General features: G+C 37.5%; 3 pseudogenes; 1 reads left to right on the forward strand and 2 right to left on the reverse strand.

The window, feature by feature from the left end:
* The first annotated feature begins 30,067 nt into the window (after nt 1–30,067).
* Nucleotides 30,068–32,470, forward strand: LOC120414025 (phenylalanine--tRNA ligase beta subunit-like; annotated as a pseudogene).
* Nucleotides 32,471–33,514: 1,044 nt separating this feature from the next.
* On the reverse strand, nt 33,515–34,214 carry LOC128092304 (uncharacterized; annotated as a pseudogene).
* Nucleotides 34,200–81,870, reverse strand: LOC120414026 (uncharacterized; annotated as a pseudogene).
* Between the last annotated feature and the right edge of the window lie 62,309 nt (nt 81,871–144,179).

Here is a 144,179-nt window from a genome sequence, read left to right on the forward strand (position 1 = left end):
TGGTTCCTCGTTCGGTACATGTTGGTCTTTCTAAACTTTATTGGTTCATTAGTGTGTGCCGACCTCCCGTTTTGAATACGGTGGTTTTTCGTTGCCCATGTCTATGCAAAATAAGTCAGTCCGGGGATTTCCGGACTTTTTTTTTCCGACAGTAACATTCAAATATCGCTGGCACGCTGTAGATTCTTAAGTTGGTCGGTACTTGTGCTGGAGGAAGTTAAAGAGGAGTCAAGTGTCGTTTTTGTTGCACTACACTGCAAAGGATTTGAACTGTACTCAAGAAAAGGGAAAATGGAAAAAAGCAATTAACTGAAAATCTGGCAGTTTTGGCTTAAAGAGAGGCAAGGAAGCGATGTTGAGATTAAAGAAATCTTTTGACGTGAGCTGAAAGTTTTGGAATTAAGAAACTGAATGTTAAGTACGAACGATTTGTGTTTAAAAGAGCACATTAGCACTAAGCCATCTTATTGGTGTGAACCGAAAACGTTAAGGTATCACTCGGTGAGTACGAAGACGACTTTTTGAATTGGGTCGTTCCTCTTCAAATGACCACGCGTCCGAAATCAACCTTCACCAAATCTGCTCATATTTGGCATTAAGGTTGTTTTGCCCCCTATTTTTTCAGATTTTTTAAAAATCTCATTTTCCCAAGATAAAGCCTAAGAAAAGTCAACTTCTGGATAAGTAAGTTTGAAGAACTTTAGACGTAGAATCGAATGGCGTACTCAACATTTACATACATTGCTGCCAGGTATGAAAATGTTGCGGTTGAAGTTTTAAAATGTATTTTTTAACCCTTTGACCAGCACTTAAGCCTGGTCTACAATAGGAAACTCGCAGGATCGCAGATGCAACCGCATGTTTTGAACACATGCAAATCAATCTGATCTTCTACAATGACAATGCTGCGGTGCTGCGATTCTGTACTAAAATCGCAAACCGCAGGTCGCATGTTCTAAATTTTGAAATAAATGAAAATTTTCGCAGGATTTCTGCGATGACAGTTCCAAATGGGAAATCACAGCAACCAACGCAGCCCATTGTAGAAACTCGCAGGAAAGTCTGCGTATTTAGAACGATTTTTTTCACATCTGTCATCACGACGCAGCGTACGATCGCATTAGTTTCCCGATGTAGATCAGGCTTTACGCGAAACGGAATATTGCATTTAGAGCGTCCAATTTCTCGAGGTTACAAATGTTTCCGGGAATTCCCGGGAAATTTCGACTTTATCGAAAATAATTCTGATTCTGCTTCTGATTAATATTTTGCAACAAAATTGTATAGAACAGAAATTTTAGTGGTCAATATGTGTGAGAGGATCAGTTAATGGCTTGACTGCTTGTAAAAAATCATACAACTTTAAGAAAATATATAAATTTTCTAATTTAAAATGCTGCCTTTCAAATCGTACCGATTCAAAAAATGATTATTAGTATTTTTGCTTAGAAGTTTTTTTTACTCAAATTGTTTTGACCGTGGATAAAATCCATGCTCCACAACCAAAAAAATGCTTTTAATGTTTCTCAGTGACCAGTTCGAGAAAAATTGTTTCAAAATTGACAGATGAAGTTCAAATGAAAAAAAATAGCATGCAGAAATTATGTTTTTCATGGCAAATAACTTTTTCCAGTTATTTTTAATGATTTTTATGGTTTCATTTATGATATGGTTTTGGTACATGATATTTAGCCTAACAAATGACTTAGGTTTTATATTTTGAATATATTTTGTTGTCCAATGATGGGAAAAAGATTTGAGGACCATACAAAACATAAAGACTAGTTTTCAAAATTTTGATTTTTGTGTCATATATGACCGACCCATCAGGCCTGAAAGGGTTCAATTAAAATATACATGTTTTTCATATTTGACCCTCTTTAAACAAATTCTTCTTTCACAACCTTCTTTGAAAAATTTAATGATATCATTTCAATTTTCATCCAATTTGGTAACGGTAAACAAAACGTTTAATAAATTTGAATTTTGATCTTAGCCGCAAGGGGTTACAAATTTTCAAATATAACAACAATTTTTATTGAAAAAAGGGTAACCTATAATGAAATAGTTTATTTTCATTCAGTAATAGCTTATTTTTTGTTGCCCAACTAATAAGCCAGGTCTATTCCCAGTTGTGAATACTTCAAAAATAAATAATATCTGAAATAAACCTTGACATATTTTTTTCAGACAAGCTGATTAGTTTAATATGAACAGTAGATTGAAATGATTGAAATCTAACTAGTTTCTTACATTATTATTACTTTTTGTTTAATTTAAACTTTGCATTGGTTCCAAAAAGTTTTATATATTTCCGCTTCGATTTTGGAAATACTCTGGAAATTTACAAATTTCCCAGGAAACGAAAATATTTTTTTTTTTTTGAAAATCCACGGATTTCCCGGGAATATTTTTTTCAGGACGAGAAATTGGATGCTCTGGTTGCATTCGATTGCTGGGAGTTTTTTAACATGAAAATTATATAAAATATGAAGGTACATTGATTTTTTATACATCACGTTTTTAAGTTTGGTAGTCCTGTTTTTTTGGCAAATGGTTTACTAATCAATATATATTTTAACAATATATTGCGTATAATTTGACGAATTATATTTTTTCATAATTTCGTAGCAAAAATAAGGGAATTTCCCAAATTGAATTTATACTTCACAAGAGTTTTCTTTAGAGATTTTTTTTGTGATCTCAAAACTGTCATTTATTTTTGGAAGTTTTTTTGTGAATTGTTCTGAGAAGATACCCAGATTTGGTAAGCACGTAATTCCATCGGGCACCTCTCAGAAATTTAACGATCAATTTAGTTGCTAAAAAGTGTTTTCATCAGACATAAAGTGTTACATAGTCCTTAAGAATGTTCCTAAATCAGTTGTTTTAACACTTAAAATACAAACCGCGCGTAAAACTAGTAAAAATCTGCGAGTTGGATGGAAATAAGACGGAATCCTCAATGTGTGATTAAACAGTCCAATATCTCGATGCAAAGTAGAACATAACTATACATTTCCATCAAGAATTGAATGTTTATTCCATTAAAACATTTTCCTGGCATGGAATAAGTCATATCAATGTATACCTAGATCCTCAGAACTGATAATTGAAGCTATTGCATCCTTATATAACTATAGAACTTTGAAAAAAAAAATGTTTAAAAAGCTTAAAAAGTGAAAGAAGATTGTATTTTGATTTTTATGCTCCAATCTAAGTCAAATTGTAATTGTAATTGTAATTTTATTTGGCAACAATATCCTGTTAGTCAGACTTTTTATCAGGACAAGGAGGTGTATAATACGGAACCATAAAAATAAATAAATTTTCTATTTCTTCCAAAACTGTTCAGCCAAGAAAATATTGACATCTTTTTGTTCAATAGTTCTATTTTGACACCAGCGACCTTGTTTGGTTCAAACTCATATTTTCCAATATCACATCCAACGGAACGATGCCTCCACCGGGCTTTTGCGATTTCATTTCACCAAGTGGCATTTGACCCAGTAACCTTTCTCTCGCTCGCTCACTCCTTCTTTGCCCTCCCAGCTTTTGTTTACTCTGTTGCTTCCGAATCACGGACCAAACCCCCCCTCCACCGAATTACCCACCCACAACCCACTCTCGATCGGGCATTATTTTTCCTCATGCAAAAATGCTCAACGCGCCAAATGGCTCTGTTTACTTTTCCAGCAGTCATGCACTCTATCGCTCTCTCTCTCTCTCGAACCTCGACGTCGTATCGCGGGTGGAAAAGCCGCCGGGTAACGGGACGGGACAGGGCGGCTGTTTACGTTCTGATTTTTCGTTTGCTTTCCAACACGCCCCATCCGCGCTCACTCGGGACACTCGATGCCGGTGCTGTAATGCCGTGTCCTGCGATTGTGTGACCTCCCGCAGGGGAGGGGGGAAGCGAAAGGGTGGCGAACGAGTATGTGACAGCCGATTCGAGGGCTAAGGAACTGTGGGAAATGGTGGTGAAGATTTAACTTCAAAGAAAACAACAATGAACAAATGATTGAGTAAAAACTCTCCCTGTGAGCTTAACGTGACGACCAGATTTTTCGTCAGACGATTTAAAATTTCCTACAATTACAATATTTTTACAAAATACTTTCTACACATTGTTTAAAAAACGTTCCCTGTGCATGTTGACACTTTTTTGTAACGATTTTTTTCATCCTTTCAAAGGCATTTGACAGCATTTCAATTTGAAAGCGTGGGCTCGCGGATATGGAGCCTAGTATTTCATTAGGGCACATAACTTTTGTAAACAAGAGTGTATCCCTTTCACTTAAATGTTGTAGACGTTTTACCTTCGTCAAAAATGTAAGTGTCCACGAGGTTTATTGACAGGCCCTTCGTGGGCCCTTACTTTTTTCATGATAAAGTAAAAATGTTGCTTAAAAATTGAAGTTATGTATGAGACACTGTTCAAAACTAAGAACAACATACTTATTTTAAGGATGCTAACAGTACACCCACTGGAAAAATATATATCAAAATCTGCAACAGTGGATTTGCTGCAGAAAATGTTACATCTTATAACAGTTTTTGCAACAAGCCCATAGGAGGATGGCGTCGCTTTTATTAGACCACGTTTTCCACTTTTTCTCCATCGAAACCGACTACTTTATTGACTTCATTTTGCTGGGCTAGATAGGACACCGTCTATTTTTAGACGATGACTCAGCACTAGGCCGTCCCAAAAAAATGAAAAGTTGTCAAATCTTCGGTGCTCACCCCTAGAATGATTGATTAGGATGTCAGAAACAATGTTTTTATACAACAAAAAATTCCCAAAAATGGTTTACAACTCGCGCGCGGAGCTTGAATGAAAAAAGTGCATTTTTCGAGTATTTTTCAGAAATGCGAGTAGCAATCATACTAAAGTCATTAAAATTTGGTCGCCTTGGGCTTCAAGTTATAGCGTAATGTCCCCTGAACAAATTCCTGTACAGACATAGTTTATAAAAGCTTGTGTTTGGGCATGGCAGGGCGTTTTAGGGAGAAAAAATTGTATTTTTCAGCCAAAAAATTTCAAAAATCACTCCCCAAAACGAGCCAAAAAATGTTGCAGCCAAAACTAATGCATTCAGCTTATAGGAAATTTTACGGAGATCATTTTGCTTTTTTTAACATTTAATTTATGTCCACGCAAAGCCAAGATATTTGCATTTTAGTTAACAAAAAGTGACGAATTTTCAAAATTCTTGATATATAAGCGTTTTCAGCATACAACATAAGGCATATATTTTGAATATTTTTATTTTGCCCGCTCAAAAACGATATTTGTTAATAACATTTCATGAAAAAACATGAGATTTTCTCACAATGTGACGTAAACGACATATTTATAAGTACTGCTCTGTGCTCTTCTCGATATGAACAAATAAAGCTCTGATGGGTAACTTTTTTGAAAAAATAAGTTTTTTATAAATGAATTTGTTTCATTCGAATGTACATCCATGAAAAAAATCACGTTCACAACTTGGAGATATGAACTTTAATAAAATTAATTTCGATTTATGATTATTTGTCGTTTACGTCACATTGTTAGGAAATCTCATGTTTTTTCATTAAATGATATTAACAAATATCGTTTTTGAGCGAACAAAATGAAAACATTCAAAACATATGCCTTCCCGTTTGTAATCATAGTAGCCAATGTTTTATGCTAAAAACGCTTATATACCAAGAATTTTGAAAATTCGACACATTTTGTTCACTAAAATGCAAATATCTCGGCTTTGCGTGGACAAAAATTGAATGTTAAAAAAAGCAAAATGATTTCCGTAAAATTTCCTATAAGCTGAATGCATTAGTTTTGGCTCCAAAGTTTTTTTTTGGCTCGTTTTGGCGAGTGATTTTTGAAATTTTTTGGCTGAAAAATACAATTTTTTCTCCCTAAAACGCCCTGTCATGCCCAAACACAAGCTTTTATGGACTATGTCTGTACAAGAATTTGTTCAGGGGACATTAAACTATAACTTGAAGCCCAAGGCGACCAAATTTTAATGACTTTAGTATGATTGTTACTCGCATTTCTGAAAAATACTCAAAAAACGCACTTTTTTCATTCAAGCTCCGCGCGCGAGTTGTAAACCATTTTTGGGAATTTTTTGTTGTATGAAAACATTGTTTCTGACATCCTAATCTATCATTCTAGGGGTGAGCACCGAAAATTTGACAACTTTTCATTTTTTTGGGACGGCCTACTCAGCACATTTCCACTCTTGCACTTAAAAACGTTACTTAATCCACCCTTAGGTGGTTGGCGCCTTCCTCACATTTAAAGGGTGCTATCTAAAATGCAAAAAGTGCGTAAATAACATTAATTGCATATAACTTTTGATATGGTTGTCAGATCTTCAATGTTTTGGACGCGTTAGAAAAGTCTTTTCAATACCTATCCAACGATAGGTCGCATGAGAGATCCGGACAGCATTTTCATCAAAATATCTGAGATCCGGCCTAAAAAAAGTGCGTTGATAACACTTTAGTGCTTATAACTTTTGATAGGGTTGTCAGATCTTCAATGTTTTGGACGCGTTGGAAAAGGTCTCTTGAATACCTATCCAACGATAGGTCGCATGAGAGATCCGGACAACGTTTTCATCAACATATCTGAGATCCGGCCTCCAAAAAGCGTATAAATAACACTTAAGTGCTTATAACTTTTGATAGATTTGTCAGATCTTCAATGTCTTGGACGCGTTGGAAAGGTCTTTTAAATACCTTTCTGAAAATGTATAGCATGACGGGTTTTCTTACAAAAACCACCCTTTTTACAATCTTCCGGACATTTGCTAAAGTCGTTTTTTAAGCATAACTTTTGAAGTACTTAACTAAACTGCATAATTTTTAATAGCGACTTATGGGACCCCAAGACGGATCGAATGACGCCAAAACGGACAAAATCGGTTCAGCCAATGTCGAGATAATCGAGTGACAATTTTTTGATCAACATCCCACCACACACACAGACATTTGCTCAGAATTTGATTCTGAGTCGATAGGTATACATGAAGGTGGGTCTAGGAGGTCTAATTGAGAAGTTCATTTTTCGAGTGATTTTATAGCCTTTCCTCAGTAACGTGAGGAAGGCAAAACCAGATGGCAGCACGATGTAACGCCACGTCCCTATGTACTTTTGGAATCTACATTGACCCAGAAGGGTCGTTTTTTTATTTAGAACATAATATTTAATTTTAAAATTTCGTGTTTTTTTTCTAACTTTGCGGCGTTTTTTTTTAGAGTGTAACAATGTTCTACAAAGTTGTAGAGCAGACAATTACAAAATATATAAACAAAAAGGGTTTGCTTCCAACCATCACAAGTTATTGTGATTTTACGAAAAAAAGTTTTGAAACTTGAACTTTGGAGAACATTGTTACACATTGTTATTACCGTTTCAGGCTGCAAATTACTGAAAAACACCTCTTTTTCGCATGTTCATAATAAAAGGGGTCGTACCGCCCCTCCGTCACGAGATATAAAAAACGGAACTCGGATTCGTGATCAGAGATAAAAGTTACCCCTTAGGACAAATTTTCACGCAAATTGAAGAGAGGTCGGGGCAGCTGCTGTGTGAGTTGGCGGAGAACTACCCTATTGGAACTCAACATTAAAATCGAGTAGCTGCCAGAAGAACTAGCTCAGTGGCTTAATGGAAACTATCAAGCGTATTTTCTTCTGTGACTTCACATTTTTAATGAAATTTGGAGATCTTGCAAGATTGTTAAACCGTTGCAATCAGCTATAAGCTATTTACGGATTTGTACCAACTTTACAACCAATTTACAAATTTAAATATGCCGAATGGGACGTTTCGCCGAAAAGGAAAAAAATAAAAAATAAATTATAAAAAGGACAAAAAATTATTAAACTATTAAACTAACTCCAAAAAAATCAGGAAAACTCAGCGGAACAGTTGTCAATAAAGAAGACTACTTTGTTTATGCAAACTTTTGCGACAAAAATGAAAAATTATATAAAAATAAAAAGTATGAAAACAAATTTATCATGATCTAATTTGATTTGGCAAAAAAAACTTTTGATAGAATCATCAATAGTTTTGTTACATTCTTTAAAACATGAGCAGTTCTTATCATACTTCTTAATGCAAAATTGAATGACTTGAAAAAGTTTCTGAAAATTGTCTATTCTTTTAAAATCAATATTGTTTTTTTTTTGTGTTTTCACATACTTTTAAAAAAGAGCAGTTCTTTTGATGGTTTTAAGTGTAGTTGTCAGTCTAGATCAGAACATGTTCATCTTTATCTTTTTAAACATTTTTGTTTGTGTTTTTCCATTCTTTAAAACATGAGCAGTTCTTATCATAGTATTTACTTCGAAATTGTATGACTTCAATAAAAAAGTTTCTGGAAATTGTCTACTCTTTTAAAATTAGTAATGATGATTTGGCAAAAAAGAACTTTTCATAGAATCATCAATAATTTAGTTACATTTTTGTGTGTTTTTCCATTCTTTAAAACATGAGCAGTTCTTATCATAGTATTTAATTCGAAATTTTATGACTTCAATAAAAAAAGTTTCTGGAAATTGTCTACTCTTTTAAAATTAATAATGTTGTGCTTCCACATTCTTTAAAAAAAAAGAAGTTCTTTTGATGGTTTTTAAAGCGAAGTTAACTTTCTTGAACATGTTTTTGAATTTCTTTAAAACATGAGCAGTTTTTAAAAAAATCTGACGTACATGTCTGTGGAAATTATCCACTGTTTTAAATTTTTTTTTTGTTTCACTCTTTTTCAAACAAATAATTTTGAATATTGTCTGTGAATTTATGCAGCAGTTTTTTAAACAAAAAAAGGGTATAACAAAACTATTCTAAAAGTATTTGCCCCTACAGTAATCTTGTCTTTGTTAAACTTGTTGTAACTATCTTTCTTACTAAGCATTAAGCAGTAAAAAACAAAAACAAAAAACTAAAAAAGAGCATTTTTAAAATACATACATGAAATTAAAAACACTTTCTATTAAATAGCATAAGAGACCATCTCTCAACCATTTATACAATGTCGAAATTTTAACAAAAAAACAACCCCCACACAACCCCCTCAGCGTCTACGTGGTTTTTGGATGACCCCCAAACAGTACCTAAAAAAATCGGCGAAATGTCCATTCGGCGAAACGACTTTCGGCGAAACGTACCATTCGGCGAAACGACCTTCGGCGAAACGACATTCGGCGAAACGACATTCGGCGAAATGTACCAGATCCCCCACAATCAACTAAATGGAAAAGTGAAACAACAAAATCCCATCATCTATGATGTCAACAGCAAAAAGTTCCGAACCATGATTGACAAAAACTAAACCACACTGGCACCTAAAACCATCGTTCGAACCCGGTAACACCCCCACCAGGTTTCGATTTAATTTCGTTTGTTGTACTGCTCGCGAGCTGCCGCTGTCCTTCGTGACCTTCCCTTTCCATCAGCCACGATCGGGATTGATAAATGCATGCATGATTATTTTATAATAATGTCACATGGTGCTCGCTTTTGCGTCCTCCATCAGTGTCAAATCACACACAACAACACAATCCACCCCCCAGAACTCCCACCCATGCGGTACGTTGACAGCCACCACGCGAATGACGAGAAAACGACGCGCAATTCCTCCCACGTGTCGATGGCGCGAGTGTGTGTGTGCGATTGTTTGTTTGCATTGTCACTATTGCGTGCACACACACAAGTGCGGGACGTGGGCCCTGTAGCCGATTTTAGCGTAGATAAGGCAAATTTTTGCTACTGTTTTGCGCTCTAGTCACATAAGCAAGGTGGATTTTTTTTGTCAAAATCTCTTTCACAGTTGCACTCGAGAATGACATTCGAGAAGGGCGTAAGTTATTTACACTTCTTTGATTTTTTCTTCTTTGATTTTTTTAATGCAAAAAATTACAATACAACATTTTTTCGATGGATCAATTATGGTCCCCTTGTCGATCTGTCAAGAAGGGCCGCTTATTTCTTATGAATGAAGTGTTTGATCTGTTTCGAAATTGTTTATGTACGTCATCAAATCGTCACTTGTGTGCTATCATGTGACAGCAGACGTGTCACAAGATAGAACACCAGCGACAAAATCGTGTTTGTATGTTGTTCCGAGCCAGTGCCCAGTGGAAAAAAGGGCCCACAAAAAATCCGCATAATAGTTTTGCGAAAATCATCAATTTTTATAAATTAAAAGCTTCGTTTTTGCACCAGGAACAATAATCCGATGAACAAGCGCACTGCACGGACCGGTGGCCGGAGTACAGGCCACCGGACGAACCGGATGTTTTTTAATTTGTATCAGATTCATCCAATTGTAAACTGGTTCGCTTTCTTCTACCATGAATAGTCATGCAAGACAATCCCAGCATAATATTAAATACCATTGGGCCCATCGGAACCGGTTCCACTGATCTGTGGGGGCCACATCCGGAACAGCAATAGGAAACAGCGGTATTTTGGTATTACAGTATTTTATCAAATTCTTCTGAAACAATGGGAAAATTTTGACAAATTTTGATAAGGTAATTAATTTTGCACTAAAAAGATGTCTAAAAGCGAATGCTTTCATTGAAAACCGAAAATCTAACACTTGATTTAAAATGTTTTGATATACCCCCTAAAGAAATGACTTGAAATTGTGGAAAAATTTCTAAGTCACGTCAGTTTGCAATTTTAACAAATTCCTTTGCAACTTTGGAATAAACTTGGCTGATTTTGACAAGGTCTTAAATTATGCGCTAAAATGACTTGAGAACCAAAATTGGTAAAGTTGATTTTAATTTTTTTTTTAATATCAATGAAATTTTTTTTAGTCGGAATAACCAAATACTTTGATTAACGAGTCAATCGATAGTAATATTGAATTTTTGGTGACTGGAATCCAGTTTCATTTTAATAACATTTATTTTTCAATCTTGTTATTTTTCAGAAGCTTCAAGAACTTCGAGGATAAGCCGTTCATCAATGACAAATATTTTCGATGTGGCGAAGAATATCACTAGGAACAACATGGAATTATCAGGTGAGTAGATTTTGCTGTTGCATGTGGAGCATTGAGATATCATTTCCGTTTTTCCACTAACTGCAACTCGTCGCCGTCGTGCTATCTTATCGCACGTGCATTTTGGACCAAATTGAGTTAAGAACGCCATTTTGTGCAGCTCACAATGCCTCACCTTATGACATTCACAGATCCCCAAAATTTGATTTCAATCCTGAGATATTCAATAAAAACCAAAATAGCTCCGAAATTTTTTGTGCAACAATTGGACAAAGGGATTTCGGGTCAGAACGCGCTTGACGCACGTACAAGTTAGACTACCGTAAACATTTGTAATTATAACTCGGGACTCCAGCAACCAACTTCAACCAAACTTCGGGACAATGCACAGAATGGTCAGCCAAACAAAACGTGTTTGTTATTGTTATTATTGCGTGCTCTAGTTTTTGTTTATTCAAGGTCAAACATTAAAACGCGTTTTTCTCGGAACGTCAATCATGTATGTGGAACAGGAATACCAAAGTTTGATATTCCTGTGTTATTTACCCCTTCTCGGATGGAGCCAACATATTAAATGACTTTTCTTCTGACTGTTCTCTCTAGGTTACTCTGTGATGACTCTAGTGAATGATTTGTCGATGCGAACTTTCTGGAATCGCTTTGAAAAAAAAGGAATTGCAACTGGTGATAATTCCTTCAGCAATTTGTAATGATTCCTTTAAATATATATCAAACCAAATTTCCAGAACAGTTAAACAATAAAAAAAAATTGTTATTGTTTGCTCATCATGAATTTGCTTTTGATTTATATAATCCATGGTTTTACATTTTTGCAAGTAAACATGCAAATTAACACATATGCCAAGTCATCAAGATTGCAACCAATTTGGAGGATTTGAGGGCGCGAAAATCCTGGAGACTGAACCTGTGTGTCTATAGTGTATGGTGTTGGCGTTCTTCCCTGTTCCAGTCGATGTTTGGATACGTACGTTTTATGTTCGCTCAGCAACGGTAGATCCCGGCATAAATAAATCCAGATAAATGTGTATATATTTCATGTTTACGCAGTATTTGGGCCACCAGCAATCAACGTACATAAATCGGGAGTCGTCGTCGTCGGCACTCGGCGCGCTCTCATGCATATGATTTAATACACCATCAAGCTTCACTTCTTTTTCTTCTTGTTCTTCGAATTCTCTGTCTCAACGCGCTTCCTAGGTGCTCCCTTTGGCGGCGACTTTGTCGATGTCGTGTCGCACAATAAAAGCTGTCACAATCCCGCAGCACTGTTTCTGTTTCCACTACTTGACACCAGTACACAATAGAGGAGCAGCTGCTTCTGCTTTACCAAGTGAGAGAGAGAGCCAGCTTGGCAGAGCGCCAATACACATCCGTTTCGCTGCCGTCAATAGCGGCGATAATTTCCTTGCAGGTCGTCGACACGCGGTACATTTGTCCCCCCGGAACACAATTCTAGGACCCTCCCATCGCCAACGCCAGCAGCGTGCTTGCCTCAATAATTATCACATCATCACATCGACCGGCCATCACGACGACACTTCCGCTACGGTGTTCGTAATAGTTTTCCGCCGTCGTCGTCTTCTTCGCAAATTTCTTCGGACCTGCGATGTCCACCGCGGAGCCCCAAACTCTATTGTATAAACACAGTTTCCATGGGAGCCAGCCAGCCAACTTCCGACCGTTTCTCACGCACACCGCGCTTTTTCGCGCTCCGAGTTGTTCGTAGCTGCCCGCGGAAGCTCATCAACACACATCCACCGGAATCAAAGTCTCGCCGTAAACTAACATCCTTGTTGCGTCGAAAAACGGGCTTCCCGTACACACAGCCACACTTGGAGAAGCTTCGGCGGACCGGACTCCGAGAACCTGCGAACTTTGCCGAACTCTCTCCAGTGAGCTTCGACTCTCTCAGGCAAAACTTCCTCTCCCAGGAGCAAATTCTAAGCAATCCCGAACACCGGATGAGCTCCACCGTGCTGGTGGATACCAGCCTGCTTCACGATATTACTTGTGACAGAGTACCAATTCCGCTAGCTTATGTGGAGTGAATTATTAACGACTTCTACTCGTAGGTATGGCTCTCCCGCCAACCTCTGCTTGCTCAAGTTTTGATGTTTCACTTTGTGCAACACCAGACAGACGTCGGAAGTGGCGGGAGTGGTGACATCCGAGACTCTCCTCCTTCAGCAAAAGGACCCGGATTCAAAGGAGAGCGATGTTTGCCCGTCTGGATAGAGGCGGGGGACTACCCCACATGTAACGGGACACGAAATGATGATGATGGAATAGAGTTGGCGGCGACGACGACGACGGCTCAGGAAGTTGCGTCTAATAGGTCGGATTCAATTTGAAAATGAGATGTACCGACACAGACAGCCTTTCGTCTCAATCTCTGTTGACAGCCGAGTCTGGAAATGTGTCAATTAGTGGGGAGACGTGTTTAGGTTGGAAGCACGATGAGGATGCTCGTTACAAGTGGTCTCGGGGCAAAAAAGGATTCGTCGATTGTTGTTGATGAGGAGCTCTCCAGTGTAACACTTTAAACGTTGAAGAGGGATCACCGTGAGCGATGTTGAGGGACAAGGTGTATAGTAAAGTAAGTGAAGTAGCGTGGGAAGCTATGAGCAGTTAAACTTGGTGGATTGAGTGAGCAAAATATAATCCGCCAAAAATTTTAAAATGGTGACTAAATATTCTTACGAGTGAGAGTTTGGGTGCCTTGATGGTTCATCATATGCATCAAAATGAACATATAAATTGTAAACAGTAATGTAAGCAAGCTACAGGGCTGGAGCTAATGCGATGGAAACACTCAAAGTCGTTTGTGCCAGAACATTACAATAACTCCTCAAACGTTTTTTGCAAACACTAACACACACATGTTTGTTTATTTGTCATAGTCTAATATATCCTTAAGAGGCAGTTTTGGTAGATTTTGCTCGGTTTATTCAGGGTGTGGGACATTTCGCCGAAGGTCATTTCGCCGAATGTTGTTGCATGGGACGATTCACAATAAGAAAATCAAGGGGTTTTGCATAACGCTGCATTAAAAATACTTAGTGTATTTCTGGAAGCTTAGTCCTATTATGCGCATAATGAATTGTAGCCATAGATCTTTTGAATCGCTTCATTCACATATTACTTCTTTGAGGTATAAAAGTTTAATTGTTTTTATATGAACCGTGTACAGTAAAAAAATGTTTAAATTTGCAAGGTGTAATTTGGGAAGGTTGAATATTACCACTGTATGATGTAATTTTACCTCAATTAAGACTGAAAAAGTGACATTACACCAGAATAGTGGTAAAATTACACCTTTTCAGAGGTAAAATTACATATTTTTTTTACATAAAAGATGTACCTCTTCTCAGATGTAATTAGGGCGTCCAATTTTCCCGGGTTTTGAATTTCCCGGGAAACGGGAAACATATTTTTTGAATCCCGGGAATTCCCGGGATCCCGGGAAATTTTGGAAACAGTCCCAAAATCAAAGTTTTTGTTATTTTTATTTTATTTTTTATACTTAAAATCGAAGAATTAGCTCAATTCTTTTAATTGGTTATAGTCTAAACTTCTAGAGTTTTTTTTTTGAAAAGGTGCTATAAACTATTGTCTTTCATGTGTTTATAGGACCTATTAAGAAAAACTCTAGACTTCAATCTAAACAAGGCCAGCAGTTTTTATATAGCTTAAAACATGATTTTATGTTTGTTCTTTGCGTTGCTTTGGAAATTTATGTTTCATTAAAAATCCATTTAATAAATCAATGTGATTTAAATTAAATAAATCTCTTTAAAATATGTTTTTTTTTTTAATTTTTATTTGTTTGACATGACTAAAAAAGCTTTAAAAATTTCTTTGAAAAATTAAAAAAAAAACAGCATCGACGGCGGCGGTGTTTGATGAAAAATAGTTAAATATTATTTTTTTCAAATTTAGAATAACCCAGTCTTTTTAGAAAATATAAAATTAAACAGAACATATTCAAAGCGCTAAGCATTTTTCGGATTTCTAAACTAAAATTTTAACAATTTTCCGTGGCATGATAAATTAATGATGATGTATGCCGAATACAAATTTTGAATGCTTTATAATAATTATCGATTATTAAGTATTCAAATGTTCATCTATTTCTACATCCCAATCAGAATTTCCAGACCACAATTTGTTTTTTCTCAACCGACTCCGACTCCGACTCCAACTCCGGCCTACAAATTCTAGCTGACTCCGACTCCGACTCCGACTCCAGCTTTCAACAAATGGTTAGCTCCGACTTCGACTCCGACTCCACATATTTTTAAATGTTCCAAAAGTTAGTTAACCATTATTTTGGACACATTGATAAATAGGATTATTTAAATACTTTTTAAATGTTATGTTTTTCTCAAGGAAAATAAGTTCGAATCACAAAACTGAAAAAAGTTTACAAGTAACAAGTTTTAAACATTATCAATCAAAAAATATCTCCAGTTTTGAAGGCATTTTCAGAAGAACAATTCAGAAGTACAGACCGAAATTTTATCGACGATTTATGATTTATTTTTTAAATGGTGATTTTTGTAAACCAATTAAATCACGTACATAAAATTTTTGACCTCATTTTTATGTAAATTGAATGCAATCGAAAAGTACTTTACACCTTATTTTTATTAAGTGCACCGTTTTAAAAATATAGCCTTTCAAAGTTAAATTTTGTCTGAAAAAATCCGGTTTTTTTACGGGCTTCGATTTAAAAAATCCCAAAAATCAATTTTTCAACTAAATTTTTGATCTTTTAAAAGCATTGGAAAGAAGAACTCTTCAAAATTTTGAAAATTTATGGGTTGAAAGTTTTACTTTTATGTGACTTTGCCAATGTTTTTAAAAATGTCTTTTTTCAGAGGTCAACTGTGCTGCCCCTGATCGCATAAATGTCCCATATGCATTTTCATCGATTTCGAGTTATTGATGCAGTTTTGTTCTAAATCGTGTGCTCTTTCAAAAGAGCCTATAACATCCAGTACTTTGTTCTAGAAATCAGGAGAAAATCCAGTTTTTTCGCGAAAACTTAACACGTAGCCTTATGTATGGGACAAACTTCAAATGCGTTTTTCTCAGCTTGCTGTTTTTGCATATGGGACATTTATGCGAACATGGGCAGTGTGGCAGTGTTTTTTACTAACATTTTTTTATATTTTAAGTAAAAAGTAGTATGCAGTTATTTTGTTTGTGCCCCAGACTATGCCTCTTGCATTCATTTACAATTTAAATGATATTGGTGCTATTTTATAGCAAAAAATGTGAAAAACATGCAAAAAATTGAAAAAGTTACTGTAAAAACATGAAAAAATTAGATAGGCAAAATGTAATGATAGGAGGTGGTAAAGTTGGCCAAATACTACCAAAAACAATCATAAACTAAACAAGATAAATGCAAATTAAAATACTAAAAAAGAAACATCAAAAACATAAAACAAGAGAAGTTAAGTTTTTCGTAGAACAAAAGTTGCTCAAAAGGACCTCCTGAACAGGGGAAAATAAAAAAATTCGAAAAAAAAATTTGGGCAGTAGAGGGTTAATCAAAAAATGTGTAAAGTGCTTTTTGATTGCAAATTCGATTTTGCATTAAAAAATATGTCAGACATATTTTAAAATACCGATTTTGGGAAATTGATTTTTTGCAAACCTATTTCTCAACAATACCTACAACTTTGCCGAAGACACCAAATCAATCAAAAAATTCCTTGAAAAGTAACAGATTTTCGAATATTTACGTACCTTTTTTATATGAACACCTGCCAAAATTGTATGGAGATTAGTATTAGTGAATCAAGGGCACAAAATGGCTTCTTTGGCGATAGGGAATGTCCCCATAAAGTTTGAGCCAAATATAGTAAAAAAAAACAAAAAAAAAAGTTGAAATCTGCCGAATTTGTAGAGAATTGCTCATCTGATAAATCTATCTAAAAAAAAAGGGAAAGCAATGCATGCGACTTAAAAAAACAATGAAAAAATAAAAAGTTTTGTGAACAATAATAAATACATCTTTTTTGTTGAATTTTAAATAACTCCGACTCCGACTCCGGCTCCGGGTTATCTGAAATTTTCGGCTCCGACTCCGACTCCGACTCCAGCTCATAAAATGTAGCCGACTCCGACTCCGGCTCCGACTCCAGCTGTTCGAGTTTTCGACTCTGACTCCGACTCCGACTCCAGGTCCCCAAAAAGACCCGACTCCACCGACTCCGGCTCCGACTCCGACTCCGACTCCACAGCCCTGGTTTCAAAGCAGTCCATTTTATTTTTAGTATATAATTTGGATTAATATTGTGAGTTTTTGCGTTTTTATTTATTTTTAAGCATATTATTTGTATTAATTCTTTTAGTTTTTGCATGCATTCTTTCAAACATGAGCAGTACATTAAGTTTCAGCATATATTTTTTAATAATTTATGTGAGTTAATCATTCTTTAATTTCAAGCATCATATTTTAATTATTTTTGTGAGTTTTTGCACAAAAAACTATATATTTTTATAAAATTTGGTGAAATGTCAATTCAGCGAAATGTACCAGATCCGTTTGTCCTAGAGGTCCTAATTGGATGAAACTTTCAGTGAAAAATAGGTTGAGAGGGCCGAAAAAACCAGCTCAATATTCGAATATGTCCTATGAAAATTTGATTTGCTGATTTGAAAACCTCGGGACCACAGAGCATTAACAGGATTGTGAGGCATATTTTTTAAAAATCAATCTCAGTTTTTCTACGCGCCGTGCGCCGAAAAAAAAGAAAGCGAGTTGTGGTGCTATTATTACGGCAAATAGTGTCCAGGGCATTTGTGGAAATATAATGTCCCTTCCCAGAGGGTCCCGGAGCGTCAAAAAAACAGGAACGTGAGCGTGGGATCCCTACGTTTCTACATCCCCTGTAGATTCAGAACTGTAGTTCTGTTTGAGCATTCGTTTTCAAACTCAATCCAATTCAACGAATCATTAACTTTACGCAGTTGGCCTGGCCGCTTTAACGTTTGTGATGTTTCAAAACAATCTAATGCATTGGGGCACTGCAAATGTTAATAATGACTAGAGGATGCTAGGCGTTATTCAAACTTAGGCATTTTCCAGGATGACCTCGAAAGACTGGCAGCGATAGGGTTAGATTAGATTACACGGGGATGCTTCGGCTGTCATCTGCATACAATGTCACTGAAGCCTAAAAAGTACCAAAGTTTTGGTGTCTAGTGTCAAAATTATGGGGAGTAACATGACAAAAAGGGCGCAAAATCGAAAGGATGAAATTTTTTTTTTGTTTATTTTTGTTACGTTAGTTAAAATGAAATTAAATGTGTACCATTATCTGGGGCAAATCGAGACACATGGGGTGAATTGAGAAGCAATGTTTTTGCACAATATTTGAATAGCTTTTAATTTGTTTCAGTAGGAATAGACACAAAACAAAAAAATTAGTTTGTAAATTTGAACTTTTATGTTCTGGCTTTCTTGTCGAAAATTTACCAACACATTCAAACCACGGGGTACCATAGAAGTTGGTTTGTTTGACTCAAAAACATGCTTTTTTGTAAAGCCCCACAACGTGAGCCCCACAACGTTCCTAACATTGGGCTATGCCCTGTTCGTGGACTCGCTCTTAAGGTTTCCCAACAACATGGTTGAGCTCAACCGCCTCAAATTGTAGATTTAAATTAACATTATGATGATCTGTAAGTTCATTGGCCAAATAAGAATTTGCGGAAGGCATTTCAGAGGATTTGAAAAAGACACCTGCTGGGAAGCTTTGCCTGAGACCTGATGCTAAACATATATTGTTGTTGGCGGCATTTATGGTTTATTTTAATGAAAATAATCAATATGAGCAGCTACAGGATTATTTTCCAAAAATTTAAATAAGACTTATTATATTTTGATTTGTGACCCTCTGAAATGTTATTCCCGAAACAGCGCCACCAAACATTTGGTGGTGGCTTCAGCAAGCTACGTCAGTATCACGGGCCTGTTAGATTAGCGCCGTTCGCAGAAAAAGACGAACACGGATAGAAATCAACTTTTTTTTACAAAAACTGAGATAACTTTGAAATTTAAGCGATGACCAATACTTTTAAGCTACCAAAAAGTTGTGCAATTCAATTCCAAAGTTGAAGACTTCTGCTTGAAGATATTGGGATTTTAAAAATTGCCGCGCGGTGTGTACTTTCGAGAGAGACGGACGATCAAATATCAATGAAACTGACCCTCCCTACCAAATATTAATCCTAAGTACAAAGTTTCTTGAAAATCGTCTTCAGAAGTAAAGACTAACAATCTATTAACAATTACCGCAGAATCATCTGGTCAATGTAGCGGAAAATTGCCTCACCACAAACAGAGGTAGGGGGAGAGGGGGTAATATGCACCCCCGGGGCAAAATGCACCCCCTGCTTTTCTCGGTATTTGGAAGAATTTACGGGGAAAAAATCATAGAAATTGGAAGCTTAACGTTGCTAAAACATGCTGGAAAAATTTGAGCATCGTAGTACAAAAACATCTTAAGTTATTTGCAAAACTTTAAAATGTTGTGTTTTCATCTAATTTTCATTGAACCTTCATTATGATTTTTGGACAATATAAAAAGCATTTATTGTTATTGTAAGTGTTGAGGTGTATAGTTTTTGCCATAATCTTCACAATTCTGTAGATAGATGAGTCCAAAAACATCAAAAAATGCATTTTTTATTAAATTTTCTGCAAAAAACGTTTTCGGGGCAAAATGCACCGCTGTGAAGCTCCTTTGTAAAAACAGCGGTGTCATCTAGTGGTGACTAGTGAAAACTGCTTTTACCCGGTGCATTTTGCCCCATGTTGTGGTGCATTTTGCCCCGTTGTTTTAGTGCATTTTGCCCCAATGTTGCGGTGCATATTGCCCCGCATGGTTGTTTGAAATGAATCGAAAATGTTTTTAGAAATTTGATATTTTCGAACAATTTTGAGGTTTTTTAAGACTTTTTTCACATGGATGACGAAGAATAATAGTTGTTTTAGAACATCGAACAAAATTTTTCCACAGTAATGCTGTAATGGTTGAGAAATCACAGTTTTTCCTTAGGGGGTGCATATTACCCCCTCTCCCCCTACAGCTGAAAAATTCATTGCCTCTGTAGATCGAAGTTAAATAAAACACATCGGCGACACCAGGTGGGGGTTGTGTGTGCACTGAAAGAAACATCGCCCGTCATGGTCCACAATTAGTCCACCCACGTGGCCGCCTGAAAACCAACAGAATTGGAAGAAGTCAAAGAAAAGTTGGCTTTTTTTTCTTTCTTTCTTATCAGCTGCACTTTTTCCCGCAAGTCACAAATTAAGCATTAACTGAAAAGCGTCCCCCGCACCATCGGGAAAGCAGAATTCAAAGTTTTTTAATTGAAAATACTGTTCAATTATATTATGTCTCGAAGATTTATGTCACTCTGGCTATTGTGGGCTGTCAAAGGAGGGTGGAGGAGAGTGGTGGGTGGCGTTTGGTTTGTTTCCACCCCCAAGCGTACCAAGCGTGACTTGCAACTTCAAAAGTTGATTTCCGTTTCCTTCGTAATGGAAGTCGAATCGCTCCGAGGGGGGTGGGAGTGGGGGGCGGTGGCCAGTTCCACAATCCGCCGGACACGTCGTCTACGGAGGAACAACTGGACAAAATTTCGGAAGGCCATCACGGGACGAAGGAAAGCAAAATGTTGCCTCAGAGAACATCAGCAGCAGCACAAGTAGAACAAAAGAGGTTGCATCATTTATTCAATTGAAAAGTTGGCTTCCGTTTAGTTTTACTTCTCTTTTTGGATAATTTAGTGGTGGAAACTTTGCTTCAAAACTTCACTTCGGTCGCCGCAGCCACAGAGTTGAAATTGACTGTCAGCTGTGTTGGTGGGCAGTAATTTAAGAAACTTGAGCGGTTTCAATGAACAGGAAACTTTTCCCAGCAGAGCAGATTGTGGCGGTGTATGCCGTCGTTATGTATCGAAAATTAATCCAATGAAAAAGTTCGATCACAAAAAAAAAAGAAAAATCACTTTGACACCTCTTTTGAGCGAGTCAATGGACAGTATTTTTCATGTTGCCGAGAAGAGGCTCAAGTGTGCATGTCTGAAACAAAGTCTACATAATTAATCTCAAATATCTCATTTCAAATAGTTCGTACTAGTATCAAATGTCCATTTTGTGGAACTTGAACTTTTTTTTCCATCGCCAAAACGAGATAAAGTTCGGCTCATTTATTTTTGCTGGTTTCAGGAGACAATTCACTGGTCCAGTTGATATTTTCGCTGGACCAGCGTAACGTAAACAATAAAAATAATCAGTACGTAGCAGTAGACCAAAGCTGAAAACAACGATAAATATGACTAGATTTACTGCTGTCAGATATTTTCAATGGAGCACTTCCATTCGAGCAGTTTTTGCTTTTTTCTACAATGTATTTCTTATGGAGCGAACTGTCAAAAACTGCTCGACTGCGGGTGCTCCATTAGCGTAATTAGCGAAAACCAATCAGCAGAACTAAGTTGCTGGTTTTGATTTTGCTCAGCTGCTGACTTTAGCGGAAAATTCGCATCAAACCAAGAAAATCGCTCTGCAGATTTGTCGAGAGATCCCATAATTTCACTGCCTTCCAGCGAGTGATAGTAAGCAAACCTACACACAAACTTCACGCTCGATTAAACAACCAGAGGTTACTAGACATTTCGTCAGCTGTGTGCTATCTTGTGACAACGACCATTTATTACTATTCGAGAAAATCGATTTTAAAGTTTGATGATAAATATTTTCAAAACTATGAATGGTAGAGCCAAACTTTTTGAAGCAATCGGTTCGTATTCTATCGCTTAACAAACGCTCCAAGTTTCAACTAATTTGGTTACACCAGTTAAAAGATACAGTAAATTATGTAATCAAAAATCTGAAAAGCACGTGTCACAAGTGTGCTTCGAAAGTTAAATTGTACTACGTGGCACAAGTGTGCAAAGAATTCCTATACAATCTAAAAAAGGCTTAAATCAATAGTTTAACCGACTTAATCAGTATATTTTCAAAAACAAAAGATTGCATTGCCTTCAGAAAATGTGTATCAACATAAATTTGTGAAAAACAAGAAAAAAATTCCACATTTTCCAACAACATGTATGACGTGTCAAAAGTGTGCACGATCATTTTGATGATAAATTGGTTTTTGTCACAAAAGTTTATTGCGATATCCGGGAAACGGAAGCGAGTTTCCAAAATCGGTTTGTTGTTGTTGTGTTTGTTAAGTATAGCAAAACGTCATCATTAATTCATTTTCGATCAAAATGGTCTATGTCACAAGATAGCACACAGCTGACGATTTGTTGATGTCAGTTAATTCTTTAGTTTCGTCAAGGTATGATAGATTTGGGCTCCCTTGACACACTAAAATCGACAGAATTCAATTTTAGTGGATTCAAGGTGATGAAAAAAACGTAATTGCTATAGAATCATTTTAAGTAACCATGCGCAACCCTTTGTTTTTAGCTAAATAGACCTGGGTGCACTTGGTTGTTTAAAATATCATACCATAAAATTAAAGCGTTTACTTACATCAACTTCAAAAATGTCGAAATGTGTTATCAATGGTGTTTCAAATCAATTCTTCAATTGAATTCATGTTATTTACCGAAATAACAATTTTACAACTTGTGTGAATGGCTGGTTCATAGAGATTTGGTGTCCCTTGCAACTATTTCCTTTTCATTAATAGCTTGGTAACAGAAGGTTCTTCAAACGCAATTAAACAAAAACTAGGGAAAATTTGGCCAAAAAACCTAGTGAGATCGAAACTAAATCAATGATGTTATTTCGACTTATTTTGTTCATTTTTTTGTTTAAGATGCCTATGATACCTTACCCAAGCAACATTTTTAAACCAAATATCCGCCACCTAGTTTTATTGAGGTTTTATGGTAGCATCTTAATTGCTTTTAAGTTTTATGTTGGCATTCACAGCAACCAATAAGCATGGGCTGATTTAAAGGTTGCTTCGAACATAAAACCTGATACCAATAAAAGGGATCTGGTACATTTCGCCATAATTCGTTTCGCTGACGGTCATTTCGCCGAAAAAAATAAACTTGTTTGTATACTTTGTGCTATTTTTTCGCTGCAGTGCCATCTTGTAACTCATTCATGTAAACTTGTAGAAGGAATGGCAAGATAATAATATAATAATGTAAAAGTAAAAAACGGCTCATGTTTGAAAGAAAGCAAAAACTCACAGAATTAATACAAATAATTTGCTTAAAAAACGAAGAATGCACAAACTAAAGGAAATTTATCAAAACTATAAGCAGAAACTAAAAGAACTGCTTATGTTTGAAAGTATGCAAAAACTCACAGAAATAATCTGAAAACTCAAAAAAACAAAGAACGCAAAAACAAACAGCAATTTTTCAAAATGTTTTGCTGGGAATAAAAGGAACTGCTCATGTTTGAAAAAATGCAAAAACTCCCAAAAATTATACAAATAATATGCTTAAAAGTCGAAGAATGCAAAAAACAATCAGTAATAACCAAAATTATAAGCAGGCAGTAAAAAAATATGCAAAACTAACAGAAACATATCAATTAATATGCTTAAAACAAGAATGCAAAAAAACTGAAAGAAATTAATTCAAAATTGTATACTGAAAATAAAGAATGTTTGAAAGAATGCAAAAACCCACAGATCTTATTTTTACTCGATTATTTTCTAAACAATTATTTTTGCATGTAATAATGCATAAACTTATACAAAAAAACATACTGACAAACAAAAATTACATTTAAAGAATGCAAAAACTCCCTAAAAGATTTAAACATTATAATTTTTAACAAAATACTTTTAATGCAATTTGCGTCCTTTTTATATAGTTTTTTGACGATTTTTTTTTTTTGTCAATTCGGCGAAACATCCCATGCGGCGAAACGACATTCGGCGAAATGACCTTCGGTGAAACGACCATCGGCGAAACTACATTCGGCGAAATGTTCCGCACCCCAATCATTCCTTTTACAAGCATTTAAAAAAAAAATCAAAAATGCATTCTAATCAGTCGAGTGCATTGGGCAACGCCCATTTTTCTATTTTCAGCTTAGTTCTTTTTTTTTTTTTTTTCTCCCAGCGCTCTTTTGGGTCTGCTTAGTGCTGCCAAAATTGATTAAAATTTAAGCAAACACTCACGAAAAGTAGCATTTATAGCGAAAGTTTCCTGGCAGCACTTGCTCACTCCAACAGGCGCTGCACCAGCATGTTGGTGGTGTTGGTGGCCACGCTTTGTTCTTTATTTGCCTTCGCTCCTCGCTCGGTTTTCTTCAGCCTTCGATTGGAATCAAGGCTGTATATCATAGGTACTCGCGATCTTGCTTTGCATTAGTGTGAGTGCATAACTCCGTGCCACTAAAACCAAAACAATAACAAACGGACAATGGACCGTGTCAGGAAAACCAAAACATAAACAATGTCAGTGTCAGTGGAGTGAGAGAGTCAGAGATAACGATTTTGACAACCACACTACTACACACTCAATCGCGAGTACCTTAGGTAGAAAGCCATGAATTGGAATGGGTATTCAAAATTCAAACGTCAGAAGACTTAGCGCGTTCGTTTTTTTATAGTTCTTGCTAATTATTTATATTTTTCGGGATTATTTTTCAAGTGAGTGACTAACTAATGTGCAAAAGAACATGTTGCCGGTAGTTGGAAGCAATTTTATATCTTAAGCGCTTTGAAATCGTTAGGGCAAGTGAAAAGGTACTGATGGCGACTTTTGTTAAGCAGTTAACCTTTCATCTTGCGTGTGGATGTGTGTGCCACCAAAATGATGAGAAATGGTCTGTCAAAATAGAAATTATGATCAAAAGTGCATTAAATTTGATCTTTTTGGCCAGTAAATAGCATAAATTTGCGTGCTTACTCGAGGCGGCGCTCTTGCTGGTATGTTTATAGCCTAAATAGTATTTTTGGAGCTTTAATCGAGCATCAAACTCTCCATATGACGAAGATAGGTGTTTGATTAGAAAGGGTATATTTCCCCTACATCATGTTGAAAGACGAAGACTTATTTTTTGCCAGAATAAACCCTGTCTGTTATTAGTCGTTTGAAGACGTATGAAATGTCATTTTTCCATAACTCCTGACTGGGTTTTAACAATGGATTTATTAAGGCTTTGAAGGGGTTGTTAGGATTCAATTGTAAAGCCTTGAACTCTTATGTAGGTTTTATAAATAGGCCGAGCCAAACTTTTGCGGAGGTCCTTTTGGGTTTTAAGTCATTGTTGGAATTCGAGCGAGAAGAAGGAAAGCATTTCTCGTTCGCGAACGAGGGAGAGAACTTGTAGTACTTTTCTCTTCTCGCTCGCGCTCGCATTTTCGTTCGCGTTCTCGCTCTCGCCGCGAGCGCTCGCGAGCGCCTCGTGCTAGCCGTTCGTCCCAAGCTAGCAATTTGTTCATCAGGCTTATGAATACGAACCAGGCGATGGTATAGAGGTGTAACTTCAATCGCTGCGTTGTTTTTTGTTCGTTTTCAACACGTTCAACTTCTCGCGAACGGGCAATTCTGGCTCGCGAGAAAGCCCGTTCGCGAGCGGAGGAGAGCACGGGCAATCGGTGAGTTTCTCTCGGCAGCTCGAGACTCGCGGCGAGAACTCGAGAGAGAGAAAATTTTCTCGCGAGAGCGCGATAATACCAACACTGGTTTTAAGAGAGGTTTATCGGGGTTCTGGGGAGGCTGTTACGACTAAGTGGTTTTAATGTTGGTTTTGGCTTACAGGTTTTATAGTGGTTGTGACGGCTTTGATAAAGCCTAAAATGTAACTTGGGTAAGCAACAATAATCAGCTTATGGAGCGTGGTATTGATACTTTTTTTTATTTTGGACACCTTAGTTGTATACAATATTGGTGGATTTTCTGGAATCAATTTATCGCACAAATTTAATGGCACATGTCTGGCTGACATATGTTTAGCGAAAAAGTGTCAATCCTGCCAAACTTTTCACCGAAATTAAACAATATGGCTCCTGATAGGCAGCCAAAATTAAAAGTTTTCTTAAACCATATTGTTTTAATCATCATCATTTTAAGTGCCCCAAACTAAATTCAATTTGAAAGCATTCTTCAGCCGTAAACGTCCCGATTAAGCTCAACCCCGATATAACGCACTCCCGAGACAGAGCCAATAAATCTCCATCTTCGGTCCAGTTATCAAAGAACCGCCATTAAGTACAGCTTTCTATCACTCACTTGTTCGCAATGAACGCCTTTTGGCACAACAACCAGCCAGCATGCAGCATTCATTCGGCAAGCCATCACAGAATCGAGACACACACTCAAGGGTATACGGACAAAAAGATGAATGGCACACTGTTATCGGGAGGATGCTAAAATCACAAACCATCACATTCTATTAAGATTGATTGCACATTTTATCGAACCCGCACACACAATCCTTCGGCGTGGCATTTGAAGCATTTGCAGCATAACAGCAGCAGTACCAGGAATGATAGTCTAGGTTTCGCAGGATTTTGGATTGTTTTTTGTTTTGCCCTTCACACACAAAATGATGCTACCGTTAGCAGTGATGTTTGATTTGTTTAACCCTTTCAAGCCTGATGGGTCATATATAACCCAAAAATGAAAATTTTCAAAACAGGCCTATAATTTGCGTATGGTCTTAAGAGACATTTTCCCATCATTAGATTAAAAAATATTTTTTTGAAAATTCAGGCTCGAAAGGGTTAAGGAATTATTAAATAATACTAGAATTTCATCATTTTGAATTAACAAAAGATGCATTAAAATAATTCGCTTTTGTCTTGTTTGATCAAATTATAAAATTACTCATTTTTCGAACCTAATTTATTCCACGTTCTATTACACTCAGCTGTGCGGTTCATATTTTTATCCGTGTTCATCATTGGATGCCGAACAAACCACAAGTACCTGCGACGCATTATCCGCTCAAGTGGCTGACCGATTAGACCGGAACGACGCCGCAGGAGCAGCGGCAGTACCAACAATGTCCAACATTGGCAGCGACTACTACTTTTGTACACAAACTCGTCACAACATTCTCGAGTACACCAAAATGGCCCCCGCGGCACTGGAGGTAATTGTGGCCTAACAGTGGCACTATCTATGTCCCACTAATTTATTTATGGATTCAAAATGTTTCACGGTTTGTTGGTAACCTCATATGTGATAAATACCGGCTTCCGTTTCCGTTTACCTCCCCCCGACCTCCCAACCCAAAACTACCCTGATCGTCACAGCTTCGTAGAGCATAAAACACTCGACAGACTGTCTCTTTCTAACTTGCGCATATGTTCATATGCTTTCACCACCGACCACTCGAATCGTACATCACCGGTCTATTGTCCTTGGGCAGTTGGACGGGGTGTGGCCGGTGTGGCGGAAATCGATAAATCGTCGATTTAATTTGATTTTGCAAAGGAATATCAATTTCAAAAGTGGTCGAAAATAGTCATGTTCACTTTGATGAAGTATTATCGCATTGTTTATAAGTGTTAATAACTTGTTATGACGAATTTGAAATTTTTAAACATTAATTATTGAAAAGTAATCTTTTCATTAAAAACAGTTAATTAATCCACCTTAGGGTTGTTGATGCATTCCTCACAACAACGTAGTTTTGTTTTTGGTAAAAAATGTTCAGATTTTGAATCTTATAGTATCATTTAAAAGGCCTTTTCAATATCCAACAAATGATGGATTTCACGATCGATCCGGATATAGCTTTTATCGAAATTTCTGAGATCCGGCCTCCAAAAAGTGTATAAATAACACTTAAGTACTTTTGATAGGGTTATCAGATCTACGATGTTTTGGGCAAGTTGAAAAGGTATTTTAAATACTTTTCTAAAATGTATAACATAATGGTTTTTTCTTACAAAAACCACCCTTTTTACAATATTCCAGACTTTATTCATTTAGTATAATTAGTATAACTTTTTAAGTACTTTATTAAACTTCATAATTTTCAATAGGAACTTATGGGACCCCAAGACGGATCGAATGAGACCAAAACGGTCAAAACGGTCGGTCAGCCAGTGCTGAGATAATTGAGTGAGAATTTGTCTGTGCACGCATCCACATCCAAACACACACACAGACAGTTGTTGATTCTGAGTTGATATGTATACGTGAAGGTGGGTCTAGGGGCTCGTATTAAGAAGTTTATTTTTCGAGTGATTTTATAGCCATTCCTCAGTATGGTGAAAAAAACAGAAATGTTTTCTTTAAATCGAAAATAACTCGTCAGGGTTAACACGGATCGTTTTGCGGTCTTGGACAAAGTTGTTTTCATGCTCATCTCACTGCAACAGCGTGGTCGGCTCTTAATCGCCGTTTCGCGTTCTTTCATTGCAGTTTTTGGAGAGATTGAGAGACTCAGCGGTGAGAGCGTACGGTCGAAGAAAATGTGAGGAGTGAGAGAGAGAGAGAGAGAGAGAGAATGTCATCGCTGGAAATCACGACACACAAGAAGAGATCTCACAAGCTACAGTGACGGTCGCTATACTCTTTGATGTTTTGATGCAGAGATCACAAATGATAGCTTCTTCTATCTCTCATTTGCAACACTGTTCCCCATAAATTGATGTGAAATTACATAATTATTTTCAATCAAGCATAATTCAACTTTTGTTACCATATTATTTTCGTACATTATAAGTTTCGTTCTTCAATTCATGTCTTAATTTTGTTACAAAGGATGAAAAATGTATTCAATGATTTTTTAAAAAAATGGGTAATTTTTTGTTCAAAACCGTGAAACCCTATTCCCGCCCAGGACAGTTGTCCTTTGATAACAGAGGTTTTTAAACTATTTTTATGTTTTTTTTTTCAATGATAAATAAGTATGGAAAATCATGTCGGAAATTTTGAAAACGTCAACAAATAAATCAATTCCTGGCTACAAATAAATGAAAATCCGATTTAATCCATCTAGCGGTTGATAAATCCTTTTTTAGTTAATTAGGAAGAAAATCAGATAAATTAGGGCAATTTGTTTTTTGAAGCAAAATGTTGCTTGCAATGGTTAATTTCTTTTAGTTATTTTAAGAGATAAATCGTAGGTTCAAACCTAACTAAAACTATTCAATAAAAACAAGCCACCCTTGTGGTTGATGCCTTCCTCACTGTTTAACAAAAATGGATCACATTATTTACATAAATAAAGTTATTTGTTAATAAATCACCATTACTACAGTGTCCCAACCCCAAAAAGGCATCCATGGCTGATTAGAAAAATAACTTGGATTGAATATAAAGTTTACTGATTACTTAGTTTAAAAGTTTATGTAACACTGGAATCTTTACATAAAACATATGTGAACATAGTTTTGCTAACATTTAATTAAATAAATGTCAATATATTAGCAAAGAATATGTAAATAAACATTGTGGAGTGGATACAGCTAAACCTCGCATAGTGCGCAGGCGTTACGAACTTTTGGACCTGTTTAGAAAGTGTTTTGATTACCTATCCAACAATATGTCGGATGATGGATCCGGACATTGTTTACATACCGATAAGTGAGATCCTGCTTCAAAAAAGTAAATAAATATCACTTAAGGGGTCATAACTAGGACCAGGGAATTGGGAAAAAAATTAAATACCTTCAAAGTTATAAAGAATGTGGGCTGGATTCGTGGCACGGACGAACGGACAAGACACGGGGTTTCGAAAAGTGAAGCCGGTTTTCTTTTACTTTTTCTTGGCGCAAACCTGTGCAAGCGAAATCGCTTGTGTTAAAATCATCGCGCCACGTGGTTTCAAACGTAAACAAAGCCAGCTGATGCTGCAAATGGAACACCTGACGGGGTGTTTCACCAAACTGCCGCCAGGTTCGCATATGTTTTACGCCATATCCCTCTGATGGTACATTCGATGAACTAAATTTTAACCGATAGATTGCACCACTGTGACGTAAACAGTTGTCGTACGGAGTAGTATCATTGGTTTTAAATAAGTTTAATCAAATTCTTCATTTTTCAAAAAAAAATTAAGCTAAACTATGTAAAAGTTTGCAGAACTGACATAACTATAGTTCAATATTTTTTTCTTAATATATTATCGTGAAATTTCCCTTAAAACAGAAAAAATATTTTTTTATTTCAATACCGTATGGTGGTACTGTACGGTAGGATTTGTTTATGTTTACTGCTGTTGTTGGTGTTTTTTTTTTCCTCTTTTCAGAAGCTGTGTTTTGAGTTTGCTCTCGAGCTGGACGAGGTCACGACCGAGAAGCAGATGATCAGGACGGGTGGATGCGGCCAAGGATGCGTCGGAGAATGTGATTTACCGGATCAATATTCCGACCAGCCGGTACGATCTGCTGTGCCAGGAGGGACTGGTCCAAGGGCTGCAAGTGAAGGAGTTCCCAGAGTTTAAGAAGGTTGCATCGGCGAAGGGTCTCCCGCAGAAGCTGATCGTTACGGAGGCCACCAAGCAGATTCGGCCATTTGCGGTGACGGCCGATTGGGACGCACGACTTGGACACGCTGAAGGGACCATTTACGCACGATGCCAAAGCGCCGAAGGACATTAAGTTTGTTCTGTTGAACCAGGTTGATGGAGTTATCACTCGACACACGCCCAGCTGAAGGCTTATTTTCCGATCATCCGAGACTCGCCGGTTTATCCGGTAGTTTACGACGCGAACGGAGTTGTTCTCTCGTTGCCGCCGATCATCAACGGGGACCACTCGAAAATCAGCACCACCCTGGTTCAATACCCGGAACTAGCCTTCCGCAAGGAAACCATTTTGAGGGCAAAGGCCAACTTCTACATCGGCAACGACGAAAGTGCCGAAGCGCTGGCCAAAATGCTGAACCGCCTTTTTCCAACCACGCAAAACGCCTCCAACCAGCTGGAAGTGCTCAACCCGGCACGACATGCTGCACGTGTGTGACATCGAGGACGTTGGCGCGTACGGCTACAACCGCATCCCGAAGACTCTTCCGGCCACAATGCACATCGCCCGCCAATGCCCCCTGAACAAACTGACCAAGCAACTCCGTGAACAAATCTCCCAAGCCGGATTTACTGAAGGCCTGACCCTCACACTGTGCTCGCGGGACGACATCGCCGGCTAGCTGAACCGAGATATCGAGAAAATCCCGGCCGTTCACATCGCCCACCCGAAAACCCTCGAGTTTAAAGTCGTGCGAACCTCGCTCATCCCCGGACTGCTCAAAACCCTGGCCGCGAACCGCAAAATTCCCCTTCCCCTTAATCTGTTTGGAGTGTTCGACGTGGTCCTGGCGGATTCCAAGGCCGAAGTCGGGGCCAAGAACGAGCGTCGCGTTTGTGCCGTCAAGCTGCTGGATCGCGTCTTCTGTTACTGGGATGCCCTAGGACAAGCAGGATTACTCCCTGCTCGGCCGCGTGTTAAGGTGATCTCCGCCAGTGATTAATCAACCGGCCTCGCTAGTGCTTGCCGCGCAAGTGCACTCCTCGAACCCGCCTCCCGGTGCTCAACTGGTTTCAGATCTACCCGCCCAGTTAAATTGCCCCCAAAAGTACGCCATGCTGAAATCGTTCGATAGGTCGTCCTCCACGGAAAACGATCCCGAACGGTGATAAGATCACCCGGCCCGTGTGCTGTCGCTCGAAACCTCGCATCCGCAGTGTCCCCTATCACAGAGAGTTTGTACCGTTGCCACCGCAGTACTTCCTGCGCATCGTTTCCGACCGGTGGATTGTCGCTGAGACGCAACTTACGATTTCGTTTCGCCACCTGATTCTACCTGAGAAAACCCTTCCACCGATGAAGCTTCTGCCGATAAGTGCCCTGCGCGAGCCACGCTTCGAAGAGCTACCCGGACCGGTTCCCGTCGGCAAGACGACGATTGCGGAATTTGCAGTTTTGCGCATGTTACAGCAGAATCCGGGTTGTTCATTTGGTCTCGAGGAACGCGCTGGCCGAGCAGATCTTCATGGATTGGCACCAGAAGTTTGGCCAGAACTCGGGATGCAAGGTGGTCAAATTAACGGAGGAAACCGGAACGAATATTAAGCTGATTGCCTAGGGACAAATTATCACATTTTAAAACTAAAAAAAAACTAACTTAATCCACCTATGTGGTTAAAGCCTTCCTCACAACAATGGCTGTACACAAATTTCATCTATTTTTTAGATCCGGCTTCAGAAAAGTACATAAATGTCACTTAAGTGACCATATCTCGAGACAGGGTTGCCAGATCTTCAACGTTTTGGACTCGTTGGAAAGGTTTTTTGATAACCTAACTAACGATGGGTCGGATGATGGATCCGGACAAAGTTTACATACATTTAAGTGAGATCCGGCTTCAGAAAAGTACATCAATATTACTTAAGTAGACATATCTCGAGACAGGGTTGCCAGGTCGTCAATGTTTTGGACTCGTTGGAAAGGTCTTTTGATAACCTAACCAACGCTGGGTCGGATAGTGGATCCGGACATAGTTTACATACATTTAAGTGAGATCCGGCTTTAGAAAAGTACATGAATGGCACTAAAGTGACCATATCTCGAGACAGGGTTGCCAGATCGTCAATGTTTTGGACTCGTTGGAAAGGTTTTTTGATACCCTAACTAACGATGGGTCGGATGATGGATCCAGACAAAGTTTACATACATTTAAGTGAGATCCGGCTTCAGAAAAGTACATAAATGTCACTTAAGTGACCATATCTCGAGACAGGGTTTTTAGATCTTCAACGTTTTGGACTCGTTGGAAAGGTCTTTTGATAACCTAACCAACGATGGGTCGGATGCTGGATCTGGACATAGTTTACATACAGTTAAGTGAGATCCAAATATTTGTGAAAACACATTTTTATACATAACTTTTGAACTACTTATCGAAACTTCAATCTGTATAAAACTCGATCTATAGGACCCTAAACCAAGTCGAATGCAACAGGTTCGGTTCAAATCGGTTCAGCCAGTTCCGAGAAACATGAGCTAGTTTGTTGGTCACATACATACATACACACACACATACACACAGACATTTGTTCAGTTTTCGATCCTGAATCGATATGTATACATGAAGGTGAGTCTACGACGTTTTTGTACGAAGTTCTTTTTTAGAGCAGGATTATAGCCTTACCTCAGTGAGGAAGGCAATATGAAATTTAAATTTTTTTAACCATTTTTAAGATAGATTTTCTGTAATTTCAAAATTTAAAAAGTTTCAATAGTTTCATTTTTTTAAATTTTAAGAAATTAAAGGATTCATAAATTTTAAAAATAAAAAAAAAATAATTTCAAAAATTCATAAATTTAAAAAAATTAAAAATTCTGAAAAACTTAAAAAACAAAATATAGAAATTCAGAAATTAAAAAAAAAATCAAGCCGTTCCTGGATCGCATGGAGGATAAAACGCTGAAGGAGCTGCTGGGTCTTGTGGTGAAATACCTGGAGAGTCGTACATTAGCATGGGTTCGCCAACGTCCGACAAAGATTCGGACCATCCGCTGGTGGATCTGCATCACGAGGATCCGGAATGGGTTCCGACACCAAAGGCGGCCGCAGCTCGAACTCCGCTGGACTGGAGTTCAGCGACGCAGCGTGAACCAGCGTTGTTGAGGCTCTCTACCCGCCGGGATGTGACAAAGGCCCGGAAGGTTCACATTTTGTTCATTAATAAAACAATTCTGGAAGAAGAAGACAACATTGAGACCCCTACCCCCTCCTTCCCCGCCCATATTATTTTATTATTTTATATGAATCAAATCGACACATCAAGAACAAGTAAGCGCACATGTAGATTACGAAGATGCCCAGGTGATCACGCAGCTTGATCTAGGCTCGAAGGAAGGTCGATGAATGCCTCGAGGAGTTCCTGGCGGCCTTCCAGATGAACAGCCTGATATTATGACGACGGCGCGATTTGCGACAAAAACGGCTCCGACTTGTCTTCTTCTTCATCGTCCTTAGCGGAATCGGTGCTAGGTGACATTCGAGCGAGTCCTGGCGATCGTGACGATTATCAGGTTCATATCCATCACCATACGCACCTTGTCGAAGGCAATCTCCCGCAGGGTTGACTCCTCGCAGAATCTTCTGCAATCAAAATGAATAAATAAATATATCCGTCCGTCCGTCAGGGTGGTGCCGAAGTCGACGTTCACCTGAAGATTGAACAGTCGACAGGATCAGATCTCAAAACTCCTGACCCGGCGCAGCAGGAACAAATTTGTCCGCGTTCAGTGGGTTCCCCGGGGCCTCGTTGGGAGTCATTTCGAGCAGGACGAGCACGTCATTGCCGTGTTTCGGCCACTGGCCTGTTGCTCGTCAAACTGGTAGATAAAGCGAAGTTCGTTCAGCTCGATGCGATGGCCGAGCACGGTGAAGAAGACCAGCTGGAGCTGTTCGGCGATTTGGGGGTCCGTGAGTACTTTTACCGCATGAATGACCTGCTTGTACTTTTGCTTGTCCGAGCTGAGTATGATATCGCGCACGTTGAGGATAAAGTTCACGAGGGATTTGATGTCGTCCAGATATTCCTTGCTCTAGTTGATGACGATGACCTCGGGTACTTGATGGGGACGGTTCTACGATCGCGCATAACACAGCTCAACTCGACGACGGCCTGCATCCGAGAAACGGCACGCTCAATCGGCAGGTTGATGTACTTCATATTTGAAGTAACGCTTTCATCTCCTTGGACACAAACTCCAGCAGCGACTCCTTGAACGACGTAATCCACACGTCCATCACGTTCGTCGAGCGCTTGCTTGCGTGACGACCCGCGTCATATCGATAAACAATCTTGTTGAACCACAGCAGGAACACATCCTTGATATCGTCTTCCTTGAAGCTGAAAGATGCATCATTATTAGCAACGACTTCTAGAGAAACGCTCAAGATATCCAAACTCACCGCAAATTCTCCGCGCGCACAACCGGCGAATTGATGAGGTACTTCCGCAGCGTGTCCGCCTCGTACTTATGCACCAGCTCCATCGGGTCCGGGTAGTTCATCTTCTGCCCGTCGGCGGCCAGCACCAGCCCGATGCAGTTCGGCCCGGGTAAATCTCAGTATTGCATTAAGTTTGGCTGGTGCGCCATCGTCACCTTCAGCTTCTATCCCTCCACTAGGCTACCGTTCATCTGGGCCATGGCCTTGGCGGCATCGTCCGCCTCCACGTACTGGACGTAACCGTAACCCTTGGAGCGACCCGTTTCCTTGTCCATCACCAGCCGTAACGGTTCCGAACATAGCGAATTATGCCGCCAGCTGCTGGATGTTGATGGTCCGCTTCAGATATCCCACAAACAGAACCTTTCCCTTGGTGGATTCCTTCGGGGTCTTGGCCTTTGCAGCAGCGGGACTGGCAATCGGAGCAGGAGCCTCTCGACCTCGAGACGGGGCGCCTCGACGGATTCCGGCGGTTAGAGCGGTCATGCGCACGAGATCATCATCCGTAAAGGTGGCCAAAATCAATCCGGCTGGACGTGCCATCCTACCGAGCCTGAATTGACCTAAATTTGTTAAATTTCTCAAGCATTTAATTTTTTCACAAACTTACGTAGAACTACAGCAAGAACTCGTCCCGCAGCCGCGTCCGCCCCGTATTTGTGCACCACCTTCACCGGGTCCGGGTAGTTCTTCTTAAGCTTGCTCATCTTCTGCCCGTCGGCGGCCAGCACCAGTCCGGTGCAGTTCAGGTTCTTGAACAGGGCCGTCGAGATGACGAACAGCGTGTAGGATCGCGCGTCTGATCGATTCCCTCGGGAAGTTGTTGGTCAGGTAGTCGGCGGCGTTCTCGAACGGGCCATCAAACACCTCAAAAATGTGCCGATGTGACTTTTTGACGGACACATTCAAAACAAAAAAAAAGTTTGACAGATCTAGCTGTCAAGACCGGGGAGAGAAAGAGAAAACATGATGATGGCGGCTGCTGTCACGCTGGTAGTAAACGATTTAAAAAATGTATGGGGGAAATCGATTTAAATTCAATATCTCCCAAATTAAAGATCGGTTAGGGATAAAATTTGACCTGGTAAAAGCTAATTTTTTTGTGAATCAGCAGGTCAAATTTTGATGCCCTGCGATTTGTAGTTGCTGAAATATTCATCAAAAAGTAAATTTCTCAGAACAAATTTGAATTTCTTACCACCAAATGAACAGCGCCATCTATGAGAAATTTTGGCCCGTCGGGTAATCCATTCATGGGCACTTTTTGAAATGGTCGTATGAATTTATAATAAAAATACAATTTCTATCAATTTTTCGGCAATTTTAGTATAAAAGATGAATTGCCTAAAATCATAAAGACAAACTTAATGCCAAAAAACTGTTTCTAGTGCTATACAAATGCTGAATATTTTAACTAATTATTTCATAAGACATTTGGAGAAATCATGCTGAATCGCTCGATGATACTTCGACAACTTGAATGTAGATGGTGCTAGTGATAGTTTGCTTCAGAAATTTGAAGAAAATTTGTTCCTGGTGTCATGTCCGTTCGTCCGTGTTCGTGGTCAGTAGGTTGCCCAGAAAAATGACCCTCTGCTCCACAAGTGGAAAACGGTTTATAAGGTTATTTTAAGCATCTTTGCAAATTTTGAGCGAAATTGGTTAGGTTAAATTGATACTCTCTTTTTTTTAACTTTTCAGGATCAAGTTTTACAGCTAAAAAGTTGTAGAGCATTAAATTTTCAATGAGAATCTCACTTTTGAGAATATTTCGATGAAAGTAGCGCATCGTGCAGACCAAACCGTAAGTAATTTGAGTTTACATACATTTTTATCGATTTTCTCCATACATACTTCACCTTCGAGTATCAATGGGTAAATGTTGACCGATTTTGCTCATATTTGGCCCAGAGTCCGAAAATAGCTCAAAGAACAATGCTTGTGAAGCGAGGTTTTGAGAAAAAGTCCCATATTCTGGGCACCCTAGTGGTCAGGTTTCAACATTAATTTCAAATTGCTCTAAAAATTTCCTCTAGTTTTCCAATGACTTTGAAAATTTGTGACTTGCATAATGAAAAGTGAATTTTTCCTTTGACGACAGAGAGCCCAATTCATTTCAAAAGCTTTGCACCGTTTAAAACACCTAACACGTAATTTTCTCATTTTTGTCACTCTTTTGCGTGCGGAAACTCCTCTGTGTTCCGGGGAAGAGGGGTCACCCATGTTCACAAATTCCTGCCCCAGTTCCACCCTCCCCACAACGCACGATATGCCTTTCCCCTCTCCGCCGCAGAGGGTATTTATGGTTTTTAGATTTCACCGAACCGAAAATGATGGCGTGCCATTAAATCAATGATTTGAGAATTTATTTAGCTGGTGGCCAGCACCGGGTATAAATAGCCACTGCCGCCGCCGGTCACTGCAAGAGCCCAAAACGGTTCCACGTTACGGATGATTTATCACGCGAAACCACTCCAAATGCAATGTCGGGTGGGGCCTGGCCGAGGCGTATTGGGGCGATTCCTCCTGTGTGGTGCCCGCCCGCCCGCGGTGGGGAGCTTTTTGTAATGGAGCGAGCCGTACGTGAAATTGAGCATCGAAACGCATGTATGATTGCTTTTATTTGATCAGTGCAGTGTGGTTGGCCATGTGCGGTGTTGGATCTTTGTCCTGCGGAAATGGATGATGTAATTAATTGTTTACATGTGATCGACTTCCATCGAAATGGATGCGATCTTTTATAATTGATTTTTCAATGCTTCAATGCTTGATGTAGATTTTGAATAATACCGAATGCAAGCATTGTATTTCAGTGAGTAATTACCATCAGGATACTTCTATTTTTCTGTCATTTTTAATCATTACGCGTTTCAACCAGAGTTCGTTTTGTTATCTTTGTCATTTTTACAGTCAAACTTCAAAGCTATTTCAAAGGTTGGGTCAGTCAAAGCAACAATATTGGAACAGAAAAAACAGTTAATTAGTACACTTTATTTATTAAATTTTAACAAAATGGTAAGTTTAACAGTGCAACTCTGATAACCTCATCAATAGTTATGAGTTTGTGAAGTAACATTTTGTGCAGCTCACAATGCCTCACCTTTTGACCTTCACAGATCCCCAAAATTCGATTTCAATCTTGAGATATTCAGTTAAAACCGAAAAAACTCCGTGCATTTTTGTCACTTTTCCTATGAAAGAAGTTGCAATCTTATCGTGCTATCTTGAATTGATGTAAGTGGGACAATTGGTCAAAGGGATTTCAGGTCAGAATGCGTTTTACACAGCAACGAGCTCAACTACCGTAAACATTTTTAATTAAAACTCGGGACTCGAGCAACCAAATTCAACCAAACTTCAGGAAAATTCACAGGAAGGTCAACCAAACAAAACGCGTTTGTTATTGTTTTTGTATATTCAAGGTCAAACATAAAACGCGTTTTTCTCGGAACGTCCAAAAGCAACATGATAGCACGACAGCGTCGACATGACAATACATCTAGATCACATTGATATGCAACAAAATGCAAAAAGATGATTTTTTCTGCGTGTCCAGCTAATTTAAATGTTTTAAATATCACTAGATACAATAAAAAATTGTCACATTCCAAGTGAAAATACCAAGAAGAAGTTTAGGAATTTTTAATACATTTTTTTCCCTTTTTTTGTCGGATTATAAGGTTCATCTCATAATCCGGAAATGTCCCCAAGGGGCCACCGGTAACCGGTTCCAAAATGGCCAGAATGGGTCAGCGAACAACGGCATAACCGTAGATTGACATATCTTTCAATTTCATGAAGTTTGATGTGTCGGATGATAGGGTTTATCTTATATTCCGGAAGTGTCCCCAAGGGGCCACCGGTAACCGGTTCCAGATTGGCCAAGATTCAATTCAATTCAATTCATGTTTATTTCTTGTACTAAGCATAATACATTTTGTTTTAACTTATAAACTAGTGTAGAGTTATGGAGATCCTTGCAGCTACAGCATTATCAGTAATCATTGGATTAAATTAATTTGTTATACTTGGTGAGATTTTACGAAAGCAGAAAAATTCAATTACAAAAAAAACTGCTAAATTGGCCAAGATGGTTCTGCGAACAATGGCATTCCCAAAAAATTATATATCTTTCATTTTCATGAAGCTTGATTTACAACAAGATGGGGTTTCTCCAAAAAAAAGTCAAGTTGGCCGTTCATCGGGTCCCGGGAACTGGTTCCAGGTTACCCGGAAAAGGCCAGTAACACTCCAGAGTGGTTTTGGCAATCGTATTTTATGATTTTAGTTAGTTTAATGGATCAATTTCAATTATCATGAGTGTATTGGTATCGCATATACGTGAAAAATAGTAAAACATGAACTTTTCAGATGTTCTGGATTTCCGGCCCTGACCTGTCGAATGCAACCCGGATCATCTTGATTGGTTGAAATTTGCCGGAGATACAGGTCATCAAAGTTGAGGTCTCAAAAAAGTAATGTTTTCGGTTGTAACCGATTCCCGGTGGCCACAGTGACCAAATCCGGTTTTCCAGATCGGTTTCGGAAAGGGGACATCCTAAGCTTTCATTTGTGACCAAAGAAACCGGAATCGGTCAAAAACTGGACTTTTGATGATTTTTTAAAGTTTGGAGTCGAAAAGGAACTCAATACCTTTGAAGTAACTTTTTTTATGGACGCTTCCCTAGGGGCCGTCCAAGGTTTATTTGTATTGTGAAATATGTATTTATACTATAAATTTAATGTCAGCATGTAGCATGTATAAAGCAAAAGTAATGGAAAATTTAATTTTCAAAAATGCCGAAAAGGACCCCAATACCGTAGAAAGGTTAATAAAATATTTTGTTTCTATTTTTTGATGAGAGATAAGAACAGATTATGGAAAATTTGTGAGGATAATTACTTATAACAATTCAACCTAGAATTTAGAGCAAGTTTATAAAAATGTTTATTTGGCAATTTTTATTTTTAGCAAACGGTTTTGCAGAAAACACTTTTGCCACAACATTTTTCCCTTCTCTCGATTTTGTTTTCCCTCCCGCTGGCTTGTTTTGTTCTCACCTTCAACCACGGTTTCGAATACACAGAGTGAAAAACGACCCCCGAGGAAGGCAAAAAAGGCGACTCTTCATTGACCGTGGTGTGTTAATGGGTTAGACCTTTTTGTGTTATTCCTGTCCTAATCCCTGACTCTTGCTGGGTTTTTCCAGATAACAAATTTTCCCCGCTGGCGGCAGATAATCAAGGCGTAGCAGTAGGGTTGTTCATTTCTATTTTTTTAATGATTTATTGATTGTCATTTGAAACGTTGAATGAATGATCGCTGAATTATTGTTTTATTGTTTAAACTTTAACAGCACATGTTCCACTAATTAAGCTGCACATTTATAAAAAATTTAACAGTTTTTCTAATTTATAAGTTTCAATAAATTTGTTATCGGAAAATATCCAAAGACTAAATACGATTGACAACGATCGTCACACTAACCATCACAAATTCCATCATCAGGAACGTGTTCAGGATTAACACCAGCGCTAGATGGGTTAAGGTAAGTGCGGAGTAAAAACCGTGGGAAAACAAAGAAAAAATAAATTGGCTTGCCGACGAGGGTCACAACAGGGGTGACGAGGACGACGACGACGACGCGATTAATGTGGATTGAAAGGTGAAACCCGCGTGACAGCGCATCGATCGTTAATCATTAATTTTCACTGTTGCTACCGCTGCGGTAAAACAGCGGTGTGCTGGTAAGTGATGTTTTCAATCTTCGTCCTGCTGGTTGAAATTTATTTGAAAAAGGTGGTGAGAGAATTTTAAATAAAACACTTTATTTTCAAAACAGTGCTTTCACATTTTTTTTTCCCATTAACGGTATACATCAACTAGAGCTTTTTGCACCAAGCTTTTTGTTACACACATTTTAGTATCTTCAAAACTACGGGAGCTACGGATATAATGTTGGATTCATTCTCTAAAGTACTGCCTACAAAATCATGTTCAACAAAGTTATACTATTTTACATCCGATTCTTGCAGGATTAGTACAATTTTGGAATAAGAAAACAACAACTTCCTTGGCTTCTGTACACCCTCAAAGCGAATAACCATTAGAAGTTCCTTGAAACAATGAGAGCAATTCTCTACAAAACCGGAAATGGATTTTATTTGTATTTTTTGATTTGGGTCAAACTTTGTGGGGGCCTTCTCTATGACCAAAGAAGCCATTTTGCATCATTAGTTTGTCCATATAAATTTCCATACAAATTTGGCAGCTGTTCATACAAAAATGGTACGTAAATATTCAAAAATCTGTAACTTTTGAAGGAATTTTTTGATCAATTTGGTGTCTTCGGCAAAGTTGTAGGTATTGTTAAGGACCATTTAGAAAAAAATAGGTACACGGAAAAAAAAAATCCCGATTTTTTTATTAACTTTTTTTTCACAAAAACTCAAATTCCCAAAATACGTATTTTTTGATTTTCGAGATTTTTTGATATGTTTTAGGGGACAAAAATCCGCAACTTTTGAGCTATAGAGAAACATGGTCAAAAAATCTGCCGCCAAGTTATGATTTTTTGAAAAACTGGTGATTTTTGGAAAAAATAGAAATTTCATACATAAAATTTTTTTGACCTCATTTTTTTATGCAAAATTGAATTTGCAATCGAAAATTACTTTACAGATTTTTTGATAAAGGGCCCCGTTTTCAAGATATAGCCACCGAAAGTTTGATTTCAGCGAAATATTTGCAGTTTTTCGATTTTTAAAAATAGTGACCATGAGTGACCATTTCTAAAAATATTTTTTTTGAAAAGTTCAGAAAATTTGCTATAAAATTGTCTAAGAGACATTGAAGATTGGACCTCTGGTTGTTGAGATACAGCGGCTTAAAGAAAAAGAAACACGAAAATTGAAGTTTTCTAAGTCTCACCCAAACAGCCCACGATTTTCTAATGACGATATCTCAGCAATTAATGTTTCAATTTTCAATGTTAATACATGAAACATTCGTGAAATTTTCCGATCCTTTCAAAAAAAAAATTTGAAAAAAATTAAATCAAGACTAACATTTTAAAAGGGCCAAACATTGAATATTATGCCCATTTAAAATGCTAGTATTGATTTTTTCGAAAAGATCGGAAAATTTCACGAATGTTTCATGTACTAACATTGAAAATCGGAATATTTACGTACCATTTTTGTATGAACAGCTGCCAAATTTGTATGGAAATTTATATGGACAAACTAATGATGCAAAATGGCTTCTTTGGTCATAGGGAAGGCCCTCACAAAGTTTGAGCCAAATAAAAAAATACAAAAAATAAAAATGGTCGAAATCGGCCGGTTTTGTAGAGAATTGCTCAATGAGAACATTAAAAACTGGTTCCACATCTATTTGAAGTTTTCCTTGCCTCCATGCTAATAAATTGATTTTTTTTTCGCATCTTATATTCAAGCAAAACAATTCACTTGGGCGCACCCTTTGAAGCTGTTGCTGCGCCCCGTCGTTAATTTTCCAGCCAGTAGTTTTTATTAAAATCACTCTTTCATCTTGGTTCCGCGTCCAACAAAAGTAAGCAGCTTATGCCGGCAACTCTCCGGTTCCGAGTAATAATGCGTACCACTCGCAACTCGTTAGAAGTTTCATTTGGTAAACCTGTTAACAGACGCAGAGAGCTTTTTACTCGTTATTAATTATGGACGCTCCCCTTGAAGTTTGTTGAAGTCACATTCGTTGCGTAGTTTTCAATGTCAACCCTTTCTCTCTCCTCTACAACAGCAAAAATAACGACCACCATTAAAAGTGGGAAAGTCAAATTAATCACCGTTTGCAGTACAAAAAAAAGGGCGGATTACGCACTATTATTACGTGAAACATTAAATTCAATCAACGGCACTGGCAAGGCTGACATTGGGGATGAATCGTAGACAGGTGAATCGGTGGTGTTGGTAAATATGTCAAAATGTACTTTAACCCTGTAGACGGCAGAAATTAGCAGCAACAGTTCAGTAACAACATTTCAAAAGGGCGAAACCTACGATTTGCCGTTTCGGGAAAACCAACATTCAAAATTTTGCAATTTCGATCAATTCCTATTTCCACAAAAAAGCATGAAAACCATCAATTTTGTCAAAACGTAATAGAAAATAGCAATAATTTCATCATAGAGAGCAATTTGAAGTTAAGGTTAATTAAGGTGTTTTTGCTATTAAAAATTGAGAAAAAGAAATTACGCCTTTTTGAAGAGCGTGCCTAGATTTTCGCCCCACCATATTCGCCACCCACTCAACCAAAACAACGGATTAGCCCGTCAGGTTACGCCACAAAGCAGAAGTAAACAACAGATTCGCCCTTTTGTTTTTTGTTCATTTATCGGGTTTTTAAAGAAAAAAGTGGTGAAACAACTATTTTATCATTGTGAAACATTAAAGTCAGTGATAATACAGTGATATTTGTAACCTCAGTGATAAAAAAATTGGTCTAGAAAGCCTTCATAAGGAGTCCGACTCAGGCCAAGACTCGTTGAGCCAGGATACACCGTAAGTAGCTTGTTGGTTTGACGATGTGGTCTATATTGAAGTGACGTTCCTTGGGGTGTCCCCGCCGGAAGTGGGAGACATGGCACATGACGACTAGGCCAATGGTTACGGAGGCGATGATTTTGTACGGCATTCCTCCTAAACTAACTTTTTGTCCTGCAACTGCTCGACCCAGAATCCCCGGATGTTCCAAGAACCGGTAAATTATGGACCTTCATATCTAGATTGTGAAACCAGACCAGATCCGATACTACAATAATTGATTAATAAGTTATGTATTTAGGATCATACAAATCTGTGTTTGTTGTGGAATTGTGTTCAGAGACATCAGAAACATACATTTTGATCCATTTTGAGGATTGTCAGGTCAAAATTCACTAAATTATAATGAAAATTTAGTGTTTCTAAATATACGTCGGAACTTGCAGCAAACACTACATTCGCCCCTCGTGATTGGGTGAAAACACAAGGGCAAAAACTCAATTTGGTTTGTTTTGTTTGATGTCGTTGATTAGCCCTTTTGTTTTTTGCTTGTAAAACTACGTATTTTCGGAATTTTGAGATGATGGAGGGTGTTTTAGAATCAGTTTTGTTTGCTTTATATGATTCTGACAAAAACTGAGTTTGTTTACATCTGAGGGATTCGCCCTTTTGAAAAGTTGTTACTGAGTTTACGGGCACAGTTTTCGCACACAGATGTGCCAAGCAGTTGCGAATGTTTGTGAATATGGGGTTAAGTTGGGTATAAGCTTTGACATTATTTGTATGTTAAAATTGATTTATGATTTGATAGTTTTAATATTGAATTAGGCCGTTGCAAATATTTTTCAAGGTTTATATCGCTCCCTCCCTTCAAAGTCGGCCTGAATAATCAGGGACAAATTTTTTTTCGAAAAACTTCGAAATTTTTATGAAAATTAAAGTTTAACCAACCGAAAACCAGTTAAAATGCATTTTCCTGCGTTTATAATCATATTTAGCATGTTTCAACACCTTTGAAAACATTTAAATTTTCATTAAATAATTAGTCCCACGAAAACTTGTTCTTTTTGCACAAAAAAAAAATCCGTTTATTGGAAAACAACTGGAGGAGTGTAAAATCCATTTTACAACACTATTTTCATCAAAATGTTAAAACCTAGGCTTGTAATTAGAATTTATGTATTTCTTTTATTTTTTTGCCGTCCCCCTCCCTCTCCCCCTCGACTTTGGTCAGATTCGAGGGACATAAACTTCAAAAAATATTTGCAACGGCCTTATCTGATTAAAATGAAAATAAATATTCATTTCAACAGTTGGGCAGCTCTCTAGAATTTCGAAAAAAGAATATGATTTTAATATTTGTAAAAAATTGTATTCAACAGATTTGGAAGATATCAAATTGCATAATTGGTTTTCCCTACAAATTTCCATACAAATTTTGAGGCTGTGTATAGAAAAGGATGATATGCAAGTATCCGAAAGTCTTAATCTTGAGAAGGAATTTTCTGATCGGGTATGTGCCTTGGACAAAGTTTAGATTTCAAATAAAACCTTTGTTTTAGTGGACAAAAAGTACCAACTTTTGAGCTATAGGGTATGACGAACGATAAGTTGCAATGTTATGATAGTTTTTAAATAGCGGTTTTTCGAAATACCAGGGGAATGTTAGTAGCCGCCATCTTGAGGTTTGAGATTAATATCGCGCACAAACAGCGCCCAGCAAAAACATTTTTTTTAAATTGCAGTCAAATTACACAGTAGATAAGTTGAACGTTTCATGAGATAAAAGTACAACTTTAAATGAGGTCATCGGCCAAATGTGTTCTTAATTATCCCAACTTTAGTAGTTTATTTTGCACATAAATTGAGAAAATCACTTCAAAAACATACACCACTTTTTCAGTGTAAATTGCGAAAAAAAAATTAAAAAAAAAACATTTGTTTTCATTTTATGCTTGCAGTTTTTGTACTTATTTACAGTGCGTTATTGGTTTGTTTTGGTTCCGTAATGAACAGCTGTTCTTTTGTTCTGGCTTTGTTTTGGTGCCGTAATTGACAGCTTGTGATGGCTGTGGTCGAGTTGCCTGTAGAGAGACATAGATATAAAAATTCCCCCAACAATCCATAAATCATATTGGGAGTTAAATGGAATTTCAAACCATGTTTATTTTTGATAAAATGCAATGTTTTTTTAAGTATATTGTCTGCCTTTGTTTTTCTCTGAAAAAATAAAAAAATATTTAAAAAGCTTTAAAAACCTCCTAGATTTTTTTTTCGATTTTGATTCGACCATTGCTTGAATTAAAATGACGTAATAGATAGTTTATGCAACAAGTTGCAAAAGAAGACTTTTGCAGCAGAGCAATTCTCTACGAAATCGGTCTTTTTTCTTCAATTTTAATTTTTGTATTTTTTAATCCGGCTGAAACTTTTTTTGTGCCTTTGGTATGCCCAAAGAAGCCATTTTGCATCATTAGATTGTCCATATAATTTTCCATACAAACTTGGTAGCTGTCCATACAAAAATGATGTATGAAAATTCAAAAATCTGTATCTTTTGAAGGAATTTTTTGATCGATTTGGTGTCTTGGGCAAAGTTGTAGGTATGGATATGGACTACACTGGAAAAAAATGATACACGGTAAAAAAAAATTTGGTGATTTTTTATTTAACTTTTTATCACTAAAACTTGATTTGCAAAAAAACACTATTTTTATTTTTTTTTATTTTTTGATATGTTTTAGAGGACATAAAATGCCAACTTTTCAGAAATTTCCAGGTTGTGAAAAAAATCTTTGAACGAGTTATGATTTTTTGAATCAATACTGATTTTTTTTTTAAATCGAAATATTGGTCGCAAAAATTTTTCAACTTCATTTTTCGATGTAAAATCAAATTTGCAATCAAAAAGTACTTCAGTGAAATTTTGATAAACTGCACCGTTTTCAAGTTAAATCCATTTTTAGGTAACTTTTTTGAAAATAGTCTCAGTTTTTCATTTTTTTAAATAAGTTCACAAGTTTGTCCACCTTTGAAAAACTATTTTTGAAAAGCTGAGAAAATTCTCTATATTTTGCTTTTTTGAACTTTGTTGATACGACCCTTAGTTGCTGAGATATTGCCATGCAAAGGTTTAAAAACAGGAAAATTGATGTTTTTTAAGTCTCACCCAAAAAATCCATCATTTTCTAATGTCGATATCTCAGCAACTGATGGTCCGATTTTCAATGTTAAAATATGAAATATTTGTGAAATTTTCCGATCTTTTCAAAAAAAATATTTTCAGAATTTTTAAACAAAGACTGACATTTTAAAAGGGCGTAATATTGAATGTTTGGTGGTTCTCAGCTTTTCAAAAATATTTTTTTCTAGGGTGGGCAAACATGTGCACTTATTTATAAAAATGAAAAACTGAGACTATTTTCAAAAAAGTTACCTAAAATTGGATTTAACTTGAAAACGGTGCAGTTTATCAAAAATTCACTTAAGTACTTTTTGATTGCAAATTTGATTTTACATCGAAAAATGAAGTTGAAAAATTTTTGCGACCAATATTTCGATTTTTTTAAAAAATCAGTATTGATTCAAAAATTCATAACTCGCTCAAAGATTTTTTGCACAACCTGGAAATTTCTGAAAAGTTGGCATTTTATGTCCTCTAAAACATATCAAAAAATAAAAAAAATAAATATAGTGTTTTTTTTGCAAATCAAGTTTTAGTGACAAAAAGTTAAATAAAAAATCACCAAATTTTTTTTTACCGTGTAAATTTTTTCCAGTGTAGTCTATATCCATACCTACAACTTTGCCCAAGACACCAAATCGATCAAAAAATTCCTTCAAAAGATACAGATTTTTGAATTTTCATGCATCATTTTTGTATGGACAGCTGCCAAGTTTGTATGGAAAATTATATGGACAAACTAATGATGCAAAATGGCTTCTTTGGGCATACCAAAGGCACCAAAAAAGTTTCAGTCGGATTAAAAAATACAAAAAAATCGATTGACCGAAATCTGAGAGAACTGCTCAGCACGAGTCGTACATTAATCCAACGAAGTTCGCCGAGTTGGATGCATAGGACGAGTTCTAAAAATATAAAGTTTGGCAACGGAAAAAAACGGAATCGACGTAACACCTTATAATGTGGCTCTCTTAAACCTTGCGGTTTCGTCAACGGATCCACAGGCTTATCGTTCTTTTTGCGACAAAACTCCGCCTCCCGGGTCTCCTAAATAGTGAAGGTATGGCACGGGGAGAGGGCACCGAATACCTATATTTACACTTAGAATTTTTTGCGTCTGCCTCGGGATTGGAACCGGCAACCTCTGGATTGACAGTTTTGCAACGAGCACTATTAATTTTTTTTTTTGCAATTCCGAAAAACATCATTTTGAATGGAATTGTAGGTCAAATGTTCATGTCAATCAAAATAATGTTGAAATATTGTTGAAAAGTGTCATTTTTCAAAACAAGTGCTGAAAAGTTCAACTTTTTAACATTCATTTTTATGCTGAAAAGTAAAGACATGAAAATTAAGTAGTTTTAGGAATAAACTGCATAATAGTATCACAGCAAAAAAATGTGTAAATTTGGAAGGAGTAATTTTGGAAATTTGAGTATTACCTCTTTTATGATGTGTGTAATTTTACCCCTATATAGACTGAGAAAGTGACAGTGACAGTGAGAAAAATTACACATTCTCAGAGGTAAAATTACACATTTTTTCTGACATAAAAGATGTACCGTTTCGCAGATGTAATATTACCATGATTTTTTCTACTGTGTAGTTTATGTTACAAGTTGCAAAATAAAGATTTTATAAGCACGAATCATACATTTATTCAGCGAGGCGACCTCTTAGTTTTCTGATCCCTGGATCATATGCCTATACCTTCAGCGAGTATGTTGGACTATTTTGTTGATATGCTGAGATTTACTGGTCCTTCCAATGATTACTTTAATAGCGAGAAAGGCTTTATCACGATGGTTGAAATCTTAAAAGTGTGAGAAAATTTCCCGACCAGACGTCACATCCATTCCTGTTTGACCCCAAACCGCCCCCACACACACACGTTCTAGACAGCCAATTCCGACGCGTCGTTAAATACCTCACACGTTCCTACGTCGTGCGATTCTAAGAACACCGAGTTTGTATCCCAAACTAGCTTCAACGTTACCGACGTCTGGATCTACAGCAACGTCCCCTACTTCTCCTCTCTCTGTAACCCTTCACGACGCGCACGTAAATTGTATTATAAAATGTACCATTTATGGCGTCAAACAGCCGTTCTGGCCTCTTAGGGTGAAATTAAATTCATGCCCGTGCAAATTGCTCGTAAAAAGTTTTGTTTAATAAAATTGTAGAGAGATGACACTGCCGCCACGACGGTGAAAACGTGCGGGTGAAACATCTTTTCCATAAATACACAACTCGAATAATGTCGTTTTGCGAGAAAAGGGCATATATTTACCGCTCCTTAAAAGAAACCCGTAGCAAAAGGGCCAAATGCCATAAAAGTTGGCACGGCAAGGTGCGGTGTCATTAAGATTCGCGTACACCTCCCAACATGAGTGGAATAGATAAGCCGTTTCAAGCTCAAGCCCCCCGTTATTGTCACTCCACCAGCTGAGACGACTAACCCTTCTGCGAAAAAGGACTTGGGAGAAAGCTTTTCGGAAGGACCCCTTCCCCGCCCTCCCTAGTGAGTGCTGAAATGAAACGTGAAAGGTGAAAGTATAAAATAATTTAATAGCGGCGAAAGGCAACGGGGTTTTACGGATTCCATTAGTATCTTTATAAGGCGAATAAAACGAAATTATACCGCGCACTTATTTGGACATTTGGCCTGGGGAGAGGGTGCAAAATTAGTTTTCGAAGGACCCCGTGACCGGTTTTATCGTGCCCCATCGATAAATGTTGAAACAAGCTGAAAGTGTAGCAAATTTGATTAATGATTGCCGGGACCTCCGCCAGGAAACTGTTTCCGGTGTAACTATACAAGCCCCGAAGCCCTGCCAACGATCAGAACATAACTTTTGGGGCGGAGAGCGAAACGAGCGACCAAACACGGCCAGCAGCGCGCTGGGTATGCGTAAAATGATTTATTATTGGAAAGTTTTACCGACCAGAACCAAAATCGGGCACTAAGTTAATGTATTTACTTTCAAAGTTGCACGTGTTGACACCCCCTTTTTAGCTGCTGTTGGGGATCCATGGCGAAAATCATCGATCAAAATTGGGGCACAAATCTAGGGTTTCAGTCATAATTTCGAGTCGTTTGGGTCTGGTCAAAGAAAACTAGGGTTTTTTTTAAAAAAACCTCATTGAAAATAATTTTCTTACGAACTTACAAAAAACATCACAGCACTTTAGGGTTTGTTCAAATATAACGTCCAGAGATTTTCGGGATTTTGGGAGAAAAATCCATATTCTACAGAATTTCATATCCCAAAAATCAGGGCTGTGGAGTCGGAGTCGGAGTTGGAGCCGGAGTCGGTGGAGTCGGGTCTTTTTGGGAGGCCTGGAGTCGGAGCCGAAAATTTCTGATTACCCGGAGTTGGAGTCGGAGTCGGAGTTATCTTAAATTCAACAAAAATTATGTTTATTTTTTATTTTTTAGTATTTGCTATAAAACAGATTAATTTACAAAACTTCTTATATTTTTAATAGTTTTTCAAGTTGCATGCGCTGCGTTGCCATTTATATTTTTTTAAGAGATCACTAAATGATAACCTGTTAATCAGCTCTTACCCAAGTATGTAGTATCCAGGGATGGAATAATCGCAAAAAAATCAAATTCGCCTGCGAACTATTTTCACCCGCGAAAGAGAGAGGAGGCAAATCACGCAAAAGAAAATCGCTCCCGAAATTCTTCAAGAAAATCAATCTGCTGATGATTTTTTGTGAATTTCCTTGTCAGCACCACTTAAATGTATTTATTTCACTTTGTTTACACACATTGCCCATCTACAAAATATGACAGGTCGTTTTTCGACGTGTGACGTTACACTTGCAAGTGTAGTAGTGAATTAGATGTTCCACCGAATAATCAAGATGATGATTTTTTAGATTCCTTTTACCGATCTTTCGTGCGCGAGAGAAGAGAGCCATGCTCCCTTCGGATTTTTTCTCTTGATGAACGTCCAATGATTTTCTTTTGATGATGATTATTCCATCCCTGGTAGTATCATCATTTTTAAAAAAATAATAATAAAAACGATATTACTTTTGTAGTCAGAAATATTTAAATGATTTTTGACTGCATCCTTTTGCCGATATTTACGTACCCTTTTAAATCAAATTTGACCAAATTTAATCTAGTTCTTTCTGAAAAAAGGACACACACAGTCATCTTATACCCCGATAGCGCATGTCTTGGTGGTTTTAAGTAAGACAATGTTCAGGTAAAAAGTTACGAGGTACATCAAAATATAAAAATAATAATCACTATTTATGGAAGTCGAAAACAAAAAAATCACTGACAACTCAACATGCGCATTTTGTTTATAACTTTGTACAAAAAAATAAAAGTCGCGCTTAAAATATTTCAAACTGACATCAAATATAAAAGAAAAGTTGCAGCTAATTTTGAAATCATCATTGAATATGTAAAATATATCGATTATTTTAATGTTTACTATTTCTCTACTAAAATCTGAGAATGTTGATCGTCGAACAAATCTCAAGATTTCAGGATAGGACAGGATTTCAAGATAAAAAAATATCCGTGACCTAGAAAATATTTATCCTGTGGATTTTTGTTTTTTATCCAATTCTAAGTTTTTTCATATATGTTCATGGAGGCGCACGACCATTCATAAAGCTTCGTTTTAGGTGAAGATGCAAGAAGTATCGCACGCCTCCTTTTAAATATCTATAAAAAAATAAAAATTTAAATAAATCCAAAATTCCGAGGATAAATATTTTCTAGGTCACGGATATTTAAAAAGGACCCCTTTAGCATCCTTATCACGAAGATTTTTTTAGATACATTGATTTGTAATAATAAACTTCTTCAGCCTTGGCGTGATGTCCATGTTCGTCTTAAAAATGTCAATGGAGCTTTAAAAATTGTTTCGTTTAAAATTGTTATTTAAAAAACAAGGTGACTATGATTGTCACTGTGCTTCTCATAAATGTCAACTTAAAAGTGAGCAAATTGAATTTATATGTTAAATCAATCATTAAGGCCAGCTATCTTTTCATGATCATTAAAAAAATAACAATTTAATATTTTAGCTTTTAATCTATTTAATGAAAATTTGATGTTAAGTAAATAAATCCAAATTTACTTACCAAACTGTTCTTCTGAAAATGCCTTCAAAACTGGCGTTTTTTTATTTCTGTTTAAATAACGTCTAAAACTTGAAAACTAGAAACTTTTTTCCGGTTTTTTCCACTAAAAGAGTTTTTAAATAATCCTATTTACCAATGTTTTCAGAATAATAGTAAACTAACTTTTGAAATATTTAAAAATATGTGGAGTCGGAGTCGGAGTCGGAGCCAACAATTTTTTGAAAGCTGGAGTCGGAGTCGGAGTCGGAGCCGGCTAGAGTTGGTGGGTCGGAGTCGGAGTCAGTTGGATCTGAAAGCCGGAGTCGGAGTCGCTTGAAATATGACCCGACTCCGCAGCCCTGCCAAAAATCACATAAATCTACTGAATTGAAAAAAAATAATAAAATATTGACGAATCATTTCAAAATCAATCAACTCAACTGACCGATTCTTTCTTGATGGGACAACGTTAGTACGCATATGTTTTCAGTTTTTTTGCTGAATACTTCACAATCTGTGGGAAAAGGTACCAATATTTATACAAATACGGAAAGTAAATTAAATTTTCAATGAGATTCACTCCAGCACACAATAAAAAAACACAAGATTCGAGTGAAGAGCGATAAAAATGTAGTGTGACGGGACAACATGGTACAGTTGGATCATTTTGATTTTGATACACAAAGGTGGAGAACTCTGCTCTCCTAGTAATTTTTTGAAAAGAAACTTGCTGTAGATGTTTCAAAAAATAAAAACGAAAATTTTGCTTCCTAAGTCAAGTAAATTCGTCAAATTTTGTTGTCTTTTCGTGACGGGACAACGCAGATATTTTTCAAAAGAGGGTTTTGCTCGCGTTGTCCCATCACAAAATGAAGCAATTGTCAGAATCTACTTAATATCAGTTTTTTACACAAAAAATAAGAGTTGAATATTTTTGAATGTTGGTTTTAATTCAAATTCTTATAAACATTATAAAAAAAGGCTCTTTATGACTGTTATCTAACATAAGATCCTTTTTTCAGTTCAATTGTGTTTTTATTAGAATTTAACAGTTCTGCTCCAGGATGTTAAATTTGCAATTCAGAGATTTGGAGAACCTTTCAACTGAAATTAATTCATAATTAATGGACCTAGACTAAATCCTGAATCCGGATCTGCCTGTTGATTTTCAAAATTCTCAAAGGGAACCGAGATATTCAAGTTTGCGTCCAATATGGCGGCTGAATGGAAAAACCACAATAAAAGGATTTATAAGTTCAATCAACTAGTCAACTTTACCTAATTTGAGGTCGGAATTCAGGGAATGTGCAATCCAAGATGGCGGCCAATATGGCAAAGCTATAAAATTGGATTTGTTTTTATTCAGAATTGTAACAGGCAATCAACAGGTCAAGTTTAACTAATTTGGGGTCGCTGAACTCGAATATGAGCCATAAAGTACTCCAAAGTACTCGGGGCCAATATTTTAATATTCAAAATTTGGGGTAGCTGACTGAGCCCTAGTACTCAGGTAATTTAAAGCCATCATGGATTCCTGAGTGCTTCGGAGCATACTTAGATTTATACTCGAGTTCAGCAACCCCAAACTAATTAAATTTGACCTGTTGACTTCCTGTTATATTTCTGTATAACATTGCCAAAATTCTAGCTTCGCCATCTTGAATTGCACATTTCTTGAATAGTTTGGAGTACTTAAGAGGTCATATCCGAGTTCAGCGATCCCAAATTAGTTAAATTTGACTTGTTGATTGAATTTAAATATCTCGCTTCTCTTTGAGTATCAGGAGAATAAACAGGCAAATTCGGATTCCGGAGGGTCAATTTAGTCTAGATCGATCAAAAACTTGCGTGATGGTACAACGCAAACTTGTGTCAGTCGTAACCCTTTTTGAATGTCCTGTATAAGTTTATACCTACAAAGTCTGCTTTTATCAATAAAAGGGCCATTAAAATAGTCATTTATCTAATCTAATCTAATCTAATCTAACCCTATCGCAGCCAGTCTTTCGAGGGCATCCTGGAAACTGCCTTAGGTTGATTGACGCCTAGCATCCTCTTGTCATTATTAACAATTGCAGTGCCCCATTGCATTAGATTGCATTGAAACATCACAAACGTTAAAGCGGCCAGGCCAACTGCGTAAAGTTTACCGCAAAGATGATTCGTTGAATTGGATTGGGTTTGAGCACGAGTGTTCGAACAGCAATACATTTCTGAATCTACAGGGGAGGAAGAAACGTGGGGATCCCCCGCTCACGTTCCTGTTTGTTTTGGCAATTTATCGTTGGGAGCACCATGCTAAGAAGTTTTGGTGCTCCGGGACCCTCTAGGATGGGACATAGTATTTCCACAAATGCCCTGGACACTATTTGCCGTGGTTATAGCGCCACAACTCGCTCTCTGTTGGTAGAGTAAGTGAAATTTATTATAAAGTAATGACATAGATCACCAATTCTGGTGAGTTTAAAAACTTAATTAAGTTTTAAAAATTAACTATTGGTTAACTATTTGTGTCCACATGTAATAATTATACAAAGCAAATAAAATTTATCAGACTCACCATACAGAAAACTGCTGAGTACAAAAATCTGAAAAGGAAAAGCATACCTGATGAGGAACACAACCCTCTTGATCTCCTACCGTTTCTACACCCAAAGGAAAAATATATCTCAAAATCTGCATCATTGGATTTGCTGCAAAAAATGTCACATTTTATAACATTTTTTGCAGCAAGCCCGTAGATCATTTTTGCCCGCGTGTAAAAATTTCAGCGATCTGCAGTTCTCACCAACACATATAATGCTGGCCCGTCTCCGAGCAACACTCCAAAGAGAAGCATATATTGGTGCTCTTTCACTCACTTTTCATCAAGCGTCCATGGCGCGGTGGTAGCGTGTCGGATCAATAACCAAGAAGTTGGTGGTTCAATCCTCGTTCTGCTAAGTGTTTTTTTGTGAAATACAACCAAAAAGCCGTCGGTAATGTCGATAATTGTCGGTAACGGGCAAAAATGTCATACCCCTATATCGCAAAAAATGCATGAGGACAGTTTTCATGCAGATTCTGATATACTTTCATGCCGCCATGCATCACAATCATGCGACTGCCAGTTGGGTGTAGTTCAGAAAGGACTTTCAATCTCTTTCTCCAGTGCCAGTAGGCACCAACTGTTGTGTTTGTGTATGTAGTGCAGGATCGGGATCAAAAAATCCTTTGCTTCTCTCAGAATTGGCAACATTGGTGCAGAAGTCAGCCCAACAAGCGCACCCCTCCGATCAAAGCAGTCAAGCCGCCCACCGCGCTAAGCCCAGCACGAGAGCGTCATCGATGACGGCGACGTGATGATGACCGTTGTTTCATTGACGCTGACTTCCTCTCAAAAAACACTCCAAAGAGCTCGCTCTCTTTAACACGAGCAGCCCTATTTTTTGTCGGCAATTCAACTTCGTCGATACTACGCAAAAACTTTCAAGCAAATACTCGAACCAGAACGCACACCGCGATAGCCACTGCTGCAGACGAAAGCTTTGAACTCTGCCGAAAGCTCTCCAGCTCCCAGCTAGCGGGCTGGCCTCGCTCAGCAGCTTTACACACCAACACACTCGTTGCCTGAGTGATTCCTTGTCAACTCACACACACTTGATGAACCGATAACCTTGTTTCGACACGAGAAATATCACTCATACTCACTAACCCCCCAAAATCATATTTTTCAAACACACTGACCAAACTGTCATCGGCGAACCACAGGATAAACAAGCACTTTCCTCGACAGATTTTCTGCATTTGGCGGCAGCCACTCTGCTCACCAACAAACAAATTGAAAGGTCGACTTCTTTTTCATTCACAAAGCTCTTCCTCTTTCTAAGGAAACATCACGTTGGTGCCGACAGCACCAATACCACCACACAATATTGCCGACGGATGGCGTAGCCCCCGAGATCCGGCATCTGTTGAATTTGGAGAAATAAATATATCACGGAAGGGCACTGAAACGACCGATTTTGGCTTTATTTCTTGTAATCGCAAGAGCCAGCTACTGTTTCAATCACTAAACAAAACTTTCACTCGCGAAAACGCAAAATTAAACGTATTTTCTTCAAAAATCGCGAAGACCGGTACGCACACGTAACTACGCTCGGCGGCCATCTTTTCTCGAGTTTCGGGCCATTAAAATAGTCATTTAACTATAAAATTCCGTTTAGAATGATTAAATACAGTATGGTAAAAAAAGTATTTACACCCCTTGGGCACTATGCACATTTTGAGATGAAACATGTAAAAAATTTAAAGTTTGACAGGAACCTAGTACTACGTTTTGTTCAGAAACTCATGCCAGACATTTTGCTATAAAAAGCTCATGAAAAGATGATTTCTATAAAAAGTTATATAACAAATACTATTACAAAAATAAAAAAGGTGCAAAAAAAGTTTGTACACCTTTCGAAAAATTAACATTAATAATGTTATTTGTTGACAAATCACCATAAATCCAGTCTCCCAACTCCAAATAGGCATCCTTGACTGATTAAAAAAATAATTTGGATTGAATACAAAGTTTACTAACTACTTAGTATAAAGTTTATATAACTCTGGAAATTCTATATAAAACTTATCTAAACTTAATTTTGCAAACTTTTACTTCAACTAAATGTCAATATATTACCATAGAATTGCTAAATAAACATTTTGGAGTGGGTATAACACCGTTTTGGGGGTATTAGTATCGATAGAATAGATTTTTCGTTGGAATTTCGTACCAACCCGGAATTACGTCTTAGGAAAATCCGCCGGCATCCAAACCGGTACACGATTCACAAGTCAACCTATGTGGAATCGGAAAAAGCATAAAATTTGCGATCTTTTGATACCCAGGATTTGGCAGGTTGCTCAAACGAAACCATAACAACGTTTTTGCTTAGGTATTTAAAAACGTGGGTTTTATAAAAAAAAAACCTGGATGTATGGGTATCAAAAGATCGGAAATTGTATGCCCTTTCTGATTCCACATAGATTGACTTGTGGATTGTGGACCGGTTCAGATGCCGGCGGATTTTCCGACGACGTAATTCCGGGTTGGTACGAAATTCCAGCGAAAAATCTATTCTATCGATACAAATACCCTCAAAACGGTGTTATACCCACTCCAAAATGTTTATTTAGCAATTCTATGGTAATATATTGACATTTAATTGAATTAAAAGTTTGCAAAATTAAGTTAAGATAAGTTTTATATAGAATTTCCAGAGTTATATAAACTTTTATACTAAGTAGTTAGTAAACTTTATATTCAATCCAAATTATTTTTTTAATCAGTCAAGGATGCCTATTTGAAGTAGGGAGACTGGGTTTATGGTGATTTGTCAACAAATAACATTATTAATGTTAATTTTTCGAAAGGTGTACAAACTTTTTTTGCACCTTTTTTATTTTCGTAATAGTATTTGTTATATAACTTTTTATAGAAATCATCTTTTCATGAGCTTTTTGTAGCAAAATGTCTGGCATGAGTTTCTGAACTAAACGTAGTACTAGGTTTCTGTCAACATTGAATTGTTTAGATGTTTCATCACAATATGTGCATAGTGCCCAAGGGGTGTAAATACTTTTTTTACATACTGGATCTGCATTACATCTATTGATTTGAGCATTTTTTTTATTGGCAAAATTAAATATTTTCAGCATTCATACATTTTACAATTTCTGCTAACAGATTATTTGAAATATAAACTTATTGTCTTTAGTCCAGAACAGAAATCCAACCGACGCCTCACCACAAAGCCACTTTCGTGTGTCTACTCAAGTACTCTCAAGGCTCGGGAGAAACAGATCGAATAAATCTCTCTTTTATTCCGCGTCCCGCCGAGACCAGTCAAATCCGAACTCACATTCCGGGCACGTCCCAGAGACATATGAGATCGGGAGTAGGTGCGGAATTAAATTTTCCTTTCACCTTGTCGGGGTGGTCGGGCTTAGCTTTCCGCTTTTCGCTCAATAAGAAAAGTCTCGCGCGCTGGGATTCTCCAACCCTCGACTGTCATTTGAACAGTTTTGTTGAGTTGGTTGTATCATTTTGACTTTTTTTATTGTGAGGTAATTTTTTTTAGCAATTTCAAGAAATAAAAGTATAAAGCATTTTCTAAAGTAACTTGTACAAACCATAGGGTGAGTCATTATGGTAGCCTATGTTGAAAAGAACACTTTTTTAAATGTTAAATCCAAGCTCATCAATAACTTGTTAGAGTAGCGTTATTAAATCAACTGTTTCTTTGACAACAATACCAGTTAGATTTGGATGCGAATTTCGGAGGGTTAACGAAAAAAAAGTCAAGAAAAAAGAGAAATGTCTGCTGTAGGTATATGTTGTGGAAACAAACGAGCTCAAGACAAATTGTACTTTTCATCCCCTCAGAACGAACTTGGTCTTCTTAGCCGAGACGGGGTTGCTGCTTTCTTTTCTTTTTTCGAGCTTTCACATGTGGCATGCTGCCGTCGAACACACGTGGTTGAGTGTTAAGCAGTGTAAGGCTTTGGCTCGTTATTTTCCGCTCCCTTTCCAGCACCACTTGATCGTCGTCGTGGAAATTATTAATCAACTCCACCTGTCGACAAGCACAAGGACGACTGACTGACTGAGTGGCGGTATTGTTTGTGAAACTGGAGTGGGGTGTCGGTAATCCTGGGGTGAAGTTCATCAAATTTTATGGAGCAATTGAATTGCAATTTGATAGGCCTCTGGATAAGCCGAGAGTTCCTGCAGAGCTAAAACAGCAGGGTGGAGAGAAAGGGACTCCCATTAGCACGTTGCTAAGCTGGCTTGTGCATCAATCATTTTTATAAGGAAAATTATAATGATTGAGGGCTTTGCCATGGAAAACCAAGCGAAATATATTCAACAGGTACTTCAGCACTTTCAATCAATGAAATTATATGCATAGTTAGAGGTATGCAATAAAATGTGAAGTAAAAATTTCAATGACCTTAGTTGTATGAGATACTTGACCACAAGGAAATTTGATGCATCTTTTTCTTATTTTCCAAAATGCCATATTTGAAATTGTATGGAAAATAAACAAAATTTATTTAGAGACTTGAAATTTTTGCATGTGAATTTAAAGCTAAACAATGCCAAGCATTTTGAAAATAATATTTAAAACAACCGTCATTTTAAAAATATTAGGGGTAACGTGATCCCCCTTACACATTTTAATGAAATCTGAACTGAAATGTATCTTGTTCGTCCAAACTTTTGATTTTCTGTAAGTTACAGCATTTTCACATAAAATCTTGGTTTGTTAAAAAAAAAACTTTTATGTGGGTAATTCTCCACCAACTCACACAACACTTGCTCGACCCTCTTCGATTTGCGTGTTACTTTTTCCAAAGAGGTAATTTTTGTCCCTGATCACTAGGGTGCCCAGAAAAATGACCCCCTGCTCCACAAACGGAAACCAGTTAATTGAGTTATTTTAAGCATCTGTGCAAATTTTGAGCTAAATTGGTTGAGATTAACCCATTGATACCCGAGCCTGAGGTCGCTGAAAAAAATGTTTTTCATACAAAAAAGACTTTTTTAAGTCGCTAATAACTTTTCAGGATCAAGTTTTACAACTTTGGTATGTTTAACAAAGTTGTAGAGCATTAAATTTTCAATAAGAATCTCACTTTTGGGAATACTTGGATGGAAGTAGCGCACCGTGCAGACCAAACCGTAATAAAATTGGGTTTCCATACATTTTTTTTTCGATTTTTCCCATAAAAACTTCACCTTTCAGTATCAATGGGTAAATGTTGACCGATTTGCTCATTTTTCTCCCAGAGTCCTAAAATAGCCCAAGGTACAATATCCAGCTTGTGGAGCGAGGTTTTGAGAAAAAGCCTGACTGATCACGGATCGAATTCGAGGTCCATATCGTGATGGTACGACCCCTTCCATTTTTGAACATTAGAAAAAATACATGTTTCTCTAAGCTACCTCCTGAAATCAAAGATTGACCCATCAGGCTAAATTTCAAATTTGAGCTCATTCTGACCACGGGAACCCCTCTCTCTAATCGCTTGAAGTTTGTATGGGAAAAATCGTCAAAATATATGGAGAAACTCAACTGTTTTAGTTTTTTACCTTTGGAGGGCGCAATAGTCGTCCAATCTTTATCAATTCTCATAAGTAGGACCTTCATTAAATTTAAAACAACTTTCCCGAAGACACCATATTTTTAGGATTTTTTTGCTGAAAAGTTATTAGCTTCTGAAAATGACCATTTTTGCGCAGCCGGCTCTAAATTTTGATCTGAATTTACACTAGACAAAATTACAGTCGTGTAACAAAAAATGGCAGAGTGTTTGGGCACTAATTTAAAAAAAAATGAATTACTGTGACTGTTTCCAAAAAGGTTACCTAAAAATTGCTATAACTTGAAAACGGTACACTATATCAAAATTTCACTAGAGTACTTATTGATTGCAAATTCGATTTTACATCGAAAAATGAAGTTGAAAAAATTTTGCGACCAATATTTAATTTTTTTTTAATCAGTATTAATTCAAAAAATCATAACTCAGTCAAATATTTTTTGTACATTCTGGAAATTTCTGAAAAGTTGGTATTTGATGTCCCCTGAAACAATTAGAAAATTAATAAAAATAGTGTTTTTTTTTTGCAAATCATGTTTTAGTGACAAAAAGCGAAATTAAAAATCACCAAAAATGTTTTACCGTGTATTTTTATTTTTCAGTGCAGTCCTTATCCATACCTACAGCTTTGCACAATACACCAAATCGATCAAAAAATTCCTTCAAAACATACAGATTTTGAATTTTCATATACCATTTTTGCATGGACAGCTGCCAAATTTGTATAGAAAATTATATGGACAAACTAATGATGCAAAGTGGCTTCTTTGGGCATACCAAAGGCACCAACAAAGTTTCAGCCGGATTAAAAAATACAAAAAATCGAATGACCGAAATCTCAGAGAATTGCTCTGATATCTTAATTAAATAAAAAAGTTAAATCGTACGGTCATCAAAGGGTGACATTGGGTCTTATAAATTTCTGCAAATTTGTATGACCTTATCGCACCCCAGACCTGATGTCACCCTTGATGACGGTACCACTAATTTTAAACTATTATATATATCTAAAATAACTAATTTGTTGCCTTTATTCAGGCATTTCTATTTAGAGTATCGTGGAATTGCCGTAAAATTGATTAAAGTGATCGAATTGAAAGTTACCCTGACATGAAAAAAGTCTGGTTATTCAAGCTGTACGGCATTTTTTCTTGTTTGACCAACATCGAATTATCATATTTCACAGACCGGCCCCTGCTCAAATTTGTGAAGTCAACCGTATTCCACCCTCAAAACCCAGGGACATCTCCGACGACACATCACCCCATATTTCTGTCCTCACACAAAACGATCACTTTACCCTTTTCGTATTAGAGCTGCTAGGAAAAAAAAACTTGCAAGTGGGAAGGGGCGCCTTCGAGTCCGAAAGGTCCACACCATAAATCATCTTCCGGTGCGAAAGTTCTGGCCCTGGTCGCACGTCTCAATAAGTAGAACTCCTCGCCAGCTTCCACAGGCTGTGTGTTCATGCATCGCTAAACTAACTTTCCCCACACACCTTCCTTGGTCATCGGACTCCACTTTTACGCTTAATCAACCCTCGGTCACTTCGGTCTCGGTGGAGCACCGGCTCTCTCCGGCAAGTCTCAGCCCCAGCAAGAAGAAGACGAAGATGAAGCTGAGGAAATTCCTTGGAGGAGGAATGTCAAGAAAGGGGGAGGGGTCGGGGCGAAGCAAAGTGTGGAAAATATGAAAGAACAACATTATTTTCCACACAATTTACTTCAGATTTTTCGAAAGCACTGAAACAGCTGTTCTCAGAAATCGATTTGAGGCAATAAATTGAAATTTCAACTTGTACCACATGTGCACCACCTCCACCCTCGGAAAGACCCAAGCAAAAAAGAGAAACGAACCGAGCGAACAAGATGTGTCTGCCCAGGATTGGATTGGTTTCGAATGGCCAGCCCCAGTCGAAGGCAGGGTAAACGTTTACGGGCGAGTGGGTTTCGAACATTTTCTTAAAGTGTTCCGGGATAGTCGTCGTGCTGCCCCACGCCCCACCTTACGGAAGTTTAAGGAGTGCCAGATGGACGGAGGAAGAAAAAAATCTACGCAAAAAAATGTGAACTCAGGCGAAAATCTCAGCGATTTGGCGAACACGAAAGCTGGAAGCTGGAATTTGCAATTTAATCACGATATGAATCATTGGCACCATTTGTGCTTCCTTGGATTTTTTTGTGTTACTAGAGGAGGGAAAATATGTTAGGAATCTGAATGCATTCCTACATTCTTGAATGAAGAAGTGATTTTGATGACCGTCTCAATTATATACGTTTCATGAGCGAAAAGTGACCTATTGGCCTTTTAAAGTTAAAAATACCAAAAATACAATTTTCTTATGGCTATTTCAAAATGAAGCCAGAACTACTAGAAATGATCCTATTTTCAAAAAATGCAACATGTTTGATTGTTAACATCGATTACTACTATAACTTTTAATCAAAGCAATTCTATTTGAAGAGACTGAAAAAATGTTCTCCGATCGGGCTCAGAAATTTTGAGGAGATTTCCTTAATCAAAATAATTAGAAAAAAAAAGTTGCGTCTTTATCAAGTTCCACTCAGTGAAACATAAATCTGAAAGTGCTCTGTAGGGAACACAGCAAAAAATCCGATGGTAAAATCGCATGCAAAAGCATGTCCATCACCTTCGTCAAAAAAGACACTTAATATTACACACTGCATGTACAACTTTTGTAAACACAAAAAAGCTGCAACCGACGGGATTCATAACCAAGCACCAACAGTAAGGAATGGCGCCTTAGCCCACTCGGCTATCAGACCGATGAAGAACGGAAAGGATAAACGCTTGACCGCTTGACTGATGGGCTACATATTTCAGGGTGTAATATTACGTAGAATTTCTTAACAAAAAAATGCAACGTTTATTTTACACCCAGGCTTTTAACACGCAGCTGGATTACTACTTTTTTGCAGTGAATATCCTAAGAAAGTTAAACTGAAAAAATCACATTTCTAGAACAGTATCTGTCATTTTGGCAGCTTTTTAAACTTGTACGTTTTTGGCCAAAATCAACCTTTGAATATATTTAAAAAATTGCTTGATAGGTACATCAATATTTAAAATTTCTTTTCCAATATTGTAGCATGTTGATACGATTCCCTTGAGTGAGTGTCACTGTGGAAAAAAATATTTTACTTTCATTTGACCCCTCTGAAGGGTTAGAATAGGTCAATTTTCAAATGATCTATTCTTAGCGAAGCTACACCAAAATGTCACTTTTGTCATTTTTCAATGTGATTTTTTAAATGAAAGATTTAATTTTTATTACGATTTAAAAATTTAAATATTCTTTAAATACGTTTTCTTACCTCAAACGCCAAAAATATTGACAAAATGAGGTCTGCAAACCATTGAATGGGAGAGGAGATTTTCATAAATCTGCTCTTTTTGTTGTCCCGTCACGCCAAGAAATGACTGGCTAACAATCAAATTTCAACCAATTCGTTCAGTTCAAGGAGCAAAAGATTCGTTTTTCAGTTTGTGAAAATGTGTAGAAGAGCAAATGTGTATAAAAAATCAAGCTGGGCAAACTGTAGCGATTGTTTTGGTGTGCCTTTTTAAAAGTCCAGTCTTACGATGTTGTCCCGTCACGCTAGATTTTCATTTCAGGGGAATCACAGGTACTATATCGTCAGTTGTGTGCTATCTTGTGACAACGACCATTTAGTACTATTCGAGAAAATCGATTTTTAAAGTTTGAGGATAAATATTTCCAAAATTATGAATGATAGAATTAAACTTTTTGAAGCAATCGGTTCGTATACTATCGCTTAACAAACGCTCCAAGTTTCAACTAATTTGGTTACACCAGTTAAAAGATACAGTAAATAATGTAAACAAAAATCTGAAAAGCACGTGTCACAAGTGTGCACAGAATTCCCATACAAACTAAAATAGGCTTAAATCAATAGATTAACCGACTTAATCAGTATATTTTCAAAAACAAAAGATTGCATTGCTTTTAGAATGTGTTATCAACATAAATTTGTGAAAAACAAGACAAATTTTCCACATTTTCCAACAACATGTATGACGTGTCACAAGTGTGCACGATCATTTTGATGATAAATTGGTCTATGTCACAAGTGTGTATTGCGATATCCGGTAAACGGAAGCGAGTTTCCAAAATCGGGTTAAAGCGGGGGGATGGCAACCCTATTCCGACCAAAGCAAACTGACAACAGTCGACATTAGCACGGTTGTCAAATGAGAGCCCACAACAAAAGCACTAGCTGTCAAATGGTAGCCCATAACAAATCTTTGTTTGGGTTTTTGATTTTCAAATTTCCCGCAATTCAAACGATAAATACCTGAAAAAAACACGTAAATTGTGTTGCTGATGGCAAATTCTATCATATCCTTGGAGATTCCATCCCAATATTGGCTGAAAATTCATATCGAAAAAAGTGATTTTTCTGTTTACCTTTTTTTGCTTTTTTTCTTTTGGTCGATCAAACAGTGCGCCCGTACACTGTGAATCGGCATTACACATTTTTCAGTTTGGTTTTACACATTTGCATGGGACTTTTGAGTTTAACCAGGATAACACACTTCGTGTTACCAAAGTAATATGAATAATACTGATTCTGAGTGTTTGTTATCTGAACTTCCAAGATGGCGGCTTCTTCGCTACCCCCTGGGTTAAAGCATCTTGTAGTGTTTGTTAAGTATAGCAAAATGTCATCATTAACTCATTTTCGACCAAAATGGTCTATGTCACAAGATAGCACACAGCTGACGATATGGTTTATTCTACATGGGTAATTCTCTACCAATTCACACGAAATCGGGAAAAGTTGCCCCGACCCCTCTTCGATTTGCGTGAAACTTTGTCCTAAGTGGTAACTTTTGTCCCTGATCACGAATCCGAGGTCCGTTTTTTGATATCTAGTGACGGAGGGGCGGTACGACCCCTTCAATTTTTGAACATGCGAAAAAAGAGGTGTTTTTCAATAATTTGCAGCCTGAAACGGTGATCTGGAATTGCAAATCTGTACGAAAAGGGGGAAGCGGTCTAAGGGTAGTGACGACAAGTGTAATAAATGATTCGTCACAGTCAGTTTTCTCCGAGCTTCTTGAACGAGAGTACAGGAAATGTCCAAAACACGACGTCAAAAATTACAACAGGAAACCACTGAAAGGCCGAAATCATTACTGAGCTTGTGGGAATTCAGAATAGTGAGAAACCACTGAAATCGAATGCTGTCTAAAACGGGAAATGCTACTCGGGTCAACACGTTTTCAATAACATTTTAGAATCAAAAATGGTGCAGTGTAACCAGTGGGAGCGGCCGTGGCTGACTGGTTACAGTATTCGCTTTGTAAGCGAATGGTCCTGGGTTCGATTCCCATCTGCTCCCAACGAGAAAGTATAGGAAATATTAATCTAGAAACTCTGAACATGAACGAAAAATCAAAGTCACTTGAGTCGGGGTTCGATCCCTCGTCCTTTGGATTGGTAAGCAAAAATGCTAACCATTAGACCATCGCGGCTTGGTGAGCTATGACTGGAATCAGGAATACTGTTACTATCAACTATATACGCGCTGGGTCCTTGTTCCATTTGACAAGGGTTCGGAAGTTCTAAATAACGTTTGAACCCGATTGGTGCAAACATTTTTCAGGGCGGGGCTTGTCGATAAAAGCTGCGGTGCCTCGCGCTTGGCTAGCCAGCGTAGAAATGGGTCACCGAAGCACGGCAGAGTTATTTGCATGTATAGAATGCGAATCTAAAAATACATGAAAACAACTCAATTTGTAAGAAGTGGCCGCGTAGTCCCGTTTGGTTGGTTGCACACACACACATACACATTTGCAGCCTGAAACGGTGATGAGATAGAAATTTGGTGTCAAAGGGACTTTTATGTAGAGAAACGCAAAATGTAACTATTCAAAACTTGTTTTCGTAGAATCGCGATAACTCGTGACTTTATAAGCAAATCCCTTAATTTTATACATCAAATTTTTTGTAGAACTTAGTAGAACATTATTACACTCTAAAAAAAACCCTACAAAATTAGAAAAAAACACTAAATTTTAAAATGAAAATTTTTGTTCTAAATGAAAAAAGGTCCCTTCTGGGTCTGGGTCAATGTAGATTCGAAAAGTACATTAAATTTTCCATAAAATGACAGGTTCCAAAAATTGTTACAGTCGACTAACGGAAAATGGAAGAGTTTTTAAAACTTTTTAAGTGTTTTTTTCGATGAAAATTTTTTTTTTTCTGAATTCTGAGTACGCCATCAAATTGGACGTCTAATTTTACATAAAAGTCTCTTTGACACCAAATTTCTATCTCATCACCGATTTAGGCTGCAACATTATTGAAAAACACCTCTTTTTTCGCATGTTCAAAAATTGAAGGGGTCGTACCACCCCTCCGTCACGAGATATCAAAAAACGGACCTCGGATTCGTGATCAGGGACAAAAGTTACCCCTTAGGACAAAGTTTCACGCAAATCGAAGAGGGGTTGGGGCAACTGCTGTGTGAGTTGGCGGAGAATTACCCACATGACATTTCTTTGTAGGAAAATCAATTATCTTTCTAAATAAGTAATTACTATGGGGGGGGCGGTACTTCTTTTATGTTGCCAGTACAGTCAAAACGCTGAAATTTCTTTTGGGATTTTTTTTAAAAGGAGCCGAAGAATCGGTCAAATGATAGACATTAACACTTGTAGCACCAACGGGGTCAAAACTTACGCGAAGCACCAAGGGGGTCAAAAAAGTTGGAAATGCAACTTCATCCGGCTGTATCTCGGCGAAAACTGAACCGTTTTGGATTATTCTTGTTGCATTTGATCCGGAAGGATGTCAAAAATCACCTACAACAAGGTAGATCCAAAACAGATGCGTCTATCCAAAGTTACAATGAAAAAGGCATTTCCAACTTTTTTCCAAGGGTTCTAAGAGCTGGTGTAAATGCATTTCCAACTTTTTTGACCCCGTTGGGGCTACAAGTGTTAAAGGTAGGGTTCATCATATTCCACCATATTTTGGTAAAAAGTTGGCAAACTATCTGCTAAAAATCCTTTGTTAAAAGTTATTCGATATAATTTCTGATGTTATTTAGAAACTACTAGATTTGTTTCATTTTTTGACCCATAGTCACCCTCACTGACGGTACAAAAACAAAAAATCATCTAAATCATCGATTCTCAACCTTCTTCTTAGCTGGTGCACAGACAAGTCAAGATTTGTCTTGAATTTCGAAGAAACAGCCTTCAAAATAGATGTTATTGTCTTTTTTCATGCAATCAAAATTTCATTACTATTTTCAACAGGCTTTAAATTTGACATTTTCTGAAACTATCAAACGAGAGCAACAACTCTGCAGCGTGACGGTTCACAATTTATTAAAAGCTTTCCACTTTAGTGCTTTTACTCTCTGATCCATGATGAAATCAACAAATGTAACTTCATAGTTGGAACCGTAATGGAAACTGTGGAACCGTCAAACCACACACCACCCGCCGGGGCCTCCAGCAGGGCACAATTGAAAGAACAAGAGTGATGACACTGCCGTACTCGGACCGTGTGACTCCGTCCGACGTCGTCCTGTCAGAGGGGTTGAAAATCAGGAAAATAAAAATCGCTGCCCGCAGGGTTTTTGTGTTGTGACAAGCGCCGATTTATATTGTTACAAACTGGTCGGTTGACAATGGGCGGCAATATTACACCGTGTTTCGCCTTTATTTCATCTCGGCAGCAGCAAACACACAAAAAAAAGTTATGTCTACTGAGCAGCAAAACATGGATTAAGGTGAGGGCACCATCGTGGCGAATGAGGCAAAACGAGAGCTCTCTGCGAGACATTGTTGATGACACTTTGAGCGGCGGTGTTATTGCGACAAGATAAAGTTGAGTGGAAATTGTGTGGATTGATGGTTACAAAAAAAGTAAATCTTTCACTGTAATTCAGGGGATCATCCATGAAGAGTATTTGGGCCGGCATTAAGAGCGAGTCCACGAGCAAAGCATACCTATCTCGCATCGACCTCACCAATCTGCCTGAAATATTCAGGGGTTGTTTGTACATATGAAACTAGCATCTGGTCAAAATATGAGCACTCTAGGTCAACGGGAAGTGGGGCAAATCGGGACACAAAGTTTGAAGGTTCAAAAACGTCAAAAATCTTTAAAAAGCTATAACTCAGGCAAAATTCAATTTAATTTCAAAATTCAAAATGCATCTGAAAGGGCTTAAAAAATGCAACAAAATGCAGGGAGAAGCATCCCAATTGGTTAAATCTAAAAGGAGTTATTGACATTTTAGTGAAAAAATAGCATAATTTTCAAACTCAAATAAAAAAGTGTTCCATCCAGATATCAACTCGGTTCGAACTGCAGCTTGTAGGGGACATCTGGGACTACCATCTGAGACTGAGACCGCTTTGGGTAAGGCAGTTTAACATATTAAATAGACACTTTGACTTTTAGTGAATTTTTTGGTTGTACATTTTTGCTCGGGGGACCCCTTAGATCAAATTTTCCGGTGATAATTTTATCATATTCGTGTTCCTGAGACAATTTCACAATAGAAACATGCATAAAAATGTTTATTTTCATTCATTTTAACCCTTTAAAAAATGAAAGTTAAAAAAAATTAAGAAGCTGCTTTTTTTCTGGTGTCATCTAGTATCCTTGGAAACGAACTTGATTTTCAATAAATGTGAATCGAAGATTTTTTTTACTTTCATTTTTTAAAGGGTTAAAATGGATGAAAATAAACATTTTTAAGCATGTTTCTATTGTGAAATTGTCTCAGGAACACGAATATGATAAAATTATCACCGGAAAATTTGATCTAGGGGGTCTCCCGAGCAAAAATGTACAACCAAAAAATTCACTAAAAGTAAAAGTGTCTATTTAATATGTTAAACTGCCTTACCCAAAGCGGTCTCAGTCTCAGATGGTAGTCCCAGATGTCCCCTACAAGCTGCAGTTCGAACCGAGTTGATATCTGGATGGAACACTTTTTTATTTGAGTTTGAAAATTATGCTATTTTTTCACTAAAATGCCAATAACTCCCTTTAGATTTAACCAATTGGGATGCTTCTCCCTGCATTTTGTTGCATTTTTTAAGCCCTTTCAGATGCATTTTGAATTTTGAAATTAAATTGAATTTTGCCTAAGTTATAGCCTTTTGAAGATTTTTGACGTTTTTGAACCTTCAAACTTTGTGTCCCGATTTGCCCCACTTCCCGTTGACCTTGAGTGCTCATATTTTGGCCAGATGCTAGTTTCATATGTACAAACAACCCCTGAAAATTTCAGGCAGATTGGTGAGGTCCAAACGACGTCCCATACAAAGGGGTATGCCCTGTTCGTGGACTCGCTCTTAAAAAAACGAATTCAGTGACAGTATATAACTAAACTTACGTCCATCCTATATGGGAAATCCAGGTCTTTGGACTCGACCTTCACCGATTAAGACCAAACTTGGAGCAAGTGTTCATCTATTGATAGTCAACAGAAATCCCAAGTTACAACATCCCTCTTTCTTTGGCCCCGCCCTCTTTTTTGACGATTTTCTAATAAACTTTTGATTCTTTTACTCGTATCTTTCCAACTATTATACCAAAAGACTTTCTTCTGGTTGCATTTTATAGGAAATCCAAGGAATTCATCAAAAATAAAATATGAACCCTCAAATACCTTCCAATATTTTTTCTTTGCAGTTTAAAGTTTAAAACGTGATTTTCACCCATTCCTTATATTTCCCCGGACAATTATACATAAGAATCATTGCCGAGAAACAGCTCTTTAAAAATAAAAAAAAAACTCTGAATTTCCTATACAAAAATAAGCACGAGGCCTACGCTTGCGCTCAAGGCCTACTTTCAGGGGTTTGAAATTCAATGAACTGGCACATGGCGCAACCAGTTTTGCATAGGAAATTCTAGAAAGTAGAGCGTCCAATTCCCGGGATTTCCCGAAAAAAATAATTTCCCGGAATTCCCGTTTCCCGGGAAATTTGTAAATTTCCCGGGAATTCCCGAAATTTAAGTGAAAGTATAGCAAAAAAAATAATGAAAACACTCATTTTAATTTTATTACATTCAATTTACTGTTCTAATTGAAAATAACAGTTCGTCTTTCAAGGTTTATTTCAGATGATATCAATTTCTGAAGCATTCACTACTGGCAGTAGAGTATTAGTTCATGTGTTGGGTAACAAAAATTACAATATTATGGAATGAAAACAAACTATTATTATTTTGGTGATTTTGAAAATAAAGTACCTCTTGCAGCCAAAATCAAAATGAGTTTTTTTACGCTTTTGTTTACCATGACCAAATTGGATGAAAATTGAATTGGTATCATAAAATGTCTCAAAGAGCAGAAGAATTTGGTTAGTTTGTGTAAAAGTGTTCGAAAAATTAAAAGTTTAAAGTAGAACATTTTTTAGCGCACTAGAGCTCTCAAGAGCGTAAGAGGTTTAAATATGAATCTAGGACCCGAGCAGACGGAAATAACTTGGGAATAACATTGTTTAATATTTGAAAATACTAAGCCAATAACATTTTACGTTATTTTTAACAAGATTTGTTATTCGTCGTTATGATTTTTTTTTATATTGGATTGTTATTGTAACGGACTAATAACACTTTTAGTTTTTGTTATTTTAACAACTAATCCGATCATCCCAATAACATTAGGAGGTATTCTTCCATAACAAAAAAAAATATTCCAAAGTTGTCTTGGCTTTCAACCAATATCAGACCAATAACAAATTTTGTTATGATAACATTAACTGTTATTAAACTATTATGCAAAAATGTATTTTTCAAGAAGATTTCATAACACTTTCTGTTATTTTAACACTATGTGTTATTGAAATGGCATGAATCTTGTTATTACCGTCTGCCTGAGGAAACAACTGTTTTTGCTATGAAAATTATTTTAACCGCAGTCATTTATTAGGTTGAATCATTAAAAAATCATTATACAGTGGACTCTCTGGCTGTCGATCTTCTCGATATCAATATTGCTCCATCTGTCAATAAAATTTTCAGTCCCTTCAAGAAGATTGCTTTGATTTTCCGTTCTATAATTTGATAACTCCCTCTCTCGACGGTCCCTTCAATATCGATAACGAGAGAGTCCACTGTAAAACTATTATTTATTGTATAAAAGGTCCCGGAAAAAACCTGCTAAATTTTTTTGAAAACATTGAGTTGTGATCACATATAAATGATATTTCAAGAAAAAAGCAGATTTTAAGGTAAATTCAATGGTTCTGGAAAAAAAAAATTGCCATAAAAACATATTTTCTGCATATTTTTTATTTATGTATTTTCTTTGCCATCTAAAACATACTTACTAATTTTTTTCTCATTTTAACTTGATTATCAATATTTTTTTCATAATCTCTTGACAGAGACAAATTTAAATGAATTTTTATGGTTTTGGAGCTAGGATTAATTTTACTCACTGTCCAAACACTTTGATTAATAAATAAATAACAAATAAAATACAATTTTCATTTCAATTCGGTTCTATTAACGAATAATCAAGATACAATAAGTTCTTTTGAGGAACATAACAGATTTTTGGAGTTCCTTTCAGTTATCCATTTTGGAACAATTATTGCTTGTAAAAAATGTTGCTACCAAGAGTGAGAAAACAAATAAAATACTTATTAATATTTTTTGATATTTTGAACGAATTGAAGGACAGCTTATAAATTTAGAAAATTCAAATATTTTCTTGTAGTTGCATATTTTAACCAGCAGTCAAGGAACTCTTTGATTCTCACATTTATTTTGACAAAATAAGTGAAATTTCGTGATCCAAGAGTCTGAATTTTATTTTTTAGGATGTCTTAAGGGAACGGCATGTTTTTCCGTCGTTCGATTACAGCGAAAGCGTTTTCATCCCGCATCCAAACAGTAATTCATGAGTGACATCTCAGTTTGACGTTACCTGATTTCTTAGGAATGATTTTGTTTCATTGCTGAATTTAAGGAAAAGTGCAGTAATTTTTTTTTGCTGTGGTGGCATTCCCAGATTTGGTACTATTGTACTATTTTTATTTGCTTTTATTCGCTTCAAATTTGTCGTGTGAATATGATCAAATCCATTAACATTATCAATTCCTCAACACTGATGGTGATTACACGGTTCTACACCAGGTTCAAATACTAGTCCATAACATGAATATGAAAGATGACTCAACAACATAACCCATCTATCACTAGTGACATCCTCCTCCACCTCCTCTTGCAAACACCTTTGACCTTCTCGATTGCGTCGAGTTTGCCCAGCCCCTCTCCCTCCAGGCATCGTGTGCAATTCTACGCTTGACTCGCAACGGAACGGAACCATGGAGCAGTCAGTTTCCGCTTGACCCCTGCTGGACTCAAGTGGGGGCTGCTGGTCGGTCCTCGCCAGCCAACCTCCCAGGGAAAGTTAACCCTCAGTGCTGGTTGACCCTTACGCGACACCACAACACAGTGGCAGCCCTCACACGAACAACCGCCCACACAAATAGGGCACTTCCGGCGGCGCGTCGGAACCAAGTGTACTCTCGACATAAATATGCAAAACTCTCCTGGCTGGCTGGCTGGCTTTTTGCATTTCTTCAAAGAAGGCAGAGTGAATGTGTTTTTCACAAAAAAAAAACCCTCTCCCCGGCAGAACCGAGCACCTTCACAGACAGTGAGCATCACACCACAGAGATAATTAGTTGGGATAGTCGAGTACGTTGTGCTAAACATAAAGTAAGCCCTGGATTGGTATCCATCCATTACTTCTTAATAAGGACATCACTAACAGCTTCAATCAACATTTCAAATATACGGGCTCGGAATAGTCATGCCCACTTGTCTGTGCTCGTACGTTGACTTATGCTCGCTCATTTAAAGGGAGTTTGGTGTGATGTCACGTGGTGAGGGGTGAGAGGCCACAGTCAGTCGGTATACATCGTCAGTGTAGTCAACCCTTTACCCTATATATATAGCCCCCCGAGAAACACAAGAAGAAGAGGGTGTTCTGTAGGAACACCGTCCCGGCACAGACATACGAGCTTCATTTACATAAAAGTGACGATCGTTATCGCTGGCCTGGAAAATTTCGTGTTAATGTCAACAGCAGCTTTATTTGATGATGCTCTGTCGGCTTGCAGCTCCGGCTCTCCGGTATGATCTCGATTTAAGAGGTTTGTAAATACGACAAGACAAAGTGAGCGTATTGTTTTATTTTGGGGGCACAGCTCGGATGGAACAGTAAATCATTGTGAAAAATAAATCATGGATCTAAGTAATCCTATCAATATAATGAATTTTAATGCTCGCTCTTTAAAAGCGAAAGAAAATGAATTTTTCAACTTTTTACGAGTTCATAACGTGCATGTTGCTGTTATAACCGAAACATTTTTAAAAACTGGCACTTATTTGAAAAGTGATCCAGATTATAAAGTTATAACCAATAACCGAATGAATCGAAATGGCGGAGGAGTTGCAATAGTTATCCACCGTAGTATGACTTATAGCACTTTACGTGACTTTAAGTTGAAAGTTATTGAAAGTTTGGGCATTGAACTTGAAACTTCTTTTGGGAAAATTATGATTGCAGCTGCATATTTGCCTTTCCAATGCACTGGGGAAAATAAAAATTATTTCAAAGGGGATTTGAATAAACTTACTCGGCATAGATCTCGATTTTTGATCATCGGTGATTTTAATGCCAAACACCAATCTTGGAATAATTCAAAAGTAAATTCCAATGGTAAAATTCTATTCAGAGATTGCACTTCTGGTCTTTATTCGGTTTTATATCCGAATGGGCCAACTTGCTTTTCTTCTGTTAGAAATCCATCAACAATTGATTTGGTTTTGACAAATCAAAGTCAGTATTGTGGTCCTTTAGTGACTCATGCTGATTTTGATTCTGATCACCTTCCAGTAACTTTTTCACTTTCTCATGAAGCAGTTACCAGACCCAATAGTTCTGTGTTTAATTACCACAAAGCTAATTGGGACAGGTATCAGCATCATATTGAGAATAATTCAAATCATGATTTTGTTTTAGAAACCAAAGCTGATATTGATTCAGCCTTGGAATCTTTAACTAATGCAATTTTGGATGCTAGAAATATTGCTATTCCTAAAGTCCAAGTCAAATTTGATTCTCCCATTATTGATGACGATCTTCAGCTTCTGATTCGTCTGAAAAATGTTCGCCGAAGACAGTATCAACGTTCTCGTGATCCTGCACTGAAGCGAATTCAAAAAGATTTGCAAAAGGTTATTGACCACAGATTCACTCTCCTGCGAAATGAAAAGTTCGCAAGAGATGTCGAACAAATTAAACCTTATTCCAAACCTTTTTGGAAACTTTCAAAGGTTCTTAAGAAACCTCAAAAACCAATCCCTTCTTTGAAAGATGGTGATAATATTCTATTAACTAATGGGGAGAAAGCTCAAAAACTTGCTCAGCAGTTTGAGAGTGCTCATAATTTCAACTTAAATGTTTTGAGTCCTATTGAAGATCAAATTTCAATAGAATTTCAGAATATTGTTGATCAAGAATTTTCATCAGATGAAGTTTTTAATACAGATCTGAATGATATAAAATCTTTTATCAAAAAATTTAAAAATATGAAAGCCCCTGGTGAGGATGGCATTTTTTACATTTTAATTAAAAAATTACCTGAAGCAACTTTAAGTAGCTTGGTCAAAATTTGCAACAAATGTTTTGATTTGGCATATTTTCCCAGTAGTTGGAAAAATGCCAAAGTAGTTCCGATTTTGAAACCGGACAAAAATCCTGCCGAAGCTTCAAGCTATCGGCCCATTAGTTTGCTTTCATCTATTAGTAAATTATTCGAAAGAATAATACTTAATAGAATGATGACGCACATTAATGAAAATTCAATTTTCGCTGATGAGCAGTTTGGATTTCGCCTTGGGCATTCAACTACTCATCAGTTGTTGAGAGTTTCAAATTTGATTCGAAGCAACAAATCTGAGGGCTATTCTACTGGTGCTGCTCTTCTAGACATAGAAAAAGCATTTGACAGTGTTTGGCATAAAGGTTTGATTGCAAAATTAAAAAGGTTTAATTTTCCGATTTATATCGTGAAAATTATTCAAAATTATTTGACGGATCGTACTCTGCAGGTATGTTATCAGAACAGCAAATCTGATCAACTACCTGTACGTGCTGGCGTCCCTCAAGGAAGCATTTTGGGTCCAATTTTATACAATATTTTTACTTCTGACTTGCCTGATTTGCCCCCAGGATGTCAGAAATCACTTTTTGCTGATGATACAAGCATCTCCGCCAAAGGTAGAAGCCTTCGTGTCATCACAAGAAGATTACAAAAAAGCTTGGATATTTTCAATTCTTATTTGAAAGAATGGAAAATTACTCCAAATGCTGCAAAAACTCAACTTATTATTTTCCCTCACAAACCAAGGGCTGATTTTCTTAAACCAAAAAGTCATCACATTATAAAGATGAATGAGGTAAATTTAAAGTGGGAGGATAAAGTGAAATATCTTGGACTTGCTTTTGACAAAAACCTTACTTACAAGGATCACATTGAAAGTATCCAGGTTAAATGTAACAAATATATTAAATGTTTGTATCCACTTATAAACAGGAATTCTAGACTTTGTCTCAAGAATAAACTGTTAATTTATAAACAAATTTTCAGACCTGCCATGCTTTATGCTGTGCCGATCTGGACAAGCTGTTGCCTAACCAAGAAGAAAAAACTTCAGAGGATTCAGAACAAAATTCTGAAAATGATTCTGAAACTTCCTCCCTGGTTCAGCACCAGTGAACTTCATCAATTAGCCGAAGTTGACACTTTGGATGTTATGTCCAATAAGATAATTGATGCATTTCGACAAAAATCATTGCATTCTTCAGCTGCATTGATCCGCTCTTTATATAGTTTATAAGTTAGTTTTAAGGTATCCCTTTTCCTTTTTGTACATGTAGGACCTCCTACATTTGAAATCACTGAATAGCGAAAGCTACAATATTTCATGAATAAACAAAAGTTGCTTGTATTTAAAATTGAGGTGAAAAGTCATCGATTGTGATTGGACACTCAATAATATTTTAACTGAATGAATGTACATGGAAGAGAAAATCAAAATAAATATAAATAAAAAAAAATTGTGAAAAATAATGGAATAACAAGCTAATTGAGCATGGACGAGCAATATGAGAGCAATCATATTTTTTATTATAGTAAACAAGCTCTTCCCGGCAAACTTCGTCCTGCCCTTTTTTGGTTTCCTGACGTTTCTTGCTTGTTTTCTAATTCAGCCTCCTGTGATCTAAATTTGAGTTTACGTAACTTTTCCCATACAATCCGCAGATTTTCCGGAATCGGTTCCAGAGTGGCCAAAGTTGTAACTTTTTGGCGTAAGAACCTTCCTTGGACTTATACGAACCCAACGCAACAAAGAGCACCTCGATACGACGTTCCGTGTTGAATTGATTCGCGTTCGAACAAAACCGTCGAAATTTTTTATATATATAGATTTAACACCATGATGATAATTGAGGAGCCAGTATAATCATTACTGTGTCCAAAACCATTGCTATGGAATGACAAAAGAAAAACATTTTTTTTTCCTCACCCTGAAAAGTTTCCAAATACCTACCTGTTTAAAAAAAACCAGAAACAAGCGAATTTTAAATTTTGCCGTATTTCTCCCACTCGTGTGGATCAATCGGACCGCGCACTGGACTTACAATCCAGAGGTCGCCGGTTCGAATCCCGCGGCGGGCGCTCTAAAATTCTTTGTGTAAATATGGATATTCGGCGCCGTCGCTCCGTGTCATACTTTCATATACTTAGGAACCCAGGGCGGCGAAGTTCTTGTAGAAAAAAGGAAGACACTAGTGGTTGGTACTAGCAATGGTGGCCAACAGCTATACACAGCAAAAAATCCGATGGTAAAATCGCATGCAAAAACATGCACATCACCTTTGTGAGCAAAAGCATGTAATATTGTATGATAAAACGTGTACACAAAAAGCATGTACAAAAGAAAAATAAATGAATAATTTTGCACACCCGAAAAATAACATAAATCTGGTGAGAGACATATCCAGATTACAAAGTCCGCGCCCAACCGGCTCGGCTATCTCGCCGTATTGTAAATGCTGTGTTCAACGCCGATGTACCAGTAGGTTTCCCGTACGTCGTATACTGAATTAACTGTATACGATGTATGGGGAACGTAAAGCTACATCGATGTTGATCCAAATAAATTCACAGTGGCGAGATAGCCGAGTTGGTTGGGGCGCGGACTTGGTAATCTGGATATGTCTCTCACCAGATTGATGTTATTTTTAGGGTGTGCAAAATTTATTTATTTTTCTTTTGTACATGCTTTTTGTGTACACGTTTTATCATACAATATTACATGCATTTGCTCACAAAGGTGATGTGCATGCTTTTGCATGCGATTTTACACAGAAATTTTTTAACTGTGTAAAGTCAACTTCGTTTTTTTCGTATCTTTTGAAAAAAAAAATCTTGATCGATTTGGTGTCTTCGGCAAAGTTGTAAGTATGGATAAGGACTACAATGAAACAAATTGCTACACTTTTGTCACTAAAACTTGATCTGCAATTTTTTTCCGTGTTCTGATATGTGATTTATGATATGATTTGGTGTCCACTAAACCAAATGCCAACTTTTCAGAAATTTCCAGGACAGGCAAAAAAATTGTTATGAAATTTTGAATTAATACTGATGTAAAAAAAATCGAAATTTTGGTCGCAATTTTTTCAACTTCATTTTTCGATGTAAAATCGAATTTTCAATCAAAAAGTACTTAAGTGAAATTTGGATAAGCAATTTTTAGATATTGTTTTTGAAATTAGTAGCAGTTATTAATTTTTAAAATTACTGCCCATGTTTGCCTGAGAAAATTCTCTTTGCTTTTATGAACTTTGTTGATACGACCCTTAGTTGCTGAGATATTGCCATGCAATGATTTGTATACACACAATTTAAATAGAAATATGAAAACCTGCCACTACCACTTACTTCATTAGCAATAGTTACATACATCGAGAGTGGCATAATCAGCGGTTCTTTAATTAATGCCACTGTCGACGGAGTGGCACTCTGATTTCACCAGAAACAGAAACTGAGCAGCGCGTTCACTACAGGTAGATAATTAGCACCACAAACGTGTGAAATTGACACCCGGCATTAATTCATGGAATTCCACCACCGCACTCCGACGAGCTGGGATGTATCATTTCCCATATAACGCCTCAAGACAGCACACGCGCCACCAATTTGCGTCGTTCAGCTTCCGATGTTTGGCTCCAACAAGAAGGAGTGCTCTCACTCTGAATCGAGTTGAACTGAAGCTCGACGGTAATCCTTCTTCCTGTGCTGTCCTTCTGGCAGGGGCATCGTCAACCGTGATGGACGTGGAGACACTTTCGTCGTCGGCATCTCAGTCCCAGGCTATCCCATAATCAATTTTCCAAATCAACCTCCACCCGAATCTCATAAATTATGCTATGATAAATGTAGATTGACGTTCCTGAGCCCCCATCCCAGCAGGCAAATAGGATTTGATGAATTAATCCAATTGAGGCAAGGAGAAAAGGAACCTGAACAAAACTGAACGAAATGTGAAGGCAGAGTTCCGGAAAAAGGAGAGCTCAGAACAAATTCATTCGCATAAGTGAGCAATCATCTCACTTTCGTTGGCCTTAACCTAATAAGAATATGTTACCGATCAACGGAGAAGTCTTGGCAGATGCGGTGGGAGGAAAAGTTATTCTTCGGAATTCCGTAATTAGATAAAGAATTGATTTAGCAAAGTGAGGCCAAATTCTAGGTAGGGGTGCTCGGCGATTGATGCACGGAATCTAGCTTTTCTAATTTCTTTTTTTCATAGGAAAACTCGCACCGTTGCAGATGTGTAACAAATAACCAATAGCTCTTTTAGAAAGTTACACTCACAAAACAACCACCCCCTTTGCGAAGAAATGGATAAAGTTTGCCCTTTGTTATTCCGACTATCGTTTGGCGATGCATGGTAGAACAATCTCGCCGGAAATGAAAGGAAACAAAGTTGCATTTCTTGGCAAACTATTCAGACTGTTGTTCGATCTACAAAATGATTTGGAGAGTGTTTAAAGTTAGAAAGCAGATGTAATCAAGAGCAAATAACATATTAAACATTTCATAGGTGAGATTCAATGCTCTTTTTTTAAATTACTTTGAAATAAGTAATTTTTTTGAATAAAGGACCATTTTCTACTGAAAAGAATCTAAGCGAATAATTTGATTTCGTAGAAAGTAATAGAACTTTCTACGTGCAATTCTAGAATATTAATCAATAATTTCAAAATTTCAGATTATTGCTCCAGTTAAACTCAAAGAATCTCCAACGAGGTATCAGTGCCCGGTATGGCAGAATCAAAATATTATAAATCGAGTTGACCCATGGAAGATTTTTACGTAGAAAGTTGTGTTTACCTTTCTGTTTAAGAATATGTTCGATCAAAAATATTCTATCGGTTAAATTTGCGTTTTTTGGGAAAAAATGGCAGTGCGTGGCCGAATAGTTACGCTGTCCGCTTTGTAAGCGGATGATTCTGGGTTCGATTCCCATCTGCTCCAACCTTCCATCGGATGAGGAAGTAAAATGTCGGTCCCGGCACTAGTTGTTAGGCCGTTAAGTCATTTCAGGTGTAGAAGTCGTCTCCATGCCATAAGTACAAACAACACACCAAACCAAGCCTACTCCGGTGGAATCGCTGGCGGCGGTTGGACTCGCAATCCAAAGGTCGTCAGTTCAAACACTGTGGTGGAAGGTCCCTTGGAGTAGAAAGAGGTTTGGGTGCCCTCCCCATTCAAGCCTTCGGACTCCTAGGTTCGAGCAGAAACTTGCAATAGAGACCACACAAGACCCGGGGGTCGTTAATGTGGATGGTTTGATTTTTTTTGGGAAAAAAATCGTGGTTTCGTGGTATGGGAGGAGACGCATGGTGGCTTAAGTCAATTTTAATAATTTGTCAATAAGCCTTCTTACATGTTGTACATTAAAATGTTTTGCTTTTCTTTTACTTTCAATTATAAAAACCTTCAAAAAATATTTTTCAATCGAATTTTCACTTTTTGTTTAAGCATGAAAACATGAAAAAACTCATTTTTCTGAACAACGCAATTTTTTAACTGATACAATATTTTGAATCAACCATATTTGTTGCGTCCGCAATTAGTCATTTTACCCTGCCCATGGCACAGTTTTGCACACGACCCCAAGATCAGATTGATTTCATCCTTGTTGCATTAGGTTGTAATATGGTTGTAGTTGTAAATCTAATGAGCACAGCAACTTTTTAGTTCCTTTTGGGGTCCTAAACAACTCCCCAAAGTTTGGGAACGATTGGTTTAGTCCTCACTTTGCGCAAAGCGATTCAATTTTCCATATAAATTTGTATGGAGAAAACCATTTTTTTGGATTCCGATATTTATCAAATCCACGTTTCATGCTATATCAAAACCGGACTCATATTCGGATGCTCTGGAATGTGCTCTACAACTTTCCCGAAGAGAGTATGGTGCTAACTTGCTCCTATAGAAAGATACAGCGTGTTCAAAACTCGTCTAAAACGTGTTTTTTGCTCGAAAATCACGTTTTAGACGAGTTTTGAGAACGCTGTATCTTCTTTCAGGGCCAAGTTAGCACCACACTCTCTTCGGGAAAGTTGTAGAGCACTTTCCAGAGCATCCGAATATGAATCCGGGTTTAGTACAACGTGAAACTTGGATTTTTTAAATATTTAAATTCAAAAAAATGATTTTTCCCATATAAATTTATATGGAAAATTGAATCGCTTTGCGCAAAGTGAGGAATAAACCAATCATTCCCAAACTTTGGGGAGTTGTTTAGAACAACAAAAGGAACTGAAAAAATGCTGTGCTGGAAAATCGATTTTGATATTACACCCTATTGTTGCATTGTATCCAACTCCAATAGTTCTATTGTTTGATTTCGGGGTCATTTGGACTCATCATTGTTGTAGATATTACTATTCCCCATGCCCTCGCCTATATAAAGGCGATCCAAAACGTGATCCCCATCCAGTTCCATCAAGCCCCAGCTAAAGGGCACACCGAATAAACGATCATCCCAAACCGACGACCAGGACCTTCTTTTTTCATCCGGACCAAGCACCCATCGGAGTCTTACTCCACGCCCTGTCCTGCTGAGGACAATCCCGGCTGTCGAGGAGGTGTCTCGGCGCAGACAATATTCTTAATTATAATGATAAAACACAACTTTCTACGTTCTACGTTTGAATCTCCCAGGGATAATCTCGATTGATAATATTTTGCTTCCGCCATACCGTGCCCTTTTAAAAATCATGCTGCAGCCAGGGCTGTGAACTTGGAAATCAGAGGCGGAGGTGGCGTCTGCTAAGGTTCAACCATTTTTATGGGAGTTGTTATAGGAGTCGGAATTTTGCCAATTATTTTTATTTTATTTTGACGAAAAAAAAATGGTTTTTTGGTAATTTGCGTATCAATGCAATTTGCCTGAGGATTCTATGATATATAGAAAGTATTTCAAATTCAACCCCATGCTCTTTTTAAAAATTGAAAAATCATCAAAGTACATGCAGACCACACATGTTTACGCAGTCACGACCACCCAGAAACCACCCCCTCACTACATGCTGCTGCTGCTGCTGATGTTGCGTGTTTTCACAAATCGTTGGCATTCTTGCGAACGATTGAAACATCGAGGCACTCGCTTGTAAAAAAAAGCCCCCGTTATATGAATAAAATAATTCTCTCCGGGACAACGAACTTTCCTCCTCCGACACCACCACGATGATCCTCGTGTGCATGAGGGCCACTCCAGTCGAAGCACTCACAAACACATTCCAGAAGATTGGAGCAGCGGCCATATCCAAATCTCGGCAAATGTGGTTCAATCGAAATAGCTTTTGTTGATTGCATTCCTAACGAAGGGGGCCCTTGTTCCAACCTCCCACCCCCCTCCAATTCCACGTGCCAGGCCACGTTCCGAACGATCGTTACCCATGTGCGTTTGTGCGAACTCTTGTGTTGTGCCCAAAGGTTATTACAAGCGTATTTTGTTATTTATTTTACCACATACATTTTTTCCCCCCTGTACTGTGCTGTTGCAAACACAACAAAACCAATACGACCGCTTTGTGAATGGTAATACTGTATGAAAACAAGCTTTTCACTAAATCCTGACAGAGTCCAACGGATCAGTGAGGGAAGAAGTGGGAGGGGGGAGGAAGAAAGCGTGGTTACGGAATGTGCGTATGCGACCCCCCTCCCCTCCTCCTCCAACAAATACCAGAAAAAAGCCAATCCAATTTATTCGATTGTGCAATACAACATGTCAATGATCAAGATTAAATGAACGTACCGTTTGTGAAATTTGGCTGGTTTGGACTTGAGCTTGCTCTCCATATTTCTTTTTTATTTTGTTTTATCTCCAACGATTTAGACAGATTTGTTTGTGCCCTGATTTGCCAAATTGAAGCTGTGCAAATTTGTTTTTACTTCAAAACTGCGCAGCCAAATTGGGGTGGAAGGGGGGTATGTAGAATGGTCCAAGCTTTTGGTCATGTTTATGTGAGTTTTGGGTGGAGCGTGCAATGCTGAAAACAATTAAATAGAGATAAAATACATCTGTTTGTTTGCAGGAATCTATTTTTCTTAGTTAGGCGTTTCAAAACCATTATCGTTGTGGTATCTCAACACTCAAAACATCTTAGTTAGATTTCAAAATTTAAACAAAATCGAGTTAAAATTTTAAATCAAATTAATTACCTATTTGGACTGCTCAAGTTTTCGTTCAATCGAAATATTTGAGATATTCCAATATTCAAGATTTATGCTCAATACATCCATTAAATTAAGCTTTGTCCAAATTTAAAGCACTCCACAGTGGGCTAAAACGGGTGAAAAAAAATATGGACCATATTTGTCCTTCATCTGACAGTTCAAAATATAGACAAATCTGGATCTTTTGCAACCAAAAGCATCCAAATTGGTCAATTCTATCAATAAATTCTAAAAAAATAGGGATCAAATACTACCCGAGCGTATGAGTGTTAAAATATTAAAGAACAGAAAATGTAAATTTTCCAATAGTTTTGTTCAAAAAAGCTTTCAAGGTCGAGGGTGGGAGATCCTCACGCGCTCATGAGCGCTCATTTTTCGCTCATTAGTGACTAGGAGCGCTGCGTGAGCTAGCTCACGTTTGCCCGCGCTCACGTTTGCTTCAATTATTTTAAGCTCGCGTTTCACGTTTCCGAAAAAGTTTTTTTTCAGTTCTGATTGAGGCGCAGCAGGGTTTTTTTTAAAGAGGTTTCACTGTACTAAATCTTAGTTTTTTTTTTTTTTTTTTTTTTTTTTTTTTTTTTTTTTTTTTTTTTTTTTTTTTATTCAGATTTTCTTTTCCATGTACATTCATTCAGTTAAAATATTATTGAGTGTCCAATCACAATCGATGACTTTTCACCTCAATTTTAAATACTAGCAACTTTCATTTATTCATGAAATATTTAGCTTTCGCTATTCAGTGATTTCAAATGTAGGAGGTCCTACATGTACAAAAGGGAAAAGGGATACCTTAAAACTAACTTATAAACTATATAAAGAGCGGATCAATGCAGCTGAAGACTGCAATGATTTTTGTCGAAATGCATCAATTATCTTATTGGACATAACATCCAAAGTGTCAACTTCGGCTAATTGATGAAATTCACTGGTGCTGAACCAGGGAGGAAGTTTCAGAATCATTTTCAGAATTTTGTTCTGAATCCTCTGAAGTTTTTTCTTCTTGGTTAGGCAACAGCTTGTCCAGATCGGCACAGCATAAAGCATGGCAGGTCTGAAAATTTGTTTATAAATTAACAGTTTATTCTTGAGACAAAGTCTAGAATTCCTGTTTATAAGTGGATACAAACATTTCATATATTTGTTACATTTAACCTGGATACTTTCTATGTGATCCTTGTAAGTAAGGTTTTTGTCAAAAGCAAGTCCAAGATATTTCACTTGATCCTCCCACTTTAAATTTACCTCATTCATCTTTATAATGTGATGACTTTTTGGTTTAAGAAAATCAGCCCTTGGTTTGTGAGGGAAAATAATAAGTTGAGTTTTTGCAGCATTTGGAGTAATTTTCCATTCTTTCAAATAAGAATTGAAAATATCCAAGCTTTTTTGTAATCTTCTTGTGATGACACGAAGGCTTCTACCTTTGGCGGAGATGCTTGTATCATCAGCAAAAAGTGATTTCTGACATCCTGGGGGCAAATCAGGCAAGTCAGAAGTAAAAATATTGTATAAAATTGGACCCAAAATGCTTCCTTGAGGGACGCCAGCACGTACAGGTAGTTGATCAGATTTGCTATCACTGAATAGCGAAAGCTAAATATTTCATGAATAAATGAAAGTTACTAGTATTTAAAATTGAGGTGAAAAGTCATCGATTGTGATTGGACACTCAATAATATTTTAACTGAATGAATGTACATGGAAAAGAAAAACTGAATAAATATAAATTAAAAAAAAAAATGATCAGATTTGCTGTTCTGATAACATACCTGCAGAGTACGATCCGTCAAATAATTTTGAATAATTTTCACGATATAAATCGGAAAATTAAACCTTTTTAATTTCGCAATCAAACCTTTATGCCAAACACTGTCAAATGCTTTTTCTATGTCTAGAAGAGCAGCACCAGTAGAATAGCCCTCAGATTTGTTGCTTCGAATCAAATTTGAAACTCTCAACAACTGATGAGTAGTTGAATGCCCAAGGCGAAATCCAAACTGCTCATCAGCGAAAATTGAATTTTCATTAATGTGCGTCATCATTCTATTAAGAATTATTCTTTCGAATAATTTACTAATAGATGAAAGCAAACTAATGGGCCGATAGCTTGAGGCTTCAGCAGGATTTTTATCCGGTTTCAAAATCGGAACTACTTTGGCATTTTTCCAACTACTGGGAAAATATGCCAAATCAAAACATTTGTTGCAAATTTTGACCAAGCTACTTAAAGTTGCTTCAGGTAATTTTTTAATTAAAATGTAAAAAATGCCATCCTCACCAGGGGCTTTCATATTTTTAAATTTTTTGATAATAGATTTTATTTCATTCAGATCCGTATTAAAAACATCATCTGATGAAAACTCTTGTTCAACAATATTCTGAAATTCTATTGAAATTTGATCTTCAATAGGACTCAAAACATTTAAGTTGAAATTATGAGCACTCTCAAACTGCTGAGCAAGTTTTTGAGCTTTCTCCCCATTAGTTAATAGAATATTATCACCATCTTTTAAAGAAGGGATTGGTTTTTGAGGTTTCTTAAGAACCTTTGAAAGTTTCCAAAAAGGTTTGGAATAAGGTTTAATTTGTTCGACATCTCTTGCGAACTTTTCATTTCGCAGGAGAGTGAATCTGTGGTCAATAACCTTTTGCAAATCTTTTTGAATTCGCTTCAATGCAGGATCACGAGAACGTTGATACTGTCTTCGGCGAACATTTTTCAGACGAATCAGAAGCTGAAGATCGTCATCAATAATGGGAGAATCAAATTTGACTTGGACTTTAGGAATAGCAATATTCCTAGCATCCAAAGTGCATTAGTTAAAGATTCCAAGGCTGAATCAATGTCAGCTTTGGTTTCTAAAACAAAATCATGATTTAAATTATTCTCAATATGATGCTGATACCTGTCCCAATTAGCTTTGTGGTAATTAAACACAGAACTATTGGGTCTGATAACTGCTTCATGAGAAATTGAAAAAGTTACTGGAAGATGATCAGAATCAAAATCAGCATGAGTCACTAAAGGACCACAATACTGACTTTGATTTGTCAAAACCAAATCAATTGTTGATGGATTTCTAACAGAAGAAAAGCAAGTTGGCCCATTCGGGTATAAAACCGAATAAAGACCAGAAGTGCAATCTCTGAATAGAATTTTACCATTGGAATTTACTTTTGAATTATTCCAAGATTGGTGTTTGGCATTAAAATCACCGATGATCAAAAATCGAGATCTATGCCGAGTAAGTTTATTCAAATCCCCTTTGAAATAATTTCTATTTTCCCCAGTGCATTGGAAAGGCAAATATGCAGCTGCAATCATAATTTTCCCAAAAGTAGTTTCAAGTTCAATGCCCAAACTTTCAATAACTTTTAACTTAAAGTCACGTAACGTGCTATAAGTCATACTACGGTGGATAACTATTGCAACTCCACCGCCATTTCGATTCATTCTGTTATTGGTTATAACTTTATAATCTGGATCACTTTTCAAATAAGTGCCAGTTTTTAAAAATGTTTCGGTTATAACAGCAACATGCACGTTATGAACTCGTAAAAAGTTGAAAAATTCATTTTCTTTCGCTTTTAAAGAGCGAGCATTAAAATTCATAATATTGATGGAATTACTTAGATCCATGATTAAACTTCAGGGTAAGAACAACATCATTCGCAAATTTTAATCCAATCTGGATAACTTCCATCATGGATGTAGCATTACTCATTGTTTGAATCAAACCAAACAGTGAGTTTTGCAAAAAAGTCATTTTTTCAAACGTAACATCGCCGAGATCAGAAGATCCCAAAGCGTTGCCAGCAGAAAAATTTTCAAATGAAATTTGAGGTACCTGCCCAATTTGAAAATTGGTAGAGGATTTAAAATTCGTGGATGAACCCGAACCCGAAACGACATTGGCATAAGAAATGCCATTAGTTTTACCTAACTTTTCCACGGTAGGGGTATTTCTAGCATTGTTCGAGTGAGACAGCACGAACGTTTGATTTAAAGATGCAGGAACAACCTGACTTTGAGAAAATTTCGGTTTGGATTTCGGCTGATGCTTAGCACGAGAATCCAAAACCTTTTTTCTGATGGGGCAATCCCAGAAATTTGATTTGTGATTTCCACCACAATTTGCACATTTAAATTGGGTGACTTCTTTCACGGGACAATTGTCCTTGTCGTGAGAAGAATCCCCGCAAACCATGCATTTTGGAACCATGACGCAATGATCAGTACCGTGACCGAATGCCTGGCAACGCCGGCACTGGGTCAGATTCTGGCCATTACCGCCATGTTTCTTAAAATGCTCCCACTTTACCCGTACATGGAACAAAAACTGAACTTTGTCCAAAAGTTTCAAATTGTTGATTTCATTTCTGTTGAAATGAATCAGATAAAATTGTGAAGTCAAACCAAAGCGAGAAATATTCCCGTTTGATTTTTTCTTCATTGGTATTACTTGGGATGGGGCAAAGCCAAACAACACCTTAAGTTCGTTTTTGATCTCATCCACCGACAAGTCATTGGAGAGACCTTTCAGGACCGCCTTGAATGGACGAGCATTCTTGGTCTCATACGTGTAGAAATTGTGTTTGTGGTTTTTCAAATAACCAACAAAAGTTTGGTGATCTTGTAAAGATTCCGTCAACAAGCGACATTCTCCTCTTCGACCAAGCTGGAACGAAACCTTCAAATTGCAAGTTTCCTTGCAATTCTTCAGTTGCGTTCGAAAGCTGGCCAAATCGGAGACGGAAGTCACTACAATTGGCGGAGCCTTTACTCGTTTCTCGACGGCAGAAGGCTCAGTACGAGGAGAAGAATCCTTGTCAACAGTTTCGGATAAAACACCGAAACTGTTTGCCAATGGAATTGGAGGATTGACCTCACTTTCAGAATCAGAATCAGACCTCGGATGAGGCTGTTTTCTTTTTCTGTTTCCGTTAGCCGGCTTAGCGTTCAAACGCCTCACCGACGTAACGACCAAATCTTCAGAAGATTTGCGTTTACCTTTGTTTTGACGCATTTTGCAAGCAAAGTTCTCTTAAAAAGATGGCTTCGTTTGTAAAATACAACAAAATTTCAGGTGGGGTTAGTCTTGAAAAGACTGTTTAGAATTTTGGAAAGTAACTCAGGTAGTCTTTAAAAAGACTGTGAATTTTGTTTGAAATAACTCTGAGCTTAGGTAGTAAAAAATACCGCAGCTCTAGTGTCCGTTCACCACGAAGGTTCGCAAGACACTGAGGCGCAGCAGGGCTGTGGAACCATTACTAAGTGAACTTTTTTATTATATAGTAATTGGAACAGCTTATTTTCATTAACTATGTTTTGGAATATTACGTTGGATTCGCAAGGGTCAAATCATTTTGAAGACCTACAGTCAGAGTTGAAAGTATAAATATTTTCGAATTATTAGGTCTTATCTTAATAAAAATTAAGGTAAGCAGAGACAGGTGCTGGTGGAAGGGTAGGCTAAACAAATGGCCCTGAAAACCTTAGAAAAAATTACAAAACAATTCAAGAAGATGTATGCTCTGGTAAGTTTGATTCAATGTTATGTGCTTGGTTGATTTAAATATAATATTGAACTGTTTTAAGTACCTAAGCAGTTTTTTGACTACCTTTCCAGAATGTGGGTCAGAATGAGCTATCATTAAAAAATCCTTTCCGTTTAATAAATCGTTAATTGATTGGAAACGGCTGATCATTTTAAATAAAGTTAGTCCTTTTCTTTCTTATTCTAATAAATTGGGTAGAAATTTCCGAATATTAAGGATGTTTGTAACTCTGTAACTCTAAAATTCTAAGTGTAAATATGGGTATTCGGCGCCGTCGCTCCGTGCCGTACTAAAACACTTGGGAGCCCACGGCGGCGAAGTCCTTGTAATTAAAAAGGAAGACACTAGTGGTTGGTACTAGCAATGGTGGCCGACAGCTATAAAGTCAACTTCGTTTGTAACTCTTTTAAAGCTTATTTCTGGGCTAATTAAAGGTACAATAACCTAAATTAAAGTATTTTTTTTGGTGCCTATTCATGGTATTCAAAAACACTCACAAAGCAAAAATAAATTGGGTTATTCACTTCTCTGGCAACTTCATAGCCAGTTACATCACAGTTCTTTGTGCTCCGCGAAAAAACCGTTTTCACGTTGCGATCGTACCGCCAAGTCGCGAGTTAGTGTGTCCGCGATGCGGAAAGGCACTTCGACCCACCGCAACCCGTTTTTAAACGTGGGCCAATCGCGGAACTCGTCTCCCGGACGAGTGACAAAATGTTCCACATCGAACAACCAAACAAGCCAATCTGCCATCTTGTCTGCACTTGATGGATTAGACTCCATCAAACTTCATCCTCTGTACTAGCCCAGAAGTCCAGTGCAAACCAGATCCAAGAATAAATCTGGACATCCCGCGCCGGTTCCAGGTAATCCAGCCACAGCCTCCAGCAGCAGCGCTTCAGCAACGGTCCCAACCTGAAACACGTTCGACGCACTCGCAATTGGTTCGGATGACGAAAACGACGACAACGACCTTGAAGTCCAGTCACCCGATAATTCCACAACAGCCAAACAAAAGGCTAGCCGTCTGCCGCCAATACACATTGTTGGTATGGATATACCTTCAACAATAACAGTGCTCAATAAAGCCGGTGTCCAACTGAGCGACACTGTCCAGTATTTGCTCAAGCTGACAAAAACCTCTGTTTAGCTGATGGCAAAAACTAAAGATGTTTTTTTCTGCGGTGCTATCAGCGCTGAAGAAAAACAACATTAATTTCTTCACCTACAACGTGGCTGAAGACAATCCCACCAAGATCGTCTTACAAGGACTGCCAGAAATCAGCATCCCAGATCTGAAGGAGGAACTGGAGCTAATTAATATTACCCCCCGGGACATCAAGCTACTTCACAAATCCAACGAAAATGATTACGCGCTCTACCTTCTCTACTTTACCAAGGGAACGGTGAAACTGCAAGATCTACGCAAGGTGAAATCCATCTTCCATGTTGTTGTCTTGTGGAGATATTTCACTAGGCGGCCTACGGACGCGGCCCAATGCCATCGGTGCCAGCGATTCGGGCATGGTTCTCGGAACTGTAATCTTCCGCCAAAATGCGTGAAATGTGGGGAGTCCCATTTTACCGACAAGTGCTCGTTGCCGCAGAGAGCGAACCTCGGAGTTGGGAATAATGCGGAGGTTCACAAACTGCTTGTGAAATGTGTGAACTGTAAAGGTAATCACACAGCAAATTACCGTGGATGCACCGCCAGGAAGGAATACCTCGAGAAGCTGGAGAACAACAAAAAGAAGAAACCAGCAAACTCAACGCAAAAATTTGCCACTTCATCGGCTGCAGCTCAAGTCAACCAGGGATCTGCTGGGATACCAAATCCACCCGGGTTTAGGACGTACGCTAACGTCACTGCATCTGGAAACACAGAACAGGACGGAGTAGCTGATGCCGATCTCTTCACGATCACGGAATTTTTCGCCCTCGCGAGAGAAATGTTTACTCGGCTTCGTGGTTGCCGAAATAAGGAGCAGCAGTTCTTAGCCTTACGGTAACTTATGACGAAATACGTGTACTCAGCCTGAGTTTTACAACTGTGATTTAAAGCTTCCTTCTCCTATCCCCCATCTTTAGCAAGTGAAGTAGGTTTTTTGCGTGATTTTCCTGCTTTTGTTTATTTTTTTCTCCTATTTATAAAAACGCATATTTAATTATCTAAGCACAAATTCATACTTGTAAGGAAATCCAAAGCTCTATTTTGTCAAAAAATTGAACTCATTGTTCATTGCTAACTGGTGAAATAAAATTGTGAATTGGGTTATTGGACCTTTTAAAATAAAATTAAAATAAATCTCCAGATTCTAAAAACATAAAATAAACATAATTTTCAATAAATTAATTTGTTTGTACATATCTAGCAATACAATGTAATGGGTCAAATGTGGATTTTCAAACAAACAGTGCATTTCTTCACGTCAATGATTTTTTCAAATCCTTTTGTTTGTTTGACCAATGTCTTATTTGTTTTCGCTGCCTGAAAATTCTAGAAACTTCAAGACTAACGCGCAGCTGCTTCAACAGGGAAAACAAATTACCTACTTAGGCTCACCAGCTTACGTGAGCGCAAAACGCTCCGGTGAGCGCGAGCGAGCACGAGCTACCCGATAAAAACTCACGCTCCAGCTGGAGCGAGCACGCTTTCCGTGAGCGCTCGCTCATCCGCAACCCTGGTTGCATTAAACGTTTTTTATGAAGCTGCCAGGAGTGAAACAATATCAAACCATTCAGTTATCTGCCTTATGCTGTGGATCAAGAAAATAAGCAAAATAAGAGGGATCGAGTTATTGAAATGGATTATGAACTGACACAGTTTAACCCACAAGTATGATGCTGCCATTAACCTATATGTCCCACTGCAGTCAGTTATGGGTAGGGTTCCCACAAATTGCTGTGACCTCTTCGATTTAATCACACAGGTAAATCCAGTCGAGCATAAATTTCGGTTTAATAAAGCGGTGCTGCTGCTGCTGCTGCAGTAAAATGTTTAGTGTTGTTTCTCTCATTATGACCCCCCTCCGGATGGGGGACTCTATGGTCGATTCCACATGTGCTGCGCAAGGGACCACCACCCAAATCGGCAGTGAAAAGCATTTTTCAAAAGTCATAAATTTTACCATCGGTTATCAAAGCCGTTGAATTTGCCTGCCTGCATGCAAACTGGCCACAAAAGTGCCCTCTTGGTGGGAGATTCCTTAAACAACCATGGGGAGAGGTGGTACACATTCCATTAATTATGGTGTTTAAAAAGTTTTCCAATAAAACGAAGTACCGTGGCTTTCCACGCCCTTCACGTGTGCATTGTCTTCGGGTGTGATATTCAAATGCAAGCTCTAGGAAAACCTACTTCAAGGCGCAGAGAGTTGTACTGGAAAATAATGTTTAGACGGGCATCAATAAATATTTTATGGACTAAAAGTTAAGCCACAGCTGCCATAAACATACACCTAATGGTGGGCCAAGTGAAAAATGTATGCCGCAGCCGTTATTTGCTGGAATTTTCACCGATTTCGAGGAAACTCTGAGCTTTAATACCTTTTCCACTCTTAAAAGGTAAGACCCACGTGGGTGAAAAGCTTGCCTGGCACCACTGTGGAGTACCGTTGCTGCTAGCCCTTTAGACAAAGACAAATGTATTTGTCTATCGAAATTTATAGTACACATCGGGAAAAAGTATCGTCACGAAATCTTTCGCCAAGGTCTACCCCGGCAGCAAAACTGTGCCACGAGGAAGCTCCCTTCTCTTAGACAAAAATGTTCAAATATGCGAATAAATATAACTGAAACAATAATGTCGATGGCACATGTGTTCGAAAACGAATTGCTATAATTTATAGTGCCATTTTCACCAACCATACCAGCAGCATAGTCTTCTTGCCACTCTCTCTGTGCTGTGAGTGGAGAATAAACTCGTGTTTTCGTTGGCCTGGCCCGGCCTGGCCTGCCAATAATGGCGGCCACGACGACGACGACGTTGGAGCTTTCGTTCAAGGTTGGCCTTTTCTCCCCCTTTTGAAAAAGCTAAAACAACAGGCGTGCTATCATTAGGAAGGGGGGAAAGGGGTTGGCTCCCAGCTGGTTGGCATTGAAAAATTTGAGCAAATCGGGACTGGAACGCAGGCATGGTGAAGGGTGTTTGTGTGAATATTGTTTAATACCCAATGGAAGAAGAATATTCGTAAAAATATTTGGACTTTTTGTAGTATCGTACTGTTAAGAGGCGATTCCAGAAAATAATCCGCATTGGGTTGTCCATACAAAACAAACAAAAAAAGTTTAAAACAAATTAAATATTTGAACAAATGGAATGACATAGAGTTTTACTGAACATGCATATCCAGTAAAAATTTTACAGTGAAAGAGAATGTAGAATTGGATGGTGTAAAATATGATGGATTAATGTTATCTCTTTTATGGAGTTATATTACTTCACTTCATGTAAAAAAAAGTGAAGTTACACATTACACATTTTCTGATGAGAAATTAAGAGGCAGTATTTGTAGATTCTGCTCGTTTTGTTCTAGAGGTCGTATCGAGGTGCTCCGATTTGGATGAAACTTTCAGCGTTTGTTTGTCTATACATGAGATGAACTCATGCCAAATATGAACCCTCTACGACAAAGGGAAGTGGGGTAAAACGGGCTTTAAAGTTTGAGGTCGAAAAAACATAAAAATTCTTAAAATTGCTCGCATTTGAGTAAAACTTCATCAATTCCAACTCTCTTAGATGCATTCGAAAGGTCTTTTGAAGCACTTCAAAATGAGCCATAGACATCCAGGATTGGTTTAACTTTTTCTCATAGCTTTTGCAAATTACTGTTAAAAATGGATTTTTTTAAAACCTTAATATCTTTTTGCAACAGCCTCCAACACCCATACTCTTATAGGTCAAAAGTTAGGGAATTTCATGGACTATATGCCTATGGTATTAACTTTTTGGCCAATCGCAGTTTTTCTCATAGTTTTTCGATTTTTCTATAACAAACATTTTACAACGTTAGTTTTTGCCCTGTAGGCTTCCATAGCGGCACTTTTTGGTCTCAATTTTGACATATTCGGAATCCTCGGAAAATTTCACGTAAGTTAGAAGTATTGGAGTTGTAAATTTGATTTAAAAAATAATTAAATAAAACATTTTTTAAAAAAGAAATAGATCTTATTTACACTGTGATCAATGCGTCAAAGATGTATCAAGTAGGCGAAAACCTGTTTTACCCCTTATCCAACAAATTGTTAAAAAATATTTTAATTCATTCTAAATGGCAATTTTTCCAATCAAATTTACAACTTCAATACTTCTAACTTTCGTGAAATTGTCCGAGGATTCCGAATATGACAAAATTGAGACCAAAAAGTGCCGCTTTGGTGGCCTACAGGGGAAAAACTAACGTTGTAAAATGTTTGTTATAGAAAAACCTAAAAACTATGAGAAAAACTGCGATTGGCCAAAAAGTTAATACCATAGGCTTATAGTCCATGAAATTACCTATCTTTTGACCTATGGGAGTATGGGTGTTGGAGGCTGTTGCAAAAAGATATTAAGGTTTTAAAAAATTCCATTTTTGACAGTAATTTGCAAAAGCTAAGAGAAAAAGTCAAACCAATCCTAGATGTCTATGGCACATTTTGAAGTGCTTCAAAAGACCTTTCAAATGCAACTAAGAGAGTTGGAATTGATGAAGTTTTACGGAAGTGCGAGCAATTTTAAGATTTTATATGTTTTTTGGACCTCATACTTGAAAGCCCATTTTACCCCACTTCCCTTTGTCGTAGAGGGTTCATATTTGGCATGAGTTCATCTCATGTATAGACAAACAAGCGCTGAAAGTTTCATCCAAATCGGAGCACCTCGATACGACCTGTTACACATTGGTGAAAACTCGCTCTCAAATTTTTCCCTGAAATAACAAAAATCCTCATTTCGTCGTGATTGTGCTCTCTTATTTTCTTGTTTTTTTTTAACATTCAAGCTCAAACATCCAAAACATTTTTTTCTCTAAAAGTCAAAAAGCTTTTTAAGGCAAAATAGCACGATCACATAGATTTTAGATACAGTCCAGACTCGATTATCTGAAGGCTCAAATATCTGAAGTTTCAATTATCTGAAGTTCGATTATCCGAAGGTTTCTATGGGACTTCGGATAATGGAATCACGAACAATTCTTTTTTTTTTTTTGTTTTTTTTTTCTTACTTTAAACATCAAATTCGAGTTCTGCGACCCCAATTTTGACAAAATTGAATGGTTGGTCACCAGTAAAATCAATACATGCATTTTTCAATATTTAATCATCGCCATTTTGGATTTAAAAATTACTGAAGCTCAACATTCAAAAATAAGACAAAGAAAAAAAAATTGGTGATCCGATTATCCGAAGAGAAATCTTGCCAAGGCCTTCGGAAAATCGAGCCTGGACTGTACTGCCAAATTAACTATATTTTTCTGACATTTTTCCACGATGATTGTTTATACGGTTCAGACTCAATTATCCGAATTTTCGATTTCGGTTTTTGGAACGTCCAGTAATCAAATCATGGATATTTTTTTAATATTTTTATTTTCTCACTTTTTTTGCCATTCAGGTGACCTTACGCCGTGTTAAGGTGGTCCAAAAAATAATCATTTTTGTCGATATTCACAAAAACTAGCTTTTAAAAAAAAAGTTTAAATTCGCGCAAATTAAGCCAATTTTAGCTACTGTGGACGCAAATGAAAGTTTGACTTTGAAAAATAGTTCGAAGTTAAAAAAAAAACATTAAATATGAAAAAGTCATATTAAAACCTCAAATGTCTGAAAATATTGAAATCAGATTTTTTGGGAAATTTTACGCCTTTTACTCAAAAATGGGAGAAGTCCATCAACAGGATTCCGAGATATGATTTTTTGAAAATAAAAACTGTGTTTTTCGACGCAACGCATTCAAAAACTGGAAAATGACGAAAACAGGAAAAACCAACTCACTTAAACTGCGCTTATTTCAAAATTTTAGCGATGACCTGTACATTTTTGGCTACCATTAGTTGCGTATTTCATACCAGGGACTTTACCGAGACAGGACCCAGGGAGAAAAAAAAATATATATTGAATATTTGACCCTTTTGAAATGTTAGTCTTGCTTCCAAAAAAAAACAAAAAGAAAATCGAAAAGATCATCAAATTTCACAAATGTTTGAATGTTCAACAGTGAAAAATGGACCATTAGTTGCTGAGATTTTGGTTGTAGAAAATGGGGGGTTATTTGGATGAGACTTAAAAAACTTCAATTTTCTTGTTTCTTTTTCATTTTCTCGCTGTATTTCAGCAACCAGAGGTCCAATCTATAATGTCTCTTAGGCAATTTTATAAGAAATTTCACTAATTTTCGAAAAAAATATTTCAGGAATGGACAATCATGGACACTATATTAAAACGAAAAATTGTTCTTTTAGTAAATTTGGCTGAATCCCACTTTCCCTAATCCCATAACCCCGAAAATCATTTCCCCGAAAGTGACACTTCCCCGAAAATCATTTTCCCGAAAATTCCATATCCCCGAATGTAATTTACCGGAATGGCCATTTTTCCGAACTGTCGTTACTTGCCCGAAAATTCCATTTTTCCGAACGTCATAATGCCTAATTTCTATTTTACCGCATGATATTAACCTTATTATAAACTAAATTGTTTTCATGGTAAATATGTATTTCAACGAATTATGCCATTAATATAAAATTTTGCTACGTGCGTTTATGTATGGAAAAAACTAACCGTAGAAGGCCTTTACCCACGCGGATACTCAAATATGGAGGGGGTTAAATATCATCCACGTTGCATAAACATTTTTTTTTGTATGGACAATTTTCAGCAAGAGCCATTTTTTCAAAATGTTATCAACGTGGTAAGGCTTGCACTGCAACGATATCCTTATGCGACGACTGGTTGAAACGCAGGATTCAGTTTGTTGTTGAAATTGTTTAACTAAAAATATGGTCTTTATCAATGTTGTTCTGGTGTTAAAAGGGCTTTTTAATTTTGATTTTATACTATAAACTACCTTTTGGCATTCATTAAATTTGAATTCTGTTTACGGCAAAGTGGCAGAAAATTATTTTTTTAAATTCCCCTTGCAATTAAGTTTTACATCGATTCATTCAAGTTTTATGATGTAGGACATACGTTTTTTTTAATCAATTATCATGATTTTCAATTAAGTGCAATTTTTTATTAAGGGGTTACATACATGTAAATCGGCAAAAGTTTAAACTTAAATCGTCTTCTACTCACTTAAATCATGACATATCTTCATGAAACTTTCAGGAGTGATTGGAATTCATCTTTTTAACGGTACACATCAACCATAGCTTTTGCACCCAGATTTCTGATACAGACATTTTAGTATCTTCAAAAATACGGGAACTATCGATATGATTTTTTATTTATCCCCTAAATTACTGTCTTCAAAGTTATTTACAACAAATTTTGACTATTTTTACAATCAGATTGTTTCAACGTCAAAAAAGAGGGCGGTGCCAAAAATAGAGGGATGGTCAGATCAGCACCAAACTTGGGTTTTCTGTTAACTATCGATAGATGAACGTTCCCTCCAAGTTTGGTCCAAATCGGTGAAGGTCGAGTCCAAAAGTTACGCAGTTGAGATGGAATGACCCCTATACTTTTTTATGGCTGAAAAGTTGCGTTTTTTCGTCCCGAAAAACATATAAAAAAAATTTCAAAAAATTAAAAAATCCGTATTTGGGATTTAAGCTAATTGAAAAATTGTCATTTTTTTTTGTCGATTTGGCTCGCTAGTGAAAAATGATTGGTTGGAATTTCAAGGAATAATAGTTTGAATTTCAAAAATCTAAATCTGTGATTTTTTACGAAATTGGTTGCCGGAGTTCCGCGTTCTGCCTAAAATTCCTTCGACTATTTGTCGCACTTAAAACAATTTGCAGGGTGTGTCTAGAAAACATTCAAGAGTTATTTACAAATCTCTGGTAAAAATAGCTCGCCTACGTAAAACCATTCAATCCCGTTCAACAGTTTCTACAGCAAAACGATTGAATGAGGTCGACAATCAACTCGGAAAAGCACTGGAAGACGATTCAATAAAACTATCCAACGTGGAACGAACATCGGTGTAAACTTTTGTCACAACACTCCATCAACAGAAGGTGACTGAGTTGTACGCGAATGTTACCGTGCGATTCAGAACCATCAATTCAAAACAACTTCTATCTATCTACCACTTTCTCTCTCCCTGTGTGACATATATTGCGGAACCAAACATGAACAGATTTGTTTGGAAACGTTCTCCCGATGGCTTCGCTGAGTGATGGCAGGAGGAGTATTCTATTCATCGGCGTGGCGTGCGGCAAACTCCGAGAACTATTGTGAGCCGGCCGGCGGAACGAGCATCATACAGAACCTCTATGAATGACATTCCAACGGACACGGCTGCCCACAGGGATGTGCTGCGAGCTTTACTTCATCATGATGAATGCTATCGATTGATTGGATTCGGACCATTGCATGGTCAATCGAATGAACAGATTGGAGAATCCAGTTTCTGCTCCGTAAATTGCCGTGAGATTCCCGTGTCGTAAGTTGTGTAAAGGTAAAGCTTGAAGCAGTGAGAGGGTGCACTGCCACGATTACAATCAATCCACGTTGAAAGATTGGAATGTCTTGCGTCCCTTCTCTGATCTATTCAGTTTTATTGTATTCATTGCACTTTGTTTTTTTTTTTTTTTATGGAAAAGCATGATAATTTAGTTGATTGCTTACTGGTGTCTTCAGCCTGTAAGACCATAAGTTTTATGTAAGTTTTGCACAAATAATAGACTGATTTGTAGAACTGCATTTTTTTCCAGATGATTCGTTATTTCAGAGTTTGTACGGTTTGTCTTCAAGAATTAATGAAATTCAGGGTTAATCAAACTTATTTGAAGGGATCCAATATTTCCCAATTTAATTTAATTTATGTTTGACACATACCCTTTGATTCCAAGATAAAGAAAAACTTATGTTGATGATCAAGGCTTCTAGCTCTAATTAAATAGAAGCAGCTTTTCCTACATCTCATCTCACTGAATCGGTTCAAAGGCAGCTTTTAATTGAATTTGCCGTAATTCTCTTGCTCATCGTTGTCAACGGTTCGGATGAAGCAAGGCGTGAAAACCAGTTTCACAAAGAGAAATTTTTCAATTATTTCCATCAGCTCACACACTATTTCTTTTATGTGTCACTGAGATCGGAATCATCACCTGGATGAAGAAGTTCGCAGAACTGCAGGTGGCTCCCCCTTAGTACATGGATTGTTTGAAGTCATAGCAAAGCAAAGACGCTCACAAAGCCACGGGATCCTGGGACCAGCATCAAGGAAATTATTCAGTGTAATAGGATATCTGTAATTTTCTTTCAATCTTTCTGCACCGTCCTCATCCGGTCGAGATGGGGTTACTGCAATACCGCCGCCGCCATCGTCCGCCACCGTCCGGAAATAGCTTCCGGTGACCCGGGAACACCACCCGGCAAACAGCAAAGTAGCTTTCTTGGCTTCAACGGACCATGCTCTGGTTGTAAAATGTGAGAACGGTGATTCCAAATACGTTTTTTATTCTAAAACTTTTCTTTCGACCAAATTGTCTATATCATTGTAAGATAATAAAGAAAAAAAATCATTTGTCTGAATAAAACAAATCATACTTAAAACGATTTTTTCAGCAAAAATAAATTCACGAACATCGTCCCAAAAAGGCATTCACGTCCAAAGGCCTGGTACCTGGCCCGGCCCTAGAACCGACAAAAACCCCAATCCACCGTCTTCGTCTACTACACGTCGGGAGCATAGCCAGGCGTCGCGGAGTTGGTCCCAGATTCCCCTTTTTGCTCCGTTCGAACGTAGGTACGAAATGTGGAATGTGTCGTCTCTGTCGGCGCGCCGTTTGATTTGATGTTAGTCGAACCGTGAAAGTAGCGACAGGAACGACGACGATGTCACGGGAGAGATTCTCCGTATATCCTGCACTGTTAACCTCGATTTTCCGCCAGCTTGAGGCCGTGTCTTTCTGCACAGGCTTTCAAAGGGGCCACGTTGGGGAAGCCGTAGCCGTACGAAGATTTGCCTCTGCCAGTCTCTGCCTCGGTGTTCAACGAAACCGCAATGCCCTGACTTTAAAGAGCTTTTTTTTTGCTATGAGAAGAACATTATTCCAATCCTATAACTAGATTGTGTAATTAGACTGGATACAGTGTTTAAATTTTTGTTGAAACTTCAAAAATTAAATATTCATTCAACAACAACAAAAAAAACTCTAACGAAATAATTAACTTTCAAGATAGGTAGGAGAACTCATCCCAAATCGCAAAAATTGTTACATTTTGGAAAATGTGTTCAACAAAACAAACCAAGTGTTGATTTTTTGTATGCAAAGCAATCTTGTAAAACTTGTTGATAAGTATTACCTTTTGGAACTATAATGTGATTATAATTACAAGAAAATTTGTTAATTAGTAATGTTCTAATTGAAAAGATCTGGAAAACACACTGCATGTCACCAGTTTCCTTCGGAAAAGTGCATAAATCTCTAAACCCTCGCGAGCGGTGCGAATAGCAATTTGAATTAATGTGTTGCCTTTCGCCCTCACGTGTGCCGCACGTGTGTTGCAGTACCCAACCCCACCTTTTCCCCTGACATCGTCCATTAGTTGTTGTAGTCGCGTTCCATTGTGTGCACAAAGGACGACGGCTTGGTTGCTTGCTCACGAGATGCTGGGTGGATTTCCCAGTTGAGAAGCTTTATTTGCACACATGCACACGCAAGCTGACAACACACACACACACACGTGTTTACAGATTTTCATACGAATGCGTTGTTTAACGAAATGCTCCCTGGAATTCATCCCGAATATGTGCGACGAATCAACTAGGGACACACACACACATGCCCGAGGCTTGCACAACAAACACGCTTGCCTTAACACGTTTTCAAATTCACAGTGTCCTGCATAGTGGAAAAATAACTTTCAATCTGTCTTTTAGTTTTACAATTTTTTGGAGGACCTAAACGTTATTATTTATTTACTTTTTAGCAAAAATCTGCCCCAACAAAATCAAACATCTGAGGCCTCCGAGAAAAAATCAACATTGTTACACTTTTATAGGGATAATTCTAAGCCAACTCACACGAAATCGGGAAAAAATGCCCCAATCACTTTTCGATTTCCATGAAATTCTAAAGATAATTTTGGACCCTGATCACGAATACGAGGTCCATCCTTCGATATCTCGTGACAGGTGGGTCAGTAAGACCCCTTCATTTTATTTATGTTTATTATTACTCCATTTGATCGAGCTTCTTATAGCCGATTATAACCATTTTTAAAAACTCAACTGTCACATTTGTATGAAAACCTTGTTTACATGTTAAAACCTACTATAAGGAACCCGCAAAAATGAGGCGTGAGGCTCAATAAAAATGAGATTTTTTGAGTCGCATAGTAAACATAAAAAATATCTATTTCGACGATATAGATTTTACTAAAATCATAATCTATGTTCTTCAAGAAAACGATATCTTGACTTTTTTTTGATAAGGTCCTATAAACAATGTAAACATTGAGTGTATCCCGCTTACTCCGAAGGACTTTGACATAAGGTGTGAAAGGGATACACTCAATGTTTACATTTGTTTATAGGACCTTATCAAAAAAAAGTCAAGATATGGAATATTGTTTATGGGGCTTTTTTCAACCAAAAAAAGCAAAGCAATCCACTTTAACGACCCCCGGGTCTTTTGTGGTCTCTGTTGCAAGTTTCTGCTCATTTCTAGGCGTCCGAAGGTTATGTGTGGTGAGTCACCCAAAACCACTTTTACGCAAATGGACCGACGTTTATCTTCCCCATCCGATAGAAGGCCAGGAGGATAAGGCGGGAATCGAACCCGCGCCCCATAGCAACTTAGGGATCGGCAGCCGAAGCCGCTAACCACCGCGCCACGAGGCCCTCTTCAACCGTACAACGTAATTTAGTCGCGATGCTCTCAAAAGAGCGGGATCTTCGTGGTCAACTGCTTTGTAGCTCGAGACCGCCAAGAGATAGACATTTGGTGTCAAAGAAAATTTTACGTAAAATTGGACGCTTTTTGCAAAATTGCTGAACTATCTAAAAAAATAGTTACGAAAGCACTCAATTGAGTTTTTGGGTAAAAAAATTTACAAATTCTTCTCCTTTTCGTTAAAAAACCTATTTGAAAAAAAAATTATGACTGTTAAATAATAGATGCCAACCCCATATATTATGTTTAGTTAACATAGTTTATACATATTTTTTTATCTGCTTTGTTACATTGTTTCACTCTTAAAAGTAGCCCTACAATGTTACAAAAATACCTAACATTAAAATGTAAAAAAAATGTTCTAAATAAAAACTTCTCTGTATTTTTGGGTCAAAACTTACGCGAAGCACCAAGAGGGTCAAAAAAGTTGGAAATGCAACTTCAACCGGCTGTATCTCGGCGAAAACTCAATCGATTTGGATGATTCTTGTTGCATTCGATCCGGAAGAATGTCAAAAATCACCTCCAACAAGGTAGATCCAAACCAGATGCGTCTACCTTAAGTTATAATAAAAAATTCATTTCCAACTTTTTTTTTCGATGGTTGTATAAGCCGGTGAAAATGCATTTCCAACTTTTTTGACCCCGTTGGGGCTACAAGTGTATAGAATCGTGTTTTTCGAATTATTGAAAATTGTCTGATGTGATGTCGAGCTTGGGTTTGTGAGTGTCTAGGGGGAGCGGAAAGAAAGGGTGTGTTTCGGAGAAGAAATTGTTGTGAAATTTACGAAAATCGTTTGATTGTGTTGGTGCTTTCTAATAGAAACGGTTGGTGTAGACCGGAAGTTGGACACACGGACGTCATAGGCAGCGGGCCCGACGACAAATGGATTTGTTCAACGCTGCCGTCGCCTGGGCGGTGCAGTTGGGTTGCACCCAATATTGATGTTGCAGTAGCAGATGCGGAAAAGCGAGCGGTTGCCAGCCTGTAATACATGGGTGAGCTCGTTTCTTGATGACGTCTTAAGAATGTGTGAGTGTGTGTGTAGAAGAATGGATGATGAGTGTGTGTGAGTGCCAACTGCGAGTGAGTACTGTTTGAACAAGTGAGTGTCACTCACTGAGTGGCATGCTATGCTTTAACAGTAGTCACACTTGTCCGTAATTATTGCACTTGAAATTCAGCCCAATTTTGGGTACTTAGCTATTTTGGAAGTTTGATTATGATAAAAATCTATGTCTAAAATCTAATGGTTCAGGCTAGAATAGCGTATTGGTTTATGTGTGTTTGAGAGCGTGGTTGAGTTTATTGTTTTTTTTTCAGCTCAATAAATATTTAAAGCCGCGTAACATCAAAAAATCGGTCGATAAATATGAATTTTCCTTTTGAATATTTTCGTCGTTTCATTTTTTATTATTACCCTAAGTATACGCGTTTTTGATCGTTTAGTTAGTTTAGTTGCAATTTTATTTTTTCCATTATCGTTGTATCGCTGTTAAGATTCGATTTGTGTAGCGGGACCTCGCGGTTACTTTGCATCGTGTTTTTGAAGCCTTTTATTTGATATTTTATTTTTCATAAGTCCTTCTTTAATCATCGTTGATCGGAAGGCACGCCGCCGGTTTAGATCGTTTAAGTTATTGTTTTAATTTCATAACAATCGTTTACGCGGTGTCCTGTTTTCTTTGCGTTCGGTAACTAAATTGTTCAAATAGTATGAAGATACTGATAAGTCCATCCCACAGCATTACTGCTCGGTTGGCACGCGTTCGATTATAAAAAAAAACTTTTTTAAATAATTAATTATGTATCTTTCCGCAGCCGGCTGCCTAAGATTTTTTAAATTTCAACCGATAAACAAATTGCTTATGGTCGCATCACCTACCACAGTGAATCCTGACCTCATACCCATCTTACTAACCCCTCAAAACTCATGTGATACTTTGTCGGAGACGCAGTCGATTTGGCGGTCCCATCACTCAAGTATCGGACTAACATTCCCATCCACTTCCCCGTGTCTTACCACTGGTCGTGGCCGGCGTCGGTATTGATCAGCATGATAGGGATCTTTGAAAATTGCGAAGGGGTGATGATTGGTTCCTACTTTTCATCTGTGGTCCACGGAGCAATTTCTGGGGGTCCCGGTCAATAACGAAGTAGCAGCTACGGGTAGACACCAATGCTATGCTATGCTATGCTTATTGAAAATTGTCTGATGTGTCTTGACGAAATTATGAAAAAGGGTCTTACCGGACCACTGACACGAGATATCGAAAAATTTACCTCGCTTTGTATGTATCAAATCGTCAGCTGTGTGCTATCTTGTGACAACGACCATTTAGTACTATTCGAGAAAATCAATTTTTAAAGTTTCATGATGAGTATTTTCAAAACTATGAATAGTAGAGCCAAACTTTTTGAAGCAATCGGTTCGTATACTATCGCTTAACAAACGCTCCAAGTTTCAACTAATTTGGTTACACCAGTTAAAAGATACAGTAAATTATGTAATCAAAAATCTGAAAAGCACGTGTCACAAGTGTGTTTCGGAAGTAAAATTGTACTACATGTCACAAGTGTGCACAGAATTCCCATACAAACTAAAATAGGCTTAAATCAATAGTTTAACCGACTTAATCAGTATATTTTCACAAACAAAAGGTTGGTTTGCCTTTAGAAAGTATGTGTGTACATAAATTTGAGAAAAACAAGATTTTTTTTCACATTTTCCAACAACATGTATGACGTGTCACAAGAGTGACATGATGATAAATTGGTCTATGTCACAAGTGTGTATTGCGATATCCGGGAAACGGAAGCGAGTTTCCAAAATCGGGTTAAAACATCTTGTAGTGTTTGTTAAGTATAGCAAAACGTCATCATTAACTGATTTTCGACCAAAATGGTCTATGTCACAAGATAACACACAGCTGACGAAATACTGTATCTTGAAAAGGGATTTGATTATCGATTTGCTATTTTTGGTAAGTTTTAGATTATGATTAGGACTTTTCAGAAAAAAATAGGTATACGGAAAAAACATTTTTTAAATAGATTTTTGAATGGCTAAAAGTTGAATTTCCAAAATATAATTTTTGAATTTACGTATTTTTCTGATATGTTATAGAAGACTAAAAAATACAACTTTTCAGCCACAGTGGATGATTGTGCCAAATCTGTTTTGAGAGATATGTTAAACTATTATTTTTGGAAATAATAAAAAATCTAGGCAAAAAAAAAAATCAAAGTTTATTTGATTTGATTTGATTTGATGTGATAACCAACAGGGCTACAAGGATGACCTATGTAGCAGTGGCCTAGCATTGCAGTGGCTCAGACTTAAAGGGAGCATCTTCAAATTAATGCCGTGTGAAGGGCCAACAGGGGATGGTTGGATGCGAACAAGCAAAATCACTCACGGTGTCCTCAGGGGAAGAGAATCTCCTTCCGACAGTAACCTTCAATAACTCCGAAAAAAGTCTGACAAAGCTGAAAAACAGGGCTCGCACCCTGTTAGGAGGGCGCGGCAGACAGCTGGAGACTGACAGAAGTCAATAGATGTATTAATTGGAGAATCCTTGAAAATTGTACAACTTATAAACTACTGGTTTCCACTATCCACATCCGGTCTCCGCCATTACAGCATACTGTCCACTGCCCTGATGCTCCCTCCCAAATCCCCGTCTTTGATTCTCACTACTGATAAAAAGGAAAATCGTGGATGAGAAAAGGTCAATGCGGATGGAGAACAAACCGAGCTCAGTATCCTCGCACAAAGACTGGTAGTAAGTGTTAAAAAAGAGTGAAAAATATAAAGAGCGATAAGAAGAAAAAAGAAAAGATAGTATGGCAATGCGGATGGATCGATGATTTCCTCACATGGACATTAACACTCAAACGCTCGGGTAGTCATTTGACCCCTATTTTTTTTCTTAAAAATCTCATAACTTTTGGTAGAATTGACCAATTTGGATGCTTCGGGTTGCAAAAGATCCAGATTTGTCTATATTTTTAACTGTCAGATTGAGGACAAATATGGTCCACTTTTACCGGAGATATCCGGATTCTGTTGGGGTACCTCGGCTCTCCTATATTTTTTTTTGTTATGTTTACCAATAACCCATATAGGCAAAAAAATATCAAAGTTTAGTTTAGTTATTATAGTTTATAATTGACACTTTACCGTAATTTGGCATTCGTGCCATTTGAAAAAAAATATCAAAAATATTTTTCAAAGGCAAAGTAGGCTTTAAGATTTTTTGAGTTTAAATAATATGAACAATTAAAACTCTGAAAAATATATAGGGGAAATATACCCATTTTAATCACTCTAAGCCGTTCGACCAATTCCCATCACTTTTGCCGTTTTCCGCTATTAAATCAACATTTTCAGAGGTATCAACTATGGAGAGTTGCTTGCTCACTTTTATTTGAGCTATTTATTGCTTTGAAACAGTCAAAAACACTTTATGAAAGCTGTAATTCATGATCAAAGTGCTGATAGGCCGATAATAGAAATAGGCTGAGAAAGGGTATAGTTCCCCTATTTGAAAGCTGAGAAAATTTCCTGGAACTTTGAAAATCGAGCAATAAGTTTCTGAGATACACCCTCACAAATAATCGAAACGATTACAATGAATGTCTCTAAGTGTCATTTAATTAGGCTGTAGTTTTCAACTGACGATATCTTAAAAACTATTGGTTCGATTAGTAATGTTAGAAATTGAACCTTTTGCGATATTTTTTATCGTTCCAATGAAACATTAAAAAAATAAAATTTAGGCTAAACAATAACTTTATTGATCAAAATTATCTAATTTTCAACCTTTGCAAAGTTCAGCTTGACTTTGTTGAAAACATCAAATCGATCCGAAAATTCCTTCTCGAGTTACAGTATTGCATACATTTTCATATCCATTTTGTATGACCTGCTCCAAAAATTGTATGGAGACTTGTATAAAAAAACCGGATGTTAGATTAAAGACCATGAATCGTACCAAATATTATCATGTTATATATCGTTGGATAGGTAATGTAAAAACCTTTCAAACGAGTACACAAGATTTATTATCTGGCAACCGTGTCTCAAGTTATAACCGCTTAAGTGATATTTATGTACTTTTCTGAAGCCGAATCTCACTTAGGGTAGGGTAGTCATCAATGAGACACTTTTGGTTTTCAACTTTCAACGATTTTTCTAATTTTTTTATCAGCGTGTTTTAATGCGCTTTTTGTTGCATTTTCTTTCTTTTAATGTGTTCTAATATTGACCAAAATATGAGATCGATCTGACATCTACAGCCAGAGTTATTCAACTGTCTCATTGTAGACGCACTTGGCAGGAACAATGAGACAGCTGGGGAACAATGAGACACTCTACGAAAATCAACATTTTTCAAGTAAAACATCATGTTTTTGTATTGTTCCATTACAGGTCACTTGCCTTGAACATTTCAGGGCAATTTTGTCAACATGAAACTTTTATTAACAAAAGTTACACTAAAAAGTATTTAAATTTTGTAAAATCCATATATTAATACCAAATAACTTTGTATTTTTGGTTAAATGAAGTTTAAACTCTATAAATATGCCAAAAATCACTTTTAATTCATGTTTTGAAAGATTTACATCGATTTTGAAAAGTTTATCGAAGAAAAATCAATGTGTCTCATAGTTACCCAAGGGCTGAAATGAGTGGGGAACAATAAGACAGGCCTGGATTCTGGTTATATTCAAAATTTTTGCCAAATCTAATGAAAGGACATTGTAGCCCAACTCAATCCCTATGGAAAGTCGAAAAAAATTTGAAGAAATATTGTTTTTGGTGTAAATGGCAGCCTACGAGCGAAAAAGTATTTTTTGTCCATAATTTACTTTTACACCCCAGAATCAAACATTTATGAATAACTTTTTAAAGGAGCGTCCATAACCAAAGCCACTAATATGGCAGACGTGTATCCAGTAGACACACCTTTCCCCCAAATATGAGCCTGATTGGTTGAAACTACGACTTGTGAGAGCCATTTTATCATTGTTCCCCGTGTCTCATTGATGACTACTCTACCCTATCTGTGGGTAATTCTCTACCAACTCACACGAAATCGGGAAAAGTTGCCCCGACCGCTCTTCCCTGATCACGAATCCGAGGTCCGTTTTTTGATATCTCGTGACGGAGGGGCGGTACGACTCCTTCCATTTTTGAACATGCGAAATAAGAGGTGTTTTTCAATAATTTGCAGCCTGAAACGGTGATGAGATAAAATTTGGTGTCAAAGGGACTTTTATGTAAAATTAGACGCCCGATTTAGTGGCGTACTCAGAATTCCGAAAAAACGTATTTTTCATCGAAAAAAACACTAAAAAAGTTTTAAAAATTCTCCCATTTTCCGTTACTTGACTGTAAATTTTTTTGAAACGTGTCATTTTATGGGAAATTATGTACTTTTCGAATCTACATTGACCCAGAAGGGAAATTTTTTCATTTAGAACAAAATTTTTCATTTTAAATTTCGTGTTCTTTCTAACTTTGCAGGGTTATTTTTTAGAGTGTAACAATGTTCCACAAAGTTGTAGAGCAGACAATTACAAAAATTTTGATTGATAGACATAAGGGGTTTGCTTATAAACATCACGAGTTATCGCGATTTTACGAAAAAAAGTTTTGAAAAAGTTAATTTTTGCGTTTCTCTTTGTTTTGTCGTCCATGTCTGTCGCGGGTGACCATGAACGGCCATGATCGATGACGACCAACTTTTTCAAAACTTTTTTTCGTAAAATCGCGATAACTCATGATGTTTATAAGCAAACCCCTTATGTATATATATCTTTTTTTGTAATTGTCTGCTCTACAACTTTGTAGAACATTGTTACACTCTAAAAAATAACCCTGCAAAGTTAGAAAAAAACACGAAATTTTAAAATGAAAAATTTTGTTCTAAATGAAAAAATGACCCTTCTGGGTCAATGTAGATTCGAAAAGTACATTAAATTTCCCATAAAATGACATGTTCCAAAATTTTTTACAGTCGAGTATCCGAAAATGGGAGAGTTTTTGAAACTTTTTAAGTGTTTTTTTCGATGAAAAATACGTTTTTTCGGAATTCTGAGTACGCCATCAAATCGGGCGTCTAATTTTACATAAAAGTCCCTTTGACACCAAATTTCTATCTCATCACCGTTTCAGGCTGCAAATTATAGAAAAACACCTCTTTTTTCGCATGTTCAAAAATGGAAGGGGTCGTACCGCCCCTCCGTCACGAGATATCAAAAAACGGACTTCGGATTCGTGATCAGGGACAAAAGTTACCACTTTGGACAAAGTTTCACGCAAATCGAAGAGGGGTCGGGGCAACTGCAGTGTGAGTTGGCGGAGAATTACCCCTGTACGAAAACTGTGTCCGGATCCATCGTCCGACCTATCGGTGGTTAGGTAATCGAAAGACCAGTGATTTAAGTGATATTCATGTACCTTTTTGAAGCCGGATCTCACTTAAACGTATGTAAACTATGCCTTATCCATTATCCGACCCATCTAAAACCTTTCCAGCGAGCCCAAAATATTAATGGTCTGGCAACCCTGTCTCAAGTTATGACCACATAACTGTAATTTATGTACTCTGTTAATCCGGATCTAAGAAAAAAGAGATGAAATTTGTGTCCAAACCCATCTTCTCACCCATAATGTTGGTAAAATGTGTGGAAGTATCAACATCAACCACATATAGGTGGATTAACACCTAAACTCCCAAGTTCGAGAAAAAGTGGAAATTTGTATGGAAATTTTCCCTTTTTCTCGAGCTTGGGAGTTTAGGTGTTAAAAAAGTTCTTTTTTTTTGATAATGAGTAATGAGTGATAAAAATAATGACCCTATTTATCGATCAAGGTCCAATAAGTTACAATTATGAAGAAATATGAAGCTAAATCTCAATAATTTCAACGGAAAATTGACAATTTATAGATCGAACTTTTGTTTGAGTATCATAAATTAATAGATAGTTGTGAATTTATTCTACTTACATTTAAACAATTATAAATTTTCATAGGAATCTCTAATTTCTGTCAATATATCCACCAAACCATTCCACTGTGAACCAGTCCAGGGCCTGTTGTTTGTCACAGTTCACCGAATTCAAATGGTGATGTTTCCCGGAAGGAACCCGAGTGGTGGTGCGGTGTGGCGTAGGTCGAGCGTATCCCTAGTGTCATCTTTGCCACCCCCGCAATGCCTACTCCCCATCCCCTTCTTCACAATCCTCCCTTCATCCAGCAGTAATTTCTCTTGTAAAATGTCCTAAATGCTTCAGTGTGTGTGTCGGGGGCGTTTGTTGTGTGTACCCGGCAGTCGTTGCCTGGTAGTCGTACGACATTATTAGCATTAGTATACAGCTTGTTTGTGAATTATAATGAATTTTAGCAACGAAGATAAATCACAACCTATAAATAAAAGCGTATCTCGTGTTGTGCGTGCTTTTATTATGAAAGTTTGTAACTCATGTGTGGATTTGGATCCCAAAACGGCACAGGGGTTGTCTTTGTCACAAATTATGGTGGGGGTCGCTTTGATTGTAGGGCAGACCAGTAATCTGTGTTTTGAGGCGTTTAAATTCTAAGTTCTGATTCGGTAGACAAGTTATTTTGTAGAATTATCCAATACATTAATATTTGTAATTAGCAAGTTATCAAAACAAATCATCAAAGCCTAATTTCTATTTTGAAGTTTTCTAATATCCCTAATGACTCCTTGCTTGTTGCTCAGCAAGTAAGCTTAAACAGTCCTAACAATGCAGTCGACTAGTTAATCCAACAAAAGACATGTTTTATTCAAATGCAAGCACTCGCTGTTGATAGGACTAAGCTATAGCTTTCGAATTACATGGGCAGAAAAACATGATCTTGCTTGAATTGTACACAAATATCGAACTCTGCCCCCGTCGAACAACATCGTTTCTCGATGGACCTTCTGTAAATCCATACTAGGAATGCTTCCACGCAGCATCATTGACGGGCGCTCCCCAGTGCAACTCCTACGTCCTGTTCCAGTTCTTCCGTGCCTGCTGGCCCGCCTCCTTCAAACATTCAGTGCGAGTATCACACACTGCGTCGATTAGTGCTATGACCGAGAAAAGAGGCACCCCCAAACAAGCAGTCAACCGGCAGTACGAGCAAAAGCTCGTTGCCAGAGTGCTGATTTGTCGCATTTCGGACAGGCCAAGGACCAAAAATAAGTCAATAAAATTCATGCAAATACATTCATGCAAATTTGCACCAAAATCAGGCCTCTTTTAGTTGGATCAGTCTTAAATTTGAGAAATTTAGGTCTTTTTGATGATATTATCAAAACGGTCAATGTGACACGAAAGAGCAACAACGTCAAACTAAGCACTCTCGTCGTCGTCGTCGCCACATATGGCAAAAGGATGCTAAATGATGCTGCTAGGCACACTAGGCCAGTGGCACTGAAGAGGCTCATCACGTGTGTTGTTTGGGCGGCGGAGAGTACCATCCAGGGAGTGTGCCACTTAAAACGACTAGCCGGGGATACCAGCAGGGGGAAAAGGGCGCAGGGCGGCGTGCAACAGGATATACCACACACTCACATACACACAAACGCCCACTCACTTGGGGTGCACACACACATACACACAAACACACAAACACGAGTGTGAGCCAACAGTCGTTGACAAAGTGCCTCCGGAATACATTAAACGTGTGGACATATGAATTATATTTCACTTGAAAACTAACACAATACGTTATTGCAGCAAAGCAGGACCCGGACAAGGAAGTCTGTTTTTGTGACAGGACATATGAAGGAGGGGGGGGGGGAGTGAACCGGACATCAGGCAACAACAGCGGGGTTGTTTTTGTTCCTAGAGTGGGATTTCAGGAACTGCTGCTGCTGCACTGTGTGTTTAGTAACATTCGTCGAATGGATTGTTCCCGAGCACATGACAAATAGTTTCAACATGTGTGCACCACACTCAGCCCTCAGGCAGCCTATACAGTACAAAACGCATCAAATGCTTGATGCTTTTTGGGTTACAAAAAAAACTACACTCTGGAAGACCGGCAGAGCTCCAACGAGCCGGACGTAGGTTTATGGTATATGGAACGACACGTGTCAGGTGATTTGTTGCATGGCATTATTTTTTGCCCTTTTCAGTCCAACTCTGATGCGTTGATCCGAATCATTCGGCTGTACCAGCCAGCGACGGTGTAATGGAGATGCATGGTATTTCATCAATATTAAAAAGTCACATGATTTATGCTCTGGGTAATACAATGGAATCGATCAACCGCAGAATCCTTTTTTGTTGTTCGGTTTAACAGTCTTAAAATTAATAAACAAGAAGAAAGTTTGAACCACACGTTCGAAAAGCCAGCTTAAAGATCTGGAAAAAAAACATGTTGAAGAACTGTACCGCCCCTTTCAAATGTTGCTCCAGATATACAGTCATCCCACAAATCGGTCGATGTTCAAAAATTCGATAGTTGAACATAATGATTTGCTTTAACCTTCATGTGATAGCTTTCCTTGTGATCTTTCGATTGATGTATTGACCGACTTTTTTTTATGGATATAAACAAACTTTGGATCTCTCCATTAGTATTGCTTATTGCGAGATAAAATCACGTTTCTCCTTACTGTGAGTGACAGGAGATTATTGCCGCCTAACTACCGCAATGTAAAAATCAGCAAGTTGAACTTAAATTCTGCGTTTATTTGCCTGTCAACTTGGTTTGTTTTGAATATTTTCGAAAAAGTCAACAGAAAACTCAAGGCAATCTTTGACAACAGACAAAAATTTGTCCTGCGGTTGTCATGCGGCTGTCATGCGACCATTATCTTGCGGTTAGAGAGCCTGGATCTTATTAGAGAACGGACATCTCAAACCAAAAGTACCAATCGAAGCACGAGAACTGTCAAACGGAGGTACCAAACGAGCATAAGACAAAGGATTTTGTTCGATTGGTACCTCGTTTGACAGTTCTCGTGCTTCGATTGGTACTTTTGGTTTGAGATGTCCGTTCTCTAATAAGATACAGGCTCTCTACTTGCGGTCGTATCAAAGCGGTTTTACAAAATAATGACTTCACACATTGAAACCATTGAAACTCAAGCTTTGTGATGTTTTATACATGATCTGATAACTTTTTACCTTCCTCACTGAGGTATGGCTATAATCCTGCTCTAAAAATCTTGACTTTTTTTTGATAAGGTCCTATAAACAAATGTAAACATTGAGTGTATCCCGCTTACTCCGATGGACTTTGACATAAGGTGTGAAAGGGATACACTCAATGTTTACATTTGTTTATAGGACCTTATCAAAAAAAAGTCAAGAAATGAACTTTTTTATTAAATGCTTGAAGACCCACTTTCATGTATACAAATCGAATCAGAATCGAAAACTGAACAAATGTCTGTGTGTGTATGTAAGTATGTGACCAAAATTCTTGCCAACTTTTCTGAACACTGGCTGAACCGATTTTGAACAAACCAGTTGCATTTGTCTTGGTTTAGGGTCCCACACATCGCTATTGAATTGTTTAAAGTTTCGATAAGTAGTTCAAAAGTTATGTATAAAAATGTGTTTTCAACTATATCCGGATCTCAATTATATGCATGTAATCGATGTCCGGATCCATCATCCAACCCATCGTACGTTAGGTAACTGAAAGACCTTTCTAACGAGTCCAAACAATTGAAAATCTGGCAACCTTGTCTCGAGTTATTACCACTTGAGCTATATCTATGTACTTTTTCTGGATCTTAAAAAATAGCTGAAATTTGTGGCCAAACCACTTAGGTTACCCAATCACATCAAATTATTCGCTCTACAGCATTGCCTTGGCGTTCTCGATTGCGAGATTCCTACTCGAAACTAGGTGTCCGAAGGTTTAATTGTTGAGGCAATTGCAAATCTCTTTTTACACAATAGCTTCCATCCACCCCGGGATTCGAACTAACGACCTTTGGATTGTTAGTCCAACTGCCTACCAGCGACTCCACCGAGGCAGGACCCAGGGAGACGACTCCTACACCTGGACTGAGCTAACGACCTAACCTTTTTAGGTTAGTCCGGGGCCAATATTTACTTCCCGTCCGACGGAAGACGTGATCAGACAAATCTCGTCTCGAAAAATGCCACCAGGACCGTCTGGGATCGAACCCAGGCCGATTGGGTGAGAGGCAACCAGGCTTACCCCTACACCACGGTTCCCGGCTCACTTATGTTACCCATTGTTGGTAAAAAGTGAGGAAGGCATCAATCACATAAGTGGATTAAGTTAGTTTTTTGTGATAATATCAGTTTAATTCAGATGTTCCACAACTGTGGGAGGCACAATAACATCCCACAATTATGGAACAGGCAATTTGGAGGCAGTGTTTTGCTGCTCTAGATATAATAGAAATGAAGTCTTTTGTTCAAATAGTACTGCTTTCACTAGTAAAATAGTGAGAGAATGTCCAAATTAAGGTCCTAAAAACAGTAGGGTCGACAAAAAAGCTGCATTTGGCATGCTATTGACAAATTATCACAAAAGTGTTCCGAATTTGTGGGTGTTCTGAATATGTGGGATGACTGTACTATTACCATCGAATAATTATTTTTTTCACCTTTTTTAATTTTTCACCTATTCAACCTAGCCAAAAACATCGAAACACAAACTTGTTGCACATGAGTTGCAACAGTGTGCAACAATGCAACAAAACAACACAGCAAAAAATTTAGTAAATTATTTTAAATTTTACTTGAGCTATCATGTGCATCCTCCCATGGTACTTTATATGGGAAAACACGATTTTTTTTCTGAAAAATGCAATTTTCACCGATAGAATGTTTTAAATCGAACTAGTTCTTAATTGGGTAGGTGGAACACAACTTTTTTCGTATAAATCTCCCATGGTCTTCTCGAGTCATAATCATTTTTTTTTTAATAAATTTGGTTAAAACTTTTCCAAACATTCAAAATATTTTTCATAAAAGTCTTTTGCATTTTTTGGGTTGAGCATAAAAATAGAAATAAAATAAATATTTAAAACCTGTTTCGTCTTGAAAAGATTTTATCATCTTTTTGGTTTCATGAACAAATTTGTTGATGACTTTGAAATAAAATATAACCTTGAATTTCAACCATGATATAGCTATGATTTTAGTGAGCGACAGACGATCTTAGCATAATTTTGCCTGTGCAAAGCGAACTTTCTGAGCATTTTCCTCGAAACACCGAGTTGATTTACGGGTGCCACGGTTTCTCGAGATTGGGATGAAGACTCTCAAGACATATCCCGTGTACATGACGATGCCTGATTTCGAAATTCGGTTAAAAAACTACAGAAATAAAATGCATACGATTTGTTTATGTAAAAAAAAAACACAAAAATATGTTTATCTTTTTATAGAATAAATTTATTTTAAAATCGGCCTTCGTCATGTACACATAACCGGTTCAAAGAGTCTTATACAAAATATACAAAAATATTATTTGAATGAAAAAAATTATTGCTGAAAACGATTACGGATTTGGCAACTGAACAAGTTTTGCTTGATAACGTAGAAGATTGCATTATGTTTATATGTTTAAAATTTATACAATTCCTAGTTCAATCATTGTGGCACTAAATATAATAATTGAAATTACAGAATCAAAGATACACTAGCTCTGCTTGCCTTAAACCATCATTGTAGGGGAAAAGCATGTATTTTTGACCCATCCCCATTTTCTATTAAAGTTTGTGAAAGGTACTGTATCCAAATCAACAAACATGATTCTTTAAAAAATGTGTCATTCTCCGCCAACTCACACAGCAGTTGCCCCGACCCCTCTTCGATTTACATGAAACTTTGTCCTAAGGGGTGACTTTTGTATCTGATTACGAATCCGAGCTCCATTTTTTGATATCTCGTGACGGAGGGACAGGATGACCCTTTACATTACACTAGAAAAACGTGTCAGCCTGAAACGACAATGGTTTCGAAATTTTGTGTCAAAGGAACTTTACGTGAAAATGGATATGGCGTACTCGGATTCCGAAAAAAAAAAAATTCTTAAAATCACGATAACTCGTGATAGTTACAAGCAATCCCCTTATGTTTATACATAAACATTTTTGTAATTGACTGCTCTACAACTTTTTAGAACATTGTTACACTGAAAAAAAATAACCCTGCAAAGTTACAAAAAACACGAAATTTTAAAACGAAGAATTGTGTTCTAAATGAAAAAATACCCTTCTGGGTTATTGCAGAATCGAAAAGTATATAAAATTTCTCATAAAATGACACGAATAATAGCAGAATTTGTGAAACATTTTTTTTGTGAAAAATACGTTTTTTCGTAATTCTGAGTACGCCATCAAACCAATTTTACGTGAAATTTTAAGTAGAAGACCTTTTGACACCAAATTTCCAAACCTTTACCATTTAAGGCTGCACATTACTTAAATACAAAAAAATGTTGTTTGTATAATGAAAATCAAAAAGTTAGATTAAAATGAAAAGTATGAATAGACCTGCCAAAGATACGTGCATTTCCCCTATATTTCGTTATATATTTTCAACTTCGCCTGTTGCCAACACTAAAATCACGCCTGTGTTCGTCCTAACAGTCAGTCAGTGTGAAATTTCTCCTAGGGGACGACGATTATATTACTGTCATAAAAAAGCCCGGAATCCAGCACCAGCCTCCGAAATGCCGCCGCCGGGCCAAGTTTTTATACTGTTTTGGGCAAACTTTGCGGCGTTTGCATTGTCATGATCATAAAAACAATATAGTTTTATTCGAAAAGTTTTCGACTCAACGCGGCGGCCCGACATTCCCTACGTCACGCTTTCGTCGCTACTGCATGCGGATTTGTTATCAACTTTTTTTTCACTCTGCCCTCTGTTGAGTCAACAGTACAGCGAAGCTTTGAGGCTCAAAATAGAACACTTTAACTTGGACTAGACATTTGAAATGGTAGTAGATTTTCCAGTCTGTGCAATTTTATATCTTGAACGAATTGATGAATGCGTTTCTTTTGGGAACATATATGTAACGTAATTTTTTTTTCTAGGATTCAGAAAACAATATTTTTGCAAATATTGCAGCTTTTTGGAAAAAACAGTCATCAAATCGGACGCATGGAAAACGCGTTTTAGTGTTTGTTACCAAATCTCCGTCAAGGCAATTTCCCATCAGAGTGGCATATTAGCCGTTTGGTTTTTCGCATCGGCAGCCAAATCTAAACACTATTTTTGTGAAATTCAAGTTTCAGAAGATGCGTTGGAACATCCTCTACAACCTGGTGCTAATATCTCGTTTTTGCCGAAAGTGGATATTAGCCGTTTTTTCAATGGTGGGCAGATGGGGCGAATTAGGACAGCTGTATTAGCAATGTTGAAACCTAACATTTTGATTTATTTGATTGGTTTTTGGTTAGGCCAGATTCAGAGCAACAAATTGAAATCTATTAACTGCTAAAAATCAACCAAAGGCTGTAGGTTAAACAAATTATACCATGCTATTTTGCTGTTCAGAAAACCCGAAATTTTATGGAAAGAATTCATTACACTGTTACATAATTTTGAATCCAAATACACAGAAAAAAAAATGATGGTAATATTCATCAGGAAATGGTGACAGATTTTGTGGCAAAATAAATGATAAATTTTACCCCAGAAAATGATGAATTTTCATCAGTTTTTGATGAATATTCATCAGGTTCACATTTTTACACATTTTTTATGTAATATTACACAAATAAAGAGGTAATATTCAACCTACCAAATTTTCAACATTCCAAAATTCAACTTTTTTTTTCTGTGTAAGCAACTTTACAAATACACTTATTACTATAAGGTTTACTAACAGGTTTAATTTATGCCACATATTACAGCTACTGTGTACTGTTGGTGATGAACAAACAGCAATGTTTTTTTTTTAACCTACTGCGATAACTTGCCGGAAACACCGACCAGGTGCACTAATTTTCACCGCATACAGTTTATAAAATGTTGATTGCAAATTTAACTACCAAACCGCAGCGCCACACCCCCGTCGTCTGTGTGCCGCCCACAAATACGTTGAACACTCCAAAACATATGCGAGAGCTCTGCTGGGAGAAAGTGTATAAAATTGTTTCCTTTCCTCATGTGGGAGAACCAGCTCTCGACGAGCTTTCCGTCAGTTTTCCTCCACTGCAGCCAGAATTGAAACGTTCAGTTTCAGATGTTTGAGGCTGGGTGGGTTTCTGTGTGTGTAGCAGTTTAATGGAAAACAGGAAAATGCTAATAAAAAGGAATTTCTCCGCAAACTCTTTGCCAGTCGCTAGGAAATTGGCTCCGTTTTATATTCATATGAAATTTAAATGAGCATAGTTTACCGACAACATTGGCCGGGACTGCATTTGCCACTTTCACTTGAAAAAACACACACACACAAAACAGTTATTCAACAAAAAAAGATGGGAGGAGTATTGTTACCGGAAGATGCCGTTGGTGTCAAACTAAAAAGTGACCCCGTTCGTTTGACAAAAATGGGTGTCAAACCATCGGGGTTTCAGTGTATAAGTTAAATTATGAAACAATAATCAAGAAATAATCAAGCGTGACGTCACTTTGACTTTGATGACTTTGATAGTCATAGTTTTTCCTGTTATAATCAGGTTTTATAATCAGATTCTAGCCGAGCTTCCGTGGCCGTGAGGTTACGGGTTTCGCCTTGTAAGCGGAAGGTGACGGGTTCGATTCCTGTTTGGCTCGGCAAAGTCAGATCCCTTAAATGAGTAAATATGCTCACTGGGAATACTAACCGGTAGAGTGATAGGTTTCGACTACACAGAAAAAAAAAGTTGAATTTTGGAATGTTGAAAATTTGGTAGGTTGAATATTACCTTTTTATTTGTGTAATATTACATAAAAAATGTGTAAAAATGTAAACCTGATGAATATTCATCAAAAACTGATGAAAATTCATCATTTTCTGGGGTAAAATTTATCATTTATTTTGCCACAAAATCTGTCACCATTTCCTGATGAATATTACCATCATTTTTTTTTCTGTGTAGCGGCGTGCTGGGTTTCCAATTCAGAGGTCGTGAGTTCGATTCTCATACCGGGATGATGAAGCTGTTCAAAATTTATTTTTACTTCAAACTTACCATCACTAAGCTGCCCATGTTCGCATAAATGTCCCATATGCAAAAACAGCAAGCTGAGAAAAACGCATTTCAAGTTTGTCCCACACATTAGGCTACGTGTTAAGTAATAATGTACTGGATGTTACACTCAAAATTCCGAGTCGAGGGAATCGTTACCTCAAAATTTATTGAGGGCTCAGCGCCAAAATCGAGAGAATAATGCTATCAACTTACACCACCATAACAAATGGGTTCATTCGTTAATTGAAACAAAAAATCTCCAAAAAGCGTCATACATCGACATCTGACCACTCCTTGTTTACCAAACTGTGGTGATCGAGGCAGTTAAGTCATTGGTATAGTTTATCAAATGTCTCTGGTTCGATTCCCGTAGTCGACACTTTTGGTTTTTTGTTTTGACGGAAGATTTTTTTTTGCAAATGAACCTCGAGAGAATAATTCTCTCGCCCATCTCGAGCTGTGTGCTCTGTGTCCGTAAATGGTACCACTATTCTCTCGTCTCCAGGCCATTATTCTCTCGGACCGGCGCTGCCCAGTTTTGGGTGTGTAGGCTTTTCGGAAAGAGCACACGAACCAAACTGCATCAATAATTCAAAAACGAAGAAAATGCATATGGGACATTAATGCGATTAGGGGCAGTAAGGTTGCTGACATAGTTTTTAAGAAAACATTAATGTTAATATTTAGTTAACTAAGAAGTTTATAAGCTTTTTAACAAAGTACATATAAATTTCAGGTAAAATTGTTAAAAAGTCAGAACTTTCATTAAAAGTCGTTAAAAGTAGTTTTGTTTTTAAAATTATCAATTTATATTAAATTATTAACTGAATTCAAATAACGAATCATAAAGTTTCACATTTTAAATTTGTTTTACTAAACTCCCTATGGATGTTTTACTAAAATGCCTATAAATAAGGAGATTTTTTGTATTTTGTTTCGAAAACACAAAGAATTTATTATTTACAAACATATTTTACCTTTTCCTAGTAGGAGCAATTCCAGCTCAAATCAGGAATTTTTCTGGTACTTTTGTACCCGACCCTCTCCGATTTCAATGAAACTTTTTAGACATGTTATTCTAGGCCTATATAAGCCATTTTTGTGTATATGGAGCCGTTAGTACTCGAAAATAACATTTGAGAAGGGTGTAAGTGTTTCAAATATATGTGTTTTGTAATTTAAAAATAACTGTACAAAGACAAAGACAAACTTAAAGGAAATTGGACGGGCTTTCTGAAAAAAATACACTGAAACAAAAATACACGCCACTTCTATGAGATTTTTTGATTTTTAAGTTGAAAAGTTAAATTTCAAGGATATGTCACGGTTTTTTTTTCGCTCAAAATTTGTGAGAAAATAGCCTAAAATGTTACAAAAAGACTGACGAAAAATAAAGGATGGTATGTCTCTCCTAAAAAAATACAAAAATCATGTACTTAAACTGTTTTTTTTAAGTGGTCTAAACGTCAAAATTTTTAAAACCCGATAGTGGGAATCGATTCCCCAGACAATTTCACATAAAAGTCTCCATATTGACCATTGTCCTAAGTCCAATCCATGGGAAGATACAGCGGTTTTGAAAATAAAAATGTTGAAAAAATAGGATTTTTGTTGGTTTTTGACAATTTCTATATGACAGACTTGATTTTTCAGTCTCGTAAATATTTTTACCAGAAAGCTCTTCAAATTTCCCATAAGTTTGCCTTTGACAGCTTTTCAATTGGATGTATGGGCTTACAGATATGGGTAATTCTCTACCAACTCACACAGCAGTTGCCCCGACCCCTCTTCGATTTGCGTGAAACTGTGTCCTATGGGGTAACTTTTGTCCCTGATCACGAATCCGAGGTCCGTTTTTTGATATCTCGTGACGGAGGGGCGGTACGACCCCTTCCTTTTTTGAACATGCGGAAAAAGAGGTGTTTTTCAATAATTTGCAGCTTGAAACGGTGATGAGATAGAAATTTGGTGTCAAGGGGACTTTTATGTAAAATTAGACGCCCGATTTGATGGCGTACTCAGAATTCCGAAAAAACGTATTTTTCATCGAAAAAAACACTAAAAAAGTTTTAAAAATTCTCCCATTTTCCGTTACTCGACTGTGAAAATTTTTGGAACATGTCATTTTATGGGAAATTTAATGTACTTTTCGAATCTACATTGACCCAGAAGGGTCATTTTTTCATTAAGAACAAAATTTTTCATTTTAAAATTTCGTGTTTTTTCTAACTTTGCAGGGTTATTTTTTCGAGTGTAACAATGTTCTACAAAGTTGTAGAGCAGACAATTACAAAAATTTTGATATATAGACATAAGGAGTTTGCTTATAAACATCACGAGTTATTGCGATTTTACGAAAAAAAAGTTTTGAAAAAGTTGGTCGTCGTCGATCATGGCCGTTCATGGTCACCCGCGACAGACACGGACGACGAAAAAAAGAGAAAGGCAAAAAGTTATTTTTTCAAAACTTTTTTTCGTAAAATCGCGATAACTCATGATGTTTATCAGCAAACCCCTTATGTCTATATATCAAAATTTTTGTAATTGTCTGCTCTACAACTTTGTAGAACATTGTTACACTCTAAAAAATAACCCTGCAAAGTTAGAAAAAACACGAAATTTTAAAATGAAAAATTTTGTTCTAAATGAAAAATGACCCTTCTGGGTCAATGTAGATTCGAAAAGTACATTTAATTTCCCATTAAATGACATGTTCCAAAATTTTTTACAGTCGAGTAACGGAAAATGGGAGAATTTCTAAAACTTTTTTAGTGTTTTTTTCGATGAAAAATACGTTTTTTCGGAATTCTGAGTACGCCATCAAATCGGGCGTCTAATTTTACATAAAAGTCCCCTTGACACCAAATTTCTATCTCATCACCGTTTCAAGCTGCAAATTATTGAAAAACACCTCTTTTTCCGCATGTTCAAAAAAGGAAGGGGTCGTACCGCCCCTCCGTCACGAGATATCAAAAAACGGACCTCGGATTCGTGATCAGAGACAAAAGTTACCCCATAGGACACAGTTTCACGCAAATCTAAGAGGGGTCGGGGCAACTGCAGTGTGAGTTGGTAGAGAATTACCCATATCTGTAAGCCCATACATCCAATTGAAAAGCTAATAAAGGCAAACTTATGGGAAATTTGAAGAGCTTTCTGGTAAAATATTTACGAGACTGAAAAATCAAGTCTGTCATATAGAAATTGTCAAAAACCAACAAAAATCCTATTTTTTCAACATTTTTATTTTCAAAACCGCTGTATCTTCCCATGGATTGGACTTAGGACAATGGTCAATATGGAGACTTATATGGGAAATTGTCTGGGGAATCGATTCCCACTATCGGGTTTTAAAAATTTTGACGTTTAGACCTCTTTTCAAAAAAAAAGTTTTAGTAAATGATTTTTGTATTTTTTTAGGAGAGACATACCATCCTGCATTTTTCGTCAGTCTTTTTGTAACATCTTAGGCTATTTCCTCAAAAAATTTGAGCGAAAGAAAATCGTGACATCACCTTTAAATTTGACTTTTCAACCTAAAAATCAAAAAATCTCACAGAAGTGGCGTGTATTTTTGTTTCAGTGTATTTTTTTTCAGAAAGCCCGTCCAATTTCCTACAAGTTTGCCTTTGATCACTTTTTGATACGATGCAACGGCTTCGAGATACAGTAATTTTTAAATTACAAAACACAAAAATATTTGATACACTTACACCCTTCTCAAATGTTATTTTCGAGTACTATCGGCTCCATATACACAAAAATGGCTTATATAGGCCTAGAATAACATGTCTGCAAAGTTTCATTGAAATCGGAGAGGGTCGGGTACAAAAGTACCAGAAAAATTCCTGATTTGAGCTGGAATTGCTCGTAAATGCATTCCGTTTTACGATTTAAAATCACGTTTATTGAGAAAATCATGACATTTTGAGATAATGCTATTTATCAACATTTTCTTCATTATAGAGAACTAACTTTTTTAAACTTTTCAAAATTTTATGAAAAGTTCTTCTTGAAGTACTTTGGGCACTTCTCTACCACGTTCAGTATGATTCCATACCATTCCGTACAAATTTAATCATTTAGCGGAAAAATCTCAAACCTATTAAAGTCAATCTGGCTATCAAAGTCACCCCGTTTTACGGTACCTATCCAACGAAAAGTCCAGTGCTTAACTGAAGCACAGAGCTTAAGGGATCTGGGCTAAAACTTCAATTTTTTGTTGTGTTTTGGAATCCCCATATGCGGTGCTAAACCGAGGCATGACTGTATAGGTTTGCAATTGCAGCTATTTTTCCCTCCCCACCATTTCAACCGATTTTAGCTGTCTTATACGCAAATTAAAGGTGGTAAGTTGGCCTTTCAAATAAAAATAGTGAGAAGTTTCAAAAATCTAGCCTATCATATGAAAAAGTCGTATGAAACTTAAAAATGCCGTTTTGACGGTGTCTGGACCAAGACGCCTATGTCTGGAATTATTTTATCGAATTCCCCGGACATTTTAACGTAACATACTAAAATATGGGAGGAGTTCATTAACAGGATTCCGAGATATGATTTTTTGAAAATAAAATCCATGTTTTCCGACGCGCCGCGCGCAGAAACCGGAAAATGACGGAATCGGCAAAAAAACAACTTCTTTCACTAAAACTGCTATAACTTTAAAAATTCAGCGGTGACCTAAACATGTTTGGGTACCAACATTTTCGTTATTGAAAGACGCAACTTTCTTTAATGGCCAAACAAAAAATACGGGTCTAATTATTTCGGCCAGGGAACTCCCAGAAAAATGTTGAGCCTGAATTTTGTTTTTTTCCATGCTGTTTTCGTGGGGAATTGCTGAATATTGGTACCTTTTCCCACAGATTTTAAAGTTATCACAAAACTGAAAACATATGCAATTGTGTTAATAGACTAATCGCTCTAAAATTTTGATTAATCCTAACTGCACCCAAACGGCGGTCGCATGATTTTGATGCATGGCTGCATGAAAGTATAACAAATTCTGCATGAAATCTGTCCTCATGCATTTTTTGCGATATAGGGGTATGACATTTTTGCCCGTTACCGTCAATGATCAACATTACCGACTGCTGTTTGCTGGTATTGTGAAAAAAAAATCTTATCAGAACGAAGATTAATTTTCGTTAGACGAAACTTTAGGTACCCAAACATGTATAGGTCATCGAAGAAATAATGAAGTTATCGCAGTTTTACTGAAAAAAGTTGATTTTTGCCCGTGGCTTGTCGAAAAACTCAGTTTTTATTTTCAAAAAATCGTATCTCGGAATATTCAAAACATAACTTCACCGAGGAAATCCGATAAAAATATGTTCAGACATAGACTCTTTGGTCCAGACACGATCAAAGCGCCATTTTAAGGTTTCATACGACTTTTTCAAATGTTAAGCTAGATTTTTGAAACTTCTCACTATTTTTCTCAAATAGCCAAACAAATCACCTTTCTTTAGCTGTCTTAGCTAAAGTCGGATGAAAAATTTTGAGCCCGATCGTAGAACTTTTTTTTGGTTTAGGCTCTTTTCAAATGGAATTGCTGTTAAGTAGTTTTTGATAAATTGCAAACTTTATTCTGATCGGTAAAATGTAGTCCATGTCCTAACACCACCTAGTACCTACAAACTATTGCTGTTTTCGGAGAAAACGCAAAACATTTCCGTTCCGTCCGAGCTAGAATGCATCCCATGTGTTTTCGTTTGCTGTACCATACCCTAAGCCAAGCACACCCCCCAAAAGTGAAGGCAAACTCATTGGAAAGTTTCACCAAAGCTGTGTCGTGGACGTCGTTCTTCCGCCGCCGTGTATAAATTCTTCGCTTCTTCGTTCCGAAAGAGTCACCGTGACATTCACACAAACACTCAAACAAAACACATACACACAGACACCTTCCGTTCCCCCAAAAACCGGCCCGGAGAACTTGGGCCCAAGAACAGTTGCGCTACAACCAACAACTTCACTCGGAAAACCGACCGAGATAATAAATTTTGCACAAATTTCAACTTAATGTAACAGTTTTGTGTTCCCAAGAATGATTTCATGCTTCACGGAGCGTGTTAGATTAACAACTTATAACTTTACGAATGTGCTGCTGCTCCCAAAATATGTCGCCGGACCATTTCTCTCCCCCAGAAAACCCGGAGGCCCGGCGGAAGTCCTGGGTCGAAAGGTGGTGTACAACAGTTTCGTTCGCTAGCAGGGCAACCCTTCTGGGCTCCGTCAAATGCAGGGTGGCTACTAAATTTATGATTTACGGTGCTTCAAGTTTGTCGGCAAAGTATAGGACTGAAATCCTTAAAATTAAATTTAACTTCCATCCGAGAGTGACCAAATCTCCAAATAATTCATGCAATATATGGGAGTAGCGAACAGCACTGGTTCTCCATAAAAAAAAGGTGCAGGTGGTTATGTTCTACATGACCAATATGACAAAGAACTTTGTACAAAACTCCTAAAAAAAAATTCTATTTATATATATATATTTATATTTTAAATCATTGCCTATTTATTTCATCCTAAAATGTTTATTCCAATTAAATGTTTTCAGTCTTCGGCACCTCTGTGGAAATAAATTGCCAAAACACGAAAATATTGCCAAAACAAGTATGGTTCGGAAAATGTCCCCCCGGGAGAACCTCCCAGAGGGAACCGGCCACTCTAGGTTGTGGCCACCACTATCAAAATGGTAATTTTCATGTCCAGTATCAAAAACCATGAATTTTGATACCCATATTGCCCCAAGTCGTATGGTTCGATTAATGTCCCCCCGGTAGAACCTTCCCCAGGGCACTGGCCACACCGGGTGTGGCCAATATCCTATATATGTGGTCCCAATCCAGTCAAAATGGCCATTTTCATTACCAGTTTCAAAAACCATGAATTTTGATACCCATATTGCCCCAATTCGTATGGTTCGATTAATGTCCCCCGGTAGAACCTTCCCCAGGGCACTGGCCACTCCGGATGTGGCCAATATCCTACCAATGTGGTCCCAACCCCACTGCCCAAAATCATTCTGGTTTTCCGGTGACCGTCCTAACAATCTTCATTAGAACAGAATTCCTCCCAATTTGGTGCACACACTGTGTCTTTCAATGTGTGCGTATGTGTGTGTGAGCAATAAAATTACCACCGTGGATCCGTCTTTGACGAAACCTCCGTAGGCACTGAAATTTTCTGAGGCTAAGTGCTAGCTTAAATAGTTCGCATGAAATGTGGCAACAGTGGTGCAACATTCTCGCGTGACAGTTCCACGAAAGCAGGAGACAAGGCAAAATTTGCTTAGTTCCCTCAGCCAATCAGCAACTGGGATTTTTCCTGCATTCATTTTGCCTTCCTCACTGAGGTAAGGCTATAATCCTGCTCTAAAATTGAACTTTTTATTTAAAGCTCGAAAGCCCACCTTGATGTATACATATCGACTCAGAATCGAAAACTGAACAAATGTCTGTGTGTATGTGTGTGTGTATGTGTGTGTGTATGTGTGTGTGTATGTGTGTGTGTATGTGACCAATAATGTCACGCAGTTTTCTCAGCACTGGCTGAACCGATTTTGACCAAACCAGTTGCATTCGACTTGGTTTAGGGTCCCATACGGTGCTATTGAATTGTTTGAAGTTTCGATAAGTAGTTCAAAAGTTATGTATAAAAATGTGTTTTCGCATATTTTTGGAAGTTGAATAAATGGCAGTAAACTGAACCAAACATCATCATGTTATACATCGTTAGTTAGGTAATTGAAAGACCTTTCCAACGAGTCCAAAACATTGATAATCTGGCAACCCTGTCTCGAGTTATAACCACTTAAGTGATATTTATGAACTTTTTTGTAGCCAGATCTCACTTAAATGTATGTAACAATGTCCGGATCCATCATCCGACCCATCGTTGGTTAGGTAATCAAAAGACCTTTCCAACGAGTCTAAAACATTGAAGATCTGGCAAACCTGTCTCGAGTTCTGACAACTTAAGTGATATTTATGTACTTTTTTTGTAGCCGGATCTCACTTAAATTTATGTAAACAATGTCCGGATCCATCAATCGACCCATCGTTGGTTAGGTAATCGAAAGACCTTTCCAACGAGCCCAAAACATTGATAATCTGGCAACCCTGTCTCGAGTTCTGACCACTTATGTGATATTTATGTACTTTTTTTTGTAGCCGGGTCTCACTTAAATGTATGTAAACAATGTCCGGATCCATCATCCGACCCATCGTTGGTAAGGTAATCGAAAGACCTTTCCAACGAGCCCAAAACATTGATAATCTGGCAACCCTGTCTCGAGTTCTGACCACTTAAGTGATATTTATGTACTTTTTTTTGTAGCCGGATCTCACTTAAATGTATGTAAACAATGTCCATCAATTAGTCCATCAATCATTAGTGATTAGTGATATTTATGTACTTTTTTTGTAGCCAGATCTCACTTAAATGTATGTAAACAATGTCCGGATCCTTCAACCGACCCATCGTTGGTAAGGTAATCGAAAGACCTTTCCAACGAGTCTAAAACATTGAAGATCTGGCAACCCTGTCTCGAGTTCTGACCACTTAAGTGATATTTATGTACTTTTTTGTAGCCGGATCTCACTTAAATGTATGTAAACAATGTCCGGATCCATCATCCGACCCATCGTTGGTAAGGTAATCGAAAGACCTTTCCAACGAGTCTAAAACATTGAAGATCTTGCAACCCTGTCTCAAGCTATGACCACTTATGATGCCACTAATGAGCCCTTGAGTGATATGTGTGTTTTTTGTATTCCGGAACTTAACGAAATTAGACGAAATTTGTGTCCAAACCCATCATATTTCATATCACCCATTTTTAGAAAAGAGTGAGGAAGGCACCAACCACATAGGTGGATTAAGTTAGTTTTTTATTTTCATCTTAACTTTTGGATACTTTAACAAAGTTCCATCAACTTTGTGAGGCAGTCTACTTGCAATTTAAGACTTCCTCTTTCGTTTGGTGGATAAAGCATGCAGATTGCTTGCATTGGGTGGAAGCTATAAGCGTTTAAACAATTACACAAATCGTTTCACTTTCGTTTCGCGAAATTTTGGATTGACACCCATAGACAGTGCCCTTAGGACAAAGTTCTTTGTCAAAAATCAAAGTGCACGTTAGGGTGATCCAAATCCGAGCTTTCTTTGGGCTACCCCCTGAAATCAAAGATTGACACATCACTACACAGCAAAAAATCCGATGGTAAAATCGCATGCAAAAGCATGCACATCACCTTTGTGAGCAAAAGCATGTAATATTGTATGAGAAAACGTGTACACAAAAAGCATGTACGGATGAAAAAAAAATAGATTATGCACACCCCCAAAAATAAAATCAATCTGGTGAGAGTCATATCCAGATTACCAAGTCCGCGCCCCAATCATCTCGGCTATCCCACCGTCTTGTTTTTGTTGTGTTCAACGACGATGTAGCAGTAGGTTTCCCGTACGTTGTATGCTGTATTAACTGTATACGATGTATAGGGATCAGTGCTGTTAAACGTTTAGATTAACGACGTTTAACTTAACGGAATCGTTAAAAGTTAACATAAACGTGAACGCGAACGGAGCCTACGTTGATCTTAACTTTAACGCGAACGGAGCACGTTAATTAACGTCGTTAATTAACGCGTTGATTAACGCGTTAATCTTTGTGAGGCTCCGACTTTGAGGGCTTGTATCTCCCAAACGGTAACATCTAGCGGGTTACATTCAGTTGCATTTTACGGGCATTAACTGTGACTATGAGTTCCCGGTGAGGTAATTTGTTCAAAGTGGCCACCGGTTCCGGCAACCCGGAACATCCGTCAAGCATGTTTTTTGAAGTTTTTGTCGTTCAATCGTCATTTGAGCCAATGTTATGAGACGTTGTTTGTATTACATAGGTACTGACTATATTGGGTCAGTTCAGGGTATCTGTGGCCACTCCGGAACCGATTCCATGGTACCACGCAAATGGTTCCGACGATTGTGATATTCAAAAGTCAACCTGTTGCTTATCAAACTTCGTCAAATTGAAATCATTAATCATCCATTATCATGCCGGTGCCCTTTGACCCGATCGGACCACTCCGGAACCGGTTACCGGTGGCCTCGGAGGAAGTGTACTGAGTATAGAAAAAGTCCTTTCATGTGACATATTAAACTTCATGAAATTGAAAGTTATGACCACTTAGATGCATGTCGGTGCCTTATGATTCAGTATGAAGATTTTTTATATTATTCGGGAAATATTTCCGATGCACTTTTGTATTGGTTCCGGTTGACCCGTCTTTAAACTCCAGTGCGCTTGCAATTAGTAGGCTACAAGATGGTACGCAGTTGAAGTCCCATTGCACTGTATCCAAGTAGGCCAATTAACCAGCTGAATTGTACAGGTTTGACACTCTCGCCGGTTACCATGGAAACCCGATCAGAGAGCCAGTAGTTGCTGTTTATTACGTCAATTGTCAAATTTGCCTAATTTTTAGTTCAAGGCCTCCCAGATTGTGTTATGGAACCACTTCTGAATGTTCTGTCGATGATTTTAAAACAAGCCAACCAAACCAGTGTATAGCTAATATATATTTTTATTAACATAAAATTCTTCATAAGACGTCGGCACTTTCTCTATGATGCAGGAGAAGCGAGAGGGGGGAGGGGTAAGCACTGTAGCCTCCAGTGACCGATTCCGGAAGGATCAACCCTGAAGACGTCAGTTTGGCCTTCGTTGGTTATAATTTTCAGATTCATGAAGTTTGATATGTCACATGAAAGGACTTTTTCTATACTCAGTACACTTCCTCCGAGGCCACCGGTAACCGGTTCCGGAGTGGTCCGATCGGGTCAAAGGGCACCGGCATGATAATGGATGATTAATGATTTCAATTTGACGAAGTTTGATAAGCAACAGGTTGACTTTTGAATATCACAATCGTCGGAACCATTTGCGTGGTACCATGGAATCGGTTCCGGAGTGGCCACAGATACCCTGAACTGACCCAATATAGTCAGTACCTATGTAATACAAACAACGTCTCATAACATTGGCTTAAATGACGATTGAACGACAAAAACTTCAAAAAACACGCTTGACGGATGTTCCGGGTTGCCGGAACCGGTGGCCACTTTGAACAAATTACCTCACCGGGAACTCATAGTCACAGTTAATGCCCGTAAAATGCAACTGAATGTAACCCGCTAGATGTTACCGTTTGGGAGATACAAGCCCTCAAAGTCGGAGCCTCACAAAGATTAACGCGTTAATCAACGCGTTAATTAACGACGTTAATTAACGTGCTCCGTTCGCGTTAAAGTTAAGATCAACGTAGGCTCCGTTCGCGTTCACGTTAATTTTAACGATTAACGGACGCGTTAACGTTAATTAACGTTTAACAGCACTGATTAGGGATTAGGGAACTTGCAGCTACATCGGTGATGTTCCAGACAATTTTACAGCGGCGAGATAGCCGAGAAGGTTGGGGCGCGGACTTGGTAATCTGGATATGACTCTCACCAGATTGATGTCATTTTTGGGGGTGTGCATAATCTTTTTTTTCACTCGTACATGCTTTTTATGTACACGTATTCTCATACAATATTACATGCTTTTGCTCACAAAGGTGATGTGCATGCTTTTGCATGCGATTTTACACAGATATTTTTTGCTGTGTATAGGCTAAATTCCAAATTTGAGCTCATTCTGACCACTCATTCGGACCCCCTCCCTTTAATCGCTTGAAGATTGTGTGGGAAAAATCGTCAAAATGTATGGAGAAAAACAACTGTTTCAGTTTTTTACATGTGGAGGGCGCAATAGTAGTCCAATCTTTAACAATTCTCAAATGTAGAACCTTCATTAAATTTTGAACAACTTTCCTGAAGACACCATATTTTTAGGATTTTTTTTGCTGAAAGTTATTAGCTTCCGAAAAGGACCCTTTTTTGCAGACGGCTCTAAGGGGCTACCTAGAAACAATTATTTTTAAATGCACGTGCGTACGCGCTTGTCTGCTTACCTGCTTGATACGTTGCCCCTTTGAGTCGGTCGAGCAAAAAGGGTCCTTTTTGTTCAAAATTTAATGAAGGTTCTTGTTCGGTCTACACCCGAACGTTCTGCAGCTGTGCGATTCTACCCAACATCGCGCATACTGTTTTTAGCGTGCAACCGACGCAACGCTGCCAACTTGACAGTGACGAAAGAGGAGGACAGAAAACGGCGCGCGTCGACGAGCAGGAAAGCGCGCGCTGTCAAAACTTTTCACACTCGTCTCGTGGAACGCGTACAGTTCGGACGTTCCTTACCACTTTTTACTTCAATAAATAGTCAGTAGTTTAGTTTAAGTGAAAGTGTGTAGTTTTTCTTCTGTGGAATCGCCCCCTAAACACAGTGTTTACAGTCCACTAAATTCCGCCGTCATAATTCCACCGCCGACCGAGTCGTGGCGCGAACATTGGTCCAATCGAACCGGATGGCCACCTGATTGGACGGTTTCAGGAAAAAGAAGAAGAACTGGCAAGGCAAACCGGCCTCTGCCACGGAACGTTCCCGATCCGCGAGTGCAAAATGGTGCGAAGAAAACCGGCTTCAGAACCGTTTCACGAGTGACAGTTCCGCCGAGGCAAACCGGCCTCTATCCCGGAACGTTCCGGATCGCGTGTGAGGTTCGAAGCAAACCGGCTTCAGAACCTGTTCCGCGAGTGTCAAAGTTCGAGGCAAACCGGCCTGCGAACGTAAACTTCCGTAGCAAACCGTCTTCGGAACCGCGGCGCGAGTGAAAGGGTGAGGCAAACCGGCCAAAAACCCCTGCCAGACGCTACCGCGACGGAGGAGGAGGCAAACCGGTCTCCAAATCCGGACAAGTCAAACGATTCCGGAGCCAACCGGCCCCGGATCTACCGCAAGAAGCGAACCCGTCGCTGCTGAAGAACTACTCCATCCCAGAAACACAACCCAGTGAAAAAAGCGATCTAAGAATGCCTGAAGAAGAGTTTTTGGTATACAAGTGCGAGCGTGTACACGCACGAGTCGAGCGAATCCGAGCCCAGGCGAAACATGCAGAAGAGAATCCCCAGGAGATGAACATGCCACTGGTTCGACTGCTCTGGAAGAAGATTCAGGGAACCGTCGATGAGTACGAGGAGCTGTACATGGAGCTGATCGACGTGTGTGAACCTGCCGAAACCAGCGCGTACGAGAAGAAGCGAAAGGATTTCCTGAAACTCTTCCGGGAAACCTTCCTGGCGATCCAGTCCATGGAAATCTCCCTACTGTACCCACCGTTGCAGTACCAGCCCGTGCTCTACGTGCTTGTCCAGTTTCTGCAACCGCAGGAAACCCGCATCCAGACCGAATCCACCGTAGCACCAGGTGGCGGGCAGATCAAATGTTCGGTTGCCACGTGCAGCCAGGTCGTGGAGTCGACCTTAAACGAACCAACCAGCAAGGTACGTGCCCCTTCTATCCCACAATTTGCCGACGTCCTCCCCTCGCATGACGTCCTCGAAGAAAATCCTCTGGCGGTCTCGGTGACGCATTCGCCAAAGCCACACCCTCCGCAAACTGCTACCAGCTCGTGCGAACCCGCCGTGGCTGCTGAATTGGCGCTGAGTCCGACCATGTTGGACAGTAAAGTGACCGTAGCGAAGAGTGCCACGACTGCTGCTCAAGCTACTCCGACGGACGAGAAAGGCTTGTCACGAAACTCCCGTGAATCCACCGCTCACAAGAACCATGCCGAGGTGGTCCAGGTCGCAACAAGTCCGAGCACCGTCCAGCGTGCCGTCGCGAATCACATGGCACATTTCCAGAAACCAGCGAGAGAAGAGTCTCGTCCCGAGATCTCTCACCGAGACGACCTGCGAAACTACAATCGCGGGCCAGCGAAAGAGCCAAGCTGCATCGGCTCCATGCCCACGAGATAAGAAATGGCGCCCACGAGATAAGAAATGGCGTTACCAACCACCTCGAGCCCCGGACTCCAGGACGACATCAGCTGCTGCCAACAGATACCGCCCACCAGATCCAGACTCAAGCATGCAGCATCTCCAGCAAGCCAAGAAACCTCCTGATATTCAGCAACTTCCGGTGTTGTCTGAAGCCTTTCAGCCTTCAGCCGGGGGGAGGATGTTCGGTCTACACCCGAACGTTCTGCAGCTGTGCGATTCTACCCAACATCGCGCATACTGTTTTTAGCGTGCAACCGACGCAACGCTGCCAACTTGACAGTGACGAAAGAGGAGGACAGAAAACGGCGCGCGTCGACGAGCAGGAAAGCGCGCGCTGTCAAAACTTTTCACACTCGTCTCGTGGAACGCGTACAGTTCGGACGTTCCTTACCACTTTTTACTTCAATAAATAGTCAGTAGTTTAGTTTTAGTGAAAGTGTGTAGTTTTTCTTCTGTGGAATCGCCCCCTAAACACAGTGTTTACAGTCCACTAAATTCCGCCGTCATAATTCCACCGCCGACCGAGTCGTGGCGCGAACAGTTCTACATTTAAGAATTGATAAAGATTGGACGACTATTGCGCCCTCCACAGGTAAAAAACTAAAACAGTTGTTTTTCTCCACACATTTTGACGATTTTTCCCATACAAACTTCAAGCGATTAGAGGTAGGGGGCCCGAATGATTGGTCAGAATGAGCTCAAATTTGGAATTTAGCCTAGTGATGGGTCAATCTTTGATTTCAGGGGGTAGCCCCGAGAAAGCTCGGATTTGGACCACCCTAGTGCACGTGATTCTGGGGACCCCAAACTTCATGCTTCCCCTCGAGCTGAGCCTGCGCAGAAATTGTGTTGGTCGGTGTAATCAATACCGGTACCGGCTACGACCAGCAGTGGTAAGATCACGGGTAAGGGACTATCCATAAACCTCGTGGATACTTTTTTGAAATCTCCTTTGTCCTATTTTTCTCGTTGCAGCTGATAGAAATCGAACCTAGGACCATTCACTTACAAGGCAAACACCGTAACCAGTCTGCCTCGGCAGTTCCATTAAAGTCAATACAACTGGTTAAATTAAATAAATTTTTTTATTTTTTTTTAGCTATAACAAAATTTGCTCTCTTTTCAAGTTGAGTCGAAACACTGGCACACCCCCTACACTGAGCCCATGGAGGAGACAATGTGGAGGAGTGTGTGCAGATCTTTGTTCATTTTGTTTTGCTATTGTTTTGAACGCCTCTCTGTCGTCGTCAGTCGTGTCGTACCGGTATTATTGTTAGCTGTAGTAGTATTATTATCATCATCATTATTCCCGCCATTGTTGCACGGAAGTTCAGTTTCGGCTGGTTGGCCCACATTTTACTCGATGCTTGGAATTACCCCCATCAACATTTTGGCGTTTAGAACTTCTTGGAGCCGCTCTTAGTTGTCTCTGGTGAGCACCTAACCATAACTGGTGGACGGCACGGCACGGCTGAGCTGCTGCTGTTTTGTCGAGTCTGCCAGCTGTATCTAATTCTCGGTGCTCGCCAGAGTGCAATTCCGGAATTTGTCACAAGAATGAAAACTTTTGGGTAGTGCACCAACTATTATGCGGCTTAATAATTTGAGAAGCTGATTTAATTCTATGAATAGTTCAGTTTTAGCAAGATTTTCAAATGATAAAAAATAAGTTTACGTGGGACTGGGTCATACATTTTCTGCAATTTTTTATGACCCAATCTCACTTTTAAACCCATGTCACCCCTGATGACGGCAGTCAAAGTGTCTGATTTGCGAAATTACCACCAATTTGATTCTACTGGTGAAACATTTTACAGTAAACCTTAAAAATCGCTGCTTCATCATCCTACGTCCAGCCATGATCTTACTGCCACTTGACTGCACCTGTTCCCGGACATGTCTCCGTTTTTTTTCTGCACTTCCGTACAAACTTCTCAACCAACATAAAAAAAAACAGCTCACGCCAGCATAACCGGAACCGGACCCGGAAGTACTAGCACTTTTTCACCAGTTTCCAGCAGCAGCGATGCACACAAAGTCAGCGCGCATCAGCAAACTATCGCCGTACACAAATCTCACGGCAGCATTAAATTGCCATTTAAACGATATAAATTTTCATTGAGCAGATCGAAAACGAGCTGACTAAGCCATGTTCCACCCAGGTATACGCCAGCTAGCGATGACGACGCCCACCTGGCCACCCACACCCTCCCCCGGGGGAGTTCCACCCTCAAATTCTAGGAAAAACGTTCTGCCAAGTTGCGCTTACTCGACAGAACCGGGCCGCTGGGTGAAACTGGTGAGAGATTCCAAGAATACGACCAGGGATGCCATGCAGAAGCAGCAGCAGCAGGTGCTGCAACGAATCCGAACGCCTTCAGTTATTCGGGGAATGTGTTTTTGAGGAGGTTGAGGTAGAGCAGTCTTGGTTGCACCCACCAGATCTTCATCGTTTGTGGTGGCTGAGGAAGAGGGCACAATTTGTATACGGCACACACACCTTCGAAATCCGACTGCTTTGGTACCTGAGGCTATGGAAATGTTGCTTCTATAAAGTTATTAAAATGCTTCAATTCAGTTCTCATCTGATTACAGCTTGCGGAGAGCTCCCATTTTTGTAATGTGATACACCCTTTCTAGTCAAGGCACGAAATCGAAGAAGGGCTCATTTTCTTGTGTGTTCTTGTGTAACAGGCCAGGTTTTGATGGACTTAGACTAAATCGACCCTGCTGAGTCCAAATATCGCGGTCACGAAGCCGGATTCCTTAAGGGAAGCGAGATATTCAAGATCAAGAATATAACAGTATGAAGGTTGTCGACGTGTCGATTTTAACTAATTTTGGACCGCCAAACCCGAATATGACCATGAAAATCGGTCACGGCGACCCAGGAGCTTGTTATCCAAGATGGCGTCAATGTGGCGAAGAGAGAATCTTTAAGTATTAAGTATTAAGTATTAAGTATTAAGTATTAAGTATTAAGTTTTAAGTTTTAAGTATTAAGTATTAAGTATTAAGTATTAAGTATTAAGTATTAAGTATTAAGTATTAAGTATTAAGTATTAAGTATTAAGTATTAAGTATTAAGTATTAAGTATTAAGTATTAAGTATTAAGTATTAAGTATTAAGTATTAAGTATTAAGTATTAAGTATTAAGTATTAAGTATTAAGTATTAAGTATTAAGTATTAAGTATTAAGTATTAAGTATTAAGTATTAAGTATTAAGTATTAAGTATTAAGTATTAAGTATTAAGTATTAAGTATTAAGTATTAAGTATTAAGTATTAAGTATTAAGTATTAAGTATTAAGTATTAAGTATTAAGTATTAAGTATTAAGTATTAAGTATTAAGTATTAAGTATTAAGTATTAAGTATTAAGTATTAAGTATTAAGTATTAAGTATTAAGTATTAAGTATTAAGTATTAAGTATTAAGTATTAAGTATTAAGTATTAAGTATTAAGTATTAAGTATTAAGTATTAAGTATTAAGTATTAAGTATTAAGTATTAAGTATTAAGTATTAAGTATTAAGTATTAAGTATTAAGTATTAAGTATTAAGTATTAAGTATTAAGTATTAAGTATTAAGTATTAAGTATTAAGTATTAAGTATTAAGTATTAAGTATTAAGTATTAAGTATTAAGTATTAAGTATTAAGTATTAAGTATTAAGTATTAAGTATTAAGTATTAAGTATTAAGTATTAAGTATTAAGTATTAAATATTAAGTATTAAGTATTAAGGATTAAGTATTAAGTATTAAGTATTAAGTATTAAGTATTAAGTATTAAGTATTAAGTATTAAGTATTAAGTATTAAGTATTAAGTATTAAGTATTAAGTATTAAGTATTAAGTATTAAGTATTAAGTATTAAGTATTAAGTATTAAGTATTAAGTATTAAGTATTAAGTATTAAGTATTAAGTATTAAGTATTAAGTATTAAGTATTAAGTATTAAGTATTAAGTATTAAGTATTAAGTATTAAGTATTAAGTATTAAGTATTAAGTATTAAGTATTAAGTATTAAGTATTAAGTATTAAGTATTAAGTATTAAGTATTAAGTATTAAGTATTAAGTATTAAGTATTAAGTATTAAGTATTAAGTATTAAGTATTAAGTATTAAGTATTAAGTATTAAGTATTAAGTATTAAGTATTAAGTATTAAGTATTAAGTATTAAGTATTAAGTATTAAGTATTAAGTATTAAGTATTAAGTATTAAGTATTAAATATTAAGTATTAAGTATTTAGTATTAAGTATTAAGTATTAAGTATTAAGTAGTAAGTTGATCGGTCACAAGCCAGTTACATGTTGTTTGAAAATACTTGAAGATTCTCTCTTCGTCATATTGTACGCCATCTTGGAGAACACGCTCCTGGGTCACCGTGACCGATTTTCATGGTCATATTCGGGTTCAGCGATCCCAAATTAGTTAAAATTGACACGTCGGCAACCTTCATATTGTGATATTGTTGACTTCTCTATATAATCACCATATTGGTCGCCATCTTGAATATCTCGCTTCCCTTAAAGAATCTGGCTTCGTGACCACGATATTCGGACTCAGCATTTAGCGATTTAGTCTAGATCCATCAAAAACCTGGCCTGTTACACGATTTGCCGTTAGACATGCTATTTTTGGGGTTTTAGCCTTGACTATTCATGCTTTGGGGAAGATTGGCTGGAATTGAATGAACCCGAGCAGACGGAAATAACTTGGGAATAACATTTTTTGATATTTGAAAATACTAGGCCAATAACATTTTATGTTATTTATAACAAGATTTGTTATTCGTCGTTATGATTTTTTTGTTATTGGATTGTTATTGTAATAACAAGTTAATAACATTTTTAGTAATTCTTCGAACAAATCTTTGTTATTATTTTTTGTTATTTTAACAACTAATTCGATCATCCCAATAACAGTTGGCGGTATTCTTCCATAACAAAAAATGTTATTCCCAAGTTTTTTTGGCTTTCAACAAATATCAGACCAATACCACATTTTGTTATGATAACATAAACTGTTATTAAACCCTTATGCAAAAATGGATTTTTCATGAAGATTCCATAACACTTTCTGTTATGTTAACAGTATTTGTTATTGAAATGGCATGAATTTTGTTATTACCGTCTGCCCGGGAGCTTTTTTTTATTGAGGCTTGTTTTAGATTTGAAGTTGACCCCTTAAAGCAATTTACCATGTATTGAAGAATTCCAATAAATTTACAATGAAGTCAAACTTATGTGTATTATGTTTAGTATGGTGGTCAAAATCGGGTACCTCCTGAAATCAAAGATTCACCCATCACTGGGCTAAATTCCAAACTTGAGCTCGTTTTGACCACAGGAACTCCTCCCCGTAAACTCTTGAAGTTTTCATGGAAATAATATTTACAGTTCCAGTTTTTTTAACTCTAGAGGGTGCAATAGTTGTCCAATCCTTTCAATCCTCGGATGTGCTTCTCAATTCAATTTTTAACTCAGACAAAAGTGTTTTCAACGGATGAGGAAAATAAAAACTGGCTCATTTAAAAAAAATCCTTATGAAAAAAATTAAGCTCATTTCCCCTACACAATAACCACTTCTCGAGAGTCACTTAAAAAGGGTCGGGAAGCACCAATTTAGTGGCGACTGCGCCCGCCCTTGTCAATGATGGTTCGAGATAATAAAAAAAGAGCTTTCTCTCCACACGCGCAAAAGGACTCACCCGCCGTTTATCGCCCATTAACACCCACCGACATCGCAACGGTGGTGACTGGCATTAATTACTATATTAGCGGAAACGGGTCCTTATCAGTTAACGGAGGGGTAAATGGGCGAAAAAAAAGGATTGTGAACTCTGGTCCCGAACGATAGAGTCGGAAGAAAGCCATTACTACGTGCCCAGCGTTTTCCGGAACCGACCAAAAATAACCCGAGCAACGTTAAAAATTTTAATGGATTAGCCTTTCACCACTTGTGAAAAAAGAGAGGAAAAAAACTACCACAGGAAGAGGAAGCTCTTATCTATAGAGCCGGAATTTCCAGCAATCGAACCATTAATCTGGCACACACCCGTAAAAAGGCAATTTTCCCCTTAATAACGGGTGGAGTCTCGTTTCACTGCATATACAATTTCGTTGCGGTAAACCAACATTGTGATCGTTATGGGGCCATAAAATTACCACTCCGAAAAAAGTGGCATAATTAAACATCGTTTCATCGGAGTCGAAGGTCAGCACGATTCAATCAACAACGAAAGCAAAACCATTAATCATCTCCCAAATGACGATGGCGATGACAAGTGATTTTCAACATCTTGTCACCGGAAATAAGCATTGAAAGAAGAGCTTTTGAACAGTTTAAAACAAATTATGAAGTTTGCAGCCGTTGACGACAAATGGGACAGTTTGATTTTTTTAATAATGAAGAAGAATTGCTCAAAATTAGAACTGATGTTAGCCCGATCAGTGGGAAATTATTGGAAAAGTTCATGTTCTGTTATTATCGGGGGACCAGGATATGTTTTTGGAACACCTTGATTAAATGTTATTACAGAAAAACAAAATGTTCCAGGAAACTCAATTTGGTAATTCAATCATTAAAAAATCAACATTTAACATTCCAACGCCCAAGGCTCCAAAAAAGTTGGAACGGTAACTTCAACTCAATGGTTCTCGGGCATAACTCAACCAATAAAGATGATTCTTCTTTTCAGTGATTTGTTAGGATGTCTAGATGATTCTAGAACTTTGCAAAACTTTATTTGGTCAAATCTGTAATTTTTGCGATCAAAACCATCGTTCCAACTTTTTTTTGGCGCTTAAAAAAAAAATCGCCAAAAATTCCGCGGAGGCAGTTGTTTTAAAGAAGGTGGTACGATGTTTTCGGTCCCAGAAATTTCAGATTTGTTCAAATCAAGTTCTGAAAAATGTTAGGATCATCTAGACATTCTTACAAATCACTGGAAACAAGAATCGTCTTGATTGGTTGAGTTATGCCCGAGAACCAGCGAGTTGAAGTTACCGTTCCACCTTTTTTGGGAGGCTTGGGCGTCCGTGTAAGTTGAACATGCGTTGGGCGTTCCTGTGTTAAATGTTCAACTTTTTATAAAAGTTTAAGTATAAATCCACAATCAACTAAACAATGTCCTTGATAAAATTTTAAATAAAATTCCCATAGTTCTACACTCAAAAAAATTAGTTCGCGTAAACGTGAACAGCGTTCATGCCAACGGAAACCAGGAAGAAAACGGTTCACTTTCATGGTGCAATGCACTATAAAAGTTGAACAGTTTTCTTCCTGGTTCCCGTTGCCATGAACGCTGTTCACGTTTACGCGAACTCATTTTTTGAGTGTAGCCATAAATGCATAAATTAAAAACATTTACAAATTTTCAAACAAATTAATGGTTTCCTTGAAGGAACCTCCGTTTTGTTATTTCCACCTGCCCAGTGCCCGAGTGTGTAAAAATAAATGAAACAGTGTTAGTGTGTTGGAGTGTTATAGCATTTAAAAAACACAATTTTGACCGACTATCATTTGTTTGGTAATACCGTAAACCGGGGTGACTTTGAAAGGATTTCAATTTGTTTTTAGAATATTTTCCAACAGGTAAGGTTTTTCTCAAGATTATTATTTTTAAAACATGTGCTGGGGTAGGCCACACAAAGTCCATGCACTATTTTGGAAAAAAAGATTTTTCAATAGTGTTTAGAAAAATAGTTACGTTAAAAATTCTTAGTTTTAATTCCGGGGTGACTTTGATAGTCAAACTTTTTCTTGTTAAAATCATATTAAGATGTTCAAACTTTATTTGTACGTTAAATGTATCATTACTAAAGTAGCTGATATAGTTTGTAAGAAACAAAAATCAATGTTTATGTTAAGTTAACTAAGTTTATAAGCTTTTTAACAGAATACATATCAGGTAAAATTGTTAAAAAGTCGGAATTTTGCCTGAAATTTGTTAAAACTTGTTTTGTTTATAAAATTATCGATTTATATTGCATTTTATACTGAATTCGAAGAACAAATCACAAGTTTTCACATTTTACATGAAATTTGTTCAACTGAATTTGCCTATAAATTTGGAGATTTTTTTTAATTGTGTTTCAAAAACACATATTATTTATTATTTACAAACTTTTTTAACCTTCTCCTAGTGAAAAATTGTCCAAAGAATCCAAAAATGCATTCCGTTTTCCGATTGAAAATCATGTTCATTGATAAAATCATGACACTTTGAGAAGTTTCAAATAATGACTTCCATCAACATTTTCTTAACTATAGTTAACTAACTTTATAAACCTTTCAAAAATTTATGAAAAGTTCTTCTTGAGGTACTTTGAACACTTCTCTACCACGGTCAGTATGTTTCTGAACCATTCCTTACGTAGTTTAATTCTCGACTTTTTTTTGATTAGGTCCTATAAACATATGAAAGACAATAGGTTATAGGACCTTTTAAAAAAAACTCTGGAATTGTACTCTTAATTTTGCGGAAAAATCGCAAACCTATCAAAGTCACCCCGGCTATCAAAGTCACCCCGTTTTACGGTATTTAACAAAATACTGAAATCCTTTTTCAACAGAAAAAAAGCAATTAGTTTGAATTTATTAAGGGACGATAACACGTGATGGTTACATGCAAACCCCATACTTACAGACATCAACATTTTTGTAATTGACTGCTCATCATTGCAAAATATTGAAAAAAAAAATCCTAAGTATAATCCTTCAAAGTCCTGAATAAAAATAAAACCCTTCTGAGCAGTTGCAGATTTTATGAGTACATTTTTTGCAATTCCGTCGTGAAACTACTTACTTTTCTTGTCATTCTAGAACGATGAAAAAGCCTACTTTTCTGTACCAAAAATAACAAAATTGAAAAGTAATGGGATATCCACAATCACTTACATTAGAAAATTGTACTTAGCTTAGGAATTTAAATCAATGTAAATGAATCAGATCTTCTACAATAGTAAAGTAATCAAATAAGAAACTTGACGTATGGATTGGAAAGTTTCAAAATCTACGGTATGTTAACGTTTCCATATCAAAGGTAAACCAGAACTCCATAGCAACGTATATCAGCCCAGCAAATTTTCTAAAGTGATTGTGGATGACGACCGTGAGTTACGTAACGTCATGATTCGAAATCCGGACACTTAGTAGCATATCATTTTTGTTATAGCTGGCAAAAAATCATGTAATAAGTTGGAATTGTAGAAACATCATCAGGATGTAGTATAAACAGTCAGTTTCAAGAAAACGCATGCAAAATATGTCTTTTCTAACAATTATTCATCAGAATTTTAAAGTTAAGATGACTTGTTGTGTTTCGAATCCCGGACACTGATAAAAAGTGATTCGAAATCCGGACACTTTTGCTTCGAATTCCGGACACTCGATTATACTTCTGAATCGCACAAATTTGGACAGAAATGTTTGTGAATGGCATTCTTTAGGTCTCAAATAAGCTGTTAACATCAAAACAATCGATAGCTCATATAAACATTTGCTAGAATTTAGGGAAATCGAACAATAAATTTCTGCTTTCCCGAGCAGGGGTAAATAACACGGGAATACCAAATTTTGGTATTACTTGGGCAAATAACAGGGACCAAAATGTGCCCTTGGTTGCCCAGTAATAGTTGGTAAAATACCATGAAATCATACCAAAGTCTAGTATGTGGAAGGGCACAACAATACCAAACCATGTTATTTCAAGGGTAAAATAATACCTCAAAATAAAACCATTTCAATACCAAGTTGAGGTCTTCTGGATTTTTGAACATTGCTTGAATACCAAAACTTGGTATTGCCATGGTTTAATTTTTAGGTATTCCCGCGCCCTTGGAAAATCAAATTTTGGTATTCCTATGGTCTTCCAAATACATGATTTGGTATGATTTCATGGTATTTTACCATCTATTACTGGGCAACCAAGAGCACATTTTGGTCGCTGGTATTTGCACAAGAAATACCTAAATTTGGTATTTTCATACCATTTTTAGTGCAACAGTTGCAGTTAGTGAAAAAACGGAAATGATCCATATGCAACAGCCAAATATACTCACCTGATGATTCCATGTTGTTCTTAGTGATATTCTTCACCACATTAAATGCATTTGTTATTGATGAACGGCCTGTGCTTGAAGTTCTTGAAGATTCTGAAAAATAACAAGATTGAAAAATAAGTGTTATTAAAATGAAACTAAATTGAAATTCACCAAAATTCTATAATCTGTCGATTAACTCGTTTTTCAAAGTATTTGGTTATCCCAACTTAGAGAAATTTCAACGTTTAAAAAAAAAAATCTTAGTGGGTATATAAAAAAAATTGAAAATCAGCTTTAACATTTTTGGGTTTCAAGTCATTTTAGCGCAAAATTAATTATCTCATCAAAATTTATTAAAAAAAAATCCCATAGTTTCAGAGGAATTTGATGAAACCTTTCAATACCAAAATAATACCAAAATGTGGCATCCTGACTAAGAAATTTTTCCACAATGTCAAGTAGTTTCTTTAGGGGGTATATCAAAAATGTTTAAAATCAAGTTTGAAATTTCCGGTTTTCAATGAAAGCATTCGCTTTGAGACATCATTTAAGCGCAAAATTAATTATTTTGTCAAAATTGGTCAAAATTTTCCCATAGTTTCAGAGGAATTTGATAAAACATTTTAATACCAAAATAATACCAAAATGTGCCATCCTGACTTAGAAAATTTTCCACAATTTCAAGTCATTTCTTTAGGGGGTATATCAAAAATGTTTGAAATCAAGTTTGAAATTTCCGGTTTTCAATGAAAGCATTCGCTTTGAGACATCATTTTAGCGCAAAATTAATTATTTTGTCAAAATTGGTCAAATTTTTCCCAAAGTTTCAGAGGAATTTGATAAAACACTGTAATACCAGAAGAATACCAATATGTGGTGTTCGACCATTGACAAATTCTGCAATTTTGCAATATCAAAACAATACCTTTAATTGGTATGATAGCACATTTTGCTCTTTCATAATCCTTAAGACAAATTTTAAAGGGTCCAGAAATACCAAAATTTGGTATTGATACCAGAGAAAGGTATTATTACGCATTTCCCTTGTTATTTACCCATGCTCGGGTTGCCTTCCCGGTGCTTCGAACGCCTATGAAATATTTCATGTGAAATGTTTCACATTTTTGGTAAACCTATAATTTTATTGTATTTAATTGTTTTATGTTGGAATTCATCAAATAACACAGTTTTGACATTCGAAATGCGAACTTATATCCAAATAATTGATGAAACAAGATGAAGCGTCCGGTTTTCGAAGCGTCCGGGAATTCGAATCATGACGTTACTTTCTTGAGTAACTTATCTATTTTACTTTACTTAGATGATCTAAGGTAAGTGGTTGTAGATAGCCCATAACACTTTTCAAAATCAATGCTGAAATGTTCCATTTTTCAACAATGAAATAGTTGCTGAAAAGATGAACTTTTCAGCACTTGTTTTGAAAGGTAATACATCTCAACATTTTTTTTTAATTAAACGTTTATTTCACTAAATACATGAACATTTGACTTATAATTTCACTCAAAGGGTGTTTTCGGAATTGTCAAAAATATTGTATGGACTTGTTTTTTTTTCAGTTAATTGAAGAAAATGGCAGAAGCTTTAAAACTTTTTGCATGTTAATTACGTT

Source organism: Culex pipiens, chromosome 3 (assembly GCF_016801865.2).
Source record: "Culex pipiens pallens isolate TS chromosome 3, TS_CPP_V2, whole genome shotgun sequence".
Taxonomy (NCBI): domain Eukaryota; kingdom Metazoa; phylum Arthropoda; class Insecta; order Diptera; family Culicidae; genus Culex; species Culex pipiens.